Genomic DNA, 129,654 nt, shown 5'->3' on the forward strand with positions numbered 1-129,654 from the left:
CCTTGGGGGGATTCTCGTGGTTGCGGAATCTTTTTTGGGGGGTGTCAAAGTCCTCCTGGGAAGTGTTGGGGGTGTATAAATAGAAGCATCACAGCAAGCCGGCCTAGTTGGAAACGATTCATGATTGGACTTGCGCAAAACAAACGGGGACGAGGAAGGAACGACAAGGACGAGCGCACTCCTTGTCGTTCCTTCCTCGTCCCCGTTTGTTTTGTGCAAGTCCAATCATGGGGTGTATAAATACCTGCCCCATTAACCTGCTATAGCCTAGCTGGTGCAGGGTGGTTCCCGTTTTTGTTTAGGTTGTTTTTATTTTTGTAGGGAACATTATTTTTTTCCCTCCCTCACCCACCCACTACTTTGCCGGAGTCACTTTCCCGACGTCAATGTGTATATCGTAAATAAGCTTGCAGCCATCACACGTTACTACATTTTCCCCGCACTCGATCTCTTCTGTTACGCGTGAACGGGATTGGGTGCAAATGAAAGGTGAGATATTTTTATGTGATCGTGTCTACGAACGCTTAAAAACTTCGCCATCAGTTAAGTTGATACCCAGACAAAAGAATGCGAGAGAAATGGGCGATTTATTTCCCGAAGTAATCTCACTCATCTCACTCCTCGTCGCTCTCCGCTAACCACAAAATCTCGGCCTCGGTGCCTTCAAGCGCGTTCGCGATGCCACACTTCTGAACGAACGTTCAACCATGGTCTATGGGATCGCGGCCCACGCCTCGCACACCCATCCCGAGAGCTTCTCCAGAGGTGCACGCTTCAGCCGACCGCTCGTTTTGAACGCGTGGGAGCCGCTGCTGCCATTTCTGTTATCAAGCGCGCAAGTGCAACGATTTGACGATTTGTGTGAACTTCGATAGAAAAGCCTAGGCGCCTAGGCTTGCTGCGTCTGAAAAATCGTTGCTAAAAGCTTTGGCGCCATCTTGAGATGGCGATGGCGATGGGTGGGACAAAATTTCCGCTGTTTCGGCAGTTTCGGTTTTGTATCCGATTCTAACGCGCATGCAATTTTTCGGCCTATTTTTTCGGAAAAAAAGTGCGCGTTAGAATCGGGTAAATGCGGTATACCTATAAACCCCGCGCCGGCGCCGGTGCCCGCGGAGGCCGCAGACGCGGCCGCCGAGACGCCAGCGCCATCTCTCGCCCCCTCCGCGGATCCTCCCGCGGCGAAGCAAGTGCGAGGAGGTGGCGCCGCTCGTCGGCACCCCAGCAAAGAAAAAACTGAAACTAAAGCGTGGCAAACTGTTCGCATGGCGACGCAGTGGAATATCCCCCTCGCGAGGGGCACGATCAAATGCAGAGCATTTCCGGGGGCGCACGAAGTTAAGTAGTTTGCGTTACGTTAATGTTGTTGCACTTGTGGCAACTGCTGACGAGAGAGCGCTTGTCAGCAGTAGTTTGAATGAGTCAACGATAAAAGGCGCGTTCGTAGCGTCCCATTCTGTGTCGGCTTTGTGGCGCAGTGGGTGGAGCACCATGTACATTGCGTTCCGCCCGCAGGGTCGAGGGATCGAAACCAGGCGCCGGATAGTATTTTCTTTTATATAGTGTAGGGGTGCGGACTACGACGGGACAACGCGGGTGACATCGTGAGTTACTGAAATGCTCTGCATTTAAAACGGATCGTGCGCTTATACGCATGCACATCCCAAGCAACCACCGGACGACCGCCGGCTGGCCGGCAAACGTACGTCCATTCCTGCTCAAGCGGTTTCAGAGTTGGTGGACGGACGTACCATGTACGTCCGTGGGGACGTCCGGATTTAACACTTCCGCACGCCCATTCGGGATCCGAAATTGGATGTCTTTTGGATGTTCATTAAAAATGTCCACCAATGTTGTTTCTACAACGAATACTACACCGCACAACACACCTACGAACTACCGGGCAGACACATGCATACACGAACACGATAGACTTTCTTCACACATTTCGGTAACGGTTCTCTTCTTATATACCCTTCCCCAAAGAGATCATCATCGGAGTCAGTGAGGTGCTCCAAAAAAGTTAAATGTTAGGTTTAATTTCAGTAATATGCGGATGAAACTTGCAATATCACGTCAGGGTGTTGGTGTACAAAAAATTTTAAATTGAAAAGCAGACCGTAATACTGTTCTGGTTTTGCTTTTATATTTACTTTACGCTATTATCTGGTGCGTCGTGGTAACTTTGCACGTTTACGAAAATGTATATCCTTTGTATATACGCTGCTGGATGACTGTAAATCTGCAAACGTACAACCAGATATGGACGTGCAGTGGATGTATAGTGGCCGTCCATACGGCATTGGATTTTCGGCTGTTTTTCGGACATTCCACGGACATCTTCCATGGTTGCTTGGGATGCTGACGGGCCGCCTACGAACAATAAGAATGAGAGTGCGTGTTCAACCTTGATATGGAAAGAGCATATATGTATTTTGTTCGATGTGCCAGCACGGATATATTCACCCCCTACCCCCAGAAGGATTTCTACACCCCGCCAAATTAAACGATTCCACTACCACCACAAAGATTCCACCCCGCCCAGGGATCTTCTCCCCCCCCCCCCCAATGGATTTCGACACCGCCCAAATTCGAAATTCTGGATAAACCCCTGCGAGCACTTTGTTGTCCACTGTGCTTGGCGCCGGTAACTCATGCTGCCGTATATATCCAACACAGTGGCTACACAGGATGAAAACCGGCACTGATGATGTACGATAGCGTGAACCGGCGAATCAAAATGCCTACAAGTCGAACGGTGCCCTTTCCATATCAAACACGAACTCTCGTGCAGCGACCTGCCGCCAGAACGCGCAAAGCCACACATTCCGTAGCTCGCATTTCAATGTCATCCCGTGCGCGAAAAATTGGCACGTCCGATGTGCTGCAATTTGAATCGGACGAGCAGCGTGCGCGGATGCCGCAGGCTGGTCAAGTGAAAAGCGCGCGGCGGATTTTGCTGCGGGCGGCGGCACGTCACGTTCTCGGAAGGGAGAGGGGGCCTGTGGTGGGGTCAGCGGCTGTCGGCGGCGGCGGCCGGTTCCTCCTGCAGCGGCGAACAATCTGGGCCCGTCTTTGTTCGACCTGTTGAACGAGTCCGCCTTGGCAGTGGTCGCGCCGCGAGCTCGCGCCATGGCCTTTCGGATGTCTGCGGCCCACAGGCATGCACCGACGCTGCACAGGCGACACAGGTCAGTTGCTGCTGCCTACCTGCAGAGCTTTGCGATCGGAATGCGAGAGGAATGTTCAAACGACGCGTCCCGTGGCACGCTCGAAAGTGGCATCGCTATGCAGTCTGCGCTCCGTGCTGGTTACAAGCTTGTCGCTTTTGGGTTGCTTGTAGGATCATACCTGGCGTCTATTACCTTGCGGCCGCCGGTCTCTGGCTGGTTTTACTGTGTTAACACCGCAGCCTCGCGAGCCACATTTCACCAATGTTTACCAATCGTAGAGCCAACTGCGGCGGTCATACCGTGTTGTGACAAGTGGCCTGCATGCAACGGAATCATTCTGACCGTTAAATTCCGTGGCGTCATATTTGGACACCTTTCCGCGTGGATGTGTTTTCCCACCCCGGATGACCGGCGTTAACTGGAGCAGCCACGATATCGGCCTTGCACAGTCGTCAGTCTGCTCCAAGTGTGGACCGTGTGGGCTCGCTGTAGATGTGCAAGGCCGTGTCGATCGAAAAGGAAAACGAAAGCTAGGAATGGCCCTAATTAACCGTTAAATGACCACAAGGAGGCAGCAGGGACTCGGGAAAATTCAGGAAATGTGTAATACCCTTGCTACACTGCTGTCCGAATGTCATTCGAACCGAATGTCATTCGACTGAAACGAGGGCCTTCGGATGCCATTCGCAATTTCTATGGCATTTCAAAGCTTTAACAATCGCTCACCGTGCTGCGTGGCGCTGCTGCTGTTGTCGCGTTCTGTTTTTACACAGTAATGCAAAAATTCAAATTTAGAAGCAGTCTTTGGCATTAAAATGATATCAAAGTACGAATAAAAGCTTTGATACAGTTTTTTGCTTAATTCTTAATTACAATCGAATTTTTTTGTGCTGTCTGGCCACACTGTTTTGTCGCTTGCTCACACTGGTGCTGAGAGTATGAAATTATTACGTCTTGATATTATGATTTAAGTGAATGAGAAGTAAACAAAGTCCCAAAATTAAGAATATCTTGTTATTTTTAAAGTATGCCAGTCACGTATTTGTTTGACTTGGAACGCTGTGTGCGAGAGTGCAAGAAATGGCATTCGAGAGCCCCAAATGTCTCCCTGGGTGCTCATTTGGCTCGAATGTCATTTGAGCCAAATGGCATTTCAAAACCCAGTGGAGCGGCACAACTTAGCATTTCAGTCGAATGACATTTGGTTCTAACGGCGTTCGGATGCTAGTGTAGCGGGGGTATAAACCACATTTGTAGCCGCCAAGTGGCATGGCCACGCGTCATATAGTTTGTTGCTCCATTTCCTATTGCCACCAAGCACAGTATCAACAGCCGCAATACACAACACTCCTTCCTTCTCAGCTTGGACTCAGTGGTCAGCCGAAGCCAGCACTTATAGATAACCAGGGGTTCCCTGAACCCACTGTGAGCGACCAAGAAGTTGCAAGGTGGTGGCACCACAGGCTGACCATTTGCCTCCGTTAACCCAGTCACAGGCATGGTTTCACCCTCTGGTTGGGCTGCCTTCCTTCCAGTCCCGCATCCGCTATTCGGGAAGGCCTGGCTGAGCATGGTTACGGGCCAAGACCCTGCCGACCGTGTGCACTTATCTGGGGCTCAATGGTCAGGGTGCAGCCAGTTGAACATCGCTGACAATTTGCGGCCCATGAGTAGCTCGGCCGGGGATCACCCAGTAGTTGTGTGCGGAGTTACGTGCTGCTGGAGGGTGAAATCAGCCATGCGCCATATCCAGTTCCCTTGGGTGATGCGAGACAGAGCCTTCTTGGTAGTGCGCACCATCCTTTCTGCCTTGCCATTCGTAGATGGGTGGAACGGTGCCAAGATCACCTGCCAGATTAGATTGCTGTCCAGGACGTTGCCCCCAAGGGCGACCGAACGCGGGAGTAGCACGCGCCGTAGTCGAGTAAAGACCACCCGCTGAGAAGACGTAAGGGCCCGCGTCGCGGCGCCATTTAATGGTGGTGTCGCTCTGCAGGCGACTAAATAAAGTTGCTTCTATCTATCGAAACTCGGTGGACTTGAACTGGGCTCCATTGTTCGAGAGTTGTGTCTGGGAGGCCATGCGTGGCAAACAGCTTCCAAAGGGCGCTGACTACGGTCTGCAACGTCATGGATGATGCCGGGATGGCCTGCAGCCACATTGAATGTGCGAGATGCCAATGCCGATGGTTGCGCAAACACGGTGCGCACTGTCATGGAGTTTTTTTTTTGTTTCCAAGAGAAGAAATGACCCGCTAAACTTTTATGTGAATACCATTTATTCCATATGGGGGCGCTTCACAGGCGAGGATGAGGGGTTTCTTCTCATCATAATGTATCAAGACCTGACTATATGCCAGGAGTTGGTTTCACGCCCTCAAAAGTTTTTCATTGTGTCTGGCCCCACACAAAGACTGCCTTCCTGTCCAGAGGTTGGTGCAGTGGTTCCACAACAATGGCCTTGTGGGTCATGAACGCATGACAGAAGTCCCAGGTATGCCTGGAGCTCGGCCTTGTTTGAGGGGCGAGGCTTTCACTAAGGACGGCCTGTTTCTTCTAGTGCCGGATAGATGCCCTCAGCATCGATTCGGAACCCCAAGAACTCGCACAATTTGGGGTGGAAAATGTTTTTGGGTGCCTTTGTTGCTTTACTTCAGGGTAACATTGCCCCCACAGACGCCACACGCAAACAAGTGCGGGAGGGATGTGGACAGGGGCAGGGCTGCATCCGTCCTTGCATGCTTTGGATAGGCACCTCTTGGCCAGTCTGTGATGGAGCTGTGCTGCTGATGAACGATGGTTGCAACAAAAGCAGCGGGGGAGTGGTAACTAACCAAGGGTGTGCCGGAACCTTGCAGGGACCCATGAGCAGGGATGTGGGCGTGGCTGGTGTGGGGGTGGGCGGCCTGCTGGTGGCTGGCTGCGGGCGAGCTGGTGCGGGAGTTCGAGGTGGCCGAGGGCGTCCCGGTGGGCAGCCTGGTGGGCGTCATCGGGCGGGACACGCCCTACCTGATTGTTCCGGCCCCCGGCTCGGCAGTGGACTCGGACCTGAGCATCGCCGGGGGCCAGGTGCGCACCAGCGTGGTGCTGGACCGGGAGCTGCGCAGCGAATACTCGTTCGTGGCCATCCCACCCAGCGGGGGGGACCACGTGCGCGTGACCATTCGTGTGTTGGATGTCAACGACAACGCACCAGCCTTCCCTGCGGCCAGCATGGCGCTCGAGTTCCCCGAGAACACGCCGCGAGACGCCAAGCGCACGCTTAGTCCCGCCCGTGACCGGGACCTGGGCGAGTTCAGCACCCAGCGGTACCGCATTGCAGCGGGCAACACGGGCGGCGCCTTCCGGCTGGCCTCGCACCGCGAGCGTGACGACGTGCTCTACCTGGACCTGCAAGTGAGCGGGGTCCTGGACCGGGAGGCCGTGCCGGCCTACAGCCTGGAGATCGAGGCCTTTGATGGTGGCCGGCCCCCGCTGCGCGGCTCCATGACGGTCAACATCACTGTCCTGGACGTGAATGACAACCCTCCGGCCTTCAACCAGAGTCGCTACGTGGGGCGTGTGCCGGAGAACGCCAGTGTGGGCACGGCCGTACTGCGTGTGCACGCCAGTGATGTGGATGCGGGTGACAACGGCAGAGTGCGCTATGCCATCAACCGGCGCCAGAGTGACCGTGAGGGGCTTTTCGCCATCGATGCCGAGTCAGGCCTGGTGTCAGTGAGCAAGCCACTAGACTTCGAGGCCAAGGACACGCACGAGCTGGTGGTGGTGGCACGCGACTGCGGTGACCAGCCCCTGGAGGCGACCGCCTTCGTGTCGGTGCTGCTGACCGACGTCAATGACAACCAGCCCAGCATCAACCTCATCTTCCTGAGTGATGACGCATCCCCCAAGGTCTCCGAGGACGCCCGGCCGGGGGAGCTGGTGGCGCGGGTGAGTGTCAACGACCCGGACTCCAAGGCCGAGTACGCCAACGTCAACGTGAGCCTAAGTGGGGGAGAGGGCCACTTCGGCCTGGCCACCCAGGACCACGTCATCTACCTGGTCATGGTGGCCCAGCCCCTGGACCGCGAGACGCGCGCCCGCTACGGACTGCTGCTCACAGCCACTGACCAGGGCAGCCCACCGCTGCACGCCTCGCGGGCCTTTGAGCTGGCCGTCACGGATGCCAACGACAACGCTCCTGCCTTCGACCGGGACACGTATCATGCCAGTGTGCCAGAGGTGGCTGACCCGGGCACCTCGGTGCTGCAGCTGAGTGCCTCCGACCGGGACGAGGGGCGCAATGCGCTGCTGCGCTACTCCATCCGCCACACGCCGGACACGTACTCGCAGTGGTTCCATGTGGACCCCCGCACGGGCCTGGTCACCACTCGCACACCCATCGACTGCGAGACCAGCCCCGTGCCGCGTGTCACCGTGCTGGCCACTGACGGCGGGGAGCCCCCGCTCTCAGCTAGTGCCACACTCCTGGTCACCATCAGCGATGTCAACGACAACGAGCCCATCTTCGACCAGAGCTTCTACAACATCACTGTGGCTGAGGACGAGCCCGTGGGCAAGTGCGTCCTCCGGGTGAGTGGGCTTGGGGGCCCTTCTCTTTTGTGGGGAGCAGGTCAAGGGGGCTGGGATTGGCAACCCTTGGGGTTGCGTGAAGACGTACTTCGTTTGGCTGAATATCGATTAATCCCAAGTGCTGTGAATGGTTCAACGAAAAGAAAAGTGCAAGAAAAACTTCCTTAGAAGCAAAAAAAGGCAAGCCCAAGGAAATGTCTCGAGCCATGCCTCTGCGTGAAGGTGGATGACCTGTGAAAGTTTTTAGCAGATAGCATAGCGGTGACACAGATTTTAGATGAAAGGTGTGAGCAAATTTTCTTTCTTCTGTGTGTTGACAGCAGTTATCCCTAGGAAAGACGTGCATCCATGCACGCACCTTTATTTTGGCTCTACTGACCTTAAAAGGGGTGCCTCCTATAAATTACTTATAATACATATCCAAGTGATAAGACGTATAAGCCCTGAGGTCTAACCCCTGTATTCAGAAAGCATACTTAACTTGTGCCATGAGGAGACCTTTTGTGAGTGTCGGGAAGAACCAAAACGAGAAAATGCCACTGCAGGTTTCAGAAATCGTCTTTAAGGCGTCCCTATCAAAGGCATCTTTCTTGGAGCAGGTTAGGCTTCTAAAAACGAGACTAGTGTGCGACGTGTCAATTCACACATTGCATGTGGGCGGGACTTGACTTTTGAGCCAATTGGAAAGGACGCTCCCATGGTACTAGCTTTGAAGTACCCGCCAGCTCCGTCAGTGGCTGGTCACCATAGAGAATGCTAGGCTTAACATCACGGCCAATATTTGATCTCCATTTGCGCTACTACTGCGCATGACTATCCATTGTGTAAATTTTCGCCACAGTATCATCCCCTTTCTCACCTGTGTAATTTGGTTTGCCTGATTGGTTGCACTCTGTGTTCTATGTGCGGAGGCGTTGCCATGGTGCCAGTGTTGGCTGCATTCCATGCCTACAGTGCCTGGAATGTACTGGCTAGTGTCCTGAACAAAGTGCTTTCCCAATGGGCGGAGGTAACAATGCCGGCGATGCCTTCCAACTTTGGCCGGCAGAAACATTGTCTGTCGTAAATGTGCTGCCAGTGGGGTTCGCTGGCTGGCCAGTGCTTGCTTCGGTCATTTCAGAGTTGTGTTGATCGCGTTGTGCCTTATGCGGAGTGTTTTTCTCGCGAGTGCACTGTGATTTGGTTTTGTTTGCGCTGTTCTTTTAGCCCAAAGAAGTGAAAGTTGCATGAACTTATTACGCTTAAAGGGACACTGAAGGGAATTTGTCACACTTCAGTTTTTGTTTGCATTGCATAGACCGGCTAAAATAAACACACACTTTTTATCATTTATCCGGTCGATAAAGCAGTATTCATTTTATAATGCCTGAAAGAAAAAAAAAAAGCCGGGCCACCTCTACAAATGTGAAACCTGTGGAGGGGCGAAGCATGCAGTGTATAAGTGTATTCTTGGCGCCTTGGTGTTTTTGCCCGCAGAGATGAAACCGTTGGGGGTAGAGGTATACAGCCTTGGTGTGAAAGTCTCGCATCTTTGAAGCACGAAGCGCTCTAGTGCGACGCGCTAGAAAACGAGTGTCCCGGTGTCTTCCTTAGTACGCATTGTGTTCTAGCCCGAGGCGTCGGAAAACGTCCCAATGTTTTTTTTAGTACGCGTTGCGAAACGCTCCAGCGCGAGGCGTAAACGAGTTTTCTGGTGTTTTAGTACAGTGACTACATGAGGCGACGGTTACGATGACGACAGGAGACGCCGATAGCCCCCGCCCCTAAAATGCTATGCAGCATTTGCAGTGGTCGCACCAACAGCGTTGACGTGCACTCAAGATGCGATGTGATTGGATGATGTTCAAGATTGGAATTCAAACCAGTTCAATGATCTGATGGTATCGTTCGCTGGGCATTCTTGATATCTCAGGAATTGGCATACCACAGTTCTGCCATGTTGTCAGCTGTAGAATTCTTCAGATGAGACTGCCAGCACCGCTTACAATCTTACGATTGTAAGATTGTAAGCGGATCACTAGTCGAGGCGTGCGCAGTGGCTGAATGCCCTCCACGTCACTGGAGATGCTCAAGTGCGTTGCGCTTTTCCCTCACCTTTGGAGCTTGCCTGCCCTGTCCCTGTACCCTAAGAGAGGTGTGTTCACACCAAGTCAAGAGTTGGCTGATTCGGCACTGTGCCCGCAAGCAATCGGTGCTTTTGTCAACACCACGGCAACGAGAACTCGTCAGCGCGTCAGTGTCAGTCTGTGTGCGTTCTGCAAACTCGCTCGTGTAGCAATGAAGGTTGCAACATGAAATGGTGAATTCAGTATAGAAAACACTGCCCCCCCCCCCCCCCCCAAAAAAAAAAAGAAAAAAAAAATAAACTTAAAAAAGGACACATGCGCTATTGGAGATTAGAACTTGGGAATTGCAAAACAATGCACCCAATCTTCCAGACAACTCAGCCATAATGCAGTGCTATCGAGGAGGGCAATATAAAATATATATCATAAAGTCTGCTTATTTTATCTTTTAGTTTCAACATTTCCAGCAGCTTAGATGACTATTTCTTGAATAACGGTTGCGCATTAAACGTCGTCCCCCAAATTTCCCCAAATATCTTATTTGTAGCAACTGCATTCTTTAGGCAGAAAAGCAATCGCAAATGTGTGCTGGGGCTGCTGACCACTGTTCTAGCTCACCCAGTGCAGAAAGTGCTTCCCGCACCTTGGCTTTACGCTGTACAATAAAAGTTTCGGTTGATTTTAATTCCTTAGTATCTCTAATGAATTCGCTGACTCTTCTTCCGCTTTTAATTAGCCTTATATTTTCTACTAGCATACCAGTCAGTGAAGCTTCGCATGTGCGCATGTGTGGGGCTACTCTATTCACTGCAGTGGCTCAATGGCTAAGGCGTCGTGCTGCTGAGCACGAGGACCAGCAGCACGAGGACAAGGTTTCGATTCCCGGCCGCGACGGCCGCTTTTCTGATGGAGGCGAAAAGTGAAAATTAAAGCCATTCCACTCAATGTGAAAGCTGTCGGAAGTGCAGAGCAGTGATTCGCCATAACGGCTGTAGCACCATTATCCGCTCACTGCTACCACCCAATGCAATTCAAATTTCCCGCCTTCGCAATGCTCACATGCCCCCTGCCTGAAACTGTGCCAGCGGGAGTTCTTTTCTTTTTGAGCTTGCCTTTCCTCCCGCACGTGCCGGCATTGCACTGCCACTTTTTTTCTCTTACTATCGTAAAAACCAACCCAAGGAGCGTTCCTAACTAAATGAACGCGGGCACTGCCGGTTAATTACGTATATTTTGCCTCAAATGTGCCTGCAGTTTTTTTTGCGCTAAACAACGGGGAGATGTATGACAAGCGCCAGTGGTTCACGAGTTTTGAACGCCTATGACTATATAAACCGCTTGGCTTTCGAAGCCTCTGGGTTATGCTGCGACGACAGCCGCTACGACGGAACGCCGTGTGGCTTTACGTGGGTCCAGCGAGCCAGCTACGGTCACAAGGCGAGCTCCTAAAGTGCTGTGCACTTAAAATGCCTTTGTGTACAAGATTTCGGTGCACGTTAAAGATCCCCTGGTGGTCAAAATTAATCCGGAGCCGTCCACTACGACGCGCATCATTGCCTGTAAAGCGTCAACGCGTTAAACCCTACAATCAATATGGACCTACTCTGACTTCATAGACTTTACTAAGCTTGATACAATATACGAACTAAGAAACTAAAGGCACATTCTTCCAGGCACAAATCGTGTAGTGGAAAGTTTCAACTGAGTGAGCAAATTGCGACGACCAGCTGGCAACCGGCTGACTGACTCTGTCGGAGTTTTGGCGAGCCGCCCAGTAGCGCAGTCAAGCTAAGCCATTTTGAGTGAGCATCATATGAAACGTCATAGGAAACTGGCAAGAAGGATGTGGAGAGAAGGACAACACTTTCGAATTGGTTTTTATGCGAAATAAAGTTGCGTAAACGCACTGAGAGTAGTCGAATTATGGCCTAGGGACTCCAGACCACAAATGGTACAAGTACTAATCCCGCAGTGTCGACAGACCACTCGGGTGTTTTTTTAACTTGCTGTGTGAAGGGGCACCCAGTGGTGTCGAGGGAAAAGTAGTTGGCCAGGATGCGGTAGGAGAGGTGTCCCCGTTGACCGCCATGAGCTGCATCAGGGTGCGGGGGCGTCGGGCGGCAGCGGAGTATAATCCAAACAACCTCCATACATCTATATACGAAGACTACAAAAGGCGATGATGTGACACAGATGCTTGCACCTATAGCCTAATACCATTGCGTGTTTCCACACGCATTCAGAGGAATGTAATAATCGCGTCCATCCAGTGATGGCCGGTTTTAAGCACAGACCAGCAACCGGCCTGCTGTCTAAAAAATTGGCCAGGGGGCAACCGTAGCCACTGTTCACTCACTCATCAGCCACTTGTGCCTCACAAGTCTTAGCCATGCTTGGAACAAAGGATGCCATCTCTGAAAAGAAGCCCACATGAGGGTACAGGCGCGGGGTGGGCACTTGTTTCTCCCAGTCCGCAGCCGTCTGCTCCCAACAGACTCTGGCTAGTCTCTTGCTCATGGAAACGAGGGAAGAGGTCCGAGGCCCAAGGGGTCGTCGCATGTGCATGTACAGGCCAAACATTTGAGGTGCTCTGAATGAACGCTTGTCATGCCCGCAGGTGTCGGCCACGGATCCGGACTGTGGCGTGAATGCCCTGGTGAACTTCACCTTGGGGGGCGACCTGGGGGGCCAGCAGCAGCCATTTGCGGTGCACCCGAGCACGGGGGAGCTGTGCTTGACGTCGGCGCTGGACCGGGAGCGGCGGGGCTCCTACGAGATCCCCATCGCAGCCACCGACCGGGGTGGCCTGAGCACCATGGCCATGGCCAAGGTGTACGTGCGAGACGTCAACGACAACCGGCCCATCTTCTACCCGCGCGAGTACAACGTCAGCCTCCGTGGGGATGCCCCCCCGGCACAGGCCGTGGCCGTCGTGGTGGCCAGCGACGCTGACGCGGGCTCCTTCGGCACCGTCTCCTACCGCATCGTAGCCGGCAACGAAGCGGGCCTCTTCCGGGTGGAGCCCTCCTCAGGCAAGCCGCCTTCTTCCTCCTCCCTCCCGTGCGGTGTCCTAGAAGGTGCCTGTGCGTGCAGGGGAGCTGCTGGTGGTCAAAGGGAGCCTGCTGGGGTCGCCGGCGCTGCACGAGCTGCGGCTGTCGGCGGAGGACGGTGGGGGCCTGCACTCGCTGCTGGATGCCCGCGTGTACGTGAGCGTGCTGGGGCCCGGCCAGCAGCCGCCTCTGTTCCAGCGGCCCCGATACGCCTTCCAGGTGCGCGAGGATGCTGCCCTGCACACCGTCATCGGCACTGTCGCTGCCGCCGCAGGTCAGTCATCCCTTGGGGCAGCTCTATCTGAACCCGGGCTTATTATGCTCCTCTGTCTGTGCGTGCAAAAGAAAGGTGCGTATTGTACTGTCCACTGATGAGCAGATGGCAGTGGCCCCTGGTGTTGTACACCAAAACCCACGGCGACGACTGAGCCGGGTGGGGGGCGCATTGCCTGACCTGCCTGGTCTTCTCTCATGGCCATCATTCTCATCCATGGTTCGTCTCACCCATCCTGCCGCCAAGCAACATCTTTTGTGTCCACAAGCCAAGCAGTAAATGCTTTCCCTCTGTTGGTAATATGAGTGGGGGAGGGGGCACCGTGGCCAAGAACAGCATTGGCCAGGAAAAACTGTGCAACCTTCAAAGTCATTCCTCGCTGGAGAGCTTTCATTACCAGCAAGCCAATGTGATATGGACTTCATGAACATTCTACAGAAGTATGCTGGGTAAGGCAAAATTATGCTCCGGGATCACCACATGACAAAGGATTTAATACTGGTTCGGCTTGTCCTGAGGTGAGCGGTTGCAACCATTCATCCCGTTCTTCATGTCTTGACGGTACGGGACAATCAATGCCGAGCCTACCAGGATTGACCCATCTCTGGTCAGGACTAAATCCGGCCCTGTCTTGTCGTGCAGAAAAGGATAAACACAGGAAAGGATTAGTGCAATGGACAAGACAATTTATAAAATGTACAATTGAAAACCCCGAAGCAAACGTGATAACATTCAAAACAACACATGAAACCGAACTAATAACAAAACCAAAATAACAACACACTTACTAATATTTACACTTCAAACCTTCAAAGACATCTAATAAAGTCCTCGCGCAATGGTCCTTATCGACCGAGCCTACCCAGCGTGCTGTCGCCGTGGCACTGACATGCCGGGGCTGTCCCGACGACGCGGCTGCAGCATAGGCGTGCTTGCAAAGACACGGAGCCGACGAACAGCCGATGTTGTATTTTCTTGAGGTTGTAGCTGGGTGGCTACTCTCGTCGTAGCCGTGCAGCACAGGAGGCAACGCTTAATTCCAGGAGCATCGCCGCTGTGGAGGCTGTCGAACAGCGTTGACGGTGCATTGATGCTGTGCAAAGGCGTTCACCCACCACTGTTGGGGCTGCCAAAGCGTGGGTTGGCAGTGCGTTAAGGAGGATGGACTGCTGTGCTATCAGTTTGTTCCCACCAAGTCTTGGATTGCGACATCCATGTCCCGGCAATGTCACCTTTGGCTTGCTCGTATCAAGCCTTGTCGCCTTCTGCTAATGCCCCTCCCTTGTTCTCTGCTTTGCCTTTGCTCAGCCTTCCACTCTGGGCTTAAATTCTCTCCTCGTGTCGTCCTCGTTGGGCTCTCTCGCCACTGCCAACCGCGGCCATCTCTCAGTAGAAGTTCTTGCCTCCTTTGATGCATAGCTCAATTTAAGCCCTTGCCCATGGCTCGTGACACTGATAGTTTCAAGCAAGCAAACCTGTGCACCAAAACGTCCTGCACCTTAATACTGGTGTCGTGGAGCCATTTCCTGCCACAGGAGATTCCTTGGAGTCCTCTCTGAAGTGGCCCATGCTCTCCCTGGCGTGCAGGAGGGGGCCAGCCGCGCTACTCCATCTACTCCGGTGACCCCGAGGGATACTTCTCCATCGATGCACGCCTGGGCAGCATCCGAGTGGAGCAGCCCCTCGACCACGAGCTTCACCCGTTCCTGCTGCTCAACGTCCAAGCGGCCTCGGGCACCCAGCCGCCTGCCTACGGCCACACCCAGGTAGGGGGCCGGGGCTATAAATGCAATGCATGCTGAAGGTGAAGGGTGTTCGTGTCGCTTAGGCAATACGAGGTTCCCTTTGGCTGCACAGTTGCTGACCGGTCTCAGCCATTAGGTCTACTATTGCTTACAGGGTCGTACGCATACCATGCTGACGAGTAGGCTCAAATTAGTTGAGGAAAGCACTGCGCGTTGGTCGGTCCCAGGAGTAAAAGGGGGCACGAGAGGTGCTGGGTGTTGGGCTGCCTTCTCCCACCCACTTTCTTTAGGACTCATGTCTGGCGCATTTTCTTGTCTCTCATCACCTCGAATGAGGAAATTTTGTGGAGCAGTCTTTCTAGTGCACCAGATTCGTATTTTGTCGTCATGGCCCTTCTGAGGCTCAGTAGCCCATGCTAAAACCAAACTTGGCTGCGCCCAGCGAGAACCCGATGGTGCATTCAGGAGAGGAGGAGCGCCTGCTGGGCACCCTCTCTCTCTTGGAGCCTGAGCGCTCTTTTTGTGAGAGCCGTGGCGTTTTGCAGGTGAACGTGACGGTGTGGGACGTGAATGACAATGCGCCACGCTTTGAGAGCGCCGTGCTGCAGCTGAGTCTGCCGGAGAACGTGGCGGTGGGCACGGCCACGTACGTGGCACAGGCGCAGGATGCGGACGCAGGCCGCAACGGGGCGGTGCGCTATTCGCTGCTCGAAGGCTCTGCCCAGGGCCCGTTTGAGCTGGGGCCCCGGTCGGGGCGGCTGTCTTTGCGGCAGCCGCTAGACTACGAGACCCAGCCGCGCGTGCGCCTTGTGCTGGGGGCCGCGGACGGTGGCAGCCCCCCGCGCTCAGCCTCCATGACCCTGCTGGTGGAGGTGCAGGACGTCAATGACAACGCACCCCTCTTCGACCGCCCCCACTACTCGGTCAGCCTGCTCGAGTCGCTGCCCGCCAACGCCCACGTCCTGCAGGTGAGCACCTTTCTTTCTCCGCCTGTGGGGCAGCTGCCACCGTATGTTTTCATGTGCCTCTTCTTGGCCGGCGTCGCCATCGTTTGTACAAGCATCATTTGTACAAGCTGTCTGCGTTGTACAACAACGCTGGCCAAGACAGACTGCTCATGTCTGGGTAGCCGCACGTGTGCAGATAGAAAATTTATTTTCTATTTCTAAAAACGAAATTTTTGTATAGTGCTCTTGGATGTCAAGTCGAATTGAATGTTGCCTTATTCTTGTGGTTGAGGTCCCCCACCATGTACAGTAAAATCTCGATGATACGAATCTCGCAGGACCGCGAAAAATATTCGTATCATCCGAAATTCGTATGAACCAATACAGACCAAAAAATGTAGCGCTGAAAAAAGTTTTCGTGTACTTCTTATTTTACTTTCGCCTGAAGAAATTCGTGATTTTCTTCTGCATTTTTTTACCCCCACGTCGCAAAGCAGTCCTTTCTGGAGCGCGTAACGCTTTGCGCTCGTCACCTCACTCGCGGTGCCCACGCTCGCTACATGCCGCAAGTCAAGCGTGAACCGCATGGTGCGTTTTTGCACGCGATTCGCACACCTCGGCTTTGCACGCACTGTATTTTCACGCCTGTATCGACGATTTCGCACCCGCGGTAGCTCCTACCTCAACCAGAAAATGACGCACGACGCGTGCGGCAGGATGGAGGAGCCTGACGACTTGCGATGCGCTCGAGACAGCCGGCTTAGCTCCGCCGGAGATGGTTAGGCTTAGCACCCCGGCAGATATTTTATGGGTGCTTTCACTAGCGCCGTGGATGATGTTTTATAGTACCGTTTTTGCATGCCTAATCAGCTCCTTTACCGCACAAGCAACTTAGCGTCTGCCTTGAGCGGCATTTTAAAGAGCGGTTAGGAGCGGTCACTCGAGCGGCCTCGCCACTTTGCGGCCGCAGCCGGCCACGGCGCGAGAAGCGTGCGGGGTTTCGCGGCGGTGTCAGCAAGCAGAAAACAACAGCCCGGCCGTTTCTACAGAAAGAGGGGCGAGAGAGCCGTCACTTGCTCGCTCGGCAGTCGGGCCCCTCGCCGGCTCGTTCGTATCATCCGCCGGGCCGCGCAGGTCCGTTCGGAACACCCGAAATTTTTCCCATTGCTAACAATGCAATTTCGCCGGGACTTTTCAGAAATTCGTATCATCTCGAAATTCGTATCACCCAGAATCGTATCATCGAGATTCCACTGTAGCAAGAAAGTTGCCCCCGTTTGGTGTAGTATATCACCAGTAAAGCTACGGCTTTTGTATGAGCTTGAGGATAACTATTCTATGACTGTTCCATGCAGTACCAAAATTTTGCAAGCCATTTTTAATGAGCCTTGTATTTTTCTACAGGCTAGTTTTTGAAGGATGCTTGATAAATTGTGAATTTCTTCTTTTTTTTTTTTTTTGGAAATCGCTTAGTATTCACTTTGATACAAAAATATTTCCTGCGATTCTGTGTGCTATTCCGATAATCATTATTTGCTTCATATTCGCTTTGAAACCAAAAATGTCTAGTATTTGCTTACCCCTACTTGCTTGGACACTGCATGCCAGAGAGCACTGCTATGGCAGCGTGCAAGTGCGTTTTCATGGCTTGTGTGCTTGTTTGTTTGTTTGTTTTAGGAACGGAAGTAGTGCAAGTAATACCAGGTTTAAGACCACATAAACCAGTGTCTTTGCAGGGTGCTGTGCAGCTTTCTGATTGCAAAATTTTCCCTGGTCATTTGAATGCAAAGGTGAACAAACAGCGCCCTGCTTGGTTTTTTACATGCCACATGCCTATGAAGTGTACATTATTGTTAGACCTTGGCTCGGTGGCATAGGTGGGGCAAAGGGATCCTGACTGGGGTGTTAGATGTCGTAATGGGGCGGAAGGGGGGCTCCTGCAGCAACCCCCTCCCATCATCGTCGTTGCCATGGAAACGGCGCCTTCCGTTTGTGGTCCTGCCTCCTTCCATGACCGACCTCATTTGAAAAGAAGTGGCTGCCGCTGCTCTTCTGCCATCATCTGAACATTCAACGGGAAAAGGTCTGGGCGGGGCCACTGACCAGTGACGACAGCACGTGTCATGGGGTTAGGAGCAGGGAATGCAGCTGATGCAGGACAAGCTTCAAGCACACCGGTCCCGCGACTGGCAACAACGATCGAGGGATCACACTCTGGCACTTCAACAATGGCCCCACTGAGGAATGTCTGCTCACTTTTCCTGGACTTGCTCTCAGCAATTTTCTGCATTTACCAATGCTGAGGAAACAGTGGAGGATCTCGTCAACCAATCCCTCCAAGTGCGTCGAAAAGTCTCCGCAATTATTAAATCCCGCATCTTCCTTCAGGACCACATCCACTAGTCAAGCTGTATAGTTGGAATCAGGCTCTAATCAGGCAACAACAAGCTCCAAAGAAAATGGACTGCAAAATCAAAGACCTCGTTCAAATAGACCGGCTTTCGAAAGAAATCTGAACGGCCGACACATGGGCAGCTGCCATCATAACGATGAACAGGAAGTTGGAAGTTGTTAGAAGCGATGTGCGAGATTTTTTGAAGAATTTTGGACAACAAATCAGATGCAGCGGGAACCATGACTGCTCGGAACAGCGAGGGGACGTCTGATGACGTGTCAGCAACATCACTGATTGACATAACTCGCAAAATGTACAACGAAAATTCCAAAAGCATCAACAATGATAGATGGGTCAGAACTTTAGCTTACGGAAGATTCCTGCAGTGGTGGTTTTCCCAATTGTTTTCAGTGTCGCCAGAAACTTCGCTGTGTAGCCGTCCTGAACGTGAAATATGGGAGTCTAAGGAAGAAAACGATGGACCCAAAACGGTTGTCCTGCAGTGTCTCTCGTGTCAGCGTAAATGAAGAGGCTTTCACGAGTTTTAATCTCATTGACTGTAGAGGTTGTATGAAAACTTCCCAAAAGACATGCTGGGTGCTGCATAGTCGTAAGTAGTGACAAATGGAGAGGCACCACACTCCGAGAAGAAATTCTGAAGAGGGGCGTCTCCATCATTTTGTTGCAACAAAGCGTGGAGAGCTTGTTACACAGCCGTGGAAGAGGTACCCAGACGTACCATGGGAAAACATCCCAAACGACGATACAGAGACAAGATTCGACGCTTCCTCAGAAGGACTCGACGACTTGAAATGGCTCCTTCACTGAATGAACGCACTGTTCCGGGGAGCTGGCACAGCGAGCTGTGTGCTCGACCTTAACTGGCGCTATTCTACACTTCAACGTTGGGGCAGAGGATACAACAAGCACTCATGGCAAATGAAGCGCACTCGGGGCTGCGCTGGCTTGGCTTTTAGTTACCCACACACTTTGGAACGATGGCACTGTGTTTATGTCACTGTTTGTTATCTTCCCTTTCTTGTGGACGACAGGATGTTAAAAATTGTGACGAGAAGGTGGCTGCTGTGGCCTCCCTCTCGAAGCATCATCTACCTTGTCCCACCTAAACAGCGGCTCCTGTGGGCGTTGCAGGTGAGCGCCAGCGACCGGGACACGGGCAACAACGCACGGCTGACGTTCCGGCTGGTGGCGGGCCCCGAGTTTGGCATCTTCCCCAACAGCGGGCTGGTGTACTTGCGTGAGCCCCTGGACCGGGAGGTATGCGAGCTGCACAGGCTGACGGTGGTGGCCGTGGACAACGGCAGCCCCACGCTGTCTGCAACGGCTGGCGTGGAGGTGCACGTGCTGGATGCCAATGACAACGCGCCCGAGCTGGCCCCGCTCGAGCTAACGGTGGCCGAGAACGCGCCGGCCGGCCAGCGGGTGGGCACGCTGCAGGCCACCGACCGGGATGCGGGCCCCAACGCGGCCCTGGTGTACGGCCTGGCCAATGGCAGCAGCAGCGCAGTGGCCGGGCTGTTCCGAGTGGAGCCCACGACGGGGGCGGTGGTGGCACTGGCACCTTTGGACCGGGAGGCCCAGGCGGCCTACGAGCTGGTAGTGCGCGTGCAGGACGGCGGCTCGCCGCCCCTGTCCAGCACGGCGCGGCTGCGCATCCGTGTTTCCGACGAGAACGATCACGCGCCTGTCTTCGTGGAGCCCGTGGAACGGGTGGTGCGTGTTCGTGAGCACCAGCCCGCAGGCAGTGAGGTGCTGCGTGCACGCGCCGTGGACCCCGACGAGGGCCCCAACGGCCAGGTGCGCTACGAGCTGGGCCCGGGCAGCGGGCGGCTGCGGGACGGCCGGCCAGCCTTTGCCCTGGAGCCGCTCTCGGGCCGGCTGACGACGCGCCTGCCCCTGGACCGCGAGGAGGCCCCCGAGGAACTGCCCCTGGTGCTGGTGGCCCGCGATGGGGGTCGTCCGCCCCGCGAGGGACGTCTCGCCCTCGTCGTGCGCCTGCTGGGCCTGCAGGCCACGGAGGAGGAAGAAGCCGGCATTGACTCGGGTGCAGGGGGTGCGGCCGCTGCAGGGGCAGGGGGCACGGCCGTCGCAGGGGCTTCCCGGCGCACCATGCGTGTGCGCGAGGGCGTCGCCCCGGGCACGGTGCTGGGCTCCCTAGGGCCGGCCACGGCCACTTTCCGCCTGCTGGGCCCACCAGGCCTCTTCGACGTTGGTGAGTGTGGGCGGGGCTCTGCTGGCTTAGGTAGCTTAGCTGGACACTGACAAACACTGCGTGCAGGCCAGCGGTCGGGGGACGTGTTCACCGTGGGTGATATCGACTTCGAGGCTGCTAGCGAACACCACCTGCAGGTGCAGCTGGATGATGCAGGCTCCTCGGCCGTCCTCCAGCTACAGGTACACCAATCGTCTTTCAAAGGACAAAGATACACCTTCAAATTAAATTAGGAGCATCTTACCACGTGCAATGTCTCGCACATGTTCTTTGCATCCTAGTGGTGTGGGAAAATGCCAACATTTTTTTGTGCCCAGCAAGACGCTGCATTAGAGTTGACTGCAAGAGTCCAGACTTTGCTGTACTTTTGCACGGTGGCTTGCGCAATGTGAGTCGTCATCAACTCTATGGTCACGCAAAAAATTTAGCAACGATTATGATACTCCCTATTGTTAAATGTGAGTCCAGCTCTTTAGGTATTTTGATTGTGCAATGTGCAATGTACAGGAGGAGGAGGAGGAGTTGTGCAGCTATTAACGTGTGAGCCACTGGAACACCACCGGGGCAGCTGGCCGCCAACATGTGCGGGCAGTTGGCCGAGCCACTGGTTGTACGCTGGATCTGCTTGCGACAATGGCGGCTATAGCGCACTAGCTTGAAGTGCACGTCCAATACCGCTCCAAATTTCGTGCTTTTGGTTTCCTCATAAACACCGATAAAAATTCAGCAGCCAAATTTACTGTTTTTTTTTTTTTTTTTTCATTATGCCTGATAATTCGCTACAGCAGTTTTTATTATAGCCAGGTTCGACTGCACCGTTACCTGGTTTGATCACAAATCAAACGACCTATTATTCACTTCATTGTTCAGGCCCTCAGCCTCTACATTTTTGAAGCTCCAGAGGGTTCCTGTGAGCTTCAGGGCTGACGCTCCACTTTGCTGAGCACATGTAATTTTAACAGTGACGGTAGCTCAAGGGTTTCTTGCATAATGAGAACAGCCGTACGTCTGCGAGGTGGCCACTTTTTTAAACTGAAAAGTGGCCAACAGAACTGAACTGAACTCTACACTTGGCCTCTACACTGCTCAAGCCTAGCTTGGTGATGCCAGCCAGCTTGAAATCTCTCTGCGTGTGGGGGAACATTTTGAAGCTGGACGCCGGGCATGGGCCCCTGAGGAGGTGCATTTCTCCACTGCCTCCACTGTCCTCCACTGTGTTGCACAGATCCAGGTGGAAGATGTGAACGACTGCACGCCCCAGTTCCCCGAGGACCCCGTGCACTTGACCGTCGCGGAGGACGCCCCCTTGGGCACTGTGGTCTGGACCTTGGCTGCTCAGGACTTGGACAGGGGAGACAACAGAAAGGTGGGTCACTTTTTGACGCTTGTTGTTTACCACCAGGTTTCAGTGCACACGTGGTGAAGCTGGCCAAAGGATGGGGCATTTCCAACTTTCTTCTCTTTTGTTCCAACAAAGCCATGAAAAACCTGACCAAGCCCTTAGATAATAGCGATGGATCAAACAGAAATGTCGCCTGATGACGGTGATGTATGCCCGGAGTTATGTCCTCTGCTGCTTTACAATTCCCAACACCTATTCTCACAGAGGCCAACACCAATGCAGAGGCCAAAGTACCATATTCTAGTGCACACTGTCTTTCGCTAAAAGTACCCCTTGAATTTGTTGAAGTTTGCCTCAGAACCAAAATCTGCTGCAAATTGGCTGCCAATTAGGCTTGGAAGCAAAACGGGACCCAAAGTGGCTAGCAGGGTTGCCAGGTACACTGACTTGTAGGCAGCCGATCAGGTACAATGGCTGAGCCCACGCTTATTTAGGTTGTGATGGCTGTGCTGTGGGGATGTACCAGAAACCAGGAGTCAAGTGCTGTAGCAGCCTGTATACTACATAGGAGGGAAGATGCCCATGGCCGTGGGACCAGATGATTTCAGTGAAAACTAACACGCTCTGCAAAGCTTTGCGGCTGCGACAACAAAGGAGATCATAGTGGCACCTGATGGACGAGGTGACAGTGGCCACAGTTCACTCCGTGGCTGTGCAGCGGTTTGCCAATGACGGCACAATTCCCCTTCCCGCAACAGATGCCACTAGCTTAACCTGTGTTCGTGATGTTGTTAGCGTGGCTTGCCTGCCAAGGTGAGATGCCACCATGCCCTGTCAGAGGATAAGACAACGGACGCCACTCCTGCCACAAGCGAGGGGGGCTTCCGACGGCCTATCTGCAAGTGTTCAGCTCGGTGGATACGCCTTGTTGTACAGCAATTGTTTTATGGCTGCATTTCTCTCTCCCCCCCTTCCGTCGTAACACACTCTTAACATGCAGGTAAAAAAACAGACGACCGTCGGTACGTTTGTTATCCAACAAACGCGACGTATGTGCACGTCACTCCTTTTTATAAACGTGGCATTATGAGGTCAATCAAGCGTGTAATATACAGGGCTATTCTTGTTGCCCTTCCGTGGTATGTTGGGGCAGATTTTGCCTGAACGAATTTCCGCTTTAATGAAACATTTTTCGCATCCCGTCAGTTATGTTGTAGTGGGATTTGACTGTACTACATTTGTAAATTTAACCTGAAAGAGCCCCAGTATCAAAATTGTTTCACAGAAAAACCCGATTTCTTTCTGATTATCACCTTGAAAAATAGCACCTTGTTTTACCCCTTGAATTTGAAAAAGTATAAAACCCAAAATGGAAAACAAGTCCGCAGTCCAAAAAGTGCGTGTAAAGGTTCACGCTTGATGCGTCTCTCGCTGGCATGCACCAGCAAGAGGCAATCCGCAAACCTGCCACAACACTAGAGTCGCAAAAAGGGCAAACCAGGCCCCAGGAGCAGAAGGTGTGGGGCATTGCAAGGAAGCCACCAGGCGAGGCAGGAGGGGCTGTGGCTGGGATTGGCTCCCTTGCAAGCCTAAAGGGGGAACCAGCACTTTCCTGATGCTTTGCTGTGGCGCAGCTGGTGTACCGGCTGGAAGAGGAGTGGCCCCCCGCGGGCGCCTTCCGGGTGGAGCCCGGCGGTCGGCTGGTGGTGGGAGCGCCCCTAGACCGGGAGGCCCACCCGTGGCACGTGCTGGTGGTCGGGGTTCAGGACCCGGGCTCCCGGGGAGCCCGAGCCACCTGCCGCATCTCAGTGGTTGACGTCAACGACCAGGCGCCCCGCTTTGTGTCACCCCCTGAGGCCAGTGTGCCACCCGACGCCCCCGTGGGCAGCACCCTGGCGCAGCTCATCGCGGTCGATGGGGACGCGGGCGACAACGGACGCCTCTCCTACGACATCTTGGCCGGCAACCAGGACGGCTACTTCGCCCTCGACCGCGACACCGGTGGGTGCCCCTTCACACAGCTAATTAAAGGGACACCCAAGTGGCCTGTAAACACTGCGCTATTAGTACTTGCGCCAATTGCAGTCTGGAGTCTCTAGGCAATGTTTCAACCACTCTTAGTGCGTTTATGCGACTTAATTTAGCAGAAAAATTCATTTGACAGTGCTGTCCTTGTCTCTGCATCCTGCTTACTGGTTTGTTATGACATTTCGTATGACGCTCACTTGAAATGGCTTGGCTTGACTGCGCTGTGTGGCTCACTGTGTGGCTCACCAAAACTCCGGCACAGTCAGTTGGCTGGCTGCTGGCTGGTCGTCGGAATTTGTTCACTCGGTTGAAACTAAGCCCCGACACGATTTGTGTCTAGAAGAATGTGCCTTTAGTTTGTTAGTTTGTAGAGTGTATCAAGCGTAGTAAAAAAAGTCTATAACTGGTATAGACTATAACTGGTATAGACTGGTATGCTTGCAGAAAATATAAGGCTAATTAAAGGCGGAAGAAAAGTTAGCAAAGTTATTAGAGGTACAGTGTAGACCATTTATAACGTAACCGCTTATAGTGCGGGACCGGATATAACGCGGGTTTTTGCGACCACCGGTTTGCCTCCCATAGAACTGAATGCATAAGCATACCGCTGAAGATGCGGTTGGCTGAAGCACAATACCGTTTATAGTGCGGTTTTTCGGCGGGTCTGCTGATCGACCGGCGCAGCTGAGGCATCGTTTTAGGGTAGCAAAAGAAAAAAGAAAGGATGAAATCGGCCATCTGACGCAGCGTGCACCCCTTGCCCTCCACTAACGTAGACACCCAAAGAAAAAAAAAATAGGCACCCTTTAGTTCGTGCGTACCTGGTAACCCCAACTGACCTTGCTTGATGCACCTCGGGAGATAGTGAGACTCCCCATCCGTGCGCGGCAAGTTGATTGGATTAATCGTGAACCGCATGGCCTGTTCTCGTGCACGAATCGTGCACATCGGCGTTGCGGAGTTTTTTTTTTTCGTGCTCGTAATCGACGATTTCGCGCTCGCGGTGGCTTCTTCGCGTGGCAGTGGGAGGAGCCTGACGACTTGCACCAATTGGGAGACGCGTACCTAATGGCGGGAGATTCGAAGCGCTCCGAGCCGGCTAGCCGTGCCAGAGATGTTTAGGCTTACCACCGCGGTATTTTTTGATGGGCGCTTCCACAAGCAGCGTGGATGGCAGTTTATATTCCACTTTTCGCCCACATTATTAGCTCTTGTCTTGCATGAGCATCTTCGCTTGCGCCCCGTGCGGCATTTCAGCGAGCGGTTAGAAGCGGTCGCCGGAACTTACTGGAACTGCCTGCACCGCTTCACGGCCAGTGCCGACGCCATGTTGCCGCCTCTTACCGCGCCGCCCACACCACGCCAGTTGTATTCGCGCTGGCGTGCACTGCACGTTTTCGCGATACCAAATCTACCACGCGGTTCACGCTTTAGAACGTTGTGCAGATAAGCCACCGCTCTTTCCCTTTCCGAACATTCGAGCCGCGCGAAGCCGAAGATTTCCACCACCAGTACATTGCGCTGATAAGCAGCCGCCTTCGGCATCGTGAACACAAGGTGGGGTTAAAAAAAATGCTGGCGTTCTTATCACGTTTTGCGGCATCTGTTCATAGACGCTAAAAACGCAGCCATGGTCTTTCAAAACAAACACAACAGAAGTTAAAGCCGTGCTTGCCGTTTGTGAGACTGCGCTTTTGCCCTGCAGCAGCGGCTGATGTTAAAAATAATACGAAATATAGACCGTACCTTCGTTTTTAAGTGCTGTGCGTTTGAGTGATGATAAATATAGGTTGACTTGAGAGATAGGTGGCGATGTGGTTGAATTCGCACGTGTTTTGGTTATAGTGCGGTACCGCTTATAGTGCGGATTTTTGCGGCTCCCGCGACATACGTTATAAGCGGTCTACACTGTACTAAGGAATTAAAATCAACCGAAACATTTATTGTACAGTGTAAAACCAAGGTGCGGGAAGCACTTGTTGCGCTGGGTGAGCTAGAACAGTGGTCAGCAGCACCACCACACATTTGCCATTGCTTTTCTGCCTAATGAATGCAGTTACTACAAATAAGATATTTGTGGGAATTTGGGGGACGTTTGGGGGACACAAGCAAATAAGCAGAAACGTTGGTGTTGCTCCACACAGAAAAAAGGCACAAGAAATTTAAGGTATATATAGTTTGTACATCACTATCAAAGCAGAACTCCTGCAAATATCAAATGCCTAACTGAAATTTCTTGACTTACAAAAAAAAATGTTAGCGCTAGTCAGTTTAGTGACTGTGCAAAGCACTTCCTCTAAACATGGGTTGGCAGCGCATGCATCACAGAAAACATTGGTTTCTGGTCTACTCTTCTTTTCGTTCATACCACAGTTCAAGGTTTTAGCACTTTTGCATTGTCTGGGGCTTGTGTTGGACAGGGGTATCAGGTTCTGGGCTGGTTTGGTGTATTGTCACTTTCAGGGCTGAAATCTGATGATGAAAAGTTCTCCTCGTGGTCAGTGCTGCCAATTTCATCCAAAAAGTCACGCGTAGAATCGCCAAAATTGCTAAAAATGCGGCGTTCCCATGGCGCTGTAACACGTGATTTTGTCGCCATTCCCATATCATCCGAGTGCCCGTCACATGACAGCGGCCGTGATCTAAAAAATCGCGGCAGCAGAAAAACAAACCACCGAGGATGTGAGTTTCACTACTACTTAGTAGGTAGATGGCGCCATCTCTCAGAGCGCACTTGGAAGCACCAAATTCAAATGGAAAAACGTCGAAATTTGAGCATAGAAGCATTGATAGTATACTGTTGATTTGAGTAGACGTAAGCAGGAAAGCGTTAACAAACTCCGTCCAGGGGACTTTGATCTTGTGTGGGGGGGGAGGTGCCTGTAATGTTACATGGTGTGCTGGTTGGCGAAGACGTTGCAGTGTTTCTGCACCGCTGTAATCCCCTTTAGGAATTAAACGTTTTTCTTCTCGCAGCAGAAAGGATGTTTGAAATGACTCGCTTTCTGCTCCCTGCAGGCCATAACTCAAAGGTTTTTCCATGCCAAATTGGGCGCAGGGCTGGTGACGGTGGCTCGCCCACTGACTGAGCTGCCCGAGTGGTTGGTGTTGAATGTGAGTGCGAGCGACCATGGCTCGCCCAGCCGCCGCGCCCAGCAGGAGCTGCGTGTGTCCCGAGGCGAGGCACCCCGCCGGCCGCCTCGGTTCGGCCAGCCACGCTACGAGGCGGAGGTGTCGGAGGACGCCCCCGCCGGCACCCTACTGCTGACGGTGCGGGCCGAGGCTTCGGGAGGCAACCTGACGTACAGCCTGCCAGTCGGCGAGGGCCTCTTCGAGGTGGAGGCTACCAGCGGGGCGGTGCGCACGCTGGCCCCGCTGGATCGCGAGGCCCAGGCGGTGCACGAGTTTGCGGTGCTGGCGACGGATGGCCGGGGCCAGGCCGACACCTGCCTGGTGCGGGTGAGGCTGCGGGACGTGAACGACGAGAGCCCGGTCTTCGGCGACTCGTGCGCCGCCCTAGCGGTGCCGGAGAATGGGCCGGCGGAGCTGCACACACTGGTGGCGTGGGATGTGGATGAGGGCCCCAATGGGCGACTGCGCTACTCGCTGCTGGCCGGAGGTGGCCGCTTCCGGCTGGACGGCCGGTCGGGGCAGCTGAGCGCGGGGGGGCCCCTGGACCGGGAGGCCCAGGCCGAGTACCGGCTGGCAGTACGCGCCACGGACCTCGGGGTGCCCGCTCGCACGGGCAGCTGCACGCTGGTGGTGCACGTGCTGGACGAGAATGACGAGGCGCCCCGCTTCGAGCAGGCCCTGTACTCGGCCCGCGTGGCAGAGGACGCCGCGCCCAACACCTCCGTGCTGGCTGTGCGCGCCCACGACCCGGACCTGGGGCCCCCCGTGCGCTACTCCCTGGCCAACGAGACGGATGCCCTGTTCCGCATCGACAGCGACACGGGCCTGCTCACCACCACGGGGTGGGTACAGCACCGCCCCTTTTCCAGAGCATCTGCGGGGCAGGCAGCAGACCGGGATGTCTGCGTGGGTTCTGGGCTGCGCAACATTCACGCAAAAGTTTGACTTTGCAGCAAAGCGTATGCGGCAACCGGACCACGACACAAAGAAATTCTTGGTCAAAGGGACACTGAAGCGAATTTGTCCAGCTCCTGTTTTTGCTTTCACTGCGTAGACTGGCTCAAATAAACACACTTTTTTATCATTCATCCGGTCAATAGGACGGTATTTATTTTATAAAGCCCGAAAAAAAAAAAAAAAATTACCATGCGCGAACTGCGGTCGCGCCAACTAAAGCACTGACATCCATGTAAGGTGCTACGGGATTGGACAGTGTCCAAGATTGGAATTCAAACCAGTTTCATTTTTGGTTCTGTGAAATAACACGCTTGGCATTCGACGTTATCATTGGCTGGGCATTCTTGATATCTCAGTAATCGGCATACCACACTTCTGCCATGTTGTCAACTGTAAAATGCTGCAGATAAGCCAACCAGCAGAGCTTGGAATAGTAACAATCACTAGCGAAGGCGTACGCAGTGGATGAACTCCCTCCACCATCACTGCAGACGCTCAAATGCGATGCGCTTTTCCCTCATTTTAGGAGCTTGCCTGGCTTGTTCCTGTATCGTAAAAGGTGTTTTCGCACCAGGTCAAAGGTCGGCTGATTCAGGACTGTGCCTGCAAGCAGTTGGTGCTTATGGAAACACCACGCCAACGAGAACTCACCAGCACGTCCGTGCCAGTCAGCACATGTTCTGCGAACTCGTTCATGGGGCAGTAAATGTTACAGCGCAAAAATAGTGAATTCAGTATAGAAAACATTGCCCCCCCTCCCCTCAAAATTCATCACTTAAAAAAAAAAACGCGCTAATGGGGATTCCAACTTGCGATGCAAATTGCAGAACAACATTCCCAGGGCTCAAGACCACTCGGCCATAAGCCAGCGCTGCGGGGTGCAGAAGTATGAAGTATATAATGTATAGCCAATTGACATTTTTATTTTTAGCATTCCAAGCAGCTTAGATGACTATTCCTTGAATAGCGCTTATGCAGTAAGCGTTCCCCGAATTTCCACGACTATCTTCTAGCGACTGCATTCCTTAGGCGGAAAAGTGTTTGCAGATGTGTGGTCGTGCTGCTGACCACTGTGCTAGTTTACCCAGGAGAAAAAGTGCTTCCCGCACCTTGATTTTACGCTGTACGATAAAAGCTTCAGTTGATTTTAATTCCGTAGTGCCTATATTAACTTCGCTGATTCTTCTGCCGCCTTCAATTGGCCTTAAATTTTTCTACTAGCGTACCAGTCAGCGAAGTGTTGCATATGTGCCTGTGTGGATTGCTTTGGTCTTAGAGGTAAATACAGTCTACAAACTAACAGACTAATCCAGGCACAAGCATGCCGTGTCTTTGTTTCAACTGAGCGAACGAATTGCGACGAGACGCTGGTAGCCGGCCGACTAAACGATGGGGGCCGACGTATTGTGTCAGAGAGTCGGCAAGCCGTGCAGTACCACCGTGCAGTAGCGCAGACAAGCCAAGCCATCTTTTTTTGATATCATACGAAACGTCGTAGGAAATCGGCGAGGAGGATGCAGAGAGGAGGACAGCATTTTTGAATTAATTTTTCTACTGAATAAAGTCGTGTAAACGCAGCAAGAGTGTTTGAAACATGGTCTAGAGAATCCAGACTACAATTAGCAATTAGCGCTAGTAATCCTGCAATGTTTACTAATCACTTCAGTGTCCCTTTAGTGAGCCATATACAGCAACATCACAGCGCAGCAAGCAGCTAGGACGAGTCTATCATGGTGCCGAGTTTTATTTACTTGTCACAGTTAGTCCACCCTAGAGCTGCAAACTCTCACAGATTACCAACTGCGGTCAATGGAGCACCGAGCGCCTTGCTAAGGGGGAGAATGGAGTGCAGAGGGAGATGGAGTGCAGAGGGAGAATGGAGTGCAGAGCGCCTTGCTGAGAAGTCCTCTGGCATGCCCCTGCAGGCTGCTGGACCGGGAGCGGCGCGGGGCCCACACCCTGGAGGTGCTGGCCACGGACGGCGGGCGGCACTGGGCGCGGGCACGGGTGCAGGTGAGCGTGGTGGACGTGAACGACAACGCACCACGCTTCCTCGAGTTCCCGTACATGGCGCACGTGAGCCCGCAAGCCCCCGTGGGCACCCCCGTGGCCCACGTGCAGGCCCAAGACCCGGACGACGGCCCCAACGGCCACGTGCTTTACAGGTACGGCCTCTGCTGCCCCCCCCGCCGGTCGCTGGTTGTCCCATCCCCTGCAACCTTCTTTCTCTCTCCCTGTCCCCCCTTGCAGCAGCCCCAGTGGCCTGGCCCAGCTGCAGCTGGACGCCGAGACTGGCCGGGTGAGCGTGGCCAGCAGCCTGGCGGCCGACAGCAGCCGGCTGCTGCGCATGCAGCTGCTGGCCCAGGACCGCGGCCAGCCTTCCCGCACGGCCACCGGTGGGTCTGCTGCTTCCAGCTGGCCCCCTTGTTCAAAGGGGCGCTCCAGTGATCTGTAAACACTGCTACAGCCACTCGGGCAGATTAAAGTCTGCAGTTCCTCAAGAACCATGTTTTGACCACTCTGGGTGCGTTGGCGTAAATTTATGCTGTAGAAAATCAGTGTGAAAGGGTTGTTCTCCTTGCTTATTTTTTGTGATGTTGTTTCCTATGACCTTTCCGGATTGGCCTGACTGGGCCCACTGCACAGCTTGCCAACCACAGCCCCGTCAAAATTAGCCAGCCAGCCACCAGCAGGTCGTCACAATTTGTTTGTGCAGTGACAGCTGAGCCCTGGCAAGATTTGGGGCTCCATTTTGCCTGCTTGCAAGCTGTAATTTAGAAGCTGATGGAGTGAAATAATTTCACTCTACTGCATATGCATATTGGCATTGCGTCACTTCGCTGACTTCACTTCACTGGAGCTGTAGGCTGCATATGTATGTGTGACTGGTCTGCTTAACTTGGCAATGTTGGCAGCATGCTTTACTGCTTGACCACTGTCAACTTTGTCAAGCGGAGCGTGGTTCTTTGAATTGTCAATGTCAATCTTTTGAGGCTCGCAATTCCAGCAGCCACAGCTAGCGCAGACCACTTCAGAAACCTTGGTATTGCTTTCCAGCAGGGGGCAACAAAGCCACAAGTGGAAAGAACGCACACAGGATTGGATTGGCTTAGGCTTAAGAAGGGACATGGCGATCGTAGCAAACTTTTTTGATTTTTTTTTTTGGTCCTAGAGTAATGAAATTTGGCAGGTGTACTGAAACACACTCCAAAAAGTGAAATATAAAATTTCATGATGATACCTCCAGTAGTTTTTGTGTTACGGAGGTTTGCATGTTGCCTGCTCGTGGAAAGCCTAGCAAGGTATTGACACGGTAGGAAGTTTTGAATACTTTTCAATTGTAGTCGAAAGTACACTACAGGGAGTGACAGCCTTAAAATATTTTTACACCCTTCATTTTTTTTTACGGAAAACATTATTTTCACTTACACCCCGTGGGACACAACTGACCTAGCCGTAAATTCCACATTAAAAATATCAAAGACCTAAAATGATAATCTGAGACTGTCTTGCCTTGCAAAACTCTTCAAGGATTGAAATAAAACAAACAGGGTCAAAATCCACCCAGTGGTTGCCACGCTATCCTTTCCACAAGCAATGAAGAACTCTTAAAACGGCTCTTAAAGCTTACGATGACTTCACGGTTTTCAAACTGCACTATATAGTGGCACAGTCCTCATTGTCCTTGCTTGGAGACAATCTCATAGACCTCTGACCTCTGATAGGGCCTTGGAAGTGGTTGGATACATTGTGCCTTGCTCTGACACAAAAGTGGCACGTTATTTCTGGAAGCAGTGATTAAGCCACGTCAGTTGACAGGTGTCTCTCACCCTCCTTGCATGGTGGCGCCTGCCCTCTTTCTCTGCCGAGTGGCACGACAGCAGCGCCAGTAAGGCAGGGAGAGCCCGCCAGCACAGCAGCAGCTTCCATTGCAAGCCTCCCGGTCCTCCAAAAGGGGGCTGCAGCACTGGCAATGAGACGGGCGCCGATTCTTTCTCGTTGGCCCAGTGAGCAGGCATCAGCAAGAGCAAAACACTGCTCTGCCTGCAGCACTGGTCGATCAAGTCGCCCAGTAGTACTCGGCGAATGTTTAGGCGGGAATTTCGGAGTTGGAAGCCGCGATAAATGGCTTGTCGAGTCTGTGTGGGCCGAGTCGTAACTGAGTTGTCAAGCCATGCCTCGTAGCTGCAGTTGCCAGCTGCAGTTGCATGCATGCTTCCAACTGCACGCGCAACTGGAATAATAAATTTCAATTGGAGGCAAATAATTTCCTCTCAGTCACAATGGGACGTGACAAAACCAAGTTTTTCGCCTGTGTGCTTTCTTTTTGTGTCATAGCCCAGCATGTAAGGAGGAGCCTTGCTGCACGCGAAGAGCCCCTCCCAGTGTGAGATCTCTTTCTGCGTGCACCGATAGCCCGACGGCCGTTCCTGCGCAGGCCTCCTGGAGGTGTGGGTGGGGCCGGTGCAGCGGCGGCGGCAGCAGCCCGAGTTCGCCAACGCCAGCTACGCCGCCCAGCTGCCCGAAGGGGCGGCCCCCGGCACCTCTGTGCTGCGTGTGCAGGCCCGGTCGGCCGTGCCCGTCAGCTACGCTCTCGGGCCTGGGCCCTTTGCCATCCACCCCACCAGCGGTGAGCCTCAGTCTCTCTTCCATGGGACGCCCCATCCCTCAGGTTTCACTTTTCTTGTTCGTAAATACTCGCTCAACTTCTTCGAAAATACTTTTGAACAAAATCATTCACTTTGCATTTGCTTCAGGGGCAAGAATCACTTTTCCACACCCCTACTATGCAGGCTGTTACAACGATAATTGATCGCCCTCAAAATTTTGTCTCGTGCAAACTGCTTTTCCCTTCACGCTGAAAGTTTACACAAAAGTCGTTTTTTTCTAGCTGGCCTATCTTGTTTAACACCAGGAACGAGGACAGCGCTGACCTGGTTATCTAGAAAGTACAGTGTAGACCGCTTATAACGTGTTTTGCAGGAGACGTGAAAGTCCACTTTACAAGCGGTACCGCACTCTAAACAAAACATGCCCCAATTCAACTGCATCGCAATCTACCTTTCAATCATTCTTTGTTTATCATCACTCAAACGAAGGCTTCTTAAAAGCAGGGGTGCGGTCTTTATTCAGTCTTTTTTTTCCACATCAGCTGCTGCTGCAGGGTCTTGGAAGCTGCTGCATGGTCTTACAAACCGTGAGCATTAACTGCCTTTTTGTTTGTGTTTTGAAGGAGCACGGCTGCGTTTCTTAGTAGGCTTCTTAAAAGCAGGGGTGCGGTCTTTATTCAGTCTTTTTTTTCCACATCAGCTGCTGCTGCAGGGTCTTGGAAGCTGCTGCATGGTCTTACAAACCGTGAGCATTAACTGCCTTTTTGTTTGTGTTTTGAAGGAGCACGGCTGCGTTTCTTAGTGACTACGAATGGATGCCTTGGGGCAATGTCATAAGAGTGGAAGCAGGATTTTTTAGGGATGCCGAAGGCAGTTGCTTATCAGCACAACTTACAAGTACAGTCGAACCCTGCAATAATGAAACTGCCCGGGAAAGCAAAAAAAAATTTGCTGTGGCAGAAATTTTGTTGCCGCAAGAGTGAAACACAAACGACAGAAAAATCGCCCGCAAATTGAGAATTTATCTTTGAAAGTTGGTTATATTACTTTCCGAGCCTTACCTTGCACCAACTGCACAGTTCAGCTTTCACACTGCAAGAAGTGGTTCATTGCTATTCGTCGTGCACGCCTAAGAATGACTGAATCGTGTCAAATGCATCCAAAACATCCCGCAGGTTCGCCTCTGCACGTTTTTCTCCCTGGCCTTTGGCACGGAGTATGTCCGAGTACGCAGAGCAAAGTCCAGTTTATTCTGTTGATAAACTTTGTCAGACCGTGGCACCTCGTTGCTCCAATGCTGTCCACAAAACTAAGTTAGCACCACTTTGTGGGTGTCCAGAAAGGACACAGCTGTCACTGTTTTGTTTTGTGCACGTGCACCATTGAAGATTGGCGTCCTTCCTTTTCAAACTGGTAGATCGAACTGCAGGGGCTTCCGAACTCGTCGGCGCTATCCGTCCTTCCTCCATTGGGGCCACTGACTTCGGCAATGATGGCTGCCTTATCTTGTCGCGACAAAAACTTCCACTTTCGGGCTGGCAAAGGCATCTTACTGAGAGCAAACAGGCCGATCGTGGCACACACAAAAAAAACGCACTCGCGCTGTTCAGTGGTAGCGGGCTAGCAGGAGTCCAAATGTGTCGCCCCCTGGTGGTGTCGCTGCGAGGCTGCCTCCACAGCCGCATGTTGCACGGTCTTTTATGTAAACAAATATGGCGGCGGCCGTGCAAGTGTGCTGTGGCATCTGAGTCCGAAAAAAATGCATTTGAGCAGCTTCTGGACACTGTTAGCCTCGAATGGGTAGGCCGACCGGACTTGCAGTGAATTTTTTAGATGCAGAGCATCTGATTCACTCGCCTTGTCCCTCCGGCGTCGGCGTCGGCGTCGGCGGCGGCAGCGTTGTCCGCCCCTCCCCCATTCTCCTCGCCGCGCCAGCTGCGCTCTCCGCCGCTCACCCCCTCTCCTCTCCGATAGCGAACACTCTCTCGCGAGGGGCATTGGATTGGATTTGATTTGATTGGATTGGCTTGGCTTGGATTGGATTGGATTAAAGTGGATTGTGTTGCGTCATAGCCGCGGCAGAAGCGCTGGGGCCGGCGCATGTGCAGTACTGTCTCTTCCGCGGTTTCCTCTCCTTCGGGCGCGCAGCGCATATAACCGTGTGCCGTTCTCTGGCGAAGCAACATCCACGCTTGGCTCAAACACCTAGAGTCCACGGCGCTTTACAAGTACGCCAACGTCGTCATCGACTGGGACCGGCTTACGCAGTCCCCTCAACGTTATACGCGCTATAAAACGCGGTCCCTTCGGCGCTCCGCCTGTGCGTCGCATCTACACAGGGGTTCCCGCGAGGGGAGGTGGGAGTTTTTTTGTTAACGATTTCCGAAAATATTTCGTTACCGTGAGATATGAAATACATTTTATTTATTTGGCAATACTGCATGCCCATAATCTTGCCCAAGCAGGAGGGGGTACAAATGTGGAATACACAACACAATTTTCAAAACAAGGTCACACATTGATAAGAACGAATGAATGTTTTGTCCCCTAATTTTAGTAAGAGAAATGTTTTATAATTCTGTTTTTCTAAAACTGATAGAAAAAAAAATTCGACATTTATTGGTGTAATGATGAACCATGAGAATATTGTATTTCTTTGACCTTGTATCTTATTAGCTACCTGTGATGTTGTATGCCCGCTACCTGTATGGGTCTGCAGAAGACCTACAGTATTGATAAATAAATAAATGATTAAAAAAAATATTTAATTATAAGTATAAATTCTTATGTTACTGTTTCTGATCATCCTGAACTAGTGACTAAAAGATGTTTTTGATCTTTAGCCGCGAATCAACAAAAGAGACCACAAGGTACGACCATCATGTACAGTTTGAGTGGAAATGGAGAAGCCTGTACATGATGCCGAAAGTTATGGAACTCTCGCTACTTTTTTATATGGAGGTTTTTGTTATAACGTTCACTAGATCAAGGTTTAGCTTAGGAATTCAAGTTTAATGCATATTGTTTGTGCAATCGCTGTTCAATTCAAGTTCTAAAGTCAAATGTTTGCATTCACACTCTTTAGAATTTATTGGGCAAATCTTTGCCTTAGGCCTACTTCCAGTGGAGTGGACTAAGAAGGGAGTGGCTGGCTGTTGTTTCAGGTGTGGTGCGCGTGCGGGAGCCCCTGGGAGCAGCAGCCAGGGGAGCGGGGGAGCTGGAGACGTGGCTGTGGGCGGAGGCGGAGGGCGGCGGGCGGGCCTACGCGCGGCTGCTGGTGCGACTGGCGGGGCCGGGTAGCGCGCCCCGCTTCTCCCAGGAGCGCTACCTGGCCTCTGTGTGGGAGGGCCGCTCGCGGGGCACCTTTGTGGCGCAGCTGTCGGCGCTGGACGCGGACGGGGACCGCCTGGTGTACCACATCGCCGGCGGCAACGTGGACCAGGCCTTCGTGCTGGAGCCCCCGCTCAGCGGCCGTGTCTGCACCAACACCGTGCTGGACCGCGAGATCCGCGACTCCTACACGCTCGTCCTGGTGGCCACCGACGACGGGCGACCCCCGCGCACGGGCTCCGCCACGCTGCGCGTCACTGTCATTGATGCCAACGACAACCAGCCCGTTTTTCCGCCTGACAGCGTCGTCAGCGTCCGTGAAGGTCAGTGAATTCTCTGCCATACAGGTGTCGGGACACCTGGTGGAAGACATTTTGCGAAGGCCTGGGTGAATAAAAAGAGTCCTGAAGATAGCAAGAGCCCCTGCTTTGCCCCGACAGGAGAGATAAGAGCAGCTAACCGTGCAGGGTGCCCCTTTCTACACCCTCCCTAACCGCCTCTCAATGAACATGTTTATTTTTCCAAGTTTTGGACACTTATGTTCGGAAGCGCGGCGGTCCCAATGCGTGGTTTGCCATATGGCATGTCTGTGATTTGAGGGTGGTGAGAGCCTTTGAGGGTGGTGAGAGCCGGCCTAGCGTAATAATAAATAATGTTCCTGAAGCCCTAAACGTCCTGGGAAGTGAACTTTTGCACCTTTCTTTTTTGTTTTCTTTACGCAAAAATCTTGCCAGGGAGCATAGGAAGTGCATGCTGTCTGAACAGCGTGGGAAGTTAACTTCTATTATCCTGCATATGATAATTTGTTATAAGTGCATTACCCCAGATATGTCTATTTATGCAACAACTTATTCTAAAAGAGTAACAAAAGTGATTGTTACTTCGTGTTTTGCATCTTTTAATTACTATACACATCTTCACTGTTCCATTCGGTATTTGGAGTCAGTTTTTTGCCTTATTCATATCCAATTTGTATTTGAAAATTTCAATATTTGCACACCCATGCCGAGAGTCTAAAAAATAATGCCCTGTGTTTTATTTTATTTAGTGGCATTACCAATCCAAGGCTAAAAAATTAGGTCTATATAATTTTGAATTGCTTAGGTTACACCCAGCTGATTACTTTTACTGAACTACTTCCAGCTGCGCAGCGGAACAGCGTGGTTCAGCTCTGTAGCCTTGACTGCATTGCCATAGAAAGTTGTCCCCGAGTTTAGAGCCTTCTGCCTCTAAAAGTACTCCCGCTCCTCCTCCTTCTCATCCATGGCATGCTCAGTGATTCCATTCCCTCACCCAATGTGCCACACAAGAATTCTTGCGCCATTCTGATGCACCGAAATTGCACCAAAGGGCTCCAAATGTACGTTTGGGGCTCTATAGCGTCAATTTACGCCGCCTAGAACAGGGTCTGGAGGCTCAGGAGCACGGTGTCGTCTACCTTTTTCAGTATTTTCGTGCTGTCAACTCCTTTTACTCTCTTCCTCGTGAGCGCCTCTTTTCACAACTGGCGGGCAGCCTTGCAGGCTCCGTACTGTGTGGTCCCCCGGCCTGGCTTTACTGGCGTACAGCTTTGCATAGAATGGTTCCACTGCTTTTATTTGGGATCCCCCTAGAGTGCCCTCCGTGCCACACAAGAGGTCTTAACTTTGTCCACTACTGCAAGATGGGAAAGGGAACCTTTGTGTGCACTGGTTGTTCCCGAAACAGGCTAGAGGGATTGCATTCTCGCTTGCAAGGCTTCATTGAACAGATGGAGGATCTCGTGTAGGAGGGAACAATTCCTGGGGTCTCAAGCACAGCTTCTCGATGAGTGTCCGAACACTGGAACCCCACAACCAGATGGTCAGCCGATAGTCGCATGGGCTGTGCAAACATAACAGGCTGTGTGTGGCAGGAGGAAAATGTGCCTGGATAGCAGCAGCCGCATGCTTGCTGTGCAGATGCCCGGGTGGGCTCGACAGTGACCACCATCACGGCCAACGACGTGGACACGCACCCGGTGCTGCGGTACTCGCTGGTGGCTGGGGAGGAGGGACCCCCTCCCTTCGTGGTGGACCGCTTCTCGGGGCGGCTGCTGCTGGCACAGCCCCTGGACTACGAGCGGCAGCGCGAGTACCGCTTGCGCCTGCACGTCTCAGACACGGAGCACCTGGCCGAGACCACTGTTACCGTGCACGTGCTTGACGCCAACGACCACACACCCCGCTTCCTGCAGCCGGCCTACCAGGTGAGCAGCTTTATTCTTCGGGGCCTTCAGGGGCTCACTCTCCCACCCACACGAATCAGTCGCCCAACGATCCTCTCGTCTTTCTTAACCGTCACCGTCACCTCGCATATTGGCGTTTTTACAGCACCAGGCCTGGCAGAAGAACTCTTTAATTGCACAGTGAAATGCATGCAAATTTCTCATCACTGTCACGCGTCTCACGCGGCAGAGAAATGAGGCTCGAATCGAGGCATTCGATACCTACGCAATATATTTTCAGAACAAAACCTCGAACAAACGTGATCATAGCACACTCACAAGCATATCACACTATACACAAAAAAACGAGCACGACCTCACACTACCAAAAATCTAGTCAAATAGTCACTATAATACATTGACTGTCTATGGCAAAGTAAAACAAGTCCCACCCTGTAGCACGTTGAAGCCGCTGCTATTCCGATGACGTGTTCCGGTGGGTAGGCTTCCGCGTTGCCGAGCGTCGCAGCACGTCGCGATGGCCTGTGCTGGTCATCAGTGGTCCGGATGACCGCGGTGTGATGCCACGGTTTCCTTGTGCAGAACGACTCAGCAGGAGGCCAGCCGTACGAAGCTGCTGGTAATTGGTGGTTACAAGCTGCCCGCTGCCAAGCGGTGCGATGCCGATGGTGCGTTGTGGGGCACGGCCCGACAGGTCGTCGGTGGTGCGATGCCGCTGATAATAGGTCTTTCCGAGCTGCCCGCTGCCAAACGGTGCGATGCCGCTGGTGCGTTGTGGGGCACGTCCCGAACTTGCCACCATTCCTCCCATTCCTCCCGTTCCGCTCTGTATACTCCAACTTCGTCGTCCTCCTCTTCACCTCGCATTCTATCGTGTGAGGCTCCCATTTGCTGGTCCAGCCAACCTTCTCCTCCTCTTAATCACTCTGTGTATGTGCTTCATTGGTCACCTCCAAATCCTTCTCACCATCCCGTACTCTGATTCTTCTTTCTCTTCGTCTTTTCTTCCATCATCTTCTCGGGACAATCCCGCTTCGGGTATGGGCTCTTCTTACCACATGACAATCACCCAGGCCATGTGTGCCGCTTTTATGAGCCTTAGTCAAGAAAGAGACCCTACTCTGCAGCACAGAGTCAGCAAAAAAAGCCTGTTTGAAAGTGGTTGGCTCCTACTTGCACACTCTTGTGAACACTTTGTAGAATCAATCTCTGTAGATGTCAACCAACTGACACGAGCAGGTTTTCCTTCTGGTGTCATCAGTAGTGTTTCAGGACTGCAATACACGCTAAAACAAGCCACAAGCCACAAAATAGCCACAAAACAAGCCACAGAAGAAGCCAAAAAAAAAATGATTGTACTGTACACAGCATCTTACAAAAGGGGAAAAAGATGGTGCAGGAAGTGATTGTGAATGGGGCCTTTTCGGCTTGTAAAATACTTGCCTATCTTTGTCAATGGGTTAATGAAGGCAGCAATAAGAAGCTTCCTTATGCAAAGAAACACTCACAATTTTGTCAAATTGTGTTTAAAGTTGTCCGCGAAATTCTTTTCTTGCATAAACGATGCTATGTAGGCCAGACAGGGAGCATTAACCCTTTGAGGGTTGAATTTTTTTGAAAAAAACTTTCCCTGGTGGTCAAATTAGTTTATTGCGGATTTGGAATGTACAAAATGTCTAAAGTCAGGATTAAATGGTAAAAAATTATCAGGAACAGTATTTTGGGGTCAGCATCACTTAGAACTGAAAAATGTTCAGTAGTATTTCAGAGTGTGGTATTCCTTGAAACACGGGTCTACGCACAGTGCCTTATCGCAGTCTGCACGCGTAAAGCGCATGTCCGAAAATGAGCTGTCTTCTTCCGAAGAAAGACTGTCTTCCGATTCAGACTCGGTGAAAGGAGCAAACTCGAGAGTCAGAAGAGTCATCGCGGTCGGTGTCATCAGAGCGGGCAGTTCGTTGGGCCATATCGCCGCTTTGCCGTGCATCTGAAGAACTCGAAAGCAACCCAGTAAACGAGGAGAGCGAGAATAACTCATGCGCGCCGGTGATAAACAAGCTAATAGCAGCGCCAATATAGATAGAAATCAACTTCCGCCGCCCCCGCAACGGAGTCTCCGATTAGGTTACTTCAGTTCCAAGCAAGGAGGGCAAGAATACCTAGTGAGCGTGGGTAATAAACAAGATAAGAGCAGCGCCAATATAGATCGAAATCAACTTCCGCCGCCCCTGATAGCGAGCTCCGATCAAGTTTCGCGCGCCTCCGATGCGATCACGTGGCGAAATTGAAACCACGAAACGCGTTGACACGTACAGACGCCGTAACGCGCCGAAACCAGAGAGTTCTGTTTTTCACCGCAAGAAGGTAGCACAATCAAATTTCAAACACTTCTTGTAAGTCCCAGGAGGTGGCAGCACCTCCCAGGGAGCATGCATCATTAATATGGCGCGAAATTTCAAACGGATGCTCGAAATCGTACCCGTACGGCAAAGACCTTGCGGGACGGAAAACCACCGCAGTACACGTACGGCAAAAACCCTCAAAGGGTTAAAGGTGTTGTGCCACCAAATTTTAACTCTGTAAAAAGCCTGCTGTAGGCTTCCTCTGCATGCAACGACCCTCAACACGAAGTGCTGGGTACAGCAAGCGCTTAATATATATTTTAATTCGCTTCTAAAAATTACCTAAATGCTCTTCTGGAAATCGGGACCCATCGGTAGCGCCACTAACCATGACGTCAGTGAATTGCCAGCACAGCAAAGTTTGTGACGTCATACAACGTTAGCGACTCGAGCGACGTCAACGTGAACTCCAGTTACCACAGTTTGGTCGCTTGGTCGTATCGACACACTATGCCGATACGAAGGCGACGACGACGCGACGCCGACGAGTCGCCAAAACCTCGGCCAACTGCCGAATTGCCAGACCGCGTTGTCACACTACGCCGACGGCGACACAAACACGTCGGCCGATGGAAAGTCGCCGTAGTGTGACTGACTCGCCGACCGAAGACGCCAACAGAACCGGTCGCCTGACTGGTCGCACGACGCGTCGTCAATCGACCGAGAAGCGAAAACTGTTCCCCGACAACATTCGTGCCGCAATGAACGCGGCTCTATTTTGTTAGTTTCTGGAGGGTAATAAACTCAGTAAGTTCCATGAAGCCCATACAACTCAACACTAGCGCTAATGCGATCCGTATTTTGGCGTTCGACGCTTCGGCCGTGCTCTTCGGCGACGCCGCTACCCCGGAATGCGTGTGCGATCGGCTCGCCTGTAGAAAATATAAGGTCAGTTTCGTGCAGAAGAACAGTTACGTAGGGTAATTTGGGTAATAAGAGATCAGTATCGGCAAAGGTTTTTAACGTAAAACGTAAAACCAAAGTACGGCAAGCACTATCCCTTCAGTGCAAAATCGCAGTCGCAGCCAGGCACACTTATTTTTGCGAGCGCTTTCGCAGAAGAGCAGAGTTGATGGCGATAAGCTGTCGCAGGGGCTTCGCGGAACCTTGCTGCGCAAGCGCTATTTAAGAAATTTGAGTTTACAAGCCAGGAATTCTGTAAACTAGCTAGTAAACACCGACGTACGACTGCAAGGATGGGCCTCCATCTAGTACACCGGCTATATCGCGGTGGGAAACCGTTTGTTCGCTGGCTCAGTGGTCTCGCGCGTTCCGCCCGCACGGTCAACGTTGCGGGTTCGATTCGCGGCGGGGGCACCTCTTTTTTTTTTTTTTTTTTTTTTTTTTTTTTGAGCATTTTTTTTTTTGAGCATTTTTTTTTTTTTGCATTTTCATGGTTTGCATATCCATGGTTTTCATTTGTCTGCATCCGAGGATGCAGACAAAGAATCTGCGTCGGAGCTGTCGCGGCTTGACGTGACGAGTCGGCGTGTTTACTTCCGTGGTGAAGCACGTATGTGGGGGAGCAGACGCCGCAGTAAAGTCGCAACGTACTGCAGCGCCGCCGTGGCAGAGTCTCCTCGCAACACTGTGACGTCACTACTTGAATCGGCGCCCAGAAACCGAAACCGAATCCTGTTCACATGAATCGTGCGATAATAAATTTTTTACTCAGAATATGTGCATGTGAGAGCATGTATCATGCTTTCTAACGAATTATAAAACGTTTGCAACAAAGAATGCACAAGCAACAAATTTGGTGGCACAACACCTTTAATGATTGTCCGTGCGAACATGTGAAAGAGGTGTACCAAACAGTGATCGATCAGCCAGTTGTAAAAAGCATAAGCACAGCTTCACTGCACTCAAATTTAACCTCGGCCAAATTTATTTTCCACATGCAGTACGTAGCACCAAATTTCGCTTCATTAGTTGAGGGTAGCACTTTTAAGAGTTCAGCTCCAGGTGCAGGCAACATTACATACAGTATGATACAACACTTACACGCAGGCACTCTTGAAACACTCCTACAGTTATAGTATAAAAAAAATGGCTTTTGGCTTTCGAGGCGCCTTCTGAGAAGCGTTTTTTGACCTCGAGAATGCGTGACACTTCTTGGCGTTTCAGAATCCTCAGTGACTTGAAGTTGTTTGGCGTTTTGGGCAACACGTTGAACACTCTTGCTGATTAAATGTCTTGTCAGACATTACTTTTGATTTCCTCATATTTATCACGTTTGGCCTGACCCTTTTGGCTCAAGGAAAGAGAAGGAAACGTGCATGCAGAAGGAAAAGTGGCTGTTGCCGCAGCACGGATGCTGACACGCACAAATCACGGAGGCAACTGGCTTCCTCAGTGCGATTGTTTAAAAGCCGTGTAGTACCTTCATTTCATTCACAATCCAAGCGTTGTCCCATCAGGACCACAGTTATCACGATTAGGAGGTGAACTGGGCGTTTGTACAGCCGGTGTTTCACGGAGCGCACCATGTCTCGGTGCAGGTGCTGGTTTCCGAGTCGTCCATGCAGGGCTCGTCTGTGGCCAGTGTGAGCGCAACCGACCTGGACTCGGGGGACAACGGCCGCGTCCAGTACAGCCTGGATGGCGTCTCGGATGGCTTCTACATCGACAGGCACACCGGTAAGCAGGGCACCCTGGTTCAGCTGGGCCCCCACAGCGTACAAGAGTCAGCATGGCAGCACGCGTGGTGTTGGGTTGCACTGACGTTGGGGAGCTTTTGGGATAACTGATGGGGGTTGTGCTGCCATCGGGTCACAGAAATTTCAAGCAGCATGATGTGCTGACTAAAATTTTTGCAGCATTTGGAAAACGTTGTAAATTTTTATTTAGCAATGAGAAGGAGGCAATTTCGAATACTGGAAAAACTTTGGATGATTTGATTGAAGTGCAAAACATTGCGATGCTAGTTAAGAATCCTTTTTATAGATGGCAGCGCAATATGCCACCCTTCATCACAGCGGAGCAAATCAGGTACTAGGGGTGTGCAAATACCGTATAGTAGCTTTGAAATTGACTATTGAATCGAATGAGGAAAAAAGCTGAATATCAAATTGAATTTCGAATATCAAAAACGTTTTTACAAGCCTTGATTTTTCACGTTTTTGTCTGAAAAATGATGCCACTTCACATGTTCAGAAATCATGACGTCGGTTTTAGTGTGTAAGCACTCTCGCGGTTGCTGCTGGGGTTTGGTGGCAGCTACAGCTATGGCTACAGCTACGGCCACGGTTACGGTGACGGCGTCGCAACCGAGTGGGCGAAGGCAGGAGGAAAATGTGGCGAAAGGAAAGGGTGCGGGGGAGGGCAGTATGCTGAGTATGAGGCAGTATGAGGCGCTTCATCAGAGCATCTGGCTTCCGGGAATTGTCAGGGGGGAGAAGGGGGGGGGGCAGCCCCCACCTTCACAATTTCGGCAGATGGTACTACAGTCAAGCCCAGTTATAGCAAACTGCAATATGCGCCACGATTAGTTCAATATATCCAATAGGGCGAAATGGCCGAACCCGCCTATAACAAGTTTTTGTTACAAGTTCGCAATACGCGGGGCCCCCCACCCTCACCACCCCTCGTCCTGCCATCCCTGCATGCAGAAACGAACATAATAAAGTATGCCATTACCATACACAAAACTATCTATTTATTGTAAGCAATAAAGCCACTTTCCGCTGTAACTACCTACTTTCCCAAAAAGCGGTGATTGTTGTTTTTAATTTCGTTTTTGCGGCGTCAACTAGCACAGCATTCTCTACATAAGACATCATTTGCATCAGTTGCAGTCCGTGTACTTCAATATCGAAGCAATATTGGTGGAGCACATTGACTGCCTTCATTAAGCATCGGACGGCTTTCACTCGCGACAGCCTCCACCTCGCGTGCTTCCAGCAGCATTAGCAGCCATGACATCGGCGACAGTGTCTGCATCCCAGGAGCTCACAGTGAAGGCAACGTCGTCGTCGACACTCAGGCAATTCTCGAAGGGCACTCCTTTCAGCCCAACATCGGGAACGTTGGCGAGCTCTTCTCACGGTTCATCAATGCTTCCATCTTGGTCCGGGCTCGCTGACTGGGAGGGTTTAATCATGAGACAGGCGCGTCGGAAACAGTTACGGAAAGTGCAGGGAGCCACGTCGCTCCATGGGAGGCTCAACATCTCCATCGGAGCCAATGAACATCTCAATCGCTGCTTCAAGTCCATGCGTTTTGGCGGCAATTCTAGGCACGCCGTGTTCAATATATCAGATGTGAACTGCGTTATAAGGAATATGTTTCGCATGTATTTTTGTAACTTATCTTTCTTTGTTCAATATATAGCACAATTCGCTCTATCCGAGTTCGTTATAATCGGGCTTGACTTTATTCCGTGCGTAGCCCATGCGAGCCACATGACATTTGTGTGGGAGGTTCAAACGCGATTTGCAACAACATGGTAGCTGGCGGCGGCAACGTGCTGCAAGATAACAGCACAAGAGTGCGCGCCACTGTGCGTTCGCCGATCACACTATCAGTTCCTGAGACACAGCAGATATGCACCATGACCAAGAAGACTGCAGTTCATGCTGCACACAACAAGTAGCTGGCGCTGCGCACATATTTCGCTTTAGGGAGTATAGTAAGCATCAGTGAAATTTTTTTTTGCTATCCAAAGAGTGCACTTTTCAACTGTCATTTGCAGCAGTCCAGTCGCCAAACCACTATGAGGTGATACTTCAGGAATGCGCAGGGGTTGAACAGCTGTGCCATTTGTGCCATTCAGCGCCAAACTTGTTCACCTGCACCGTCCTGTGCCGAACCGCCCCTCTTGCGCCTCAGTCGTTTATCAGTGCCATCCTGCGCCGCAGAGCCCGAATTGAGCCGCAAGATACGACTGCCATGATGCCCCGTGCCTGAAAACTGTGCTGAAGCATCATGTTTTCGATTTCAATGTAGGTATGGTTCGATTTCATCAAGGATACCGTATTTACACGATTGCAAGTCGACTCGAATGTAGGTCGACCCCCAAAAGTTGCATCTCTCTCTCTCTCTCAAAAAAAAAAAAAAATATCAAGTTGATTGATGCTCTTATAAGAGCCGTGCGCTCGTGGTATGCGCGGTAGATGTTAAAAAAGAAAAGCTTTTGTATAAGCACCAGGAATAAACATTCGCTGTGGGTTGAGCGGGAAGAACACATTCGCTGCGAGATGACAACCATCTAAGCAACCGGCAGCGGCCACTGCCGCGCGATACCAGAACAAACAACATGGTGGCTGACGGAAGCGGCCGCGCGCGATTTACTAACCTCCCACTATCGCGTTCGGAAGTGTACTGAACAATGTGATATGATTTGGGCTACGTTAGCGCCGCGCATTGAATCAAGGGATTCGCTAATACTCATTTTGTTTATTAGAGATGAATAAAATGCTTCTTTACACGTTTTTGCACACGATTCTACAGGCGTTTTTGATGATGATTCCGCACGCGCGGCAGCTTCTCGGTTCTACAAGTTCTACGTCGGTATGACGTGTGACGAGCGCGGCACTGGGAGGAGCCTGACTTGCTCCAATGGGGAGGCGCGCTCTTCATGGCAGCAGTTTGATAGCGCTCGGGGCAGCCGGCTGGCGCTGCCAGAGATGTTTAGGCTTACCACGGTGGCAGATATTTGATTGGCGCTTTCCCTAGCGGCGCGGATGACACCTTACAGTGTCGTTTTTGACCACATTATCAACTCCTTTCCTGCACAAACGCCTTCATTTGTGCCTTCAGTGATATCTTAAAGAGCAGTTAGAAGCAGTCGCTGGAGCTACGTGCACCTCTTCGCGGGTGACGTCGGCATGTTGCCGCTGCCGATCGCGTAGGGCGCAGCATGCGGGTGGTATTCGCGGCAGCGTCAGCGCGGTGCATTTTCGCGAGCAGAAAACGCCCTATGCGGTTCACGTTTTAGACCATAACCATGGGAACGAGGGTGCAAGGCTGTCCCTACTTCGTAGCACCCCCGATTTCTCGTGTCTCTTGCCGTTACTAGCGGTAGACGGTTCAATTTCGATTCTAAGTCGACCCCCCAACATTGGATTGTCAAATTTGAAAAAAAGGGTCGACCTACAATCGTGTAAATACGGTATGTGGGCGGCTATGTAAGTTGGATTTTGCTTAGCTGTAAGGCCGCAGGCGCTTGCATCTCTGCCTTCACGTTGGATTTATTTGTGTTGCATTAGCACATTCTTTTTTTGTTGGTGCTGGCTGCTGCGCCACAATCAATTGAAAATGACCAAAATTGAGTGAAATGTTTTTGTGTCGTTTCGCCAACAGATAGAAAACAGAATAATATTCGCATGAAAGGTTGTAGTTTATTGGAGGTGAGCTTCAATTTAGTCGACCATTTTTAATGAGCCTGGCTGGATGTATTGAACAAACAGGGTCTTGGACGCTTTTCCCTCACTTGCTAATTCTCTTCGCCCTTGTCGTGAGGTAATTACTTATTTTCACCTCTGAACTTTGGGCTTTGCCATGTGCAGGGTGGTCCAGCATTAATTGTCTTCTAACACGCTCTCGTTACATAGTGTACGGGGTGCGTTCAACACTGTGACGGGTGAAGACAAATCTGTGTTCTAATTGGCAAGCACTGCAACCACTGTTCGATAAAAAAAAATGAAAGCAAACACCTTGCTCTATGGAGTACCGCTGTGAGTCCGCTTAACGCTGTCGTCTACCGGACACAAAAAGAGCCGTGCTATCTGATCCCTTTCAGCTCTGCGTTATCACCCTTTAAATGGTGAAATGTGGCACACTCGATGGGACCAAAGGTATAACCATGCCAATGTTACTTTTTCTAGTTTGGGTTCTATTATTGTGCTCCTAAAGGCAGCGGCCCTAGGGAAACACTAGTCCTCTCATTTTTGTTTTCTCTCTCTGCTTCTCCCCGGCGCGACTTATTGCGCGCATGCGCGAAAGCAGTCGCCGCTGCTGCCACTGCCACACGGCGAGGCCGACACGCGCCTCATGTAGTGGGAGATTTCTCGTCTGTGCTCTCTCGGACATTATGATGCTGTAAAAGAGATGCCAAGAACACCAGGCCCAATCGCAACAAGAATTCTTTATGAGTGCGATTAGCAAAAGGTGAGAACTTCGTTCGTATGCTGTGAAGCTGAGCTTGGGGCAGGGATCGGAGCTTGGGGCAGCGCCCCTAGTAAAGGTGCGGTTTTCGAGGGACTTGGTGTCATTCTTAGAAAATACGGGCAGGTGCTGTGACCTCGGCACCGCAAACTGTATCATCAACCTTGCTTTCATCTCCATTGCATGAAACCCAAACGTGGCTGGGTGGCAGAACTTTTCACTGGTGACTGCAAGGGTAGCTCTGGGACAGTGACACGCTGTGTTGTCATCTTCTGGATCTTGTCATCTTCACCTCAGAATGTACCCTAGCCTTCCTTGAGAAAAGGAAAAAAAAGAAGAGGGGAGGGTAGATGCACACATATATAAAATAACCTCTTCTAGCCCTGTTTCCGCAAGAAAAGTGAGCAGAGTTTTTGTTCTCAGCACTGCCTCATCACGATTTTGCCAGGGTCCAGGGAAGTGTGAGAGTTCTTGAGGACCTGCATGTTGGAGTCGCACAAGGGCCTTTGACGCGACATCCAAAGAGCGTAGGGGTGAAAGAAAAGTGCGAGCAGATGCATGTGCTCCGGTGTCTCCCGAAGAAGCAAAGGTTCTTTCAGGTGTGCCCATTGCACAGCTGTGCGGTTTGGTCTCATTTTCTAGTCTGCACGCCATGCTTAGTGGCCACGTGTCACAGTGTCATAGTACGCAGCTTGCTCTGAGCATGTTCCAGCTGAAGCCTCCCTTTACACCCCTTGCCACAGGCACCGTGTACAGCAACCAGAGCCTGCTGCTGGGGGCCCCCGTGCAGCTGCTGGTGCGGGCGACGGACAGCGGTCAGCCAGCCCGATCCAGCGTGGTGCCGCTCCGCATTCAGCGGGCTGACATCAACCAGGCGGCCCCCAAGTTCCTCGAGGCGGTCTACAGGTAGGGGCTGCCCTGGTTTCATGGCATTTCCACATGGTGCCTCCTCCTTGGGCACATCGTGCACATTTGGTGCATCACGGGTGCTGATACACTTGGGAACAAGGGGGGACGCGGGGATCAGATTTCGAAAAGTGACCAAAAAATTGTTTTTTCAGAAGTCACATTTTCGGATTGCACGCTTTATATTCTATGCGTTCACAAAGTTTCCCCGCCGCAAACGATCGCGAAGTGCCAAAGAAAAATATTTATATCAGCTGAGGTGGCAAAATATTTCCTCAAAATGACGAAAACACGGCAATTTTCGCAGCGCTGTATCTCCGGAACGACGCTACCGGGCGCCGCCATCTTGGTCGCGTTAGATCGGCCGGCTCTTTAACTTTCGTTTTCCGGTTGCTCCTTTTGTCATCGCTCGCTCACAAACGCACAAACGGCAGAAAGAGAAAGATAGTGAAACGAAGCAACCGATAGATGGTAACACGCGATTGGCTGTCCGGCCGCATTTTTTGACACGGCTCTCCTGATTGGGCGCCGCCATGACAGCAAAAACATGGCCGCCGGGCTGCTGCGCATTTTACGCGCACTGCGCTCCTGATGTTTTCAAGGTTTCCCGGTCGACTCGGTAGCAGTTTACTCGTTTTATCTGTTCCGGTACTGAACAGTGACATTACTGTTATCACGGCGATAATACTACTTGAGATCGTGCGCCAGATAGGGAAGTGCGCGGCTCGAAAGGCGCATCGAAAACGTGCCCGCGACGTCGCCGTGGTCTGTCCTTGAGTGGGAAGCGCGGTGCGTGCGCCTACAATTGCGGTTTGTGAAGCGAACTTTTGTACGCATTGTGAGCATTGCGATGTTATAAAACGCTAAGGTATTGCTGTGTTTCACAGCGTGCTCGCGAGCTTCGGGAATGGAATGACCGAATCGCCAGAAGTTGCGGCGCGCGCTGCATTGGCGCGACGTGTTCGGGCAGCGACCGATAGCGGGATCGATTGCTATTGCACGCGAGTAATAATGATTGATGTACGCGAAGTGAAATTTAATGCGAAAAGCGAAGTGACCAACCATATCAAGGTTGCCTAAATTACGATCGTGGGGAACGCGCGCGTAGGGGATTGTAGGGGGGAGGGGGGGGGTGCAATGAACCGTCACCCAGCTTATTTGAGAAACTTTTGCCGTGGCTCTAAACTAGTTCGTACAACGAAGTCTGGGATTACAAAATAATATGTTCAGTGTTAAATAAATTAGAAAAGACGCCGTAAGGGTGCAGCGTTCACAATTCGATATTTTTATTGGGTTTTATTTTTTCGCAGTGTTTGCAATTCTGTTTATTTTGCAATGATTGATTCTCCTGAAGGTGAAGAGCATGGTATGCCAAAATTAATCAATGTTGTAATTGTGTAAAAAAACTATATTCTGCTTTCAAATAGCTCATGTAATGCTTGTGGTGCCCAAATATAACTTTTTGACACTGAACAGCCTCATGTACTAAGCTGTAGCTTTGGCAATGTTATGAAACCCAGAAATCTGCTGAAAGTCTACTGGAACATTAATATAAAACGAAACCATGCCTTACTCTTCATTTTGGAGACAGCTATGCATTAGGCATACATCTAGTAAAGTTTAGGTACCCTAGTAGCCCATAGCGAACTTTGGTATTACACTAGGTGTAAAACTGGTGCTTCTGCCATCTGAAGGCCTGCACATGAAAACCTTCAATTGGCCAGGAAGGCCTCCCAGATTCACCAAATCAAAGGGCAAAGGTCTTTGAGGTTGTCCCCAAGCAAGGACAGCAAGGACTATGCTGCTGGTACAGTTTGAAAAATCGTAGAGTCTTCGTAAACTTCAAGAGCCGTTTTCTCAGAAGTGCGTTTCACGAGTTCTTCGTTGCTCGTGGAAAGGATAGCATGGCAACCACTGGACGGATTTTGACACTGTTAGTTTTATTTCAATCCTTGAAGAGTTCTGCAGGGTATGACATTCTCGGATTTTCATTTTAGGGGCTAGATATTTTTTTAAGTGACATTTACGGCAAAGTCAGCTGTATACTACTGGGTACAGGTGAAAATAATGTTCTCTGCAAAAAAAATGAAGGGTGTAAAAAAAATTCGAAGAATGTCATACCCTGTAGTGTTCTTTTGACTACAATTCAAAAGTATTCTGAACTTCCTACCATATGTCAATACCTTGCTAGGCTTTCCACGAGCGGGCAACATGTACGCCTCTGTAACACAAAAACTAATAAAGGTATCGTTCTTAAATTTCAAAATTCACCATTTGGAGTGTTTTCCAATGCGCCTACCAAATTTCATTACTCTATGTCAAAAAATAAAAAAGTTTGCTCCGATCCCCACCTCCCCCCTTAAGGGGGGATGTGGGTCTTGGAATGGTCGGAAATCGCGAAAAAATGCATTTTGGGAAAAACGCATTTTTGAGCTCTTCATACCTTCAAGCACCTACTCTAAAAGTTTCACTGCTGTATTTGATGGGAAGGAATCTCAAAATCGACTTTGAAAATGCAGCGGGAGTCGCAAAATGCCGAAAATCGGGCTAAAAAAGCTTGAATTCAGCGCGCATGCCACACTCGAAGCAGGCTGCCAGTGGTGACCATCTTGCGCTCGCTGTGTAGCTTATTTTTTGGTGTATATTTTGTGCTATCTCAAAATGTTGTCACATGAGGAGAACAAGCATTACTGCCGATTTCCCGAAGGTCGTTTCTGAGCCACTGATTGGCAGGAGCATGTGCATTTGAGGTGAGGCCCTGTTCCGCGTCTCTGATTGTCTGGCGCGGTTGAGCCATCAGTTACTTATTTATTATTTTTGTTTTGTTTTGTTTGGGAGAACGAGCAAGTCGCGACACCGAAGACAGTTCCAAACCACTTAAGCAATGCATCCCTTCATGCCCAACAGCGAAGGAAATCGGTTTGCCATTGCTCAGGCAGCAACAGTAGAAGCTCCATTGGGCATCAAAGGTGGAAGGGAGGGGACCCTGCATTTTTATCTCGTAAGACCCATCTTGGTCGCTTTCTTAGTCGTGGATTGGTGACATGGCTTTCTGGCAAAATCTGAACTACTCGCAAGATTCCGGCCGTGGAACCAATATGACCTGTGGTGGCAGCTTCCGCCCGTCTGCCGTCACGGCTGGCATCACTGCTTTTCTGCACCAGTCGTTCATATTGCACACTGCAAGTGCCTGTCTGCTCCACAGTTGTGTTGCTTGGCATGTCAAACGTGGCATTTGGTCCACATTCCCAATCTGCGACAGCAAGGAGTTATTCTTCTGCTGAATTCTCATGAAAGGGTGGAAATGCATGATTTTGACCTAGTGTTCTTTGGGCAGGTGTTCGCAGAGCATTGTCCACCTCCTCAAAGAAAAGCCGTTGCGTCGCATGAAATGCGTGGCCCACCCGTTAGTGGCCCGAAATTGTCAAGACGCCCTGCCTGATTGCGAAACAGCTGCATCTGTATGGCGCACCCATCTGCAGGTAGCACCCTCCCGCACTCCAAGAGAAGCATCTCATTTGAGGGAAACTTGCCCGTGTGTGGGCCACGGAAGGCCTGATGCTGAAGTGCCTGCTTGTGGCGCAGTTGCCCAGCTCCATAGCATATTCAACAGCTTTCAGCTTGAAAGCGACTGGGTCACTGGCATACCGCCCCATGGTGAAGCAGCACCGAAACAAGCAAAAAGAAACCAATCAAAAACTCCTGCTGAAAATGCGCCCACGGTAACTGCTCAGACTGACTGCTGCTGCTACAACGGTGACATAGTGACCGTGGGCCGTGCGAACGCCGCCCAGCAGCGCACATGCGAAACCGGCTAACAATAGCGTGAGAAGCCTTTGAGAGATGTCGCTAGGCTGCCTTGTGGGTTTCATGAGCAGATGACTTTTAATGGTGTAATTTTGGGGGCGCGACGATTATGTGAAGAAACAACCAGTCCAAGTTTTGGTGGCTCACATTAGGGGTGCGAGCATTACGCGAGTAAATGCGGCACTACTTTTGTGGAAAAGTGCCATATTACAAACCCTGAAACGAATTGCGCATCCGCAAATTTTGTCAGCCAACTGTAGGCCTGTTCTTTGCGTGCCAATCCATCGTCTGCTGAGGGGGTCTGTGTGGCTGGTGCAGAGCCAGCATCGCGGACGACACGCCCCCGGGCTCGACGCTGGTGCGGGTGTCGGCCAGCGACCAGGACGGCCAGGTGGAGTACCGGCTGCTGGACACGGGCGGCGGCCGCTTCGCCCTCAGCCGGGGCGCCCTCGTGCTGGTGCGCCCCGTGGAGCCCCAGGCTCGCTACGCACTGAGGGTGCTGGCCGCCGACCGGGGGCGTCCCCCGCGCAACGCCACCGCCCAGGTGCTCGTCACCGTGCAGGGCCCGCCTGCCTTCGCCAAGGGCCACTATGAGCTGGCCGTCTCCGAAGCGGTCCCCGTGGGGCACACGCTGCTGCGGCCGGGGCCCCCGCGCTACGCCATCAGCTCGGGTGACCCCCTGGGCTGCTTCCGCGTGGACGCAGCCGGCGCCTTGGTGGTGGCTGCGCCGCTCGACTACGAGCTGCTGCCCCAGGTGCGGCTGGTGGTGCGGGAGGGGCGCGCCCTGGCCACGGTGCTGGTGCAGCTGCAGGACGCCAACGACCACGCACCCCGGTTCCCGCTGGCCGAGTATGCGGCCGCCATCGAAGAGGGTGCACCTGCGGGCAGTGCACTGCTCGTGGCACGCGCCGTCGACGCAGATCGGGGCCCCTTTGGCCAGCTCAACTACTCGCTCGTGGACGGGATGCAGCTTGCCTCGGTGGACGTCGCCACGGGGGCCCTCGCATCGGCCACCGTGTTTGACTATGAGGCCCAGCCTCACCTGCAGTTGACTGTGCGGGCCACCGATGCGGGTGGCCGCTGGGCCACGGCGCGTGTGCACGTCCACGTGCTCAGCAGGGACGAGTTTGCGCCGGCCTTTGAGCAGGAAGACTATCGGTTCACTCTGCCCCCCAGTGCCCCCGTGGGTTATGTGCTGGGCCGCGTGCGTGCCCACGACCGCGATGGTGGCCCGGACGGCCGCGTGCTGTACCAGGTGCGCGGTGGTGGCAGCAGCTTTGTGCGTGTCAACGCTTCGTCCGGCGTGCTGTCCGTCCGCAGCCCGTGGCCTGAGGGCGGCGGCGGCCGCCTTGAGGTGGTGGCGAGCTCGGGGCGGCGGGGCTCCCTGTGGGCGCGTGCGGGCGTGTCCCTGGAGGTGGGAGCCCCCTCGCCTCTTGCGGCGCCCCTGCTGCCGGCCTGGGCCCTGGTGCTGCTGCTGCTGGCCCTCGGGGCGGTGGCCGCCCTGGCCGCGGCCGTGGCCCTGCTGCGGGGCCGGCTGCGGCGCGGCCCCAAGCGGCCCGCCGAGCCCAGCCTGGACACGTCCTTCGACACGGTGGACCTGCGCCGGGACTCCTTCCCCAGCTACTTCGAGAGGCCCGACGACGCGGCGGCCGCCATGCACACGTCGGAGGTGTCCGAGCAGTCCAGCGGCCGGGGCTCGGCCGAGGACGAGGACGAGGAGATCCGCATGATCAACGAGGGGGGTCCACAGAACGACAGCGGATCGGACCTGTCAGTGCGCAACACGCACGAATACCTAGCCCGGCTGGGCATCGATCCCGCGGCACCCATCGACTCGTGGGCCCGGGCCGCACCCCCCGCAGAAGACGAGGACCTCTCGAGCCTGCTCTACGCCAAGCTGGACGAGCCGGCTGAGAGCTCCATGACCGGCTCACTCAGCTCCATCGTGCACAGCGAGGAGGAGCTGGCGGGCTCCTACAACTGGGACTACCTGCTCGACTGGGGGCCCCAGTACCAGCCACTGGCACACGTCTTCGCCGAGATCGCGCGGCTCAAGGATGACGTGCGGGGGCCTCCCCGCTCACCCGTGGGCGGGGGTGACGGCTACGCGGCCGCCCTGTCGCCGTCCTTTTCACCCGCACTGCTGCCCCTCGCCTCGCGGTCGCCCTCGCCACCAGGCCTGCGCCCCGACTCCTAGGGTCTCTCTGCAGAAGCGCGAATCGATCGGCCCCCCTTGCACGCACGTCAACTCTGTTCTACCACAAGTGCGATGCAAACAGGTGGTAGGTTGGGCTGGCGTATTTTGCTGGCACGGAAGCCTAACAGTGCACATTAGAGGGCGTGTCATCGCAAGAGGTTTCCCCGACATGCTGTGAAGAGGAGGTGATTGTGTTCAAAACATTTTTCTCCCATAAAAGAAAACTCATCCCAGGCTGTCTGTGCTGACCTTGGGCACTTGCGTTACACAGGGCAGCACCTGGCTGATTTGGTGTTTTCTCAGTTGTAGGCACAGAGCTTCAAGGCCTGCATTACACCCTTTTGGGGGCAAACAGTATACAGATATATACATCTTGTTTTAATTTAATGGGTGTGGGGGCACCGATTAACCGGTGACCCAAGTGCTGAGCAGTTGATGTTTACTGGTTCTGAGATCCTCATTTTGTGAAAGTCTTGCGCAGTGTCATACCAGGGGCAGTATTCTGACTTGCATTCATTTAAAAAATGCCTGTTCTATGCTGGTTTCAAGTCAGGGCGAAGTCCTGCAGGGCCTTTGACGTGCTCAGAAACTGTGCCTTGCCTGTTTTGCATCACATTTGTGCGTCATCTGTCTTTGGCCAACCGGTGCTCGCCCTAGCACTCACAACTCCGCCCCAGGGCTCCTGCAGCAACACAATAGAGTGCAAAGTGTGCAATTTGTATAGGCAAGTCAGTTGCTCTTATATCTACTCAGCCCATTTAGACATCGACCCCTACAATCAACTTTGCAGAAGGCAATGAAAGCTCTTCTGCGTTTCATGAAGGACTCGCGCTTGGATGAAAGACTATAGTGCCCACAAAGGGACTAAAGTGTGTGCGCGGCCCCACTCCTATCCCCTCTTTTTCGCCTGCCCTCTCTTTCATCCCCTGCACACCCCTTCCCCAGTGCCGAGTGGCAATCCAAGCTCTAAGCCTGGATAACCTCTCAACCTTTCCGTTCGTTTTTCTCCTCCTCCTCCTCCTCCTCAAATACCACTCCCACTGCTAAATATGCCTCTCCAGCCAAGCACAGTCTCTGCAAAAGAGGATGTGACATCCCCTGAATCCAATCTTCTCCTATTGCACTGCTGGACCAAGAAATTAACACAAGCTGTGCATGGCCACTGGCATTCATGGCTAGTTGGCAAGACGTTCTCTATCACTGCCATTGTGCGTCCACAACATTATCAGCTATTGTGATTTTGGCATCATTTTTGTGCACGACGCCCTCATGTCACATTGAAATGGTGTTTCACTGGTGTGCGCCTCCTTGTAAATAGTAATGCTGGCCATTCCCCACTTGTTAATAACACTAAGAGGCACGCTCAGTGAGGAGCCGATGAGTTTTGTTGCGGCTGAAGCAGCCCAGTTTCCGTTGTGCCAACCGTTATGTGGATGCTGTCTGTGGCATGTCGGCCAGATGTCTCTGTGCTTTCACATGCTGCAGTGCAAAGAGTGCCAGTTTTCTCTGTACAGACTCCGAGATGCTGTGTAAATAGGTGTTGATTCGCAGGCCGCTTGAAACTACCTCATTTATGCGGCTGGTGTGCCGTCCGTGCTGCACTGAAAATAAAGTGTCATTTTTTCAGTCAGCCAGGCTTTGTGGGTGACTGAAACAGGGGTCAAGTAATGCTACGTTTAATTGAAAGATTGGACCATTCTGAAAGCCTGGGAACAGGGACACCAACACCACACTCCTCTCTTTTGTGTCTGGTTCTTCTTGTTCTCTGTGAGAGGCACAGACGCACGGACTGCCTTACCCTTCTTTGTGTGTGTACATTTTTATTCCCCCCCCCCCCTTTTTTTCAGTAACTTTTGAAAGCATGCTTTCATGGACTCGCAGCGCTCCCTACAAGCCCTTCTAGGGCTAGTGCGCTGCTCCTTCAGCCGGCAGTGGCAAATTTTGCTTGTTTTGGAACAGCAAGATCAGCCACCGCCAACGGCCCAGGTATCGCAAAATGGCACCTTTGTGGACGGGGAAAAAAAAATTGCATGCTTTTGTTTGCGGATGCCTTGACAGTTACAAAAACGTGGTTGGAATAGTCAAACCCGGTTCCATCAAACTCGCAAAAAAACAAAACAAAAAAAAAAACACCTATTAGTTTAATATAGCGGATAATTCATATAAGCAAGCTAAGGAATTGGAAGTCATAAAAGCACATTGTACTTTTGCACGATATAGACCTGTATCTTCTGCTTGAACAACTCGCTTCCCGAGACAGTACGCGATTCTCCACATTGTGTGAAGAATCTGAGCAGCTGAGGCCGCAACCTTTCACATTTGCGAAGAAGCACCGGACTAGTGCGAGTGCACCAAGTGCTTCGGAGGTTGTGGGCAAAGGATCACCGTTGCTTTCCTCGTTTTGTGCTCGCTTTCACTTGCGTTCGGTATATGTCAACAATGTAGCCTTCCAAACTCTCCCATGGTGGCGACACCGTCATCCACACTCACAAACTCGCCGACCATCGATCCGGCTACGGTGTCCAGAAGTTCAGACAGCTCGCTCCACACTTTGGCAACACCTGTGGTGGCTCCGTTGCACTTCTCAGGAATTTCATTCATCGCTGACACGCACAAGCCCGCAGATTTGATGCAATTTCGAGCGGTTTCTGTGGCGAAATCTGCGCAGAACCTACTTCGAGAAGGTGCTCTCGGGAATCTTGTGCATGTCGGGGACATCCAGAACCAAGTTCAATTTGATTTACGATTGCGATCATCACGGCAAAAGGCAAATTCTGCCGCTTTGCGCTAGCTAGAGCCACTAAATGAGCCTTTATTTAGTGGTGCTAGCATTAGCCACTATAGCTACCCTTCAGAAGAAAGCCCACAAAGTACAAACGCAACAAGTAAAAAAAAAAACATGGCAGGTGGGCCGGGGGGTTGATCGCTCACCCTACACGGCGCGGTAGTGCAGTTACTGTCATGATAGGGAGAGCGAGGGTAACAAGAAGGAGGAGCCGTTCGCTGCCCATGAGTGGCCGGGCTATAACAACTTTTAGGGGTGTGCCGGCGGAATTTTTCCTCCGCCCTGAGGGAAAGCCAACTTGGGGTGGCAGGGGGGGAGTGGCACGTCTGTGTTATTTGGGGCAGGGCTGGGCAGAGATACTTCAAAATGTATTCTGGAATACAAGTATCGCGATACATGCGTTGCACACCTAAAATACAGATACTAAGATACATTTAAGCTTGACGCAACAGGATATTTCAGAGATATTTTTCCAGACACAGAAAAAAATGTATTCCAAAATACAGATAAAAGATACAGATACCGAATACATTCTTTTTATAGTTTGACAACGTCATGTCATAATGTATTTTTATGAAGTGTTAGGTTTTTCGGAACCAATACATGCACAAAATCGAATCGCTAATACAATTGAACCTGGAAGAGAATTATAACTTCACTTGCCACACAAAAAACATTAGTTGCACTTAAGCAAATGCAGCTTCGCAAACAAGCTGCCTTCCAGACAACGTGTATTTTGTCTGAGAAAGAGGCTCGCAAATGAAGAAAATAAAAGTGTCTGCAGCTACAGAAGATCACAAGTTTGGGCTATAACGAACAAACACCGCCTTCATGGCTGGAAAGTCCTGCACATGGCGAAATCATTCTTTGGGTCGTCAAGGTATCGAAAGATTTCTGCCCGAGCATGCGTCTGCTCTGACCGTCCTGATGCCGGGAAGTCATCTTAAAAGTCATATAGAAGCCGTGGTTCATCGTGGCTGATGACACATCGTCGCATGGGTCATTATGGTGCCGTCCATAAATTTCTGTAGCCCACAAGAGCAAGCTTTCAAAATCTGAAGCCCTTGCAACCTCATTTGAGGCCCACCAAATATTGAAGCATGGGTGCTAGCACGATGTAATTACTGCCTTTTCATTTTCCATCCTTAAGAGCCCAGAAAACCACTTCTGCAATCCCGAGAAGCAGCTGTCCAGTATGACTACAGTGGCTATGACTAATCCGTGCCGTCCCTTTCCTATCATCGCAATCACATTCTTTTGTACTGTGCCTGACTGAGCGCTTTGGTGAGCCTAATTGCTCGCTCTCCTTTGTGTGACTGCCCGAACGAAAAAGGGCCAGAACACACGCATGTGCCTTGTGGGGGCAATTGTCTACCATGCTGCATCATCAGCGCCGCGTCCGGCATTTCAAGCTAACACTGCCGTCAACAGAAGGAAGCCAAGAGATGTAAAACTGTGAGGGAGAGTATCGGAGAGCAGCAGGCAGTATGGCTCCAACTGAACAAAAAAAATGCCGACGACTTCTGCGCCAAATGTAATGAGATACTCGTACATGCTAGAGCATCGCAATATATTCAATTCGCAGCAAAAGTACTTCACTTCTGAGATACAAATACGTTTTTCAAATGTATTTTAATACTTAAATACAAATACTCAAAAGTATCTGAGATACTATCACGATATCCTAGCAGTATTGCGATACTGCCCAGCCAATTTGGGGTTAGATATGTCGGCAGTTCCTAGTATTTTTGTTCGATATAAGCATACTTTTTGCTACACACTCCCGAAGCTGCGGCTTCTCCTGGTGCCGTACGTGTATTCACCCTCGCAGTCTGGTTGGAGATTGAGCACCTCAAGTGACAGCTCTTGCTGTCTGAGGCAGGGGCGTAGCCAGGAATTTTTTCGGGGGGAGGGGCCTGCGGTCGACCAAAAGATGGGAGGGGGAAATATGCAGGCAAGGCTTCTTCCACGTTGTTTTTCCAACAAAGCTTGAAATAACTGACTTCAACATGTGATTTATGTATGCTGAATGCTAACAGTAAGGAGCTTAAGGAGCACCTTAAGGAGCTTAGATGATGATGATGACCTAAATTCCCGTTCGCTGGTCTATGGATAGGCCACGGGCGATTCATTCGTCCGTAGAGTGGGCAGTTATGCGGGCGCACACTCGTGAGCGTGATCATGAGTGTGCTCGTGAGTGGGGCGCGGTCCCCGAAGTTCGTCAGGTGGAAGTGGAGGCTAACACTGGGTGTTTAATATCAAGATTTGCGTGTTTTAGATTTTCCTTTAGGATCGCGCCACCATCGAGCGGCCAAGCATGCCACCGGCCTACGGTTTCGTTTCAGAGCCATGAAAATCAACATTTCGCACTCTTCTCTCCCTTGTTGGCTGTTTCATGCTACGACAATGGCCCGCACGACTGACTTGCCAACCCTTTGGGTTTTAAGCTTTACATTCATTGTTATCAAGCACAGACTGGGCTGCCTTTTATCTACGCCGACAATAACGAAACTGGCATGGAAGGTCTGCTAAAGCTGGTGTTCTGTCTGCTTCATTTGAAAGAGTATATAGCTTTCCCGCGATAACCTTTGAATAGCACTAGACCGTACGTGTGGCACGCTCGTATAATATGCTGGTGAAGCTAGCAAACATGCATCTTCGTCCTTAAGTAATCGCCTTTTTGTTTTTTTGTGCAAGTAACGTGAATAGTAAACTTGCGCTTAGCGGAACACCTTATTACACTGCTGTTGAATGTTGAGCTTGTTGCACAATTCTTAAATTTCATTATATTTCTAGCCGTTAAATCGAACAGACATGGCTTCAGTAAAATTCCGGTTAAGAAAATACAGAATGCTGATTTTAACCAAGAGGGAGGTCAAGGAAACAATAGAATAGGGCCAAAAAGACAAAGCTCCGTGATAAAGAGAATTGTACAGTTTTGTTGATGTGGAGGAAATACAAGATGGGCAGAGCAATGCTTTTCATACAGCAGAAATTATATTGGAACTGTAATAGTCAATGAAATGCGATGTCGGTAAAAAAATAAAGATGTCGAGCATTGACAGTTGACTGAACAAAATACAGTGACATGCTCTGTCATGTTATTACACTTTGTACCAGTGTGAAGATACGGAATGACACACTAAAGTCCAGACCACATACATGCCTGTATGAGGCTTTTCCTGCTGTTCTGCCATTTCCCGGCCGGGCTATTCCGCCAGCGAAACGACGGGACTGCCTTGATCGGCTTGCGACAGATTCCCAGTGCAGCTTGGTGTATCCGGCGCGAAATGCAGCCAGGCTGTATATGTTGACATGTACAGCATCTGGAGCGGGCACAGGGATCAGACGTTGACGTAGCCCTTGTTTTCAGCTTTATATGAACATCATCATCACCACCTATCTACGCCGCCTGCAGGGCAAAGGCCTCTCCCATTATTCTCCAATTACCTCGGTCCTGTGCCAACTGTGACCAATTTATCCCCGCAAACTTCTTGATCTCATCTGCCCATCTAACTTTCTGCCGCCCCCTGCAACGCTTGCCTTCTCTAGGGATCCACTCTGTTACCCTTAATGGCCAGCGGTTATCTTGCCGTCGCATTACATGCCCTGCCCACGTCCATTTCTTCTTTTTAATTTCTACTAATATGTCTTTAACACCAGTTTGCTCCCTGACCCACTCCGCTCTCTTCTTGTCCCTTAATGTTACACCTATCATTTTCCGCTCCATTGCCCGTTGAGTAGTTCTCAATTTAAGTTGAACGAGCCTCCAAGTTTCTGCCCCGTAGGTGAGTGCCGGTAAGATGCAGCTGTCATACACTTTCCTCTTCAGCGACAATGGTAGGCTGCTATTCATTATCTGAGAATGTCTGCCATATGCACCCCACCCCATTCTGATCCTTCTAATTATCTCTGCCTCATGGTTGGGATCTGGGGTCACAACTTGGCCTAAGTAGATATATTCGGTTACCACTTCCACTGCCTCGCCACCTATCTCAAACCGCTGTGCTGTCCCGAGGTTATTGATCATTACCTTAGTTTTCTGCATATTAATTTTCAGGCCCACGGTTCTACTCTGTTCGCCCAGTGCGAAAAGCATGCTTTGCAATTCGTCCCCCGAGTTACTTAGCAAGGCAACGTCATCAGCAAATCTGAGGTTACTGAGGTATTCTCCATTCACCCTTACTCCCACCTGTTCCCAATCCAACGTTCTGAATACTTCTTGTAAACATGCTGTGAATAACATTGGAGAGATTGTGTCTCCTTGTCTGACACCCGTGCTTATAGGTATTTTACTGCTCTAGGATGATGGTAGCTGTAGACCCATTGTAGATATCCTCCAGTATTCTTACATAATGCTCATCTATCCCCTGGTTCCGTAATGCCTGAATGACTGCTAGGGTTTCGACCGAGTCAAATGCTTTCTCATAATCTATGAAGGCTATATATAGGGGTTCAGTATACTCAGCGCATTTCTCTATCCCCTGATTGATCGTGTGAATATGGTCCATTGTTGAATAACCTTTACGGAACCCTGCTTGGCAGCATTTCGGCTGGCGTACCCGCAAATTTTCCCGCCGTTTTTTCGCGAGGCTACCATGGTTGCCAGACCAGGACTGTCCTCCCCTTTACGGACTGCCTTTACGTGCCCCATGCGTTTGTAGTACGTCCCCTAGGGGTGAAGCGAAAAAAAAAAAGAACGAACCTGGGCCCGAGCCGCGAGCGCGCAGGGGTTTGAAACCAGAGCGGGCTGACAGATCCGCGGCCTTTACGGGCCCCAATACGTTTGTGGTACCTCCCGTGGGACGAAGCGAAAAAATAACAAACCTGGGCTTGAGCCCGAGCCCGCGGCGCGAGCGCGCAGAGGTTTGTAACCAGAGCGGGCTGACAGATCCGAGGCCTTTACGGGCCCCAATACGTTTGTAGTACCCGCGAATGTATGATGCGAGCTAATCAACAGAGGGCACTCCTGGTCTGGCAACCATGGCAAAATAGAGCTCCTCGGCCACTGTGACTATTTTATCCCTATTTGTGATGACATTGCCTTGCTTATCCTTAAGTGCATACATCTGATTTTTCCCCACGCCAAGACGTCTCTTCACTGCTTTCACGCTACCTCCGTTCTTTACAGCGTATTCGATCCTCTCCATATTATACTTCCGTATGTCAGCCAGCTGTCTTGCGCTTATTGATTAACTTCGAGAGCTCGGCTAGTTCTATTCTGTCAGCTGCGGTAGAGATTCGAGCTAATCAACAGAGGGCACTCCTGGTCTGGCAACCATGGCAAAATAGAGCTCCTCGGCCACTGTGACTATTTTATCCCTATTTGTGATGACATTGCCTTGCTTATCCTTAAGTGCATACATCTGATTTTTCCCCACGCCAAGACGTCTCTTCACTGCTTTCACGCTACCTCCGTTCTTTACAGCGTATTCGATCGATCCTCTCCATATTATACTTCCGTATGTCAGCTGTCTTGCGCTTATTGATTAACTTCGAGAGCTCGGCTAGTTCTATTCTGTCAGCTGCGGTAGAGATTCTCATGGTTTGCCGTTTCCTGATTAGATCTTTCGTCTCCTGTGAGAGTTTACCAGTATCCTGTCTAGCCATAGTGCCCCCGACTTCTACTGCACACTCCGTGATAATGCGTGTAAGGTTGTCGCTGGCTTCCTGTGTCGTAAGCTCGGCTTCCTCGTTAAGAGCTGAATATCGGTTCTGCAGCGCGATCCTGAATTCTTCTACTTTACGTCTTACTGTTAGCTAATTTATCGGCTTCTTTCGTACTAGCTTGTTGCGGTCCCTCCTCAAATCTAGCGTAATTCGAGATCTTACCATACGGTGGTCACTACACGTACTTTACCCTTCCGAGCACTTCCACATCCTGCACGACGCCAGGGTTATCGCATAATATGAAGTCTATTTCATTTTTGTGCTCCCCATTCGGGCTCCTCCAGGTCCACTTCCGACTCTCCCGTTTACAGAAGAAGGTATTCATTATGCGTAGGTTATTCCGTTCTGCAAACTCAACTAGTAGGTCCCCCCTGCTATTTCTACAGCCCAGACCATAGTTCCCAACTGCCTTGTCTCCAGCCTGATTCTTGCCTACTTTAGCATTGAAGTCCCCCATAACTACGGTATACTGTGTTTTTACTTTAGCCATTGCCGATTCCACATCTTCATCGAAGCGTTCCACTGCTTGGTCGTCGTGGCTGGATGTGGGCGTGTAGCCCTGCACCACCTTGAGCTTGTACCTCTTATTGAGCCTAATTACAAGACCTGCTGCCTTTTCGTTAATGCTATAGTATTCGTCTATGTTGCCAGCTATGCTTTTGTTGACTAGAAATCCCACTCCCAGTTCTCTTCTGTCCTCTAGACCCACGGTAACATAGGACGTGCCCACTTTTCAGCACCGTAAGGGCTTCGCCTGCCCTCCTAACCTCGCTAAGCCCTATTACATCCCATTTAATGCCCTCTAATTCCTCGAACAACACCTCGAGACTTGCTTCGCTAGATAAGGTTCGCGCGTTAAACGTTGCCAGGTTCAGATTCCATTGGCGGCCTGTCCGGATCCAGGGATTCTTAACACCCTCTGCTGCGTCACAGGTCTGACCGCCGCCGTGGTCAGTTGCTTCGCAGCCGCTGGGGACTGAGGGCCGAGGGTTAGTTGGCGTATTCATGGGAGGTTGTGGCCGTTACTACACCAGGGTGGCCAATCCTGCTCTGGTGAGGGAGCCCTAGTAGCACAGAATGTTGCCCGAACATTTCCACAACGTTTCCCCTTAACGTTGCCAAAACGTGGCTAATGTCCGCTTTTTTTAACGTTAGTGCAATGTTTCCCAGAAACATTGCGTCAACATGATTTTAGCATTGCTCCAACATGGGGGCAACGTTTTAAGGGTGTTGTTTTAATGTTTGGATAACGTTGTTTCTGACGTTCGTCAACGTTGCTACACTCTTGGAGCAACCTTCCAGCCACGTGCGGGACACATTTGAACAACGTTATGAGACGTTTTCTGATGACATTGCAGCAACTTTTCAGCTACATTTTCGCAACGTGCATACCACATTTAAGCATATCCCTGTACCATTCGGACGTTGTGATAACATTGCTACAATCTTGCAGCAACTTTAGATCCACACTTTTAACATGAAGTTAGCATACAAAGAATGTTGCTGCAACGTTCAAGCAATGTTTTTATGAAGTTGCAATAACATTCCTACAATTTTGCGGTAACTTGCCAGCTATATTTTTCCAACGTGCGGGTAACATTTAGAAAACGTCGCTATCATGTTCAAGCGATGCTTCCTACAACGTTACCGCGACTTTACAGATACGTTTTTTCCCCACGAGGGCCGCATCCGCGCACTGTTGATATGACGTTCAAGCAATGTTTCTCTTACGAAGCGATGATATTGCAGCAATGTACAGGTAACTTACAGTTACATGTATCTAATATACATGCAACAATAACTAGATGAAAATATTATAAGTTAACTTTTTCCTAGACAGACGATTGTTGACTGCATGATAAGCGAGCACTTCAAACGTCGTCCTCATAAACTCCTGAAAGGTATAAACTGGCATTTTAGACTGCATGTTTATACATTTGATCCCTACACTGACCAACACACACAATTAAGGCAGTCCGGCAAAATAACAAACTAAGAAATAGCGGAATTTTAAAGCAAGGAACATGCCAGCTAGCGTAAATAACAACACTGACACTCTTTAAGATGAAAGAACATGTGCGTTTTATTTTACCATTAACAATCGATCCGAATACGTATTGTGTTAAAGCAATTGAATTTCGCAAGTACGCTGTTTCAGCCGTTGTCTTCGTTTTTCTACTCCTGGGCTTGCTTGTTCTTCTGCCTTGACAAGTCAGTTTGATGACATACTTGACGGCCATGAACCCAGTAACATGGGGTTGTTACTGCCACGCTTCTGCGAAATGAAAAAAAAACTGTAGTTTAGGAGAAGTTGCAAAGTTGTTACAGCATAGACAATGTCTCACCTCTCAGAACACCAGGACTTTTGGCATACAATATGGCCTCATCAATTTTCTTGTACTGGCACTTCAAATGAGGTTTGACTGCCATTCCTGGAAAACAAACAAAATGGCATTGCTCTAGCACACAGGGTGCTCAGAAGCTCACCTGCAGTTTGGATGACGCTTGCTGCCAGATGAGCTTATTCGTGTGTCAATGTTGTGGTGCTGGTAAATCATAAGGTATTTCTGAAACAAAACAGAGTGTATAGAAGTGGTTCAGAAAACTGAAGTGAAGCAAATTTTAGCTAATAGAGAAAACCTTACCTTCAGGAAGGAATATTATAGCAAAACAGGCCTCTTCACTTTTCACTTTGTCTTGCTTGTTTAACTTTTTCTAATGCCCGTGCCAACTTTATGACGCACATCGCTTGAGTTGGTTTCTCAAGCATCCCTGGAAAACAGAAAAGGACAATTTTATATACTGAATTATATAAAATACCTTACAGCTTTCTTTCCAGGCCATTGAGTAATTAAGTGAAAAGACTTCGATCAGACAGCTTGCCAGAGAATTTTCAATTAACGAGAGAAGCCGACCAACTGATGACGACGTGGTACGTCGGCAATCATTGAAAGAGGACGATAATTACCTCAATGGCCATAAACATAAAAACGCAACGAACAAAAATTAGTAAACAGGCAAATGTAAAGAAGGGAAACATTACATGTACAACTAGATGAAATTACAACCGTGTATTTTCTTGGTTGCCTAATTTTACCTTTTGCTCTCGAAAAATGTGCTAAAAACTGGCTTGAGCTGTTTTATTTTCTTATTTTTATTTATTTTTGATCATTTTATTTATTTATTTTTATTTGTCATTTATTTTCTTTATAGTTATAAGCATCCGACGTAGACCAGCCTTTCACATGGAAAATATGTGAATACTACAAAGACGTCAGGCGTTGTTTTACATCGTAAGATGGTTCGCATAAGCAGCTGATAACATATGGCTGAACTGCAACGCTAAATTGTGTTCCGTTACAGCATGCCGCCGAAACTCGTGTGAAATTAAACATAACAAAGTTATATTTATTAGTTGTATTTTTCGCGTTCGTGAGCAGCTGCGGCGAGAAGTAAATTAAAAGCCAATCGTACATATCAAGGTTCTTGCAGAACATATATACACTCGATTTCAGCATCATAACAAAAAATCTACTACTGAGCGCCCACCTGATTTCTCATTATACTCTTTCCATAAAATTTAAGTGAATACGTGTTCCCCTTTTACAACCGTACGCATTCACAAAAGCAAGGATATGCTTAGAAGTTAGAAACGGGAGGGCAATCTTGTTCCCGCTCTTTTACGAAGTAAACTGCATTCGAAAGAACGAGGCGAGCTCAGAAAATCGAGCGCTTACCTTCACTGGTCGGTTGCTATGAACTTTCCGGCCCGCAAATATTCGCCGTAACATGCGGCCACACAACAATATTTCGTATGACATGGTTCCTTCTCCATTCCGTTTGATTGTCACTATGGCTGCTCCTTTCTGAAAAAAGCGCGCGCATTTCGTCTACTCTTCCCAACCCACCGCCGGCTGCCAGTCGCAAAGGAGCATGAGGGGAGGACCCCTCTGCGAGGGGCGCGCACGTGTGCGCGTGTGAGAGGAGGGTAGGACGCTGGCCAAGGACCATGGAGGAAAGAAAAGTTCTTCCTCCATGCCAAGGACGAAAGCGTTTTCTTTCTGTCTTTTTTTTTTTTTTCGGCCATCCCCAACTCGCGCTCGGCTGCTGAAACTTCCTTCGCGACACACAGAAGGGACAGGACGGGACGGAGCGTCGACGAAAACAAAAAATAAGGCATGCAGGAAGAAAGGAATGCGCGAGACAGCGTGCCTGATTCCCAGCTGAAGCCTCGGAAAAAGGCGGGGTTCCGAGAATGCCTGGCGCCCTGCTGTATTTCGTTTCGCGCCAAGCAGAACGCGACAAGTGTTCGATGCATTGGAACCTCTTACGAATAAAAATTACAACAGGAAAAATCTGAAGATAGTGTGTGCAATGCTATTGGAAGGGAACAAGAGCAAAAATTTTCAGGTTACTTGGAAGGTTCGTTTGTATAATGAGAAAAGATCCTTGAAATAGGCCAATGAGCTTTCGTACAGGCAGTATCTCCTGGAAAATGGGTGTCTCACCAGGGTTAGGTCTTTGTTTTGTTTTATTGTTTCATATATGTTACAATATCATGGTGCTCTGACTTTGGCGCTCGAGGTAGGTGAAATGTCTATGGGGAAGTTGAAATATAAAACAGCCCACTTCATGTTGTCTATTACAAACAAAGGTGCAAGGTGTGGACTAGTTGGAACGTTCGCTGATCAGAGGGGCTATAGCAGTGACTAAATGTCACAAGAAGGGGGCAATTTAAAGTACATGAACTTTGGGCTTGAATCTATTTCATAAATCAACCGTAATTACTGCGGCAATGTATATATGAAGGGAAAACACACGATTGTAATTAGCTGGCGACATGTATACGGCTCGCACACCCATATGATGCACAGAAATTTATATAGCTTGCATATAAAATTTCTCCAGTAAATTAATTTTTTCGAGCAATTATGAGGATCCAGCAACAAGGCAATGTTTGAGCCTTCTATCTAGATTATTTTTGTTTAAGGATATACAGGCGGCAACATAAAACAACCCGGCCATGCATGCTTTAAAGGGGCCATAAATAGGCTTCTTAAGGTCGCCATTGTAATCGCGCAATCGCTAGAATACCCATTCACGGCAACATTTACCAAATATTACACCTATTACACCTAACGAATAAAAACATGAAGCAAAAATTTGGTGTCAGTACTCCTTTAAGAGAGAAAATTAACAGTGCGAGTCGCTTGTGAAAACTTAGCAAAATGGAACTGGAAATTTTCCTTGTCGATGCACGATTACCTTTTTATAATGCAACCGTTTACTGCCAAAGGAAGGCGCGCAATGTTTTTACAATAGGAAAGGAAAGTTGGGAAGTCATTTCTGGGTGCTGTTTTCAGGCAGTTATGAAAGAAATGTGCGCGAACTTCTTAAAGATACGGCCAACACGTCGAATGAAAAACACGGCGTATACCCGATCACTTTGTCTTTCCATATGGTGCACGTTTCCCAAAAGAACACATCTCCATTGTAAAGAGGCCGCGTTAAGTTTCGGTATGATGTCATGGTGAAGTGAGCGGCTATGGAGCGTAAATGAAGCCAAGTCGGAGTAGATACCATTTGACGATGGCATAAAAAGCTATTTTCTTGTTGAAATTCCAGTTTGTTTATTTATTCATCAAATAATGATTGCAAGATAACACACGGCAATGAAACCCAAGTTCTCATTCGTGCCTCACGACGTCGAAATGCTGCGCCGTCCGTTTCACGCGCGCGTTGGGTTAATTAGCAGGCGCTGTGCATTTGGTCAGTTTCCTGGATATATGCGGCATGCACATGGACAAAAACGCACCCGAGTGGCATTTGTAAAAGACTCACGAAAACAGCCCGATAGTTGGCCATACGTGACAACGCACAGTTGAGGGTGAAAGCTGCGCGGCTTTATCGGTGCTCAGCAGCTGTGTTTTGCTCTTTAAGTTTAATGATGTGTTAAAATCGCCCTAAAATATCTGATTTGACTGATTATGAGGTTTCATGCGCCGACGCTACACAGGCGATGAGGCGCACCGTAGTAGAGAGCTCCGGATTAATTTTGACTACCTGGGGATCTAATTAACGTGCACCGAAATCCCGAACACACGGGCATTTCCGCTTCTCGCCTCCACACACACACACACACAAAAAGCGGCTGCCGCGGCCTGCAATCGAGCCCGCGTCCTCGGGCTCAATCCTTGGACTCAGCGCTAGCACAACAGCCACTGTGGTGGGTTTCTAGAATAACTAAATCACACTATAAGATGAGACAATCGGTATACCAATTGCATGAGCGACACGGCCTGCAGGGGCTGGTGCGAACCGTTGAGCGCACGGATGTTCCAATAAGAGCGCATTCGCAAAATGGAAAAGTTGGTTTCGTACATCAGTGAAATTCTGCTTAAAACACGTCATTATTTGGGTGTCATTTACACGGATCTAAGTTGATTTACACTGCAGGTATTGATTTTTCAGAGCGTGACTGTCGTGCCTAATTGATTGGCTTTTTACTAGGTGTGGCACAGCGACGCTTCATTGCACACGTTCACAAATTTCGCGGGGACTGGACTTCACGGAAACGCGTCCATAGCCAACAAAAGCGGCCGCTTAGAGTTATTGAAAGTCCAATCTGTCCTCAAGAAACTCATGTGTCAGATGCACGCCGCCAAGAAATTTTTGCGTGTATACGTCGTATGCGTATATACCTTTAGGAAAAGTGAATGAAAAAAAAAAAACGGGTATAGAAATAAGGTGCTTCGTTGTTGAGTCATATCTTCAAATTATTGTGGGCACCTCACCGTAAAAAAGTAAAAATTTGTTCATCAACTCCCTAAGAAAAGTGCGACTAGCACGACGAGTATAGAAAAGTCATGATTGCTTTTGAAAGTGACTGTTTTTGAGCGATATTACGAAGGCTGAAGTTCAAATGGGACATATAAATGGAGCAGGGATAAGCAACAAGTAGGGGGCGAGGGGGAACACAAACTTCTTGTTATTGCATGTTTACTGATGAAAACAAATAACGCGCTGCAAAGATTGGCTTAAACTGAGCTTGCTATTCCGTAAAACTAAGAGGAAACATGTAGAATACAGATACAGTAATCCCTCGTTATAGCGAAGTCAGCAAGACGGCGAAAAATTTCGTTATAAGCGGTATATTGATATAAGCAACCACTCGAGAAAAGCTAAACCAGTTTAGCTTATTATACGCCACAGCTGCGAGGAATCAAACCATAATGTATTCACTGAAGCAAAACGTTATTCAGAATAAGCTGTGGTGGCTGTTTCATGTTCTTGCCGGGCGAGAGCAACCCCTGCTACAATTTGACCATTTGACCAAGCAATGCAGGAGGCTATGGTCGCCGCCCACAAAAATTGGCAGCGGCAGTGCCCCTTTTATAGGGGGGCGTGCGGGCGTCACGAAAAGCTATACGAGAGTTTTGCGCTGAAAAGCGCCGCAGATGCCGTGGCTCGAGACGGAGGTTGTTTGTTGAGCTCAAAAAATAAATAAATAGTAATAATAAAAAGATTAACCGCTAATTGGGCGTACAAAGCACAATCATGAAAACTGATCGGTTTCGCATTAGGGGCATTGCATGATCACTGGGAATTGTTTTCCCGAGTTGTGCAGCCGTGAAGTTTGCAACACAAGAGTTCTTCGGCGCCTCGTTGTCGGCGACACTGCCAATTCTACGGTTCGATTGCCAGTGTTCGCGCACCGTCGTGTCCACGCCCTTGACCAATGTGTTGCGACGAAGTTCATTGACCCTACCACGCATTTGGACCGTTTGCCCAAAATGGGGATCACCCGAATCGAGCATGACCGGCTCGAGAAAACCGCCGGCGAAGTACCAGCTTGTGTTGACCTGCCATGTTGACAGCCTGACTCGCCACTGGGTCACCGCGGCACGGCGACGCCTCCGCTCGCCACTTAACCCACACCCGCCATGTTGGAATTAGCTCTTCTGGCGCTTCGAGTAATGCGGCCTAAAATGCATCCGTTTGGGTTGGGACCAGAATAAATTTCGAATGAAGCGATATTTCGAATAAAGCGATTTCGTTATAACGAGTGACTACTGTATTTATATTTATTGGACGTAGTTTTTCGATGATTATAATAATTACGCCTGCGTGACTAATAATAGAAGTTCGATTTCTTACACGTGGAGGAAATCGCCGCGGGCCCATGTGCAACACAAAGAAATGCCACTGCCAACACGATCATTGCGGGGGAATTTGCGGATGACGCGAGCTCACGCACGACACTGATAACTTACTGAGTCTAGAAAGTATTGGCTATGATCGGGAATCTGCCTGCCTGACCTGTTAAAATTCTGTTCTCCAACGTAAACGAAGCCTGTTAGTGTATTTTTTTAGCTTTACAAAATGATACAGCAATAAATGAGTGTTTTTGTAAGTTTTTCCTGAACAAAAAAATATTTTGTTCGCGCTCAACCTTCAATCGAAGGTGCCATAATTGTGGTATATTTTCATTAACACCAAGAACGGCGATGAGATTTACCCGCTTACTAAAAAAATGAAATAAAAACGAATTTCATTCATGGAACAGCCGACGGCCATCTTGAAAAAAATGACCGTCTTAGAACGGTGCAGCACCTGGCTTGTAACACACGATGCGCGGAATGGCGGTATTATTTTATTCGAGGCTGCATCCACTCTAAGATAATATTGTGTGATCATCCAACAAATGAGGGACTAAAATAAACGGATCTGCCGCCGAGTTTGGCTACGCCATCCGTCGGACCGGCACCACGCGTTTCTTTCGTTTTGAGAAACGTTCAAACGTTCACGGTTCCTTTAAGATTTCATGGGGGAATCTACACGCTCAGCGTGACACTTCTCCACATGCATTTTTGCAGTTTTTCGAGAGCTGTGTTTCTAAATGATCACACATCGATGTAGGGTTTTTGCGGTCTGCCTCTGAACCCAGCAAACCACGAAAGTCCATAGGATATCCACAAATGGTCACAATATCCAATGTCATTTCAGGACATTCATGTGATGTCCATTGTTTGGTTCTTGCGCGATGGAGTGGCGGGCCTCGTCCAGTCTTGTAACGTCGGGGGAGATGAGGGTGACGGCCGAGTAATTTTGCAGCGTTTTACTGCATCGTGAATAGCCTCGTGGCGTAAGCGGTCGAAGGCTTTGCGAATGTTCAAAAGGACGACAAAGGCCACGGTTTTTGGTAGCCTTCGCGTTTTCTAGTGCAGAGACAAGGTCGGCAATTGAATCCAATGGCACTGCGCTGGCGAGGAAAACCCGTCTGCGGCCCAGGGTTCAAGTTGCAGATTCGTGCATATTGCCGACGTAATTCGAGGCGTGCGAGCGCCATGGATTCGAGAATTTTGGAGGCAACGCTCGTGAATGAAATAGGACAAAAAGAGGAGAAAAGTTTGGGAGATTTGTTCTTTTTTTAGGATGGGAGGGACAAGTTGGAGGCCAAATTGAGCAGGGAGGGTGCCGGAAGACAACAAGGGAAGTTGCAAAGTCAAGAAGGCGCGAGTGCTGCCTCTCGGCTACGGGCGCACTTTTCCTTTTTGCATTTTGAATGACCCGCACCAGCTCGGCCGCCATGAAAGGAGCTTCAAAAGCCGTGCTCAGGGCGAAGGAGGGAGCCGGCGCGGGGGCGTCAGATTCTTCGTTTTGGGCTGCGGCAGGGTTTGCGCGAGAAGAGAAAGCTCGGCCACGTTTTTTCCCCTTGCGATGGAGCGGGCGAGGAGGGAGGGGGGGGGGGGGGGGAGGTTGTATGTCGGGGCAGGTCGGGGTCGCGGAGATGGCGCGAAGCAAGTGCCGTGCAAGGAGGAAAGAATACTTTTCTTTCCTGCATGGGTGAGGCCCTCGTCCTGCAGTAGACAGGCTGACGATGGGGATTTCATTTATGTGCGTGCGTGTGCGTGTAAGTGCCGTATTATATGCAGCTAAAGTACAGTAATTAAAGTACACGAGGCGATGGTACAGTGAACCAACATTTTCTAAACCAACCTAATCTAAAAACGTTGCAGTGAACTGTGGCTAAGACGTCCATTGGGCATTACCATTTGAACTTTTATAGGCGACGTAATTTCTCCAAAACATGGGTTAGTGTAGTGTTTCACATAATAAATAAATGGAAAGCTGCTATACATTCAACATTCCTCAATATTGCGGCAACCTAGATAAACATGTACACAGACAATGTTAATTTGAAGGTTTTTCGTGAGCATTGCTAAATATGTAGAAACTGTACGTACGCGTTGATCACTTTTGACCACACTCCCGAAATTAACGTATCCTGTAACTATATCGCAAACATTCAAGTGTGCTGTACGGGATCATTTGAATTTTTAGGCAGCTTATGTAACTCCACGTGAAATCGTTTATCATCATAAATATGACATTTGCCAACATTCGGCAACATTGCTGCAACGCGAAAAAAGCGTGTAAATGGCAGTTTATGCGTTGTTTTTAAACGTTACATGAATGTATCCAACGTTGGCCCACATTTGGCAACATTGCTGCAACGCAAGAAAATGTGCATGTGGGCAACATTGCCTATGCGTTAAACGTTGCGTGAATGTTGTTGGATGCGTCCTATTCTAGTTCACTCTAGTCCAACACTGATTTTACGTTGGCCCACATTTGGCAACATTGTTGGAACGTGAAAACACGTGCATACGGGCAACGTTGCCCATCTGTTGTTTGTAAACGTTGCATGAATGTTTTTGAATGGGTCCAACGTTGGCCCACATTTGGCAACATTGCTGAAACGTGAAAAAATGTGCATACGGGTAACGTTGCGCATCCGTTGTTTGTAAACGTTGCGTGCATGTTGTTGAATGTCTCCAAAGTTGGCCCACATTTGGCAACATTGCTGTAACGTGAAAAAAATGTGCATACGGGCAACATTGCCTATACGTTGTTTGTAAACGTTGCGTGCATGTTGTTGAATGTCTCCAACGTTGGCCCACATTTGGCAACATTGCTGCAACGTGAAAAATGTGCATACGGGCAACGTTGCCTATACGTTGTTTGTAAACGTTGCGGGAATGTTGCTGAATGTGTCCAATGTTGGCCCACATTCGGCAACATTGTCACCACGTTGTGTAACGTTGCCTAACGTTACACAACATTGGCAACACGGCAGAAACGTTGCGGCAACAATTTGTGCTACTAGGGAGTGCATTACCGGCAATGGTCGCCGGGGTCAGGCCGCACCCCAAGCCCCTTTGTGCAATTCCATCAATACGCGGATTTTTTTTTTAATCCGGTGGGAATTGTCCGGCACCAGGATTTGAGCCACGGTCCTTCTGCACGCGAGGCGGGTGTTCTACCTCTACGCCATCACTGCAACTCGGCGTTAATATTATTGCACAATTCGCTTCCTTTACTCAACAGAATACCCTGGCTGAAATATGAGTGGTCTGCGACGCGAAGAACACTCATTTATCGCACCGACGGAGACGCGCGCGGAGCGGCATTCAGCAAATGTACATCAGCGTGACATCACCCCGTGAAAGCCAAAATAAGTGACGCGACAGCGCTCGTCAAAAACTCGTGACGTCACTTCACGCGCGCGGCCCCGCGAGCGGCGATCGGGCGCCGGCGCAGTCACAAACGGGTGCACGTAGCCAGATCTAGATGCATAACCGCTGCCCAGAAAGACACTGTTGGCAAAAATAAAGTTCCACACACGGGAAAGGAAGCGATAATATAGCCCGGAATAGCAATAGAAGTCGCCATCAGGACTTTTATTGAAAGCGGTCATCGAATTTCCGCTGCAATGGTAGGCCTAGCACCTTCAGGCAGCTCAGCCGTTCAGCTCCTGCGGCAGCGCGGTCGAAACACCGGCCTCCCCAGTGTTTTGACGTCCGCACAAAGCGGTGAGGTCACGCAGGGATTCTGTCATATGCGCCTTTCGGGATGAAAGCGCGGGAATTTCAAACAAGCGATTTTCAGGCCGTTCGATGTAATTAATTATCGCGTGGTAAAGTATTTAAAGTGCTGTTTAGGGTTCGCCAGACCATTAAGCATCGATAAAAGCGGAACATAAAATTTTCGTGTCAGTGCTCCTTTAACATATCCCACCTAATGCCCGAGAGGTCGAGGCTTCCCTCGCTAGACAGGGTTCGTGCGTTGAACATTGCCAGGGTCAAGTTCCAAAGGCGGCCTGTCCCGACCCAGAGATTCTCAGCACCGCGGTACAATTCTGCGCGCCGCTACCATGTTAGGGCGTCCTGCAAGTTGCGGAGTGCAAGCCTGCCTCGGACTAATTACAACGTACCAGAGAACGGCCGGCGTGCGGGTGCCTCGCTGTTTGTGACTCAAACCTTTACACCGACAACCAATGAAACTACAATTTGAAATTTACCAGGCGGGGCAGACGCCGCAGCCAAGATATCTCTTCCCCCTCTCTCAGACTCAGCGAGCGCCGCTACTTCCGGCTCCTCACGAACTCTGGAAAGAGTATTGGGTGTGTCTGTACTAAGCTTGGGCTGTGTGCAAGAGCACTAGGAGATCTGTTTGACCGTTAGACCTTGGGGCATAAATACGCGGTGCTCCGAGCACAGAATTCATACATTTTGGAGCAGCGAACCCGTGCGGCCGCTCTGCTCGAGTCCTGTATACTGTAACCTCGCCCGGAAGTGTATTGTTTCCATATTGCTTCGGCTCATCTCTCGCCATGCCAGTTATGTTTGCCTTCGGCTTGTCGTCGTCACCAAGACAGCAACTTTTGCTGGCCGCTCTTCACCACGCTACCTCACATGACGGAGGAGACGGAGCCCGGTTCGGGGACGTCTTCCCGAATGTAACTGGTTGCCAGCGGTGGAATGGAAACTTCGTATCAGCACACTCTGCTGTGTTGCTGGCATGACCACCGCCGTGGTCGGGTGCTCTACAGCTGCCGGGGGCTGAGGGCCGGAATGCTTTGGCAAGTCATGGGAGGTGTCGACTAATACCTACACCAGGATGGCCAGATCCTTTTCTGGCGAGGGAGTGCTGTTTGTGTACCAGGAGTGCTGTTTGTGTAGCGATTTTTGTGTACAGCCTTTCCATCATGGCTGAACCATCCTGGTTTAGCCTCTCAGGTATCCGGGGCGATTGCTACTTTCGGAGCAGGCAGCTCTCCATACCTGCGTGGCTTGTACTCACAGAGCCAGACGAAGAGCGAAGAAGGAGTAGAGAGAGATAGACGGTCAGAGAGAGATTGATAGAGAGAGAAAGAGAGAGAGAAGCACCTCGTGTATGCCGTGGCCCGTTTGTTAGACTATCTTTTTTATACGCGCGGTTGACATGGAATAAGCGGATGCTTGATTGCTTGATTGCAGGGTTTAACGCGCCCACGCAGCGCAGGCGATGAGGCGCGCGGTAGTGGAGGGCTTCCGATTAATTTTGACCACCTGGGGATCTTTAACGTGCACCGAAATCTCGTACACACGGGAGTTTTTGCTTTTCGCCTCCACTAGAAAAGCGGCAGCCGCGGCCGGGAATCGAACCCGTGTCCTCGTGCTCAACAGCACAACGCCTTAGCCACTGAGCCGCCGCGGCGGGTATAAACAGAGACGTTGGCTTACCTAGGAGAGACCTGCTGACGCCTGGCGGTTGGAAAACTGAGCCACTGTTGTGCGAAGGATTCAGAGGAATCCGGCGTATGACGTTGCCCCGCACATGGACAGCGCGTTCTCGGACGTACAGCCGACATGTTGTCAACCAAGAGATAGGAAAATCCGCAGAATACACTAAACCCCTTTACATGGCATTTATAGACTATGAGAAAGCGTTTGACTCAGTACACACTGCAGCCGTGCTGCAAGCATTAAAAGACCCGGGAATACAAGAGACCAACGTGAGACTTCTAGACGAAATATTTAAGGGATGCACGGGCAGGGTAACCCTCCACAAGCAAAGCCATAAATTTCCAATCCGAAAGGGAGTAAGACTGTGGAGTAAGACGAATGGAGTAAGACCAACTATTCGCAGCACGTGAGGAGAGGGTATTTAAAAAGCTTGACTGGGAAAACAGTATAAAGGATAAACAGAGAATACCTGAGCCATTTGAGGTTTGCGAACGACATAGTCTTGTTGAGTGAGACTGCAGAACACATGCAAACAATGCCTGAGGAACTGCAGTCATAAATCACGGCCGTGGGGCTAAAAATAAATATGAGTAGATGTAAAGTAAACCTAATGAGGAATAGGCATGTCAAGAACGTCTTCTTCGGCTTTGGAAACGAAACGCTAGAAGTAAAAAAATACAACTATCTCGGACAGATGTTTAGTGCTAACCCCAACCACGAGAGAGAAGTCCGGCGCAGAATAGGTATGAACCGGAGAGAACTAGGCAAGCACTTCCAAATAATGAAAAGTAAGCTACCTCTACACTCAAATGAAAAATATACATTAAACACATCTGTTGGGCAAGTTGGTGCATTGTGACTGAAAAAAATAGAGCGCGATTTAGACAACGACAGTAAAGAAGGACGACGGGACAAGCGCTTGTCCCGTCGTCCTTCTTTACTGTCGTTGTCTAAGTCGCGCTCTATTTTTTTCGATCATGAAAGATATACAACCAGTGCATACAGCCGGTGATGACATACGGAACCGAAACTTGAAGCCTTACTAAACAAATGGAAAGAGGACTTAGATCGGCTCATTGGCTCAACGAGCCATGGAACGAATATTGATACAGGAGTAACACTAAGGGACAGGAAACGAGCTTCGGGATCAGAGAACAACCTCGAGTAGATGATATCATAGTTCAAGTAAAGAAAAGAAATGGATTTGGGCTGGCCATGTAGTGAGATGAACCGACAACCGGTGGACAATTAGGGTAACAGAGTGTGTACCAAGAGACGAGTCTAGAGGAAGGGGAAGGCCAATAACACGATGGAAGGCTGAATTCGGGAAATTCGGTGGCCAAAAGTGGACTCGAGTGGCGCAGTATACAGGAGCGGTTGGGAATCAACGGGAGAGGCCGTCGCCCTGCAGTGAGCCTGAGCAGGGTGTTGATGATGATGGTGACGCAACTTTTAGCAGTTGATATGACCAAAAAATTTCGATGACATTGTAGAGGCTTGAAAGGGGACCTAATGCGTAAAATTATTAGCAACGTAAAAGTTTTTGGCGCAGTTAAACGAAAATACCATATCTATTTATCTATATATATATATATATATATATATATATATATATATATATATATATATATATATATACCACTTTCTTTTCGACTCAAAAAATTCTTCATCTCTTTCTATGACCCACCACAACCTCCCCTTTGCTTTCCGAGGTTTTCTTGACTGCCAACCCTTATTTTCTGTCTTATTTCACGGAGCCCCTCATTTCCCATTTTCTGACTCGCTATATATATATATATATATATATATATATATATATATATATATATATATATATATGTTGCGAATCAGAATTGCAAATGAGGGACTCGTTGCAAATAAGACAGAAATGAGGGTTGGCAGTCAAGAAGGCCTCGGAAAGCAAAGGGGAGGATATGGTAGGTCATAGAAACAGATAAAGAATTTTAGAAAGAAAGAAAGTGGAGAAAAAATGCCCGCCAGGTGGGATACGAACCCACGACCTCCAGAATACCGGTCTGGTCCGATAACCACTACGCTACCGGCGGGGCTATTTTTCCTCCCCACTTTGCCACTCTGACTTCTCGGGGTGAAGGGGACCTTCTTTTTAAACCCCGGGCGGGCATTTTTTCTCCACTTTCTTTCTTTCTAAAATTCTTTATCTGTTTCTATGACCTACCATATCCTCCCCTTTGCTTTCCGAGGCCTTCTTGACTGCCAACCCTTATTTCTGTCTTATATATATATTGCCTACACATTCATCCCACCTCCTGCGTATGGTATGGTATGCGTGCCACAGTCCCCCAATGCATGTGGCGCTTCCCCGTTTTTTTTTAAATCGCCTCTGGCGAGCAGAGGGAGGAAATGCTGGGTAGCCCGCCAGGAGTTCCAACCTCCCTCGTGGCAAGAGCTGCTGTCGTCGACCTCGTGGCCTTAACCTTTTCCGGCTCCATAGAAGCCTACCTCTTTCGCCTCTGGCGAGGCTTCTTACGATCCCGCCCTAGTCCCACGCTCTCTGAACCCAGCTACACAAATGCCGTGTTTTGTGACAACAGGCGGCCGGGTGTGGTCGGAAAATCTAGAGCACAGGAGGCGGGGCATCCAGTGGTAACACAGTCTAGTATGGCTGGGTCTTTTTGCAAAGTATGTACAGACAAGTTCTTGCTGGAAGCGGGCAGATGGTGCAATCAACGGGTGCTCAATCGTTGTGAATGCCAGAGGGCGGCTGCGGCCACAGTGACATTGCGGAAACCGCAGAGTACCAAGGACAGAGAAGAGCCCGAGTGAAAATATTGTCACGCTTTTACCCTTTGGAGGAATTTTCTAGCGATGGTGTCCTTGCACAGGTTTCATAACGGCGGTCCGAAAGCGCACAGCCAGTCATCACATAGCGGCGAACGTGCGTCCCCCGCAGTCACACATCACAACAGGGTATCAGCTGAGTTTGCGAAACACCAGGTTGGACGGGTCGTCGGCCAGTTCCGGGTACGTGTCCACAGGGTGGAAGTAGTCGGCGCGGTAGCCCGGCGCCGAGCCCGAGCGCAGGATGTGCTCTTTGTCCTGGTCGCTCCACGGGGCCCCTCCGTGCGGGTCGGCCAGCAGCAGCTGGCGCTCGTGCGCCCAGCGCTGGCTTAGCGCGTGCTTCTTGGCGTGCCACAGGATGCGCTGGCGCTCGCGGTCGGCCGGCGCACCGTAGCGCAGGTTGAGCACCGCATGCGGCGTGTGCAGCCGCACGTCGGACACGTCGCCCTGGTGCACGGTCGTGTTGACGGCGGCTCCGAGCCGCTGCAGCTGCGTCACGTCCTCGTGGAAGCGCCACGCGCTGTCCTTGACGAAGTAGAAGGCGTCGCGGCCCTGCAGCACCGGGTGCAGGTCCACCAGGTGCGAGTTGTTGAAGACCGATGCGAACACGTCGCGTCGGATGGGGTCGGCGCGCTCGGCCGCGCGCACCACGGCGCGCCCTCCGTCCGCCCGGGACACGCTCAGGCCGCGGCCGAAGGGCACCGCGGCGCTGCTCAGCCGCGGCCGCGGCGGGAGCTCTTCCTCCGGCCGGCGGCCGCCCCCCAGCGCCGACGGCTCCACGCTCGACAGCTGCGCGAAGCCCCACAGGCGCCGCCTGGTCGCGCACGCGACTCCGGAGACTGCGGGGAGCTGCCACGGCAGCTCGCTGCGCGGCGCCTTCGGCTGGAACCAGTCGGGCGGCCAGTCCAGACCGAGCCCGGACAACCCCAAGCCCTGGCTCTCCAACCAGGCCGCCAGATCTGCGCGGAGCAGAAAACACGCGGTTGAGACCTTCATCAGTGGTCGCTAGGGGGAGAGGCAGTTCTTCCATTAACCCAATTTCACCACCCTCCCCTTGCAATTTTACATTACTTGTCATACATCACCTAGCTTCAATATTTTTGTTACGTACAGTCTTTGTCAAAATTTTGCAGGCCATGGCGACCGTGGCCTGAGCAGGCGCGCGACCCAGCAGGGGCGCTGCGGCTGTCGTTGTCGGCTGCGTGCATGGCTAGAGAGCGATGGGAACTTTGGCTCTTTTTTCGTAGTGTGGCCGGCGCGAGAAGTGCAGCGCGCGGCCGGTTTCTCAGCGAGGTACTTCGCGCCAAGCAAGAGCGAAAGTTTCCCTTGCTCTCTTTAGCCGGGCAACCAGCCAACAGCGGCAACCGCAGCGGCCCGGCTGGGTCGCGCTCCTGCTCAGACCACGGTCGCCTTGGCCTGCAAAATTTTGACAAAGACTGTACTTATTGATGGTGATAAGGAAAACGACTTCAAACTTTTGTATGGTCAGAACTTGTCTACACGTCTTTTAATGCTCTTCTCGGCACATGACACATGAGCGGGACGGTCTAAGAAAGAAAACGGTTGTTTTTCGTGATACAGGTTTCTGATAAATAGGATAACTGATAACTAAGTGGCAAATATATTCGCCGAATTTTTAATGCTCCCGATAGTAAAATATAGCGATGTATTTTCCCTGTCTCTAGAAGAAAAAAAGGTTGAAAAATTGCCTTCGTAGAGCGCATCGGCGGGTGCCCGACAGAAAAGAAGCTTGATTGACAATTTTGTGAAATTGACAAATATTGTGGAAAAAAAAAATAAACACAACGTACTTGCCCCCTCCCCCCCTCTCCCAAAAACGTTTCGTAGTCCCTGCGTGCAAGAAAACGGTAGTAATAAAAAGCGGAGGGCTGAGCATCAATGGCTTACCCCAGCCAATGTTTTGGCGCTGATAAAAGAAAAAAAAAGGCCCATCTCCCCGCGAGGGGGACTCGAGTAAATGCGTCGCATAGGGGGTGGGTGTATTGCGTTAACGTTTAGTGTTTGGGGAGTTGGTGGTAGTGAATGCGTTGTATCAGCAGCTTCTTGACGTAGTTTGAATGAGTCGAGGATATAACGCGCGTTCGTAGCCTTCCATTCTGTGTCGGCTTTGTGGCGCAGTGGGTAGACCACCATGTAGTACCTTGCGTTCCGCCCGCAGGGTCGTGGGATCGAAACCAGGCGCCGGTAAGTATTATTTTTTTTATATAGTGTAGGGGGAGGGGTGCGGACCTGTTGTTGAGAGCGAGGAGGGTAGCGTGATGCGGGAGAGGGGGAGTGGGGGAGAGGGCGCACCTGGAACGGCTGTTGCGGACGCCGAGGTACGCCGACAACGCCGGGTGACATCGTGAGTTAAAGAAACGCTCTGCATTTAAAAATATGCTTTGTTCAAGGTTTCGCCGAGCCCCTGATAACGCAGCGCTACGCGTCGAGTTGAGTATGGCAAGAATTAGAGCGACCGCGCAGATTCGTTTGTGAAAGAGACAATTCTGCGCCGAACAAATCAAAACGTCTAGTCGCAATATGACTAAAATTTGGTCCTTAGTAAATTAGTAACGATTAAACGAACGCCTGTCTACAAAAAGCATGACAGAACGCAACTTTGGTTCCGCCACTTTCGACCTATAGCCAACCAATTCAATCAAAGGTTTTCATTAGAACAAAGCGAACCACTTCATTCTGCAAGACACAATATACTACCCAATCAATTGTTATCGTCCGCATTTATTCCGCTCTTGACGCAGCCTGATCTCTTTTGCATTGTCAGTAGTTTAAGCCCCAACAAATCATCATGGCTTGATAACACACACATATGTACTATCTGCAGAAATATTGGGTATTTAAAGGGTGTTATTTTGTCTATATTGAACAAAATAATAGAACATGGCTCTTGGCCAGACAGTTTATAAAGTGCGCACGCGTGGCTCCCCGCTATAAAAGCGGTGAAAAAGCCTGCAAAGTACCGCCATATATCGTCTGTACCGTGTTTATCGCAAATTTTGAAAAACACATATTGGGTGTCATGGCTGCCTTTGTTACAAAACACGAGTTACTGATTGAGCATCAATACTGGTTTACCTCCGGTGCGGGCACGCAGCTGCTACTTGAAAAGTTGTCTGGTTTTATAGCAGCATAGATATGAGAACGAGGTTTTGTTTGGGTTATTTCTTGGTGTTAGGAAAGCGTTTAATACAGTGAACCATGATATATTCTGTGGTAAATCATACCGTTATGGTATAAATCATACCGTTATGGTTTCCGCCGACCATTTCTACCTCTGCTTCAAAGTTACCTTCGGGATAATTCTCAACTGGTGTCACTTGGATCAGTGCTGAGTGATTGTATCAGCCTTAAGAGTGGTGTTCCGCAAGGATCTATCTTGTCACCTCATCTGTTTAATTTGAATGTTAACGATTTAGCCACTGTTGTTGAAACTTCAAAAATTTATCAATACGCCGATGACACCCTGCTGCTATCTCGCAATTAAGATTATTCACTCGCTTTTTCAAATCTTCAGGATGATGTTAGAAATGTAGCCGATTGATTCGAAGAAAATTTAATAACAATCAATCCTGTAAAAAGTCGGCTAGTTTGTTTCCGAAATCGGCCGAAAACAATGCTAAATGAGTGCCTCATTGCGCTACACACATCTAAGTGTGCATCTTGTTCCTGTACCCGCATTTTCTGTGTTGCGTCTGTCAAATACTTAGGGTGTATAATTCGATGGGGATCTTCCGTGGAAAACATACATGACTCAGATATTTAAAAAGCTTACATGTACTGCCTGTATGTTGTACAAATTGAAAAAAAGTATTTCTGCCTTTCTCTGTACGAAAAAAACTTGTTAAAACTTTGGGTTATAGTGTTCTCCGTTATGGCATGTGCTGTTTTTTCAGCTACTCACTATCTGGAAAAATATAGTTCACAGTATTTATAAAAAAAGAACATAGCCAAGAGTGTTCTTTATAAGTCACACATGCCCAAAGTGTATTTGACGCAAGCAGGTTACCGTCATTTGATATTTTGTTTGAACAACTCGTCGTACTAAAATATTTCTGGTGTACCGACTGCCGTACTCTCAATGTTAAAGCAGTACCTCTGCGGCATATACCTCGTTATATGGTCCGTACCCATTACGGAATGGCTGCAAGGACCTGCTATTTTCAATGAATTGCCTGACGGGATGTTCTTTTCAACTACGCGGAAACATTTGCGTGCTGTCATTCAAGCATCGGAATATTGCCGAGCTGGTGTGTGCGTGCGTGCGTGTGCGTGTGTGTGCGTGCGTGTGTGTGCGTGCGCGCGCGCGTGTGTGTGTGTGTGTGTGTGTGTGTGGTGAGCGCTTAGTTAGTTCTTTGATTTCGAAGTGTTTATTGTTGACGAGAAAGCTTACGATGTTTTCAAGATTACGAATCGGTCACGAAAGCGTGTTGCGTTCTGCTGGGAAGCGCTAACGGTGTGGTTATGGCCAATGTTGGTTTATTGCATTTTTGTTTGTGTTTGCTTTTCTATTTGTCTTTTTTCCTTCATTTTCTTTTCCCTTCTTTTTTTTTATCTGTATTCAGTTATCGCCATCAATGAGTACTTTTGAAAGTGCACGATGGCCGCTGCTGCCGGGCGGCGCCGCACAAGGGTTTTGTTTTGGGGGGCCCATTTTACATCGGTATGCACTCCTTGATAATAAACAAATTATTATCATTAGTATTTACTTTTCATAATTACGTAGCTCACAGTGAAGTTAAAACTCTGAAATTGCGTACTGCTGTGAACAAATGAGATTCTACAGGACAGAAATGGACAGCCCCATGTTTGTCCGCTACAATAAAACTCCACTGTTTCCTAGTTTTGTTCACCTATAACCAGGAAGTATGCTCAATCGCAAATTACAAAAAAACGAATTTTGTTTCGTCCACCTCATGGACTGCGGCCAGCTTTACTCGCCCTCCTTCTTCCCCGAGTGGGAGGGCACTGAATGTTTTATTTCCAATCGAGTGTTGTGTTCTTTTCTTGTTCCCTCTTTGTCAGGTCCCCCTGCCCCCTTTTGTGGTGCTCGGCCTCTCGGCAAATGAAACCTACGTACGTCACTCATTCGGCAAGCACTGTCGGGTAATTAACCGCGCGGTAGCAGGGCCCCTTTAAAGGTATAGTATACGTGAATTCCGGTTTCGGCACGTGCAAATCACATTTAAAAAGAACCTGAGTCAGGTCTAGGAGCTTTAGAAATTTAAGAACGGCATAAGGACCTCCGCTCGGACTGCTAAGAGCTGTCGGCGGAACAACTCCTCGGGCATACTCGGCACTGCAGCGACAGAGCGCGCCCAAGCTTCCGCGAGCCGTGTAGCGCCAGGAGCCGTGGGTGACAGGACCTCGACTCGGTGCGAAAACAGCTATCCTGCGGTCTCGCATCGTAAGGACGACAGCCGTACCGTCGGGGGCGTCCTCGGGCTGCCGCAGGTTGACCGGGTCGTTGCGGTTGAACTGGTAGAGGTGCAGGTCGCGCACGTCGCGCAGGCGCAGCGCGCGCTCCCACTGCGGCGTCATCCAGCGGCCCATGAGCGAGTCGTAGATGCGCTCGCCGAAGTGCACCAGGCCCGTGAGCGGGTCGAGGATGCCCCCGCGGAAGTCCACCGGCACGTACAGCAGCGGCGCCGAGTCGTAGATGATGTGGCCGTACGGGCCGCGGTACACCTCCTTGAGCGCCTCGCCGTGCCGGTCGAAGACGAGCGTCGGGCTGCCCGCCTGGTCGCAGGCCACGTACAGCGCGTCGCGGTTGTTGAGGCGCAGCTGCAGCAGGAAGCCGCGCTCGTCGTACAGCAGCGTCATGCCGCGCCCGTCCGCGTTGTTGTACACGTGCGTGACGAGGCGCGGCCGCGCCGGGTCCGCGTAGAAGAACTGCGTCATGTTGCCCAGGTGGTCCTTGCGCATGGCCAGCCGGCCGCGCGCGTCGTAGAAGTAGCGCACCTCGTAGCGGCCGCGGCGCGCGCGCTCGGCGCGCACCAGCTGGCCGCGCGTGTTGTAGGCGAAGCGCTCCTCGCCGCGCTGCACCACGAACCCGCGGCCGTCCACCACGAAGGGCGTCTCGCCGAAGCGCAGCACGTGATCGCCGGCGTCGTGCAGGATCTCGATCTTGTTGCCCATGTACTGCATGGTGACGATGTTGCCGCCGGCGTCGTACGCGAAGCGCCAGTGGTCCTTGCCCAGCATCTCGGTCAGCTGGCCGTCCGCGTCGTACGAGAAGTTGTGCGTGCGCAGCTGGACGCCGCCCGCCAGCCGCATCAGCGTGCGCGTCTGGGCGACGCGGCCCCGGGCGTCGTACTGGAGCTCCATGCGGAAGAGCTCCTTGTCGGCTACGCGCAGCGCCGCCAGCTGCGGCCGGCCGAGCGGGTCGAGCTGGCGCGCGAACGAGCCCGTGCCGTCGCTGAACGTCTCGTTGCCCGGCGGGCCGGCGAGTCGGAACGCGTCGAGCTGCACGAGCCGGCCGCCGGGCGAAAAGGCCAGCTCGGTCTCGGCGAACTGCAGGGTCCCCACGCGCACGCCGAGCGCGCGCAGCCGCAGCCGCGCGTCGTAGCGGTACTGGAAGTGTGCCGTGGTCAGCTGGAACTGACTGTAGAAGCGCGCCACGCACTGGCTCAGCAGCGGCCCCTCGTAGAAGTACTCGTGGCGCACTTGGACGTCCTGCTCGCTCCACGACTCGGCACGCACGAGGCCCTCGGCCGTGTAGTTACGCTGCACCTTGCCGCCCCCGAACACGGCCTCGGTGGGCTGCGCCAGGGCGTTGTAGCGGTACAGCACGCGGCCCCGGTCGCCCGGGAAGATCCGCAGCAGCGGCAGGCCGCGGTCGTCCAGCTGGAGCACGTAGGCGCCTGCGCCACCGGGCGCCGTGTAGCTAAGCCGGTAGAAGCCGATCGAGGCGAGCAGCAGGAACGAGTGGCGAGCGCCGTCGCGGGGCGTGAGGACGTGCTCCAGGCCGCCGTGCTCGTCGTAGCCGAAGGCGAACGTCCGGCCGCTGGGCAGCAGCACACGGCTGGGCTGACTGGCGCCGGCCTCGTAAGCGTAGCGCAGCGCGCCGCCATCGGCTGCACGCACCTCGACGAGCCGGCCGAGCCGGTCGTAGGCCAGGCTCCGGCCGACGGGGCCACGCTGCCAGCCGCTGGGCCGGCCCAGCCGGTCGTAGGCGGCGTTCAGCGGCAGCCGCGAGCCGCCCGTGGGCAGCCACTGGACGGGCCGCGCGAAGCTGTCGTACTGCACCACGAGCAGCGGCCGCCGCGAGCCGTTGTAGATGATCTCGCGCGCCGCCACCCAGTCGTACTCGGCCGTCAGGTACTGGCTGCCGTTCACCAGCAGCACGCGCTCCACGGCCGCGATGGCGCGCTGTTCCCGGGAGGCCAGCTTGAGCTCGTAGCGCCACTCGAGCCGCAGCTCGCTGGGCCGGCCGTGCCAGAGCAGCGTCCGGCGCAGGGGCACCGGGAACATGCCGGCCTGCACGGGCAGCAGGTGCGCGAGCACGCGGTGCGGCCCGGCCTCCCACAGCAGCGCGGCGGCCTCCCAGGGGGTCGCCAGGAGCAGGCCGCCGTCGGGCCGCGGCGCCACCGCTTCGGGCGCCAGGCCTCCGCGGCTGCACAGCACGCTGCCCCCGGGGCGCACGGTCACCTCCAGGTCGGCCACGCGCACCGACGCGGCGCCCGACGGGGCAAGCGCGAACGATAGCCGGCGAACACGTCCGCTGGGCGTCACGACCTGGCTCAAGCGGCCAGCTTCGTCGTAGCCGTAGTGGAAGGTGACGCCCGCGGCGTCATACCGACTCGACAGCAGGCCCCCCGGCTCGTACTGGAAGTGCGTCTGCAGCCCGTCCGGGTCCACGAACGACTCGAGCAGCTTGTCTTGCGCCACGTGCACGCGGCACTTGTGGCCGCGCGCCGTCTCGATAGTGTGCAAGCTGTTGGCCGAGTCGCGCAGGAAGGCCACCTGCATGCGCGCGGGAAGGACGGTCAGCGGCGCTTGACAAGACGCCCGCGCGGTGCATGGGGCTCACCTTGTTCCCGGACGTGTCGGTGACGGCGCTCAGCTTTCCGAAGCTCGTGTTGACGTTGTAGAGGAAGGTGTACTTGGCCTTGCCGGTGAGCAGGCTGCGCGTGACCACGTGCTGGCCGTACTTGTTGAAGACGAACAGCTCGTGGCTGTCGGGCTGCGCGATCTGGTACTCCTGCTGCTCGTCCGGCTCGGGCAGGTACGGCAGCGCCGAGAAGACCTGCCGCCGGCCCAGGTCGGCCACGTGCAGCACGCCGTCGCTGGTGACGGCCAGCGCAGCCACTGCGCGCAGCTCGCTCTGCACGGCCAGCGTGGCGTTGCCTGGCTCGCGGCAGCCGGCGGCGGGCTGCTGGCAGCCGGCGAAGTGCGTCAGCGAGCCGTCGGCGGACAGCACGCTCACGCTCTGGCGCTCCTGGTCGTCCACCTCGGCCACGTAGAGCTCGCCCGTGGGGCCGAACGCCAGGCTGACCAGGGCTCCGAGCGGCCGCTCCTCTTCGGTCGCGGGGCAGTACACCGGCTGGCCCGCCACCACCAGCAGCCGCTGGTCGGCCGTCAGCCGCAACACCATGTGGTCGTCGATGAAATGCAACGAGTCGTCCAGCGGGTTGATGGCCAGCTCGGTAGGCCAGCGCAGCTTCGCCTCCGCCAGGGGAAGTGCGCCCGCGCACGGGAACGGCCGCCAGCGGCGACGGCCCCGGGCGTCTCCCAGCAGCGTGTCGATGATGCCGCGGCTGTCGACCACGCGGATGCTGCTGCCGTCGGCCACGTACAGGCTGTTGTCCACGGCAACCGCCAGTCCTGTGCGCAGAGGAAATGTTCGTGAGGGATGTACACTGTCATTGCTGTCACTGCAAAAGCCGCTTGAAGCGCGCAGTCACCTACATCTGTACGCTACTGCAATTTTATACGCTCGTGGTACTTCTAAAAGTTTCGTTATTTAAAGAGACCCTCAACTCATTCGTAAATACTGTTGGTATACATGCGCAAACTCAAGTTTGGAGAACTTACGCCCTGTTTTGACCACTCTAGGTGCGTTCACGCAACTTTATTGAGTAGAACAATCCGCAAGTGCTGTCCTCCTATCTGCATCCTTCACGATTTCCTATATATGGAGTTTTGTATAAAGTTTCGCATGACGCTTACTCTTGCAGGCTTGGCTTGACTGCGCCTACTGCACGTCTTACCGACCCTTCGACAGAGTCAGTAAGCCGGCCACCTGCTGGTCGTCGCAATTCGTTTGTTGTGTTGAAGCTAATCCACTAGAAGATTTATGCCTGGAAGTACGTGGCTTTAGTTTGTAGACTGTATCGAACTTAGTAAAATCGATGTAGTCAAAGTAGCGCTGTGCACACAAGCGCACATGCGATGCTTCGCTGTCTTCGCTTCACTGGAGATGTAAGTTGCATATGCCTGTGCGACTGGTGCGCTAGTTGAAAATCTAAGGCCAATTGGTGGGAGATAGACAGCGAAGTTCACATAGGTAATGAGGAATTAGACTCGACCACAACTCTTACAGTAAAGGCTAAAACTAAGGTACCGGAAACACGTTTTCTGCGAGGTGAGCTAGCTCAGCGGTCAGCAGCACAACCACACATTTGCGATCGCTTTTTCTGATAAAGAACGCAGTCGCTAGTGAAATGGTATTCGTGGGGATTTGGGGGACGCTTACTGCACAAGCGTTATTCAAGAAATACTCATCTAAGCTGCTGGGAATGCCGAAAAAAAGAGCCTATACAATATATACTTCACGAAAATTTCCTCTCCGGTAACCGCCGGCGGTATGACCGAGTGGTCTGAAGCACTGTATGTAGTGCGTCTCAATGGTCAGGTTCGAATCCTGTATCGGACGTTTATTAAAGCGAAGCTTTTTACCTCTACCCCCAAGGGTTCCGTCGCGACCGTTAATGTCAACTGAAAACACCCGCAAACAAATTAAAGGAGTTACTGCCACCGCCAGGAATCGAACCTGGAACGAATAGAGACGCGGAGTGAGAGCCCGTTGTATTACCGATCGAGCTACGAGCCCACGCGGAGACGGGGGAGACAGACGGTGCACTCACTGAGCACGTCTGCGGGTTAACCCCCTGCGTTTTCGCGGAATGCCACGTGATAGCGTCACTCGACCTCTCGTGCCGCTGTGCGCTCCACCCACGGCACGGGTAGAGGCCGTATGGGCGCCTTGCGCTAGGAGTTATAAAAATTGAAGGAAGCTCACACCAACGCATGACAACTCCCTTCTCCGTCTATGCCGCTGATCTCGTCGCCTCCGTTGGTGGCGGCAAAGACGGGGGAGGAGAACGTTTCTCGATCGTTACATCACGTGTCTTTCTCTACGCACTCGCCACTCTTTCGCCTTGCGTTGATTCAAAGTGCGTGGGATCCGCCATTTTTCACATCTCCATGCGGCCGTTGAGCGGCTGCAACAAAGCAGGGTCGACGTATGTGCAATCTGTGTTGACCCTATAATATTGTAATTAATTATTACAATAATAAAAGAGGTAAAATTAAGCACTGCAGTTTTACCTGTCGAGGAAGCGTGGTACTTGTTTCTAAATACGTTAATTGTGTTTCAAGTTGCCGCTGCGTTGCTGGAGCAGACTTTTTCCGCGAAAGCAAGATGTGCATGAAGTGCAGGTCGGATGAGACCTTGACATATAACTTGGCGTGGTCGGGTATTAATCTCGGCGGGAAAGCAGGTTACAAAAGAGAATTGTACAAAAGAGCAAAATACAATTGTACAAAATACAAAAGAGCACTACAGAGCTTCGCTCTGCCTTGTTGCGCATCCCTGCAAACAAGCCGGCGCCTGGACCAGAGCGCTGTCAGGAGCCAGTGGCTATCGCACCTTTGGGGTAGGCGAGCTTAGCCTCGAGCGCAGGCCGGCCGTCCCCGCAGCTGTCTCGCGGCAGGCAGCGCTCGCCGCTGCCGACGACGACGTCGAAGTTGGAGTCCGGGTCGTCCACCTTGTCGAGCGAGTGGACGCGCAGAACCTGGTGCCGCTCGGCGTCGGACACGTACAGGTGGCCGTCGGTGGGGCTTAGCGTGAGCTGGCACGAGGCGTCGCCCGCACCGCGCAACCGGAGCACGGTGTACAGCTGGCCCTCTGGCGTCACCCGGCGCACCAGGTTGAGGTCGGCCACGTAGACGCTGCCGTCGGGGCCGGCGGCCAGCGCGGAGGGCGCCAGCAGCCTCTGAAGGCGGGCGGGGCCGCCGCTGCAGTCGGCGGCGCACAGCAGCGGCCGCGGCTCGCCCGTGCCGGCCAGCAGCGCCATGACGCGCGGCGCCCGCGCCAGGTACAGCGCCGAGCCATCGCCCCTCTGCAGCACGCCCTGCTGGAAGTTGTAGCGGTGGTGCACGTCCAGGTTCCAGCCGCCCAGCTCGGAGACGTCCATGTCGTAGCCGGGAAGCGTGGTCGACTGCGTGCTCCACACGGGCCGCTCGCACGAGCCGTACTCGTAGCCCAGGGAGACGAGCACGCGCGCCAAGCCGTACACCTTCTGCTTGTACACGTTGCGCTTGTTCCAGGCGAACGTGTACTCGATGTCCGGGTCCGCTTCGAAGGTGCGCTCGAACAGGATGCCCTCGACCACGATGCGCAGGTGCACCAGGCGCAGGTCGCGCGGCACGGCCGACGGCGTGAGGCGCAGGTGCAGCGTGGCCAGGTAGCCTGGCGCCTGGCCGCTGCGGTACACGAGCCGCAGCCCGGAGCCTGGGACGCGCAGCGTCTCCTGCAGCTCGCGGCTCTCGGCCAGCACGGCCGAGTCGCCGCAGCCGCCGGAGGGCCGTGCGCTCTGGTAGAGCACCGGCCGCATCTGCTGGTATGAGTGCGCCTCGCAGTGGGCCTGCTGCTGCACGCCGTCCGGGGCATCGGCCGGCTCTCCCTGCAGCACGGCCATCTCGACGCGGCCCATGACTACGATGCTGTTCCACGGCACCAGCACTGTGCGCTTGATCGGGTGGAACGGGTTCCGCTGGAACTGCAGCGTCACGGCGCCGCCGCCGTTCACCAGGATGTCGAACCTGCGGAAGGCGTGGTCGGCGTCAGCAGTGAGCGGGGACCGTGGCGCGCGCGCACTGCGCTGCTCACCAGCCGTCGTTTCGGGTGAGCGTGAAGCCGAACTGCGGGTCGGTCGCGACGCTGACGCGGATGCCGACGATTCCGTTGCCCTCCTTGCCAGTGACTCTCCCGCGAATCACTGACACTCGGCTGGAAAGGGCGCGCCAGTGTGAGACGCCCGCGGGCCCTAGCCGGGACAACAGACACGCGCCCGCCCCCCAGAGCAGGCGATCTGGGGGGCGGTTGGGGGCGCAGCGGGGTCAACACGGAGCGAGACAGAGACAGGACAGGACAGCCCGCGGGCGCGTACTCACCTCTTGGCGAAGGCGCTCCAGAACTGGCTGCGAGGGGAGGGGACAAGCCAACAGTCAGGGCGCGGCACGCTGGCGGCGCGCCGCCGCACACAGGGACAGACACAGAGACTCCGTGTGACCACCACAGGGACACGACACACACAGCAGGCGCGAGCACTGACCTTTCGGAGTACTCGTCGCGGTGCGAGTAGCTCTGCACGCTCTCTTCCTCGATGAGGAACTTCATGCGCTGGTAGAAGGAGGCCGTCACTGCGGGCGGCTGCTTGCGCAGCAGGATGTCCTGCGGCTCCGGCGACGACAGGCACAGCAGGCTCTCGGCGCACTCGGGCCGGTAGCAGCACTCGCTGTCGGCGCAGTCGACCAGGCCATCCTGGTCGTTGTCCAGCTTGTCGCTACACTGGGTCTCCTGGGGCACGCTGCAGTCGAGGCCCGCCCAGCCGGCCAGGCAGGCGCAGCGCCAGCGCTCCGTCCCGTCGCGCACGCACTGGCCGTGGCTGTGGCAGCCCTCGGGACAGCCGTCTGCGGGCCGCGACCGAGTGGTTAGCGGCCGAGCGCGGCGGCGCGGCGCTCAGGGGCAGTACCTAGCGTGCAGTGCTGACCCATCCAGCCCTGGATGCAGACGCAGGTGCCATTGTTGCACTGGCCGTGCTGCAGGCAGCGCGGGTCGCACTCTCGCAGCTCGCAGCGGCCCCCCGTCCAGCCCTGCTCGCAGTGGCAGCGGCCCTCCTCGCAGCGGCCCCGCTCGCCGCAGTCGAGCTCGCACTTGGCTGCGCACACACCGCGGCTGCTCCGAAACCGTCTACGGGCCTACAGTCCAGGGTCGGGTCGTTCGCACTCACCTCGGCTGCAGTCGTCGCCGGTCCACTCTTCGAAGCAGACGCACGCCTCGCGCTCCAGGTCGTACACGCCGTGCTTGGAGCAGTCCGGCAGGCAGCGGCTGAGCCTCTCGTCGGGCTCGCTACAGTTGGCACCGCGCCAGCCCGGCCGGCACCAGCAGCGCCCTTGGACGCACACCCCACGGGCGCCGCACTCCGGGTCCGGGCAGTCGGGTTTCTCGCAGTGCTCGCCGCCGAAGCCCGGCTCGCAGGCACAGCGGCCGCGGAGGCAGCGACCGCGGCCAGAGCAGTCGGGCCGTTCGCAGAGGTCGTCGCGAACGGCGCACTCGGCGCCCTTCCAGCCGGGCTCGCAGCGGCAGCGGCCCTGCACGAGGCGCCCGTGGCCCCCGCAGAGCACGGGGCACACGCTGTCTGCGCAGTCGAGGCCGATGTAGCCCGGGAAGCAGTGGCACTGGCCCAGCCGGCAGCTGCCGTGGCCGTGGCACTGGCTCGGGCAGCTGGTAGGCACGTCCCCTGCGAGGCGGCGCAGCTGTCAGGCCTGTCCCTCCTGTCAGGGCGGCGGCGTCACTCACGGGCCACGCTGGGATGGAAGGCCAGCGACACCGGCTGCGAGTCGTCGTTGATGAGCGACAGGTACCAGGTTCCCGGCTCTAGGAAGTGGATGAGGTCGACCTCCTCCAGCTGCGAACGCGGGTTTTGCGTGCAGCGTCATATATCCTGACCAAGTGGCTGAACGATTAAGTGGCACGCAGTGCGTGCCCGCAAGGGGCCATACGCCTTACAACCTGGAAAAGGAACAAACTCAAGTCGCACAAGTCGAAGGGAACAAACGCCTTAACATCTATTCCCAAAGAAAGCGGAGAGGAGGAAGAAAACTTTTATTCCAGAGCGCAAGACGCGCTGGATGAGAGCGGCTCCATCTTCACAGGTTTCCATATTCTGCCTTCGCCGCCTGGCCCCAGGCAACCAGCCATGGATAGTTGACCCTCCAAGGCGGGGCTGGAAAGCAAAATCTCCCGTCGCTCGTTAGGGGAAGGGGTAGATTATTAGAGGAGGGAATGGGGATGAGGGGTAGCGCGAAAGCTTCCTCACATAAAAACTGCGTCAAAACCTTTGCTAAAAGTGGGGCCAACTTTCGCTGAAAGTGCGTCCAATGATCGTCCAACCTTCAAAGACCCAAATCACAAACGAGGAGCGAACCCATGCAGCGATTTTTTGCGCACCAAGTAAACGCATCTGCGAACGGTCTATGTATACCAATTCGCGGTTTATAAGATAAAGATATACGATTGTACTCCTTTTTCATGATTTATGCGTGTATTGTCTTATTTATCTAGAAACGCTCCTTTTTCGTGATTTTCATTTAACCGTTTTGAAACAATGGAAGCCCGGTTTTACGCATGATCCGTGTGTCCAATGATGTTACCAGAGCTTTTCTGTCCACCAACCGGTGTATGGGGAAATGCATTCGTTTTTAAAGACGATAGTCTTTCTTGGGCTACTTAAACCCAAAAATTTTGGTCTGTCTGTCTGTCTGCCTGTCTGTAACTCGATTCAGCCACCCGGCCAAAGTAAAATGCTTACTGCGCAATAGTCTTATATACTCACAGCCAAATGTAAACGTCTAAGCCCGGTTTATATGTTCATACTTGCCAACTTTGTTGAACAAGAACAAGATATTACGCAAATATAAGACAGGAAATTAGTACACAAGGGATATATACAGTGTTCCTTTATTAAAAAATTCATGGATGCTTGGTTTTTCGATAGCAAATGATATTCTACATCTACTGCAGAAAACCAACCGCCGGCTGCTGTTGCCCGCGCCACCTATTGGCGGCATACGAAAAATCACGCGGCAACAGCAACGAAAGAATCCACTAGCTAGGTTCCACGTTCTGCTTGGAACGCACGCGAAGCACGGCCACGCGGTTCTATAAATCCTCAAGTCGGCCGCCTCGATTCACGCGCGTCTCCGCCGCACCGCAGTTCTGGCGTCGAGGAACCGCGCCTATAGCAGTGGAACGCGGTAAATTCAAATCGCCTTGATCAAACCTTTAGTGTGTTTACGTACCTTGGGATGAGCGCGACGGTACAGGAACAGCATGAGAAGTGAGCGGGAAAGCGAAGGGGGCATTTCCTTGGCAAATGTGGATGTATTGTATGTATTTATTGTTCTTTAGAAAAGGAAGATCCACCAACAGGCGTAAATTGTCTCGCCTAGGGGGCGGACACCGGAAGGCCTGCAACTATCGTCTTTTGACGACATTTGCAACAAAAGAGCAGATACGCGGCCAATTTTTTTGACAGGACGCCATCGGTACCACTAAGAAAGCTCTCGCTTTAAAAACGTGCGAAGGCAGACACTGAAGGCGGAAACAAAGGAAGTGCTTCTGTGAAAGTGCCGGAATCAGGCGGCGCAGCGAGATAACGGACCCAAGTAGAGGCCCACGGTATTATGGCGTAACGGACCCAAACACTGTGTTCGAAAAACAGGCGGCTTATATAGTCATAACCGTTTGAAACTTCTGAACCGCTGGCACTTGCGATACAACTCCCCGTTGTTTAGCGCAAAGAAACCTGCAGGTACAATTGATGCAAAATCTGTGCTTATAACCGGCAGCCCCCGCGTCCATGTAGTTCGGATCGCCCGTTGGGTTGGATTTACGATAGCAAGCGAAAAAAGTGGCCGCCAAAAACGATGCGTTCCAAACGGCTCAGTAAAGCGCCGGCACGTGCGAGATGAAAGCAAGCACAAGCGGAACAGATCTCCCGCTCGCTCTGCTGCAGGCAGGGGGCGCGCGAGCACTGCGAAGGCGGGAAATTTGAACTGCATTGGACCAAACTGCGTTCAATTCATCCAGAGAGGACTGAGACAGGATGGCGAAGAGCGTGATGGGTGGTAGCAGTGGGCGAATTACGGCGCCACAGCCCCTTATGGCGAATCACTGCTTTTCACTTCCGACAGCTTTCGCGTTGAGTGGAACGTCTTTATTATTTTGGAGAACTGCTGGAGCAAATGTTTTGCTGGTGTTTTCCTGTCGGTGCACGCACAGCCCCAGTTTAGCAGCGGAGCCGCTGTACAAGCTGTAAGTTCGCCGTTGCAAGAAAAACACACACCAAGAAAAGGCCGAGCGCTCGCGAGCGGGTGCCTCGTCGCGACCGCCGAGTCCCCGGCTCGCGCAGTGGTTTTAGCACTCTCTCTCTCTCACACACACACACGCACGCACGCACACACACATACATACACACTTACACACGCACGCACACAAACTTTTACGATGTTGTCAAGCCCTACCAGGAATGTAACAAAATAACTCCAGCGCTAATGCTAAAGCTGAAAAGGCACCCTACTTGGGAGAGGTCATCGCGGTCGCCGCATTCTCTAGCCATTATGGATAATCGGAAACATGGCTACGAATGTGCCCCTCCTTCCCGAGACGACTTCAGATCCCGATGCTGCCTCGAGTCTATGACGAAGAGCAGAGGGAAGTCTAAAATGCTGAGGATGACTTTGCATCCACCACTCGCCGCGGAGAAGACTGCGACCTCTTCGATGCATAGAACGACGATTGCTAGCGCGGCAGCTATGCAAATAGACAACGATACTGAAACTTAACTTTGTGTCCGTCAATGATCACAGCTTCACCATTCAAGTCTTGCGCGTGAGTACAAGCTTTCCTGAATTGTTTGAACCTCGGCTGCACCCAGTGGCCTGGCAGTGCGCACATGTCAAGGCTTTCGCTTTCTCGTCTCATGGCTAAGGACACCTGGGAGCGTCTTGCCATCAAGTGGTCGCGACGATGACACCAGTGCAGTTCCCCGGCGGCGCGGCACATACGTTGCGCTACTAACAGTCAGACTGAGATGGGCGCAGAAAAAGACTTACGACTGCCGACCGATGGCCGCCAGTGGTTGCCACGACCTCGGCCAGGTCCCGGGCTGTGAGTGAGGGCGGCTCGTTACGCCGCGCGAGCAGCGCCAGCCGGGCCCCCTGCGGCGCGGTGACGTTGAAGCGGACGAAGGCAGCCTCCGGCTGCTCGAAGCGCACGTTCCACGCGTCGTGCGGCTCCAGGTGGTGCGTGTGGCGCGCGCCCAGCGGGGCCTGGGAGTAGGCGTCTGCATGCGCCGGGGGTCGGCACGCGGGCTGCGGCGGCCTCGGGGGCTGCGGCGGCCTCGGGGGAGCCGGGGGCGCGGACAGGCTCTCGGGCTCCTGGAGCAGCACGCTGCAGGGCCCGGCAGGGCCCGCGGCCGCCACATACGCCAGCGCCGCGGTGAGGGCGGCAGCCAGGGCGGCTAGTGCCAGGCATGCCCACTGCCAGCCACCGCGCGGTCGCAACCGCGTCAGCGCAGCCAGGGGAGCTCCCGGAGGAGAGGCCGGGGGCGCTTCGATGATGAGCTGCGGGTTGACGCGGCTCGCGGCCGGCGGCACCATGGGCCCCGTCGTCTCGCTGTAGCTGGGCGGTTCGGCATACGCGTTGCGTGGCGGCACGGCTGGAGCCGGCTCCGGGGGACTCTCGGGCCAAGACTCCGCCGCCGCCGCGTACGGCCGAAGTGACTCCATGAGCGCCGCCCCTGCGGAAATGTTAAGCATTATATCCCGCATCGTCGCATGCAGCCTCCGTTCGTGGTCTTTGTGTGCAGCCTAGGTACCAACAGTTGCCCCAGAGGGCGACAAAAAGGCTGCCTGAAGGAGTCTCGTTGATGGCCAGAGCAGTCTGCCATGCAAATATGAATATTTATAAATAGTTCGTGTATTATTGAGTTATATGCTGGGAACGTAAAGACGACGCGGTCTCTGTCATCAGTCATGTGTGACAGATCGGCGCCCCATATCTGCGCCTGAGGGGTTAATCTAAGCGCGAGAGCACTAACTGTCAGTTCAGCAGAATAGCTGCCGTCCGACACCTGCTGCAGCGAAACGGCTCCTGAAATGGCACAGAGATTTGCAAAAAAAAAAAAAAAAAGACAAAATTTGTGTCTGCATGAGAACCGAACGCAGAGCCCCCGAATCCCGAAGGTCACTTTGGCCCTTCTTTTCCTTATTACATGAAAAAAGGGCGAACCGATTGGTGGCCTGACGTGATGATGTGAAATGACAGCACCTGACGACGTCACTTGGAGGCGCCAAGTATATGACTCTTTGAATAGAGAGAGACAACCCGTCACGGTGCGGCAACCGCTAGGCGACCGGCGTCGTCGTATACCGGAACCGGCTCTCCTCTCTGAGGAACGCGCGGAGTGTTCTTCCCTTCGTGATGCGGATGAATTTGTGCGTATGTGAGCTTACGGCTGAGTTCGAGCCGGAGCAGCAACCGTGGTCGTAATGAGGAGCAAATACTAGCACGAACTGAATGATATGACAGCGAACGCAGGTGGTTTGGGTACGTGAGCTCTGAAGCTGACTTGTCAGGGCTGGAATGCGAGCTTCTGAGTTTGGGCGGGTCTCGGCCAGCTCACATGGCCTACATCGTAAGGGCGGAATGCCAGGTGGAAGATAGTAGGCCAATAAAACAAAATCGTATGTAAGAAACAGGACAGTTCTGCACTCGAATGTCTGGGCACGCGCTACGTGATACCGACCTATGTTTAATACAACAACACAGTATAACTGTGGAAAGAAAAGGCGGCTCACGATTTCATACCCGCTGGCGCAGGGCGCAGCAGCCTGGAAGGATATGTAAATGTTTGCAAAACTGACCCATGGAGAAAAAAGAACCCTGTTGCTGGGATTTTCTCAAAGCAGCATCCTTCATACAAAAACTGTGGTTAATTCCTCTGTCATAGGAATACGTAAAACCCAAAAATTTCTGCCACCTCCCCTCGCGGTAACCCCTGTGTAGATGCGACGCATAGGGGGTTCCGTTGTTGTTTCCGTTAGGTTGATTCTCCCATCGCGTGAAACGTTCCGTGAACCCCCTGCCGCGGCTATGACGCAACACAATCCAACACAATCCACTTTAATCCAATCCAATCCAAATCCAATCCAATCTAATCCAAGCCAAGCCAAGCCAGTCCAATCGAATCCAATCTAATGCCCCTCGCGAGAGAGTGTTCGCTATCGGAGAGGAGAGGGGGTGAGCGGCGGAGAGCGCAGCTCGCGCGGCAAGGAGAATGGGGGAGGGGTGTGGACGGACAACAACAACGCCGTATGGAGGGACAAGGCGAGTGAATGAGATGCAGTCGCATCTAGAAGTGAAATGTGCAGCGAAATCTGCAGCTGAGCAGGATTTGCGGGTCGGGGGCTGTCTTGTGGGTGTGCTTGGCGAGCGACGTCCTGCTGGCGGGTCCTCGGCAAAGGTGTACTGACGTCATTTACGTCACGGATATGACGTCATTAAATCTTGGTGTATCGCAGCATAAAACACTTTCGTGTTAAAATATAAAACCAGAAAACGAACAGCCCTAAGCATAACGTAATCTTTAATACTGAAGGTTGCTTCCCCGTAAGAAGACCCTGAGTGCAGGGGTGCACCCTTTACAGGCCGCTTGCTTCGTTGCACTGGAGTCATTTCCGTGACATGAATTCTTGGTGCATCCAGGAATAAAACACTTTCGTGTTAAAATGGGGTGCTTAAAAATTACTGCGTGTGCGAATCGCAGCACCGAGAATAGTTGGCGACTATAGTGCTTAGTACGCTATTGGACTCAGTCGGATGGAAACATTTATTGTTAAATTGGCTTTCTAGAACTTCCTACTGTGGACAATTGCAAGAAGTAATAATTCCCTGGCGCTACACATGCGCATTTCGTTGGCGTCACCACACGCCCTTCTTTGCTGAATGATGTGGAGAAAGAAGCTCTCGATAGCTTGCTCCTCTCGTTCCCTTCGCCACAAAAATGCGGGAAAAAGACGCAGTCGTCTCCACTGCAAAAGAGGACGGAGCAGCACATGTCCGCACCACTGCAACGTCGTCGGCGGAGCAGGCCGCGGGACGCAGCGTAAAGATTAAGTTCGAGGACATTCCGCCGAAGTGAGCAAAGCGCTCGGCGCAAGGCCCAAGGAGCCATCGCACATGGACAACACGGCGATGAACGGCACCGGATGAACGACCATGCAAGTGGCACCGCGTGCACCGCCGTTCCGAAACGACGGTACCGCCATCGACACTGCAGCCGGAAAGCGGCACTCCAACTGCGCCCTCTAGAGAGACGGCGGCAATGTCGGCTGAAGAAGAAAGGAGCCCTGACACGAAGAACGACGGAGAATTTCCACGGTGGCTGCAGTGCCGCGGCCACCTGGAAGGGGCAATATGGCGGTCCACCAGAAGAGCCGAAGGACCATGCTGAAGCCACTCGGACGCATTGACAGGAGTGGTACCTGACTGTGGGCGCGCAATGCTTCGTGAGAGCAGGAAGCGACGCATGCAGGCCAACTGGCATCGCCGTTCGGAAGAGGGGGGCTTGCCAGCTAGCATTCAAGCACGTAATAGTGAAGCGTCCCTTCAACCACAAGACGAACGCAAAACCAGACCCTTGGCAACGATACATATGCACGTAAACAACACTAGGCCGGCACGTAGAAAGGAACACCCAATGCGAATGGCGGAACGGAAAACGGACCAAATGACTGAAGCAACATACTGAATACGAATCATACATGCTCTACCAAGGACTTAATTGCCTCATTCATAAGACAGCCCGATTCAAGTAATACTACATGCCTCGTCCTAACCAAGAAGGTAGCAAGAAGGAGGCATCGCGTCTCGAAGCTTCGATGGAAGGTAAAGTAGAAGATCTCTCATCTTCAAAGGAATCGGGTAAACACTTGGACTAACCTGTTCTGCAACCAGTAAGCATCAGCGTCGGGGTTGGAAGTATTTATTAGCGAAGAGGACAAACCGCCTACTATATTCGGTATGGGAAAAGGGAGAAGGAGGCTAACAAATACCGTTCGGCTCAGCCATGGACTCGCGTGTCGTTCTATAACATCCTCGTTAGCGTCAGTGTGATGATGTTGAGGCTCGGTGACACAAAAACCAGTTGCAGGGACGCGGGAATGAGGAATCGCACTACGGGTTTTGGTAGTAGTGAGGCTGGTTATATTTATGACGGACGATAGGCAAGGACAGGACGTTAAATGACACGAGGACAGGTAAATGGACAGCTAGGGCATTGAGTGCAACGGGAATGGAAAAATTAGTCCTAAAGGAAGTAGAAATAGAGCAAGTCTCTCACAGCAGTGATAACGCTAAACAAAGAAGCCTCATTTGCGTGGTGGAATAGAACATTTTTGCATGCATTCAATCGATGGTGAAATAAACTGACCCCGTGATTCAACTTAAATGATGGCAGTTCACTCAGTATTTCGGAACATCACTCCCAAGTCATCCCCGAGAGCAGGCACTTGGTGTTTTAACTGAGGGTTGAAACTCTGGAGAAAGTAAAAAAAAAAAACATTGTTGTGCCCTCTTATTTAAATAACTTGATGTAAAAATGACTCCGTAGAGCACAACTTAAAACGTAGAAGTACCTTTTTCTTGTAGCAAGCTTGCCCTGTTGCGGGAGCTCAACGGCTGTTCTCACTGTGAAATGTGTTCAACCTATTCTACAGTGAATTTGTCGGTATTTTGGTCAAAGAAATTTAGCTCACGTGGACAAGGAAAATCTCGAAAAGATGAGGCATTCCGAGAGAGTCATTCGATAAACACCGAATTTCACACCCCTTCGCGCTTTGTAGTGATGCGAGCGTTCGTTATAACTGAGACATATTTGGAAGATTTATGCGTTATTTGTGCGTTCATGAAACTTTTTACCGCTGCTAATAGTTGAACTAACATTTCAGAGGAAGTCTCCAAGGTGGAATTAGCTTCTGCAAAGAAAGTAGCAAGCACTTGAAATGCAACCTATAGTTGATGGGACGGTGTGACCTATAATGTTGGCACAGCGACCACCCTGGATACGTAGAGGTCGCAGGATCAAAACCTGCAACTCGATTGCAGTTTAATCGAGGGGGACACCAGGTTACCATTCTGACAATTAGGGCAGATGTAGAAAAGGTAAAGCAGAGTCGTGACTATAATCGCAGTTAAGGTCCTAAATCACAGTAACTTTATATCGTCGCCCAGTGTTCTTCCATTTGTCCTTGTTTCTTTTTCGCTAGTAAGCATGTCAAGTTATACTGAAATCACAGTAGATGCAAGGTTAGCAGCGGTGAAGTGATTGTTGTGCATGTCTACAACGCGTTATTTTCCGGTAAGCTGCTGATTGTTTGTTTTCCTCTTATTTGTGATATTGTTTTCTCTTAATTGTGCTGCTTCATGTTTGTCTTGTGCGCTGCTTAAAACTTGAACGTATCATATTGTACGTCACTTTGGGGGGCGGGAGCTAGTCAAGCTGTTAACGTACAACTTTTTCCCTTGTCTACCTCATCTCGAAGTATGGAAAATTAAGGAATTATAATAATAAAATGGCTGAAATTTACGGTAGCAGTCTTTTGCGGATATTTTGAGCGTCTTAAACATGCCCTTTATCGACTGTTCTATCGACTGTACTTAACCAGTACGTTGCGAGCGGTAGAACAAAAGTTGCTGCTGTCCTTTTCTTCTACCACATGCTCACGTGGGGGATTGGTAAAGAATCGAGAGCTTTGAGGGGCTAACGTGCCCTCTCCACAAAATTCGCAAAATTGTGAATAGGAAACCCGATTGCGGTGGCACGTGTGTCTAAGAACGTTGATTCTAGTTCAACAGAATCGACAGCTGAGCTAGTCGGTATCCGTCCATCCTAAACAGCGCTTAACAACACAAAGACGAGGAAGAGCAGCGATGACGAGCAGCGCCGTCTTGTGTCCCCTCTTCCCCGTCTATGTGTTGTTAAGCGCTGTTTAGGATGGTCGTTGATTCTAGGGTGGCGAGGGCGTGTGGCAATCTGCTCGCTGGCGTAATTAGTGCAGCAAGACGAAGAAATGTAAGCAAAGAAACAGACGCAAATACGGTGTAAGTTTAACCAACCAACCAACCAGCAGGAACAAAGCTGAAAGGAATCCGTGCCGGAAGGCAAAGAAACAACAGCGAGGAAAGATACGCAAATATAATGTAGCAGTAAAGAAGGTCTTAATAAGTATCGCTCGGCTTTCGCCTTCAAACCATGTGAGCAGAGTGCCGTGGGGAATTTTTTTTAAGGACCATAGTGTCTTTGGGGCTACCGAAATGAGAAAATTTGTCTGCTGTCTCTCTGTCTGCCTGTGTCTAGATTCAGCCGCCCGGTTAAAAGTTAAGAGTTCTTGAACGTTGCATTGATAAATGCAAATCATGTCCAGACTACTAGATCTGGTAGCATACTTTATTCTAGCCAATCTTGTTCAGCAAAAACACAACATTCGGCATACTTGAAGCACAACTGATACTAAGCATTGTTCTTTTTATTTAGAAAGGCTTGGTCGTAATTTTTACGATAGAAAAATTAATGAAAATTCGTTAAAACTGATATTCGAATCTTGAAATGCAAGAACGCCTCGAGCTCAAGCCTAAAGCTTGAGCGGCAAGAAAAACAGTAACAAAATGTTCCAACAAATAGCGCCCTATAATAGTACGAAAAGGAACTCGGAGCGCAAAAACTTGTACAGCAAAAAATTAAACAAGAAACTGAGCGTTTGGTCTCGAATATACGGACGAAGGATAAAGGCGCGTTGAGGAAGTTATGGTATCATGTAACGTAACCAGGAAAAAAAAAGCTGAATAAGTACAAAATATTGTCACAGACCGCGAAGGTCTGATCCTAAAAGGAAGAAACGCGGTAGTAGTTAATACTCGCTCAGTAGTACAAGAGAAGTTTAAAAGGAGAAGGTTAGATACTGTAGTGAGTGGGGCCAGATATAGAATTGAAGCAGGAGAAGCTAAACTGGAAAACAGACGAAGAAATTTGTGCTCCTGGAAACAGGGCAAAGGGGCCGGATGAAATTATAATTCAGCTTATCAACCAGCCGGGCGCAAAAAGCAAGGCACAACTAATAAAAACTAGGCAGGTACTGCACGATGAGGCGAATCTATAAAGGTAAGGGAGACTGCAAGGCTGGTGCGAACTCGCACAGGCCATGGGTTGGAGTAACCTCAGGAATGTTTAGGCCTGTAATGCAAGCCCGAGAGGCGGGGGCTCGGCAGGGGCACGTCGACCAAGCAACTGACTGTGCCGCATGCATGTTATTTCTTTGCGCTTCGTAGGACTGCTGCAATCATATCAAGAAGCTTCGACCTATAGGACAGTGCGCAGGCGCACGGCGCCTACGAGAGGAGCCAGCAACGAACCTTATCGACACGTCACCAGGCCTGCTCGGGAGCCAGGCTACTTAAGGGACCCTCCAACACTTTTTTTATTCTATTTTAAAATCTTATACGCTTGCAGAACGTAGTCACCGATACACCCGGTACTTAGTTAGGGGTCGCAAAGTACCTCAGCTAAAAATTACTACTCTAGGCCCACCAGATAACTTGGAAACTCGCTCAAAATATATTTCTTTCTTTCCCGGTCTTGGCGTTCTTCGACCGCTCGAATGACGTCACTAAGGCCATGCAGCGGCTGTTGGCCGGTTTTCCTTCTGTTGCATCAATGAACGCTTTTCGATAGCAACCTTAAAATAAAGCCACAAAAACAAAGCAGAAGCGGAAGGCGTATCTGCTGCGACGAGCAAATCACGCACTGCCGCTCCGTGCTGGCGATAACTGTAGCATTCGCAGTGCTTCCACACGCAAAGGGAAGAGTGAAAGCGTTTATCGAAAGTGTTGCAGGGTCCCTTTAAAGATTGCATCGTCGGACCCGCCATCCTGTCGGCAGTGGCATGTCGAGCAAGCAACGGCCTGTGCCGCATGCCATGTCTTTGTGCTTCGCAGGTGAGTGCACTTATGAAACTGCTGCCTTGTACGCGGTAAAATTCTTCTTTGTTTGCCACTGCCGACTGAGTGTCTGTTTTGGGCCACTTGCTCACCATGTCCACGGAAAATGCTGATGTTATAAAAGCCATTGAAGACCTCAAACGCGAAATGCAGGTTGAAATGCGGTCAATGAACCAGGGCATAAAATTTTGCTCTGACCTTGCTAACGATCCCAAAAACGCTCTTAAAGAAAGAACTACAAACTTTGACTTCGGAAATCAAAAATACAAGGGATGACTGGGCTGCTTTGAGGCAAGAGAACAAAAATCTGGCAGACAGGCTAACTACAGCTGAAGTCAAGAGTGCAGAGTTGGAGCAATACAGCCGGCATAACAATGTCTAAATAAAGAGTTTTGCCTTTACTGACGGCAGCTGAAATGGCCGAGAAAATCGCACAGGCCATCCATGTATCTCTTGACCCAACAGAAATTGACATTGCCCATAGCGTCAAAACAAGGAGTGGTAAGGATGTCAATCTAGTTGTCGGATTTACAACCCGATCTAAGGGAAACCTTTTCCTCGCGGCAGCAAAGAAGTCGAACCTCACAACTACAGGTCTTTTAAAATATTATTGATAGCCCCACACGCATTACTGCTGCCTGCTCTTCTATGTTAGATCTGATAATTACGAACAGGGAAAATGCTTTTTGCTCGGGCCGTATTGAAGTGAACATCAGTGATCATTTGCCTGTTTTCTTGATGTCTAGAAAAAAAGAACTCTTCCGAAAGCAAAAGCCAGGGCTCGACGGCAATTAATTTTTCGAAGTAGGCTTGAGGCCCGTTCAGAAATCGCATCGCTTTAGAAAACTGGGATCCCGTCCACAAAGAAAGTATAGCCGACGATGCTTATCGCAAGGTCATGAAAATTATTCTTTTGGTATACGATAACTGTTTCCCTATCGTAGACATAACTACACGTGAGAACGCACGTAAACCTTGGATGGCACGTTGCCTTACAAAACTTGTGAAAAGAGGCACAGGATATTTGCAAAATTAATTAAAACCAAATGTACAGACATACTATTGCAGTACAAGTCACTGCGCAACAGTCTGAATAAAGACATCAAGTCAGCTAGGACAGCCTATTACAGAAATTTATTCGATAGCCAACTTTCTAGCAATCCCAGGGGAAAATGGAGAGGCTTAAACTTGCTCTTAGATAGAAAAACCCAGAGCAGAAATATAACAAGTTTAACTATTGATGGTGAAGAACTATCAGGTTCACACCAGAAGAACAATTTCAATAAATTATTCTCCGAAGTAGGTCAAAGCCAAATAAATGCTGAAACGCTTGACTTTCCGGGCAATAAATTAACTGAATCCATCTTTTTTGGGCCAACAGATGAAAAGTAAGTTTTCGCAATATGCAGAAATCTAAGATACCTGTAGTCTCGACGCACAAAATGTTCAAAGTCGGCCAGTGAAATATGTTCTCGAGATAATTACGCCATGTTTAACGCATATATACAACACCGCGCTTATGACAGCGCCATTTTCTATCAATATGCAGCTAGCCAGAGTAGCTGTGATATACCAAAAATGCGATGAGAACTGTTTAGGGATGGATTGATTGATTGCGGGGTTTAACGTGCCGACGCTACTCAGGCGATGAGGCGCACCGTAGTGGAGGTCTCCGGATTAATTTTGACAACGGGGATCTTTAACGTGCGCCGAAATCCCGTACACACGGGCATTTTTGCTTTTCGCTTCCATCGAACCCGGGTCCCCGTGCTCAGCAGCCCAACGCCTTAGCCACTGAGGTAACAGTTAAGGGAATTTCAGGCCAATATATGTACTTCCGTACTTTTTAAAATTCATAAAGCAATTAATTAGCATTCGCCTTCAAAACTTCCTTATTAAACATTTCGTAATATATGACTGTAAGTATGGCTTCACAAAAAACAGGTCTACGGAACAAGCATTGCTTATCCGGAAAGAACACATTAAAAATTTCGAAACTCAGCTTCTAACCCTTGGGATTTTCGTTGATTTTAACAAAGCCTTCAATAGCCTCAGTAACAACGTTCTTTTCGCGAAATTAGAACATTATGGTATGCGCGGACACTCCCTCGACCTAATTAAATCATACCTCGGGGGGAGATCCCAAGATGTGGTGATTAATCAATGTCCTTTACAAACTCTCGAAACTTCAAATGGCGTCCCTCAAGGGAGCATTTTAGGTCCACTCCTTTTTAATATATACGTAAAATACATTCTCAAAATAAGTTGCCGGGCAAAATACATAATATACGCAGATGACACCAGCCCATTTGTCTCGTCCAATGGCATACAACACTTGAATGACACAGCAAACCTTGTGCTTTCATTTCTCGCCAGGTGGTCATTATCGAATTCATTAAAAATCAACACGAAAAAAAAAAACTAAAGCAGTACTTTTTCGGCCTAAAAGAAAACGTGTATTTAATTATCCCTCTCTATACCTCAGCGGCAGTGTTATCGACTACGTAGACTCTTTCAAATCACTGGGTGTAACGTTCAGTAATACTATTTCATGGAATGCCCATGATAGCAACATTTCTTCAACGCTTGCTAGGATTGTCTGAATTACTTTACGTAACCGGCACATTCTACTTACGAAAACTAAGGTTGCATTGTATTACGCTTTATTTTTCTCCCACTTAAAGGGACACTGAAGTGAATTTGTCAAGCTCCCGTTTTTGCTTGCACTGTGTAGACTGGCTCAAATTAGCACACTTTTCATCGTTTATCCGGTTGACAAATCGGTAATTATTTTACAAAGCGCGAAAGAAGAAAAACTACCATGCGCGGTTTGCGGCGGCCGCACAAACTAAGCTGTGACGTTAGAAGGAGGGGGCGCCGTGATTGGACGATGCCCAAGGTTAGCAATCAAACAAGTTTCGGTTTCGGTTTCGGTCTGTAAAACAACATGTTTGACATTCGATGGCGTCGTTGGATGGGCATTCTCAATATCCCAGTTATCGTAGTACCGCGCTTCTGCCATGTTGTCGGCTGTAAAATGCATAAGATAAGCCTCCTAGGACGGCTTGGAATCGTAGCATTCACTATCTGAGGCCTACGCAGTGCATGAACGCCCTCCGCGTCCCCGCAGACGCTCAAATGCATGCGCTTTTCCCCCATAGCTTGCCTCGCTCATGCCTGTATCGTAAAAAGCGTGTTCGCACCAGGCCAAGGGTCTGTTCATTCTGGGCTGTGCCCACTGCCCGCAAGCAGTCGGTGCTTATGGCAATAGCACGCTAACGAGAACTCGCTAGCGCGCCAGTGCCAGCCTGCGCGAGTTCTGTGGACTAGTTCGTGGAGCAATGAACGTTGCGGCCCAAAAAAAGGTGAACTCATTATAGAAAACATCGGCGAAAAACGAAAAAGTTAACTCATAAAAAAAAAGCATGTACCCGCGGCGATTCGAACTTGTGACTGGCAAAACACTTAGGTTGACATACCTAGACCTAGCGCTCCAGACGACTAGGCCGCGGAAGGCCGCCGGCGGCGACGGAAAATATAAGGTATATACAGTATAACCAGTTTAGTTTTATTTCGTTTGAGTATTTCAAGCAGCTTAGGTGACTATTTGTTGTATTGCGCTCGTGCAGTAAGCGTCCCCCGAGTTTCCACAATAGCTCACGTCTAGCATTTGCATTTAGTAGACGGGAAAGCGTTCGCAGATGCGTAGTCGTGCTGCTGACCACTGCGCTTGTTCGCCCAGCGCAAAAAAGTGCTTCCCTCACCCTAGTTTTACGCTGTACGGTAAAAATATCAGTTGATTCTATTTCCTTAGTACCTATATTGACTTCGCTCACTCTTCTCCCCCTTCAAGAGGTTTATATTTTCCTACTGGCGTACCAGTCAGCGAAGCGTCGCATGTGCGCTTGTGCAGCGCTTGAGTGAAGCGACCTTGACTTGGAGCTAGATACAGAGTACAAACTAACGAAGTAAAGAAAGGCGCATTCTTCCATTCCCAAACGTGTTGTGGCTTAGTTGCAACTTATCGAGCGAATTACGACGACCCGTCGGCGGCCGGCGGACTAAACGGTGGGCCGACTGACTCGGTCGCGGAAGGTCGGCGAGCCGTGCAGTAGCGCAGCCAATTGTCAGCTCCTCTCCTGCTGACGTCACACGAAAACGCCACAGAAAATGGGCGAGCGTAAAGAGAGGAAGCCAGCATTTTCGAATTGATTTTTCTGCTAAATAAATTCGCGTGAACGCGCACAGAGTGGTCGAAACAGGGCCCAGGGACTCCGGACTACAGTTTGCGCTCGTAATCCCGCATTGTTTACAAATCACTTCACTGTCCCTTTAAGATATTGTTTTCTCGTGTGGAGCAACACCACCATGACCAATATTTTGAAGTTACTAACTTTACAGAAGGAAATGCTGCGCGCAGTTGTCAATGAATCATATGATAGTGTTATTGGGAATGTGTATTTATTTACAATACAATTTTGTACCGGTCAACAGACCTCTTGACTTCAAGTTTGCTTGTTTGTATAAAATTAACCGCAAGGAAGGACCTTTTTTTTCTTCAGTTGTCTCGCTTACCTGTCGCCAGTCGTCATATGATGTTATAAAACCTTAAAATTTTGTATTACCGAAGTGCCGAACTAACTATGGCTTTTTTAGGTTAAATTATATTGTACCAAGGTTTTTGAATACTACACTCTATGATCAACTAACTCTGTCGCTATCTGCCATCCGCAAGACTGTCGTTCAAGAATCTACACACCCATGATGCACTGTACGGTCATGTTCACCTGTGCTGCGCATGCGCGCTCGTATCTGTACGCATCTTCTTAACGCTTTTGCCTTGTACCCACTGCTACAAGGGTGGAGAGGCACCGGTGGAGAGGCAAGGGTGGAGAGGCACCGTCAAGCAGTGCGTCAAAGCTACACTACACCGTCAAAGCTACACTACGCTACCTCCGGCAATAGTTTTCGCGGGATGACCAGTTTTGACCTTGGGAGCTAGAGGTCAAACCACGCCCCCTTTCGCAATCGCCTGGCAAGGAGCAGCGGGCCGATGGCGGGAAGAGATAGGAGCCAGCGGAGAGATAGGCGGGGCGGGAACGGAGACGAGCGAAGCTTTCGCTATCAACTAGGATTACCCAAAGCTATAACCACAGCAATTTTTTCTCTTCACCCCCAGTTTGTAGGTTCACACTGAAATAAATGATGATGATGAACTTGGGTAAAAGGGAGAGCACAAAAAGGGGGTTAACACGAGGCAGCTCCGGTTAGAGGACAATGCGCCTAGAGTTGTCAATGGCTCGAAAGCGCCCGTTATAAATAAAATTCCTGGATATGAAGGGAGCCTACTGGGACAGGAGGGATTTAACCGGGACTTTATGCAGTCGCTGCCGAGAATTTACTATGAGAGCGAGGAGAAAATTACCTGGGAGTTCATAAAGTGCAACGAACCGGTAATTACGAATAGAAGTTTCAAGCAGGGTTGTCCTGTGCCTCCACTGCTCTTCATGCTGCACATGGCGATACTAGTACAAAACATCGAGGACAGTGAAATCGTTTTCAATCTATGCTATAGCGGCAACGGACAGGAAGTGAAACAACGTATTCAGAGACTGATATACGCGGGCGACCTCGTACTACTACCACATAACGAACAGGGTCTGCAATGGCGCGCAAATATTTGTGGGTGGGGGGGAAGCCACCGACCTGGAATTAGAGTTTACAAGAGCTTTGGTTTTCAGGGATGACGCTCGTAACAAATCAGTATTGGTTCAACTAGCAACAATACCGCAGGTAACAAAATACAAATCTCTGAGCATATAGATAAACTGAGACCAAGCTTATCCAAAAACGAGAATTTAAGAAGGAAGGGAAAAGAAACACCGATATCATGAAACAGGGAGCACTTTGGGGATATTAGAGGAATCTGGAGGGGGTGTGCACCGGCACCGGCACTCACTTTTTCAAGCGCCGTACTGTGTGTCAGATCAGATATTCAACCAGGGCTAGAAAAGAACCGGAGGGTGGTTGGCCGATTGTCGTCGGGCGCCCACATTACAGCAGTTAATGAAAGGAGACATGGGATGGGCCTCCTTTGAAGTGAGAGAAGCGCAGAGAAAAATATGTCTTGAAAAACGGCTCAGAAACATCGATGGCCAGAGATGGGCGGCCAAGGTACGGAACCTTAGCATGAAAAAAACGTGGGCGCGCAGTGGAGGAGAACTACCACGAAGCCCATGACACAGCAAACCTGAAAGCGAAAGGCAAACGAGCGAGATAAAGTGCAAGAGTCGGAGAGGGAAAAAAGAAAAGTAATCCTTAAATATCTCTACACAATGGGAGATCACGGGAGAGAAGTTCTTCGATAATACCAAGGGGAGTGCATTGCTTTTTGGAGCGAACAAAAACGAATGCTTATCTCCGAGTAGCAAGCACAGTAACATTTGTGCGCTGCAGGTTGCGGAAGGGAACCGGAAACCGTGATTAGCCCGAGGCATACGGGCTAATGTCCTTACTGAAGGAGGCATCCAGCTGCTGGAAGCCTTCATGAACTGCAAGATTAACTGAAAACTAATTTGGAAAGGTTAGCAAAGGAAGGTTGCGATGTTGGTGGGAAAAAGCAGAGAAAAGAGGCATGCGAACAATCTGAGGCTAGGTCTTAAAGTACCATGAAGATTTTTTTTTAACTCGACCAATATCTATTGCGTTTATCATGCACGGGCCGAGACAGGAGGCAAACAGCATATGGTGGGCTGGGGTGAGAGGAAAGGCAGTTACGGGGCTGCAGGAGACGATCGTCTGTCGGCGACATCTGCAGTGCAGCGAGTAGGTACGCGACCAGTTTTTTTCCCTCGAAACCTTAGATTTGATTGCATCTTGACGAACTGAAGGAGCGCATGTAACTCAGATATCATGAACACGCGCCAAACGAGTGTTCCGACATACAGTTCCTCCATGACTGCCGTCGAAATCACCAATAATGGACCATGGCAGAGAGAGAGAGAGAGAGAGAGAGAGAGAGAGAGAGAGAGAGAGAGAGAGAGAGAGAGAGAGAGAGAGAGAGAGAGAGAGAGAGAGAGAGAGAACAATCTTTAAAGTCTGGTGATGTCAGCCGAGCTAAACCGCCTGGCTTGCTACGCCAGATGAATGCTGTGACAATGATGATTATAATGATGAAGAGGAACACATGATTTGAACTATTTACAAAGTCTGATCAAGGCTTGTGGCTTTTAGATAGGCCAGTAAAGCTTTTGTGGCACGAAAGGCACGTTTGGAAGAATTCCAGGGACCTAATACGTCTCTCAGTTCTAGCCTTACGGAGAGCGGCCGGCCCAGAGACACTGAAAGGAACCGTGCAACACATCTATGGTTTGTATTTTAGTAATTGCTCCAGAACATAATTTTGGCGCAAATCGATCGAACCACTGCCTAAAAGCTTGCAGCTCTTACGGCGACAGCCATACACACGAGGGGCGAATGTCCTAGCAGTGTATACCTGTGAAACAGAATGCCGGCGCTTCGGCGTGTTTGCGTGCCGTAATCGTGGTCTGGGATTCACAGTGGTTAACGCAATCCCTAATGAGTTCCTGGCGGAACGATATAGGCGGCAACGAAATTACACTCAACAATAGCTTTGACGGTGCGTGCGTGTGTGTGTGCGTGTCTGTGTGTGTGCGCGCGTGTGTGAGTGTATGTGTGTGCATGTGTGCGTACGCGTGAGCATGTGCATGCCTGCGTGCGTGTGCGTATGTGCATGCGCGCGTGTGCGTGAGTGTGCGTGAGTGTGTGTATGTGCGTGCATGCGTGTATGCGTGTGTGTGTGCGTGCATGCGTGTATGCGTGTATGCGTGTGTGTGTGTGTGTGTGTGCGTGCGTGCGGGTGCGTGTGCGTGTGTGTGTGTGTGTGTGTGTGTGTGTGTGTGTGTCTGTGAGTGCGTGTGTGGGCGTGCGCACGCGCGCGTATGTAGCGACTTGGTCAAATTGGTGGAGAGAATTTTACATGGCCGTTAACTCCGATTACTCTCTAACGAAAATATTCTTAGTTCCCATCAAATGGGCTTTCGTCTAGGCTGCTCTATTTGGTCGGCTCACGTTGACTTGGAGAGTAGAATTCAATTTTCTCTCAGGAATAAACAGTTTTGCCCGCTGGTCACACTGGACATTGCCAAAGCACATGACAGCGTGGAGTATAGCATCCTGATGGCCAAACTCAATGACTGTTGACTGCCCGAATGCATCATTTCCTGGGCGGCGATTTTTAATCGGTCGTCAATTCTTTTGTTCACAAAACGGTTTTTATTCACTGACTTGAGAGCAGACAAGGGGTGCTCCGCAATGGTCGGTTGTTTTTCCCATATTTTTTAATATATTGATGAGTTCCATTCCAATCAATCAAAAGTTTGCCCTTATGTGTATGCTGGTGGCATAGCATTCTTTTTTGCGGTGTGAAATATTGATGATTCATACGAAGAATTACAAGCATACCTGGGTTCCATCGAGATGTGGATAGCAGACTTGAATTTATCCATCAATGTAGCTAAATGCGCGGTCCTGGTGTTTCCAGTATCCACTCCTGTTAACCTTTGTTCGAGTTATCGGTAGGAAATCGTTCCTCAGGTAACAGCTTTGAAATACTTGGGTATTATCTATGACAGTACGCTTGATTGGCGCCCGCATATAAACCACATTTTGACAAAAGGTGAACGTGCTCTGGCATTGTTGGGTAGAATTAGCAACAGAAAAATTGGCATGAGGAGGGACATTTACGGTGGTTATTTACGGTGGTTATGTTAGAATTAGCCTATGTTAGAATTTGGGTGTGTCCTCTTTTCGGGTTCAGCAGCGTACAAACTCCGTCCTCTTGTTCTTTTGGAGCGAGGAGCCCTGAGATTGTGCCTCGGCCATCCAAGATACGTGTGGCAAATATTTAGAAGCCCGTTTGCCGTGTGTAGAGTCCAAATTTCAGCTTCTAACAGTGCAGACTATGATGAGAACCTTCGAACCTCATCTGAACAAATCTTTGTCATTAATAGTGGCTCAGCCTGAATTGTTTAACTCTCCATGCCCTCGATACAGTCGTCCTGAATGCGTTTACGTCCAAAGCTTGCTTTCACCGCTCAACATCCATCTTCCGGCAGTCCTATCGATGTTCTCTGAAGTCGTACGTGCTTTTATGTCTCTCGACAACGTTTTCCCCAATAACGCCATACTGCTATCCACACGGATACTGACGGGTTTGCTGGACGAGCATCTCGGGAACTTGCGCTCTCATGTGGTACTGGCAAGGAATGCGTCGCAACGTGCAGAGAGGCGGGCGTGGGAATTTTCAGCCCACAGCTTAACTGTTTATTTCCTTACAGTTTACCTGACTATATTTTAAGCTAAGTTTTTCGGAATAGTTTTGGCATTAAAAAGGATACCTCCACAATATCTAAATGTTGTAGTTACTTCAGATTCCCTATCGGTTTGTACCAATTTGACGTCTCCAAAAAAATTCATTACTCATTCGTATCTTCAATCGTCTCGTGTCTCCTCATTTACGCGACATCCGCCTCATTTGGGTTCCAGGTCACAGGGGCCTACGGCTCAATGAAACGGCTGATTCTTTGGCCGGATCATTTTTAGATAGCCCTCCGGTGGACCTCTAACGTACTCCATTTCTCCTGGCGCGAGCAAGGTTCCGCAGGTACCGACGACTAGGGCTAACACAAGAAGATGCTATCACATGCTTGGACCACTATCCTTATCTAGCTCACACTTGGGATGCGCGATTTTTCGAGTCCCGCCAGTGTGAGGTTACCTGAACCGGCATCAGATGTAGAATACCGCGTCTTAATTTTTATTTGCGTCGCGCTGGTCTCACCTTCTTCGCTCTTTGTGCTGCTTGCGGTGAATGAGAAGCAATTGATCACTTTTTCTTGCATTGCCACATTATTTATTTCATTGGGAAACGTTGTCTAGCCGCACCAATTCAACGCCTAGGCCTTCCTCTGTCGATACCTGTGCTCCTTTCATTCGTGGCCACATCCCTGGGGTTTTGTCACACAGGGGTTGTTGCGGCGATTCACGCGTATGTTCAGAGACTAGGCGCCTGTCCTCTTAACCTGTTCAAAAATTGTTTCGTCGCCTATTCTCCTAAAAGTAGCCTCAAACTCTGATTCTTCCCCAGTTTAATTTATAATTGTGTAACCGCTTCCCCAATTCAATTCTACAGATAGTGCTGTGAGATGGGCGTGTAAGCCCCAAAAAGCCACCGCGTTTCTTGGCAAATCCTCCCCGTGGGTATGTGTTATCAATATGGAAGCAACAACAACAACAAGGCTTTCTCAGCGCGTTCTTCGTTGTGATGTTGAATGTAAGGGCGGCGCCGTGCAGTAGTGTTTAACTTATGCACTGCAAACCTCCACGCCCTCTGTTAAAAAAATCGAGAATCAAAATTATTTTCACCAGAGCAACTACTTCATAATGACAGTTTAAAACATTTTAAAATGATTTTTAGCAAAAAGAATCCCATTTTCACTTGTTGCCGGTAGACTAGTATTATTGTTCACGCATCAATAGTGAATGAAAGCTTGTGCCCAAATGCATTGTTCCAATGGAGAGCTCAGCTAGCGGAGGATACTCCGTCCTACCAGCTAGCAGCACTGCTGCCCCCCCCCCCCCTTCTCCATAAAAAAGAAACTCCGGCCATTTCGTGTTTGGGGGAACATTGCACAAGGCGGCTTGCATTTTTTAATCGACCAGATTTAGGCAAAACCTTCGAGGTCGACTACGTTTTGGCAAAGGAAAATTTAACATACACCTGAAATGCAGCCCTACGGCTACAAAGGAAAGCTACATGGCTTTCTCGAAACTTCGCAGTTAAAGAAACATTCGCCCTTGTCCAGACAGCTTCTCTTTGTAGCCGCACGGCTCCATTTGGGGTGTATGACCAATTTTCCTTCGCATTTGTATCCCCCGACGGTCGGCGCGGAACTAAAGAAGCCAAGCGCACGGCGTCAGCGCGGCCTTATAATCAGTGCGCGTCTCCGAAGGCGATGGACGAGGGCGGCGTTCCTCTGATCATAACAGCCCGGCGGAGGCGCGGGAAGCGGCGCCGGCCACAACAAGCGCTGCGTTTTTCTCGTCCCGCCAGCAGAGAAGAGTCCGCAGGGTCGCTGCTTCTCACCTGCTGGCGTGGGCTCAGGGCAGTAGTCCTTTGGCGGCTCCGGCGTAAGGAGGCGCCATGGCGGCCGCCGTTTCGCTGCTGCTGCGCCGCTAAGCCTCGCGCCGCCGGTCGATGAGGAAGGAGCCCCCTCCCCTGCGAAGGTCGCTCCGCCACGCGGCCACCGACGCTGCGGCTGAGCCGAGCTTCCAGGAGCAGCGCCGCCGCTGCTCCCCTCGACAGCAGCCACGCGATGACCCAGCGACCTGCTCTCCCGGACAAGTGCTTAGTTCAAACAGCGGCCGCTCGGGCTCCTAGCTATCAGGCACCCAAAAACCTTCCTTCTCGCACGCTAACATTCGTTAATTTCCCGATAATTTCCCGATAGTATGAAAATTTCGCCCACATTAGGTGCAAGCAATCGTTTCAAATTTTGACAGAATTAGGATACCCTGATAACGCTCTCGTTGCTTCATTTCAAAAATCATGCCAGATAAACCGCCAAATATAAATTACTAATCTCGAGACGATGTGCACGTGGCAACTTTAAAACAACTAGGCCCGTTGCGGTTGCAGTACCGCCAGTACTGTATCTGCCGTGAAGAAGCTGCTGTGCACGTTCCTCCAAAATAGGAACGAAAGCTCGTTTCTTGTTCCTTGCCAATTTTGAAACGATTTCCCTTTACAAGTTCCTTTATTGCGAAAGTAACGCGTTCCCGTTACACTTGGAACACTGGAACGTGTCGGTACCTTAATGTTGCATTTGATTTCTTTATATTAAAATATAGTGTCGGATGATCCTGAGGCGAAATAAAGTGAGCAATTTAAAGCTCACATCTAACTACGTATATTATACTGATATAAACACTTCCGGCAGTAGATTATATGGGGATAAATAGAATCCAAAGAAACGCTCCTACACCAATTTTTTTCAGGGAGCATCGGACATACTCCAGACATGCCTAACTGCAACTTTCAACTTTCGTGCTTGTCTATTACAAATACAACACGTACAGCACTCTCCTCTTCAGTATTCAATGCGCAGTCAGAGTAGTGCGCTTCAGATGTGGAATTAGAAAGTTACTCATATCCACCAACATACTTAAATTTCTTGCCCAAGAAACCGCATCGAAAGAAAAAAAAAAACGTAGGCGTTTAATGAATGCTGATTTAATATAACAGTATAGGTGAAAAAAAAAGTCCAGAACACATACTCGCAACTTAAAAGAATCCTTTCCTTGAAATCACCAACAGTTGGAGTCGTACCGACGAACCCGTTTTTTTTTTTTGTCAACACTTCGTTAACTATATTGAAGAACCGTACCACCGAAGCGCTTGAGGGTACTGCCCTGTTGTATTTGACGAAAACTTGGTTCAGCCCCTCGATGTTCTTCATCTGCGACAGCGGGTAGTCACCTCGTCCCAGCAGGTACCGCGACAGCTTATCCAGCTGTGGCTCAGCTGCAAAGTTTCGGTGCCCGAAAAGGTTGCCACCTTTCCTCGAAAAAAGCCCTGCCCTCTCGAAGGGGGAAGGGGGGGGGAGGTAACGGAATATAAAAGGTGGAATTGGTGTTGAAAAAATACGCGATTTTTTTTTGTAAGCGCCATTTATTGTAGCGTTTTCCAAGAGAAAAATACACATATCGTGTGTACTGGAAGTTACTGAGCTTTTGGTTTATTGCTCTGAATGTGCTGCACTGAAAAGTAAACGCACGTACTTCGTCCATTAAAAGCTCTTCTTTGATTCTGAATCCACCAAACGAGCGTTAAAAAGCATAATGTATTTGATAATCATTTATACGTGCGCGAGCAATACTACGCAATACACCGACAACGGAGAACAACAGCGGCGGCGCTTGCTGACCGTGGCGGCATTTCGTTGTATTGTTCCTCCTCTGCCCCCCTCTATCTCAGGAAGCGCGCTCGCCCGCGTCTTTTCTTTGCTCGGGTGTCCTTGTGCAGTATATCGGCACATATTTATCGTCGTAGTTGCTGTATTGAAGCTTATAAAATGCAAAAACAAAATAATCGCGGCATGAGGGCCAAAAAACCGGCCAATGACTGCCGGTTTTACGTGCGGACCGACAACCGGCCCGCTGTCTAAAAAAACCGGTCGGGCAAGGCAAAAACCGGGCAGGTTGCACCCCTTTGCCCGAACGAGAAGAAATCTTCGGGCGCGGACGAGGTGCAATCTTCGCTGTCTGGTTTTCAATGGTCAGCGCAGTCGGCTCTGTTTTTGTGTTGATGGCCATGTGGAGTCGCATATCTTTCTGGAATTCGTCATAGCTTATACCTTGAGATTAAGCAATTGGAGACATCGAGTTTGCGCTTTCCCTTGCGGTGTCCAAACCTGCAATCCCGAAGAATTAAAAAAGCAGCATATTCAATCCCAGATGCCGACATGGCCCATGTCGGAATCTGGGATTGAATATTGTAAAATAAGGTAAGGCATTTTTTTAGTTAACGACAGATTCTTTATGTTATATTTTAAGTTAATGACAGATGCTTTATGCTAAAAAGCTAAAAATCTTCTCCCGCCTTAATTTGTGGATAAATGTGTAGGTTCTTATATGGATGTCCCGCGCAGAGTTAGAGATTCTTCGGCGATGTGGGGCAGTGGTAGGATCGTGTTCCTAGGTATAATACAAGGAGACGTTCTACATATTTTGGTAAGGGTGGTGTGGTAATCATGGTCGCAAGCAGCGCGGTATGCGAGTACGCGGGCTTCTTAGTCGGCTGCCTCTTGCCCTTCCAAACCATGGTGACCGGGTGCGTATGTGGTCCTGTGGACTTACTCTGTTGTGGATGGGAGACACCTTCTGAAGCAGCAGTCTAATGGCCATTGAGAGTGTGCAACGATATTTAAGCATCTACTCAAAGTTCCGCTAGACGGATTCTTCCGTTCGCGTAAGCACGAGAGACACGAAGTCACAGGCTACCGCTGTGGTACACTACGGCCGCAGTTGTTGCCTTCAACACCACAAACTCGAGGTTCTTGGTACCCGCATAAAGCAACTTTTCTGAACTTTTGAGACAATTTATTATTTAAAATGTTTGTAAAATAAGAGTCTTTAATGAATTTCTCTCAGAATTTTACATTGTTTTTAACTACCAGCTTGGTCTGCGGAATTGAAGCCATGACCGTTTTGGCAGACTCTCAGTAAAAAGAACATGCTTCATTTTTTTTTTGCTTCTTTAGCTTTAAAACAGCGTGTTATATTTTATGATTACGTAATTACACACTCTTCTTTGCGTTTTTATGTATTAAATTACGGCCACGAAAACGTTTCAATCCAAGCGAATGATGAAACTAAGGCGATCGCACGGTATATAATGGACGAAACAGACGGCCTTGATGTGAGCCTCATATATACGCTAGCGTCAGATTCTTTTCTAGTGTACATAGTGTACTCTATGGCGAGGGCTCGCCTGAATCTTGAACACGGCGCGGCGGCAACTCCATGGAGTGTGGGAATTAAAGAGGACAACGATAATATGGCGGAGAGGGAAGAAAGCTGTGGTTCCATTCAGGTGCCGTGCCTGCACAGTGAAGTTCGTTCTAAGCCTCGTTAAGGTCGCATGCTAGGGAGGCACGGTCGTCAGTCGCGCCGGCAACTGACGCCATCACACCAAACCAGCTCTCGCGCAGTTGATGCCCGCGCACGTTGCTTTACCTAACTAAAAACGTGCATAAGGCATAAGATAAAATTCATGCTCTCGGAAAACGAAGGAAGGCCCAGATTATCAGCAGAAACGAAATAAAGTTTGTCTTCATAAGAAAGGATATCCAGTATAAACGCCTAATTAAGCAAAATTTCCAATTACTTACTGAATGTCCCCCTGCCCTCTCACCGCCTCAGCATCTGTCTGGCAGAAGATGGGTGGCATCGCGCGTCCACGTTCAGAAACCACTTTAAAATAGGTCAGGATGTCATCCAAGAGGACATTCATGTAACAATCCTCAGCATGGCCCTTCGGAGAAGCCGCAAGGCCGATCTCAGAATCGGCAAAATACAAAAAAGCTCAAAGCATTTGGCACGGCACATTGTCAAACATAAAAACCGGGGAAGAACGGGCATGCGTGGAAGAGAACCGGGAACTCAATCACGCAGGCACTGATCTCGCGGCCTGCCGTACCAGAAAGTTACACACGCCCAGGGAAAGCCAAAGAAACGCTCCATAAGGACGGCAAATTTATAAGGCAGCCCTCGAGCTACAAAAAGGTCCTCAGTGGCCCTTCGTAAGACACTATACGAAGTCAGAGAAGCCACACTCCCAGCCCAGGAAGCGCCTGGCAAAGGCCAAATAGGGACGGGCCATCCTGTGGATGGTAGGCACACCTTTGGGGCAGAACCGACTGGACGACGTGGCGGACATGCCGCCTATCCAGCGACTCTCCGTAAAAACTCTCCTCCCACCCAAAAAGCAAGGACAGGCGACAAGCCAGAATCAAAGTTCTTAGAAGAAAGTTTCGAAACCACGAAAACACGGCAGGCACCGGTGCCGTGATGTACGAGAACCTCGCGTTCGTGGTTTTTTCGTTCGCGTTTTTGTAACAGATCGTCTGCTACAACTTTCGCTTGTCAGAAAATTACACGCTCAGTCAAGATGTCCGGGCTCTAAAAACTAGCGTACTGCTACTGCAAAAAAGAACCGAGAAGCGCACTCTTTTTACCTCAAACTAACGTGTCTACATCGGGGGCTCGTACTTACGCAAACATGTACTGATGGTTTCTCACCTGCACTCTTCCTCCCACTTGCTTAAAATGAAGCACAGCCGACTTAGAAAACGAATTTCGAGTTTCCAGAAGAAGCGAAGCAACAGAAGCAAAGCCACTTCCGTCCATTTGGGCCGAAATGGCTTCCTCGCAGACATAGCGCTGCATAGTGAAGAATGCAAACCCAAGAAGACGCTTGAGAATCCGATAGACATACCAAGCCATCACCTATGGTCTTCCCATAAGGTCATAGCCCCCACACCGACATGGATTCCCAGGCGCAGTTTCCTCTCTAGTATACTTACTAATGAACTCTATGGCCCTCACATATGGCTGCCGCAATCATAGTTCCCGGTCGGCAGCGATGACACATTTCCGCGAGCGCTTGATGAGCACGGCTCATGGCATACGGCTAGCACCACCTGAAAAATCAGAAAACGGTGGGTGATTCCTCTGTCATAGGGATCAGTAAAACACGAAAGTGAAATGTGCAGCGAAATCTGCCGCTGAGCATGATTTGCGGATCGGCGGCTGTCTTGCGGGTGTGCTTGGCGAGCGATGTGCTGGCGGGTCGCTTCGGCAAAGGTGTACAGAAGTCATTTCCGCGAAGGATATGACGTCAGTGAAATCTTGGGGTATGGCGGCATAAAACACTTGTGTTAAAATATAAAAGCCGAAAATGAACAACCTTAAAGGCCAACTGCACTCAAATTTTCGACAACGTAGAAATAATGTCACCTAATAGTACGCACAAAAAGAGTGCGAAATGCAAAATACTACGTTTCAAACATGAACGCGAGCGACGCAAGCGGCTCCCGACATTGGCTTTTTCGGAACCGAAACTGAATAGAAAAGGCGGCCACTACCAGCGGCCGGATGTGACGTACGTGATGGAACGGAAGCGGTCGCGATAGAACCGGCGGCCGCTCAGAGCCGCCTTCAAATGATCGTGGTAGCGTCGCGTTTCGCACTGTTACTTACACAGACGAACTCCCCCTTATGTTTGCCCAGGATAATGGAGTTAGGCGCAATAGCGACATCGCGTTGCTATCAATCGAAATGAAGTAGACCGCACGAAAGTTATTTTTCCGTAAGAATAACTGCCGTTGTAACAATCCTTGGCATTGTGAGTAAAAAAAGCAGGCGGTTATTTACAAAGCTACTTGCTCGTACGATATCGAAAAACAGCTTTGGTTAGCCGGCGTCTCGGCTATCACATTACTCTCTTTGAAGGGAACAAACCGCATGCGGGCGGAGATCAATCACTATTTTTACTGCGCATTACTTGCAAACAGCTTCGTGAATATCAGCCCAAAATTTTTCGCCTTGCTGCACATCGAGATTCGAAATATAGAAGGGATCTGAAACTATAAGCCAGCTTCCACAGCTAAATGATGCCCTAAAACACGAAAAAAAGTTACCTATCTGCCGCTGTTTTTTACTTTCACCACAGACATGTGCTGTTGAAAACATTTTACTTTCAAGTAAACTAAATCTAGCGCTCTACAAAAGTAAATACTTCATTTTGGGAATTGAAAAAAAAAATCAAGTTTGCTTAGGAGAGAAGCAGTTTTGTTAGTTACCGTACTTCACGAAGACGATGGCCATTATTTATGCGGATGTGTTTGTTACCACGAGCAAGGGCGATTTTGGTTCACTCAGTGAGTGAGACAAAACTCGCAGAAATATATACCCGCGTGTACAACAACTCTAGTTAGGTGGCAAAATTTTGGACAAGTCTAAGGGATGGAGGTGGCGTTGGCCCAGCCCAAATATTGCAAATATTGAACGCGGGAGTGCATGAGGTCAATAAGTTATAAAAAATCCTTTTTTCTTGTTATAGATGCAACAGTAATGACAAATGTAAGCCAAGTGTGCGTGTCGCGCTATATTTTTTTGCAGAAATATCCTTTTCAAGTAAAAAAAAAAATTTTGGTAACTCCAGAACGTTCGCAAGCGCGTGAATAGTGTGTAGACTTCTTATCTCTTTTATTGCACTGAAAAAAAGGAGGATTTTGCTACATACGTGGTTAGTTTTAAACATATGATGGCGACGGCGATGCAGCGCGGTGGTGGGCAAACGCGTCCCTTCGCCCGGCGGAGCGCCGTGCGAGTCACCGGAGAAGCGCGAGGTTCACGGGACAGGTTCCCCAACCTCCGTCACAGGCCGCTCGGAACTTGTTTCTGCGACTCTCCGCCAGGTGCAAACGTCGTCTGCACGGAGCTACTTTGAACGACGGTACCTAGTGTGCTCTGTGCTTACGAAGCTTAGGATTTCGCCATGGTGATTTTAAGAGCATAGACTATCAAATTTAGACAAAGAAAAATTACTCCCACCTCCCCTCGCGGGAACCCCTGTGTAGATGCGACGCATAGGGGGTTCCGTTGTTGTTTCCGTTAGGTTGATTCTCCCATCGCGTGAAACGTGCCGTGAACCCCCTGCCGCGGCTATGACGCAACGTGGCGCGGCTATGACGCAGCACAATCCAACACAATCCACTTTACTCCAATCCAATCCAAATCTCATCCAAGCCAAGCCAATCCAATCGAATCCAATCCAATGCCCCTCGCGAGAGAGTGTTCGCTATTTGAGAGGAGAGGGGGTGAGCGGCGGAGAGCGCAGCTCGCGCGGCGAGGAGAATGGGGGAGGGGTGTGGACGGACAACGACAACGCCCGTATGGAGGGACAAGGCGAGTGAATGAGATACCGTCGCATCTAAAATTTGAGTTCAGTTGGCCTTTAGGTATAACGTACTCTTTAGTACTAAAGGTTGCTTCCCCGCAAGAAGACCCTGTGTGCAGGGGTGCACCCTTTACAGGCCGCTTGCTTCGTTGTACTGGCGTAACTTCCGTGAGGGATAGGACGGATAAATCTCGGTGTACCCGGAAATAAAACACTTTCGTGTTCAAATAAGCTAATAACGCTATCGCGTTAAAACTGCACAAGTCAGAACATATTGCACTATGCGCGGAAGGACCGACGGTAATAAGGAAAGCGTAGCGACTAGGTATGGTGTTCAGGAATTCTGAGCATATTTACCTTATAGTGACTCGAGTTTCCGTGAGCATGCACATAAAGGATGCAGTAGTTGAACAGTCAGTCTATCAAGCTGGCTGGTAGGCAGTTCCACTCGCGTGCAGTCAGCAGAAAGAAACAATTTCGAAAGACATCAAACTGATGCCTTTCAAAATTGTTTCGAACAAATCTCGGCTAGTCGTTGAGCACTTGTTAACATGTGTTAAGTATGGGCTGGTATCAAGACATAAGTTATTATGATTCAGTAGATGTAAGGGTCTCAGGCGATCACGGTAAGAGCTTACCTGGAAGGTGTGGAGCTCAGCTGAATTTAAAAGCGAACATGGGGGTAATATGCCAGCTGTAAGCACTGTTTACAAATTACCAGATTTTCTTTGGACGCTTTCTTTGGGCTTTTCTTGGACGCTTGGAGGCTTTGGTCCCACAGGACAGAGGCGCATTCCAAAACTAGTCTAAGATGCGTTGTATATGCCAGAAGTTTTATTCCTGGCGAGCACCTTCGCAATGATCGCCGAAGGTGCCCAAGCTTGGGATTGGCTTTATTTCTAATACACAAGACATGATCCTTTCACGTATGTTCGGCGAAGTTGGTAGACCCAAATATACAAAACTATTACAGTAATTGCCCGATTCTAACGCGCACCCTTTTTCCAGAAAAATAGGTCGAAAAAACGCATGCGCGTTAGAATCGGATACGAAACCGAAACTGCCGCAACAACGGAAATTTCGTCCCGCCCATCGTCATCACCATCTCAAGATGGCGCCAAAGCTTTTATCAACAATTTTTCGGACGCAGGAAGCATAGGCGCCCAAACTTTTCTATCGGCATTCACACAAATCGTCAAATTGTTCCACTTACGCACTTGATAACCGCAATGGCAGCAGCGGCTCTCACGCGTTCAAAACGAGTGGTCGGCTGAAGCGTTCGCCTCTGGAGAAGTTCGCAGGATGGGCGTGCGAGGCGTGGGCCACGATCCCACCGATCATGGTTGAACGTTCGTTACGAAGTGTGGCATCGCGAACGCGCTTGACGGCACCAAGGACGATCGAGATGTTGTGGTCAGCGGAGAGCGACGAGGCGTGAGATGAGTGAGATTACTTCGAGAAATAAATCGCCCGTTTCTCTCGCATTGGTTTTTCTTGCTCACAAAGTTCTGTGCGCGTTACAATCGGAAGTGCAAGTTTTTTCGTTTTTTTGCCAGGAAAATCGGGTGCGCGTTAGAATCAGGGGCGCGTTAGAATCGGGTAATTACGGTAAGACTGGAAATATGTTAACTTTTATTGAATGCGAGGATTGCAAAGGTTTGCGTTTTCTCGTTTGCGACACCGAGACAGCTTTTCTTACATTTGTTTGCATTCAACAAGTGGGGCACCATTCATTTATTTTGGTGAAAGCTATGTTTAAACGAGTGAGTGACCTCTTCCGCGCAGTCTTTCACTATTGCCTTTGTTTCATTATTTACTTGCTCGTGTCGTGTAAACCCTACTTGCAGGTGTACTTTCAACGCCTGTCTCGCGTCTCCGTCGCGTGTTTTAAGAATCCGAGCTGAGCCGTGTCAGCAAGCGCACCCCGCACTGCGTTGTTCTCAGGCGCTTATTTAGTCGCCAAGCGTTCGCATAGGTCTCATTTATGATGATGAGCGATCGTGGGTGAAGGGAAAGAAAAAAAAAACGCTCCTCGTGGCCAAATCTCGAACCTGGGTCCCTGGCGGTATGAAACCGGTGAATATTTCAATGCTCCATTTTGACATGGTCAAAGCGATTTGGAAAACTCAGACCACAACCAAAAAATCCGTCGCGAGAAGAATGGCGTTGCTTTGCGTGCCGTAAGGTGGTTAGCCACAAGACGTTAGGCCTAGCTTCTCGTTTTGAAGATCAGGACATTAGGTCTTAATGTCAAATGTTGGGGTTTAACGCCTCAAGCCGGCACCCACTCAAAAAATTTCTCACCGAACGCCAAGCAGCAGGTACCGAATCGCGCCGTATACACCCCCAAACCCTAACGTTCGGCCTACGGAGTGCCTATCCGAGAGTTGCTGTGGGTATTCTAGAAGAGCGGTGCGTACCTCCAGAGTAGCACACACTCGCAGGGGGGGAATTGGCCAACCAAAGAATCCATCACGAGATAGCTGTGCGTTCAACGATCGTAGTCAGACAGAGGGGTGCAACATTTTTTTATGCTTGCCTGTCACTGTGCGTAAAAAAGCGTTGGTGCTCTACACAAAAAATAACTCGCACTTTGAGCTTTCAAGGAAGGAAGGAATAGTACAGGAAAGGCAGGGAGGTTAACCAGAATACTGTCCGGTTGGCTACCCTACTCAGGGGGGAGGGGATACGGGAAATGAAAGGGAAAGAAAGGACAGCGGTACATATTAAAGGAGAAAATGAGAGAAAGAAAAGTAGAAAAAACACAAGGCGTGACCAGGCAACTATAAAGGCGGTACAAACAACGCACACAACCAGAAAATGCACAAAACTAATACGGTACACTGATAAAATGGGCGAACTAAGGGCACTGCACTATAGTAATGTCCCTATAATCGTTCAGACAGGCCCGTGTCCTTCAAAAAGAGCAGTAGGGCTTTTATAGCCTTTTCGGCCTGTGTCGGACAGCGCCTATGGCACAAAATTGTCTGCGCCGTAAAGGGGAGGTCGTCGAGTCGGCGAAGTGTGGTGGAGAGCTGTTGCCTCGGCGTTATGAAGCGGTCACAATGGCACAGAAGGTGTTCAATCGTCTCGTCGGTGGCGCACGCATCACAAGCAGGGCTGTTGGCCGTTCCAATGGTGTAGGAGTAAGCACCGGGGAAGGCAACACCTAGCCACAGGCGACAAAGTAAGGTGACGTCCGAGCGTGGCACGTTATTAGGTAGGTGGCGCTGCAAATCTGGGTCGAGCGAGTAAAGACGAGCGTTAGAGAACTCGGGTGTATTCCACTTAGCGAGAGTGATTTCCCGGGCAATGGACCGCAGCGACCTTGCAGCATCAGTGCGTGATAGAGGGACGCGGGTCAATCTTGCACTTGTGTGGGCGCCATGAGCCGCTCTATCCGCCTGTTCGTTCCCAGTAATGCCGCAGTGGCTTGGGAGCCACTGGAAAACGATATCATGTCTATGCCTGACTAATGTGTCATATAAGCACCGGATTTCAGCCACAAGTTGTTCGTATGGGCCGCGGCGGAGGGCAGATTGGATGCACTGAAGAGCGGACCTCGAGTCGCATAGCACAACCCATTTTTCTGGCGATTCCTGCTGGATGAATAGAAGGGCCTCCCGAATAGCTGCCAATTCAGAAGCGGTTGACGTTGTCGAGTTTGAAAGCTTAAAATAAATTTCGGTCGACTTCTGTGGTATCAAAACAGCGCCGGCAGAACTGGACGTGGTGACCGACCCATCCGTGTAGACATGGACCCGGTCTCTGTATGCCTCATGTAGAAAGAGTAGGGATAGCTGTTGAAGACCGCTAGGTGGAAGGTCCGCTTTCTTTTTTATTCCCGGGATGTTTAAGTGCAGTTGTGGCTGTGACAGGCACCAAAGTGGCGACGAGGGCCGAGACGGAGGTGTATAGCTTGATGGCAAGCTCCCACTGTGAGCGGCAACCACCTTACAAAAAGATGCCTGCGGTCGTGTTGAAGGCAGGGATGCAAGGTGGTGATGGGGCAACCGGGTGAGTTGCCTAATGTGTGCCCTCAGTGTCTCCACTGTCATGTGGGTTGTGATCGGGTGATCCCTTGCAACGCAAATTGTGGCCACAGTTGAGGCGCAACGCGGGAGACCGAGACATGTACGAAGACCCTGGGCCTGTATGGCCTGAATTGCCTGTAGGTTGGTTTTACATGTGTTGGTTAATACAGGCAGGCTGTAACGCAAAACACCGAGAAACAGGGCATCGTACAGGCGTAACATTGAGTGCACGGAGACACCCCACGTCTTTCCGGCCAGAAACTTGAATAGCTGGACCACTGCAGTTAGCCTTTTTTTCAGGTATGAAACCTGAGGAGTCCATGATAAATCCCGGTCCACGATAACTCCCAGAAAACGGTGACTTTTGACGTAAGGAATATGTTGTCCATTTAAAGAAATCTTATACTGCGACATTTTTTTGCGGGTGAAAGCAACCAGTGCACATTTCTCCGGAGATATTTCCAGCCCTTTTCGACGCAGGAACAAAGACGTTAGCGTTGCGGCTTTCTGAAGTCGGGCCCGAATCTGAGGGCGTGAAACTCCTGATGCCCAGATGCAGATGTCATCAGCATAGATGGAGAGCTGGACGTTGGTTGGTAATGCGGTGGTGAGTCCTATCAACGTGAGGTTAAACAATGTAGGGCTAAGCACACTTCCTTGCGGGACTCCACGAGAAACAAAGTGCTGTGATGTTGGGCCATCTGAAGTCTCAACGAAAAAATATCTTCCTGATAGGAAGCTTTGGATCCATCTAAATGTCCTTCCACCGACTCCTGCATCTTGTAGGCCGCCCATAACGGCGTCATGTATTACGTTATCATACGCTCCTTTTATGTCTAGAAACAAAGCGGCTGTCAAACGTTTGAGTGATTTGTTGTCAAGGCTGCCTTAATTACTCTATTAAAGTTACACCAGCCGCAAGTGGTGGTTAAGCCAAACTGAATGCAATGAATAGTGTGTATTTTTATCTTCTAGGTGCCATTGATGCGTGTATATGTGTCACGATGAAACTTAATGTTCTAGTATGACTTGCTTGTGCGGCTACCATTACAGGTAGGAAGATAAACAGCTGCCTTGTTCTGGTAATGCCTATTGTGGTTAGGGTAAAGCTTTCCTGGCGAACTCATGCAAACCACCACATATTCTTAGGAGTGTATACGGCCCGTTCGTCAAATGGCGTTTAATCATATAGGCCACTTGATTACTCACAGGCCAGTTCACCAAATACGAGTTTTTCGTAGCTGAGCAAGATTAGTTTTCCAGGTGCTTTTTAGTGGATATGGCTTCAAAGAAATGCGCACAGATGGCTAGGATAAGGTCATACGATTCAAGAGAAGGAAGCGAAGCATACCAGCACAATCTTGTTAGAGGGATTAACAACCTGCACCCCACTTCAAATTGCCGCGGCGGGCGTCTGTTTTGAGGCCCTCATCAGGGCAGGAAGCTATAGTTTGCTGAAAGCCTTAAATGCTTTATGATTTTTTCCTCTTTCAGTTGCACATCCCGCACTTTTCAGCAATGTTTGTTGATTGCAGTTAACAAAAGTAATGTGATGCAGGCCTTGGCTTTTCTTTATCCCCTACCGGGTAACCAGGAGCTGATAAATGATTCCAATCAATCTGTCCAGTGGCGGTCACGTGTTGTAGGCGTAAAATCGTTTCTCTTTCTTCATCACACAGAGGAATTGTGATTTTGCTAATGCTGTTTTTGGATAGGTGTCTGTCTGTGTGACCTAAACGTAAGGTGACTTTTGTGTATGATGTTAATTTTGGTTGACACGGAGTTTATAATCACCATAGAGCTGGTGCTATGCGTTTGTAAGAAGGACATTCCAACACTTTTGTGGGGGTTAAATAATAGACACGGCATGAAGCCTTCCGGCAAAGGGAAGGTCCAGTGGGGTTTGAACTGCTTGAACAGTTTGGGGTTTGAACTGCAGGCACTGTATTAAGTCAATTTCCTGGATGTCTGTCATATACAGGGATGAAAACTCACCCTACCGCCGTTTGTTAAGACCCACGAAGATAGCCAACGCACAATTAAAGTTGAAAGCTGCGCGTGGCTTTATCGATGCGCAGCAGTTGTGTTTTGCTGTTCAAGTTTAATGATGTGTTAAAATCGCCTTGAAATATCTGATCCGATTGATTATGGGGTTTAACGCGCCGCCGCTACACAGGTGATGATGCGCGCCGTAGTCGGGGGTTCCGGTATAATTTTACCACCTGGGGATCTAATTAACATGCGCCGAAATCCCGAACACAAGGGAATTTTCGCCTCTCGCCTCGATAAAAAAAATGCCGAAGCCGCGGCCGGGAATCGACCCCGCGTCCTTGGGCTCAGCAGCACAACAGCCACCGCGGTGGTCCCCTACAATATCTAATTCGCACTATAAGATTGCTTGTTATTCATTGAAAAGTTTAGCTGTCAATTTCTTCGCTTGGCAACGCTGGAAACGGCCACGGACATGGCCGATGTGCCGCGGCGATGGTGCGGCTTGTGCCACAGCGCCCGCACGCCGAAGAAAAAAAATCCCCGGCGTGCGCCGTCTGCTCCGTTTCAACCCGATTCTCAACGGAGGTGTCAACAGAGATGCTATTAATCGCACTCACGTTGTACATATGGATTCCCGTGAACAGGGAACCACCTCCGTCCAGTGTGGAGTTC

At 50.8% G+C, this 129,654-nt stretch overlaps 2 protein-coding genes and 1 long non-coding RNA gene across 4 annotated transcripts; 1 reads left to right on the plus strand and 2 right to left on the minus strand.

The window, feature by feature from the left end:
• The first annotated feature begins 2,647 nt into the window (after nucleotides 1-2,647).
• Ds (dachsous cadherin-related 1) lies at nucleotides 2,648-56,112 on the plus strand. Its single transcript, XM_077702945.1, has 19 exons — nucleotides 2,648-3,191; nucleotides 6,032-7,748; nucleotides 12,432-12,846; nucleotides 12,908-13,138; nucleotides 14,726-14,904; nucleotides 15,429-15,851; nucleotides 19,378-20,458; nucleotides 20,525-20,640; nucleotides 21,684-21,824; nucleotides 23,435-23,801; nucleotides 26,887-27,802; nucleotides 29,843-30,082; nucleotides 30,168-30,313; nucleotides 32,356-32,547; nucleotides 35,692-36,180; nucleotides 37,798-38,084; nucleotides 42,967-43,105; nucleotides 48,316-48,478; nucleotides 52,604-56,112. The coding sequence occupies exons 2-19, from the start codon at nucleotides 6,048-6,050 to the stop codon at nucleotides 54,480-54,482; spliced, it is 9,105 nt and encodes a 3,034-aa protein (XP_077559071.1). The 5' UTR covers nucleotides 2,648-3,191; nucleotides 6,032-6,047; the 3' UTR covers nucleotides 54,483-56,112.
• An 8,831-nt stretch (nucleotides 56,113-64,943) lies between these two features.
• On the minus strand, nucleotides 64,944-66,931 carry LOC144173213 (uncharacterized). The gene is made up of 5 exons (XR_013323190.1): nucleotides 66,675-66,931; nucleotides 65,583-65,709; nucleotides 65,425-65,504; nucleotides 65,283-65,369; nucleotides 64,944-65,212 (listed from the first exon to the last, which is right to left on the minus strand). It is a non-coding gene; the product is annotated as an uncharacterized LOC144173213 (long non-coding RNA).
• A 12,379-nt stretch (nucleotides 66,932-79,310) lies between these two features.
• LOC144174318 (teneurin-m-like) lies at nucleotides 79,311-115,790 on the minus strand. 2 transcript variants are annotated; one of them, XM_077702952.1, is made up of 12 exons: nucleotides 115,580-115,790; nucleotides 96,471-97,156; nucleotides 93,154-93,262; nucleotides 92,585-93,094; nucleotides 92,327-92,512; nucleotides 91,907-92,264; nucleotides 91,746-91,772; nucleotides 91,462-91,581; nucleotides 90,220-91,394; nucleotides 87,379-88,172; nucleotides 84,773-87,311; nucleotides 79,311-80,287 (listed from the first exon to the last, which is right to left on the minus strand). In XM_077702952.1, exons 2-12 carry the CDS (start codon nucleotides 97,143-97,145, stop codon nucleotides 79,461-79,463), a joined length of 7,320 nt encoding a protein of 2,439 aa, XP_077559078.1. In that variant the 5' UTR covers nucleotides 97,146-97,156; nucleotides 115,580-115,790; the 3' UTR covers nucleotides 79,311-79,460. The 2 variants fall into 2 exon arrangements, with proteins under 2 accessions (XP_077559078.1, XP_077559079.1); XM_077702953.1 differs by lacking the exon at nucleotides 91,746-91,772.
• Nucleotides 115,791-129,654: the final 13,864 nt, after the last annotated feature.

The sequence above is a fragment of the Haemaphysalis longicornis genome, unplaced genomic scaffold, assembly GCF_048455015.1.
Source record: "Haemaphysalis longicornis isolate Haplotype H1 unplaced genomic scaffold, Haemaphysalis longicornis Haplotype H1 scaffold_3, whole genome shotgun sequence".
In the NCBI taxonomy this organism is placed as follows: Eukaryota; Metazoa; Arthropoda; class Arachnida; order Ixodida; family Ixodidae; genus Haemaphysalis; species Haemaphysalis longicornis.

What these genes read in the sequence shown, in the direction of transcription:
- Ds (XM_077702945.1), top strand. Translation starts at nt 6,048, where the DNA reads ATGTGGGCGTGGCTGGTGTGGGGGTGGGCGGCCTGCTGGTGGCTGGCT. An exon ending in GCCTTCCCGCACGGCCACCG is followed by an intron (nt 30,314 to 32,355) that starts GTGGGTCTGCTG and finishes GTTCCTGCGCAG; the next exon opens with GCCTCCTGGAGGTGTGGGTG. An exon ending in TCCTGCAGCCGGCCTACCAG is followed by an intron (nt 38,085 to 42,966) that starts GTGAGCAGCTTT and finishes GTCTCGGTGCAG; the next exon opens with GTGCTGGTTTCCGAGTCGTC.
- LOC144174318 (XM_077702952.1), bottom strand. Translation starts at nt 97,145, where the DNA reads ATGGAGTCACTTCGGCCGTACGCGGCGGCGGCGGAGTCTTGGCCCGAG. An exon ending in TGGAGCGCCTTCGCCAAGAG is followed by an intron (nt 91,582 to 91,745) that starts GTGAGTACGCGC and finishes CGCCCTTTCCAG; the next exon opens with CCGAGTGTCAGTGATTCGCG. An exon ending in CCGACACGTCCGGGAACAAG is followed by an intron (nt 87,312 to 87,378) that starts GTGAGCCCCATG and finishes GCGCGCATGCAG; the next exon opens with GTGGCCTTCCTGCGCGACTC.